General features: G+C 40.9%; 4 protein-coding genes across 7 annotated transcripts; 3 read left to right on the top strand and 1 right to left on the bottom strand.

The window, feature by feature from the left end:
* Positions 1-7331: 7331 nt before the first annotated feature.
* MOS (MOS proto-oncogene, serine/threonine kinase) lies at positions 7332-8381 on the top strand (the record flags this gene model as incomplete). The annotated part of the gene is made up of 1 exon (XM_080611436.1): positions 7332-8381. The coding sequence occupies one exon, from the start codon at positions 7332-7334 to the stop codon at positions 8379-8381; it is 1050 nt and encodes a 349-aa protein (XP_080467562.1).
* Positions 8382-27152: 18771 nt separating this feature from the next.
* On the top strand, positions 27153-29929 carry RPS20 (ribosomal protein S20). Its single transcript, XM_080611464.1, has 4 exons — positions 27153-27308; positions 28298-28397; positions 29231-29304; positions 29706-29929. The coding sequence occupies exons 1-4, from the start codon at positions 27306-27308 to the stop codon at positions 29886-29888; spliced, it is 360 nt and encodes a 119-aa protein (XP_080467590.1). The 5' UTR covers positions 27153-27305; the 3' UTR covers positions 29889-29929.
* Positions 29930-31951: 2022 nt separating this feature from the next.
* LOC308217011 (kinesin-like protein KIF20A) lies at positions 31952-53546 on the top strand (the record flags this gene model as incomplete). The annotated part of the gene is made up of 18 exons (XM_080609710.1): positions 31952-32083; positions 33257-33331; positions 35019-35138; positions 36088-36226; positions 36333-36517; positions 39939-40035; positions 40504-40698; positions 40780-40891; positions 42480-42551; positions 43810-43962; positions 44419-44584; positions 45600-45770; positions 46479-46618; positions 48316-48481; positions 49984-50101; positions 50185-50252; positions 51962-52081; positions 53271-53546. The coding sequence occupies 18 exons, from the start codon at positions 31952-31954 to the stop codon at positions 53544-53546; spliced, it is 2505 nt and encodes an 834-aa protein (XP_080465836.1).
* A 2092-nt stretch (positions 53547-55638) lies between these two features.
* LYN (LYN proto-oncogene, Src family tyrosine kinase) lies at positions 55639-102516 on the bottom strand. 4 transcript variants are annotated; one of them, XM_080611384.1, is made up of 13 exons: positions 102315-102516; positions 81120-81256; positions 79835-79883; positions 79637-79742; positions 79085-79183; positions 78888-78991; positions 77212-77361; positions 75796-75948; positions 69699-69881; positions 68282-68358; positions 61357-61510; positions 59630-59761; positions 55639-57185 (listed from the first exon to the last, which is right to left on the bottom strand). In XM_080611384.1, exons 2-13 carry the CDS (start codon positions 81249-81251, stop codon positions 56983-56985), a joined length of 1542 nt encoding a protein of 513 aa, XP_080467510.1. In that variant the 5' UTR covers positions 81252-81256; positions 102315-102516; the 3' UTR covers positions 55639-56982. The 4 variants fall into 4 exon arrangements, with proteins under 4 accessions (XP_080467510.1, XP_080467508.1, XP_080467507.1 ...); XM_080611382.1 differs by having other exon boundaries at positions 81183-81256; positions 102315-102388; XM_080611381.1 differs by lacking the exon at positions 102315-102516 and adding an exon at positions 102084-102109.
* Between the last annotated feature and the right edge of the window lie 18260 nt (positions 102517-120776).

Raw genomic sequence — 120776 nt, 5'->3', positions numbered from 1 at the left:
TATTTTTATTTTTATATCATAATATTTATTTGTTGTAATGGTCTGAGTGTCCTCAAGAAATGAACATTTTCAGAGAAATAAGTATTTTAAAAAAATATAATTAACACTTGTGTTCTTCAGTGTCATCATCATTCCACAACCTTGTCTCCTTCAAGGACGTTTGTGTCGTAAAATCACCAGATACGAAGCTAAATTGCCTCAGAGGGGACTAGAGAAGCATCAGCTGTCAGCTGAGCACTCACTCTGAAAACAGGACTTTAGTGTTGCACACTGTGGCTGGGTGGGAATCTTTTTAACTGATCCATAATAGTTTGCCCTTGACACTGATTTTCACTGTTGCACTGAACTACGGTGTACAAAGAAGAAGAGTGGTTTAGTGTCACTTTCACATAATCAGGCGGATCATAGAATAGTTTGGGTTGGAAGAAACTTTCAATACTCATCTAGTCAAACCCCCTGCAATGAGCAGGGACATACATGTTCAAGTAGATCAGGTTGCCCAGAACCATATCATAGAATAGTTAGGGTTGGAAAGGACCTTAAGATCATCTAGTTCCAAACCCCCTGCCATGGGCAGGGACACCCCACACTAAACCATGTCACCCAAGGCCTCATCCAACCTGGCCTTGAACACCACCAGGGATGGAGCATTCACAACTTCCCTGGGCAACCCATTCCAGTGCCTCACCACCCTCTCAGTAAAGAATTTCTTCCTTAGATCCAATCTAAACTTCCCCTGTTTAAGTTTGAACCCGTTACCCCTTGTCCTGTCACTACAGTCCTTGATGAATAGTCCCTCCCCAGCATCCTTGTAGGCCCCCTTCAGATACTGGAAGGCTGCTATGAGGTCTCCACGCAGCCTTCTCTTCTCCAGGCTGAACAGCCCCAACTTTCTCAGCCTGTCTCCATACGGGAGGTGCTCCAGTCCCCTGATCATCCTCGTGGCCCTCCTCTGGACTTGTTCCAACAGTTCCATGTCCTTTTTATGTTGAGGACACCAGAACTGCACACAATACTCCAAGTGAGGTCTCAGGAGAGCAGAGTAGAGGGGCAGGATCACCTCCTTGGACCTGCTGGTCACGCTTCTTTTGATGCAGCCCAGGATACGGTTGGCTTTCTGGGCTGCGAGCGCACACTGAAGCCGGCTCATGTTAAGTTTCTCATCGATATCCTGCCTGGCCTTGTATTTCTCCGGGAGTGATGCATCCACCACCTCTCTGGGCAACCTATGCCAGTGTTTTACCACCCTCGCTGTAAAGAATTTTCTCTTCATGTCCATCCTGAATGTCCCTCTTTTAGTTTAAAATCATTAATTCTCTTTGTATTGCTACAGGCTCTGCTAAAAAGTCTCTCCCCATCTTTCTTACAGGCCCCTTTCTCTGCTCGATATGTGTAAATAATGCAGAGAACCTGAATACTCACAGTTTCTGAAAATTGGTACATTGCTTAAACTTTTGTATATGTGCGTATGTATGTATGTGTGCATGGGAGGGTAGCAATCAAACCTGGAAAAGTTGAGACGCTTGTTTCATTTCGGTTGACTTCAAAAAGGTTAAGTGTAATGTGTTTGTGCTTTACAAGTCCAAAATGAATCATGCAGTTTGTAAAGGTATCTCCTAGTTAACACAGCGTGTGGTTTCCCAGGCAAGTTGGAAGAGCTGCTTCCAAATACATGATTAATCTATGGGCGACAGCAATTTATCTCCGGGGCACAGAGACTCCCGGGGGAAGGTGTTTGTCAGATGCCCTTGTGGAGCGTTAGATACAATTTCAGCAGAGAAGTTCTGTATGCTGTGCCTCTGGAATTAAGTGCCACTCTGCCTTACTGCTGCTGTGTTAAATTGCTACACACATGGTCACGGGTGAATCCTTAAGTTCCCTCACAAATTATGACATTGAAAATACAGGCCCTGTACGGTTATATGCCACAAATGAGCAGCATCTGAGCTGTAGCATAATAGTATCAGATATCAAACTTAAATGACAAATAAACACAAACTAAACTCCCCAACTCACTGAAGTCTGTCCTCATCTGAGAATTGTCTCCTCTTACTTTGTCACTGCCTGGCTCCCTACGCCAATAAAGCATTAGAGGATTGCCTCATAGTTTATTTGCTCCGTTCAGCTTAGTTACTGCTTCTTCAGCAGTATTTTTACAAGAAGCTTCTGCTTATTTCGCTGATGCAAACCTTGTAACAACGTACTTAAACTGTACAACCCCTTTTAATCTGGGGGGTTTAAAACCCTGTAACTTAGGGCAACTTCTGATAATTGTCACGCCCATCAGCGTGCCCAGGCCATCATTTCAGAGCCACCACACTTAGGTAATCCTCTTGCACCTCTGCGGCTCTCTGAAGGTGTGCTGTGTGCAGGGAGCCACTGCATTGCTATGGCAATGTGTTTGACATAGAGTCACAGAGCTGGGCATGATGTGCATGAATGGGATTGTGCGAACTGCTGGAAAAGACTGACCCTTTCATGTTTCTGTCCTAGCCATCAGCATTAAATCTACATACCTGGAAAAGCAGCTGTCTCCAGGCAGTAGAATCACACTAATGTTACCCCCTGGGCCCTTTGCTGTCGGCATTTCATTCTTCTCATTAAGCATTGGAGCTGTTTTCTTGTCCTTAAGTACAAGTCTCAAATTCCGCCATTACTTCTTGTCATCATCCTGTCATTCAACAAAGTCAGTTTTGCCCCAGGGGCAAGACTGCAAAACCAATACTGCATAAGGTGCCTGCCATATGAAAACAGGAAATCTGCCAGGACAGGTACTGTCTTTGCATGGCCAGGAAGTATTGCTATAGCTGAGAGCCTACATTTCACATTTATTACCTTTATCCCTAAGTTTAGATTCCCTTAGCTTGTCTCAAGGTGCTCTTATGCAATTGTGATATTAATCACGAGCAGCAAGTACCAGATTGTTATCTCTAGTCCACCCTGGTCAGTGGAGGTCACCAAGGCCACAGTAAACACCTCACCTGCATTGCTAATGCCTCCAGTTAGAACCTCATGTACTCAGGTAAGGAGAGCCTTCACTTCGTGCTCTTGAACACATGGAGTAACCTTACTGGGAAGGAAAAAAGCATCAAGCAGCTGCTTGGCAATGATGTGGATTTGAAACTTACTATTTATAAACTAGGGATTAGCCTTTGTAAATTATGTCTGTCATCAGTAAAATAGCATCACAATTCTTGCAGATGTGTTTGTTCTTTGCATTTGGGTTTACCTCTGACTGAAATGAAACCTTGCTTTTATTTGCTATTCCAGGGTGTCATTTGTTTCACCAAAACAACCAAACTCTGAAACATGAACCAGATTCTCTTTCCGCATGTGCTTGTAGTAAAAAAACTCATGTTAATCAGTGGCATGTCTTCAGAGCGAGCCTGCATGGACTGGCTTCAAATAATGGTATCACATCTGTGCAACTGATCATATCACAACTGCTTTCAGGCTACTCTTAATATCATCTGAGGTAAATGAGGTGTGACTGGAAACAACATTTGGACAGTGAAACACTATATCCATAAGGAAGAATGTAGGTTCATCATCAGATCCTAAACTGAGATCATAGGGACTGACAGTAAACGAAGAGAAAAAGAAAACTTTGATTTGAAACTGAGAAGAAAACCTCTCAGAAATCACTAAGACACAGACTAAGGAACAGTGTTGTTTTGAGAGTAGGACTGTAATTTAAGTACTTAAATTTGACTCCTTTAGCAAGATTATAAAGAAATCTAATAGAAATACAGTGCCACCTCTATATTGTAAAGCAGTTCTTAGAAGCCACTGGACAGTCGTGCCTTCAAGGGTTTCTTACATGGTACACCAACCAAATGTACAAAGTAATGATTGTGATACACTCTTAGACTCTCTGAAATCAGTTACAACCCCCAGCTCTGTCCTTCTCCTGTTTTAGACAAAACTTTGGCTGTTAAGAACCACAACAGTAATGCATTTTGATCAAATTGAAACTCTGGTGTTTGGTACAAGTTACTGTGGTGGATTACATCCACAGTCCTTTAAGGCCCTTGCTATAGGGGTTGTCCAGCAACTCAACAAACAGCAATAGTAACTAACAGTGATGGCAACCAAAGAGTTTCTATATTCCCAATATCCAAGTGAAGTATAAATGGATGAACTGAGTGAGACTGATTCTTCTCATCTGGAAGCACAGATTAGGTTGGGCAGCTGTTGCAGCATCAGATGTACAGGCATGTTTTACTTGCCTGTGCAAGTACAATGTGACACACAAGCTTGGTACAAAACCATCACTGCCACAGGTTATGGTAGCTGTGACATACTGCAGCCCTTGGGACGCAGACTGTCATTTGTAAAAGTCCCTGTTGCGTTCTCTGCTGATGGCTTTTGGTTCATACAGCTTCCTTTTCCCTCATGGAAATACAAAATGGGAACAGTGTGATTGGAGACCACTGTGGGTTCCCCAGGTACCGATTGTGATGCTGTGGGTCCCCCTGGGGAAGGGTGGCCAGGGGGGAAGGGGCAGTTTGTTCCCAGCAGCCCTGCTCGCCTCTGAAAATGGATCCCTGGACCATGCTGTGGCCACCTCCTCCAGCCAGTGGTAATGCTGGAGCCAAACAGGGCTGTGCAGTGTGGCAAGGATGTCCTACAGCAATTGTGTCTTGTTGGAGGTCACTGGGCCTGAGCCATCAATGGGTTACAGGAAAATCACATTTATTAAAAACCTGCTTGCTTTTAAATATGCTTTAATTGCATTCACACTGGATGTCTCCCTGCTCCAGTCCTCAACAGTCAGCTTGAGACAGGACAGTGAGTTGCATTAAGGCTATTTAATCCCAAAACATGGTCCTCTTCCTGTTTAGAAATCCAGTGTATTCCCCAAGAGCAATACAACCTGCCTGCCATGAGAGGGGCAAACCAGAAAGGTTTCTAACCAAAAGGGGTAACAGGAAAATTACCAAAAAAACAGACAACTGGAAGGAGAGGGCAGAACATGGAGTTTAAAAAAAGTACCATGGAAGGTCTGCTCTATCCTTCCAAATGAGACTTCAACCAAAGGAGTCTGGAAACAGCCCTGTTTTATGAACACAGATTTCACTGCTGTGTTCTGTAGCATTCAGAATCCCCAGAAATGCTCCTGTAGTTGTCAGCTTAACAAGTCCACTCTCAGGCCCTTCATCCATGCATCCTTCTGCCTACTCCTCTCCCTCAACCAACTTTCCCTTTGAACCTTCTCTGACACCATAACCTGGTGAAAACAGGTTGTAACCAGTGCATTCCCATGAGAAGGATGAGGTTCCTGGAGAATTCACATCAGAGATGTCTCCCTGCTGCTTTTATATACTATATGGCACTGATGTCCATGCTAGAATTGGAGCCCTAATAGTACTCAGAAAATAGGCATAAAATTCCTTTCTCTCTACCCGACAGCTTCTGCTTGCTGCAGCTTTTCATTTCCCTCACAACTGACCTGCCTGGAAAACATTCTCTGCAAAGATCAGAAGTGAAGACTTCTGCATACAGGCATAAAATCATAGTGCTGCTCAGAAAAGGAGCATAAAATACCTGCTGTCTCCATGGCTTACTTCACTGCACGTTTAAAACTACACTCAAGCTCCTTTGGTCATTCTCCCATCCCCAAAGTTTCCCTACATGTCTGATGTCAAGTCCCTCCTGGAAGGGGCAAGGGAAGAAGAGCCTTTTGCTGCCAAGCAGTCCCATCTGCAGGGACTGTCTCACAGAAAGCCCTCTGCACCCCTAACTTCCTGCATTCTCACTTGTTAACAACTCCTAGAATGCGTGTTAGCACCTATTTATCTAGTTCCTCCCCAGCCTATCTGTTTCACACTGGCAGGTGATAACCCAAATTCCCCATTCTCATTCACCTCTGCTCTAAGTTTGCTTCCCTGTGAATTGCGATGACAAATTTCTCCTGATCAAATTTCTCCTATATCTCAGCACAAGGGAAGATCTCCATCACTGCTTCACTACAGCGATGCCTTCAAAACCCTCTGGCTCAGCTGATTTTGAATTCAGGTAGGGTCAGAAGACGTCTTTGGGACATTATATGTGTCTGTTGGGGTGAGCAACCAAACCCATCTCAAGGTGGAGAACACGCCAGTTCTGCTTGCACATGTTCTGAGCACCCCTCAACTCATACAGAGAAGCAAACCAAAAAGAAGAAGAAATACCGGGAAAACTACTCAGGAACTGCCTGCAGAGCCAGGGCTGGCCAGAGATAAACTGGAGAAACAGGCACTGCTGATCTTTGAAGACCCACACCAGGATCTGTACTGGCAAAGCTGACATTCAGAGGAAGATTCTGAAGGGAAATGGGGACCAAACTTTCCAAGATATTTCTCAACACATACAGAAAGCTACTTACTAAAATACCCAAAAGCTCTATAGGTCCCATAATGGTGCTCTGATGCACAGCAGGTACAGCAAGTGCCAAACAGAAAGGCAGATAACATGAACACCGTGAATGTGTGAAAGCAGGGTGAAAAGAGCAAAACCTCCTTTGAAAAACTACTGGGACCTGCAAGGTGAAATCATGCTTGCTTGATTTCTGCCACAACAGCTCTGTGAATTTAGCAATAAGGTCACGAAGCAGGATCCAGGGATAAAATACACGCCTGTGATAACTGCATGGGGTGCAATGGGAAGATGACCAAATGTTTAATTCTAGCTGCTATATCTAATGGATTATACAAAGCAATCATTTGTGTTTATGCTGCTACCAGGGCTGCTGTCCTGCATAGGCAGAGCTGAGCAGCTAAACAGGACTCCTTATCCCAGTCAGTTTAAGTGGCAAGTTTCTACAAACACACTTTTATGGTTGGTTATGCCTGCCACAGCCTCATCAAATGCTAGCAATCACAATTTCACCTTCTTCCTCTGATATGACTTTGAGCTGTTTAATGTATCTGATCATTCGTGCCTGGAGCCATAGTGAAATACATTCACCAATCACTGCATTATTTAATCTCGGGGCATTTTTGCTAGAGGCATTCAATGGGTAGAACATCTTTCTTTTCTCTTGAGATTAGAAATGATGTGAAATACACATGAGTTAATACCTTTTTAGCTTTAAATCCATTTGCCTTGACTTTCTAGAGATTTGCTTCAGGGGTGGAGAATGTTCCCAGGTGAGCCTGACTGGGTTCAGCTAGTTGTGACAGATGCAGTTCATTTGGGTGTGGGTGGGATGGAGAACAGTGAAGAGAGGATAAAAGGCTTTGAAAGCCTCTCTAGAGTCCTTTCTGCCAGGGAAACTTTTCAGTCTTCTCTTTTAACAGGCAAAAACAATCAGCGACAAACTGCCTGCCTGTTGTTTTCTTCACCTTATTATGCCATCACCCATTCCTCTTAATTGTTTTCTCCATTTTGAGTTTTCCCCATCTGCAGACTTGCGACCCTGCAGCAGCCCCTTAGTTATCCCTGGCAAAGACAGCAAGAGCTCTCTGGGAGGAACTCCGTCTATCAGGACCCGCCGCTTGCCTCCACGCTTAGCCTGGTGCTCCATTGACTGGGATCAGCTCTGCCTCCTGCAGCCTCTTGGCTCTGGGGGCTTTGGTTCTGTCTACAAAGCCACCTACCATGGTGCCACTGTGGCTGTGAAGCAGGTGAAGAAGAGCAGCAAAAACCGGCTGGCATCACGGCAGAGCTTCTGGGCTGAGCTGAATGTAGCCTGGCTACAGCACAATAATGTGGTACGTGTGGTGGCTGCCAGCACGTGTGCTCCAGCCAGCCAGAACAGCCTGGGCACCATCATTATGGAGTATGTGGGCAACATCACCCTGCACCATGTAATCTATGGCACTGGAAGTGTGTGGAGACAGGGTGAAGATGATGAAGGAGGATGTGGAGGGAAGGCCTTGAGCATGGAGGAGACTGTGTGCTATTCTTGTGATATTGTGACTGGCTTAGCCTTTCTTCATGCACAGGGCATTGTGCACTTGGACCTGAAGCCTGCAAATGTCTTCATCACTGAGCAGGGAGTGTGCAAGATTGGAGACTTTGGGTGCTCTCAGAAGCTGGAGGAGGGCTTGTCCCGGAGCCCCCATGTTTGCCAGCAGGGGGGCACATACACACACCGTGCCCCTGAGCTCCTCAAGGGCGAGAGGGTCACTGCCAAAGCAGACATCTACTCGTTTGGCATCACCCTCTGGCAGATCGTCATGCGGGAGCAGCCCTACCTGGGCGAGCGGCAGTACGTGCTCTACGCTGTGGTAGCCTACAACTTGCGCCCTTCGCTGGCTGCTGCCTTTTTCCATGAGTCACCAGTGGGGCAGAGACTGCAGAGCATTATCAGCTGCTGCTGGAAGGCTAATGTAGAGGAGCGCCTAAGTGCAGCCCAGCTGCTTCCCAGCCTCAGGGCGCTCAAGCAGAGCCTCTAGGGACTGTTTTCCTTTGCTGTCGCCTCTTCTTTCCCCCTGCCTTTTCTCTGAACATGATGATTTAGCCCCTGTGTGATCTAAAGGCTTTGTTGCTGTGTTTTATACTTAAAAAAAAAAAGAAAAAAAAAAGAAACTGTTTTGATGTATTGCTGTAAGAAGTTTATAAATAAATACATTTATCAAAGCTGTGGGGTTTTACCATGGAAGGGAGTAGAGGCAAGGATCAAGACATTAGCAACTCTGACTTTCTCTGGTTGATCTGTTGTGTGCTTCCTTGCTCAGGGAGAAAATGGGGAATGTGATGTGCAGAGAAATAGTTGTTTTCAAATAAGTATAAAAAAGGGGCTTCTTCGTTAAAGTTCTTTGTACTTAATGCCTTTTGGTATTTCCAAAATGTCAGCTATGAGTAGTTCTTTGCTAGGTTTGTGTGTTTGAGCTTTTCCTCTTCATTTACCAAGGAATGAGTATACATCACAAACCAATGAATGCAGAAGAAGAAATACTGAGTGTCAGTGGGTTTTCTTCTTGTTCTTGGATGTACTTAATCTCAGTGAGTATACTCTTTCTGAAATGGAAGATGTGAACCAGCCATACACTTGTCTAAACAAGGAACATAATTGTCAGTCTAAGGCTATTAAGAGTAAGAACAATCATTAACAATTTGTGCTTTTGTGAGACCTCTGTGCTGCCAGGTGTATTGTTGCAACTTGCTAGTTGGTGTATCATAAACTTTGTTTAGTTTGAAGTATGATAAGAGTACTTTGTGTGGAATAGGAAGTTCCCAGCTTTTGGAAGTGCAGGGGGAGTATAAAAACAAAAATAATTGGGAAAACATGAAGAGAGATGTATAGATAAAAAAAAACACACAACATCCTAAATCGGGGTAAGGGGGGGTGTTACCCTTTGTAATCCATGGGTCAGTATTAGACAAGATACTGGAAGTACTGAAAAGGAAAACTGATTAAAGCAGTAATAATGATCCTCTGTCAGTGCTCAAAGCATACACCATTGAACTATCCTCTGTACTGCTTATGTTTTCTCTGCTATCTTTCCTAACCTGGTTGTAATGTGTCTGAGAAAGGAAGTGCTGTAGGCAATGCTGAAGACAAAAAGCTCTGATCCCTGATTTATCAGAACTGATAACTATACATCTGTTGAGATCTGAACCCTTATCTGGAGCTAGGAAGATCTGTCTGCTGTAGCTGATACTGCTGTTCAGTTCAAAGACTCCATTTCTTGACACAAGACAGTGAGTAATGTTTCAGTCAAATTGTTTTACTTTTTTCCCCTTCCTCCTGCTTGCTTCCATTCTGGAGAAAAATCCCAAAGGAATTAAGCAGGTTTCCTGATTTTTGACACACATCTGTTCTTAGCCCTGTGAAATCGTGGAAATGAGCAGCTATGTGAATTTGAGATGATTCTGTAGGTCTTTATGGTATTTGGGTTGGCCATTGAAATTAATGGTTTGTAAAGCATATCTAAACTTAACTATTTCTTGCTCTTCTGTCCCTCTTAATTGGAACTGTAAAATGCTCCGTGGGATCAAAAAACCCAAGGTAAATTCTGGAATAGATTTCCTGTGTTTTCTCTGTCAAAATAATTATGCTATAGGAAAAGAACTTATGTTTTTCATGTTGCATAACGAGAAATCTCTTATAAAGCTTATCGTAACAAGCCAGTTACCTTTAAAAATGATTAGCTGAGGGCATGTAAGATAAAATGTTGGATAAAGAGATTGGCATGCCTCACCTTAACATCAAGCCTTAGATAAAAATGTTTCTCCAGTCTTCAAAAGAATATAAGAAAGAAATGGAATTAAAGTGTTGTAGTAGTTCTAGATACTTATGTGTTTTATTTATTTTGCCAGTCTAGGTAGCTTGTTGCTTAAACTGCTAGGAACTTGCTATTGTGCTTAATGATACTTTACTATCAATAAGTGCTACTTGAGTCTCTCTGAAAAATCAAGCACCCTTCAAATTCTCTGTTATACTTGACAGAAGAATACTGGATGGCCAAGACCTGCTCTTGAAGGTGTAATCAGCTCTGCAGATGTGTCTGTCTATTTTACCAGGCTCTCTTTTGAATAGGAGTGAGAACTCTGCACAGCTCTCAAGATAGACACATCATAACCTGCTGTCATAAAGATGTTTTCTATTCTTTAGCATCTGCAAAGATTTGATATGCTTCTTTTTCGTTGCTAATGAGCTTTGGGTTAATTCTAATCAAGAAACATCTCAGGCCTGCTGGCTCAGAATCCATAGTTCTACATGATAAGGATTATTTTGCCTGTTCGCCTCACTTTACATCAATCTACCTTGAATTTCCTCCTGCCAGTTTGTAGCTGGCCCTTGCACTCATGTCCTAAATGAACAAATTTGCTGATGATGGGTTACACTGCGGCTCACCCTCTTGCACTTCATTTATGGATGTGCTGAGCCACACATGACCCTGTGAAACACCAGTGGGCACTTCCTAGTTGAGAGAACTGCCACTTTTACCCTCTGCTCCTACCTTTTGACTTACCCAGCCCAGGATTTTCTCCCCTAAACATGGCTGCTTAGTACCTTTACAAGTTTGAAGGGAAGGATTTTTCGAATACCTCTGGAAACCCAAAGGGAGCAAATGTATCAGCCAGGTCCTTATCTGCATGCTGTTTGTGCTCCTGAAGAATTCCAGTGCAACTCAACACAGCAGAACTCCTTCCAAGCAAAGCGGTATTAGCAATATATGTCAGCCATGTAACTAGGAAAGGGTTTTTTTTAAGAGTTTCATGGGCTAGGATCCTGGAGAGAAGACAGCCTCAGGATACCTGGTTCATAGTCAAGGACTGCCTTCTAAAAGCTTGAGATAGGTACATCCCGATGAGCAGAAAATCAAGCAGAGGTGGCAGAATGCTTGGAAGGATAAAAAATTTGCTCCTGATTAAACTGAAGCATAACAAATAAACATGCAAGGGTTGAGAGACCAGTGGGAAGTCTGGAGCAAGGAAGACTGACTGCTGGTAGTGAGGATCAGGTTAGGGACCATTCAAACAAATGACACGTACCTAAGTCCATGGGATCTGATGGGATGCACTCACAAATGCAGACAGAGCTTGCTGATGTCACTGTGAGGCCACTATTGATGAGCTTTGGAAGGTCATGGTGGTCAGGAGAGATTCCTGAGGATTGGAAGAAAGCAAATCTATCTCACATCTGCAAGATGGCCAGAACAGAGGATTTAGAAAACTTCAAGCCATTCAACCTCACCTAAATCCCATGGGAAGTGGCGGGACAAATAATCCTGGAAACCATTGCCAAACATACAAATGACAGAAAGGTGACTGAGAGTAGTCAGGGCAGATTCATGAAGAGGAAATCGCATTTGACCAACGTGGTAGCCTTCTGTGATGAGATTACTGGTTGCTGGATGAGGGGAGAGCAATGGCTGTTGCTTATCTTGATCTTAGTGTGGCTTTTGGCACCGTTTCCCATTGCATTCTTGTAAAGAAACTGATGAAGTACAGGCTAGACAGTGAAAACTTGAGAACTGGCTGAGCTGCTGGACTCAGAGGGTTGGCATGAAGTCCAGTGGGAAACCAGTCACTAGTGGTGTACCCAGAGATTGATAGTGATCCCAGCATAGGTTAACATTTCCTTTAAGTGTCTGGATGGTGGGGCAGAGTGCACCCTGGGCAAGCTCACAGATAGTACAGAATTGGTAGGAGTGGTCAGTACGTCAGATGGTTGTGCTGTGTTCAGAGGCACCTGACCAAACTGGAGAAATCTGCTGATGGGAATCAGTGCAGGGAGCTGCAAAGCCTGGCACCTGATGGAGTGCCAGGTAACCCCATGCAGCAGCACAGGCTGGGGGCAGATCGGATGGAAAGCAGCTTGGCAGGAAAGGACGGGGAGCTCCTGGCAGGCACCAAGTTGAACATGAGCCAGCAATGCGCCCTTGCGGCAAAGGTGGCCAACAGCATCCTGGGGTGCGCTGCAAAGGGTGCTGCCAGCGTCGCCAGAAGAGATGGTTCCCCTCTGCCCACTCAGACCTGGTGAGACACATTTGGAGCGCTGTGGCCACCTTGGGATTCTGCCGGATCAAGAAGGTCATGGATGTACTGGACCAGGAGTGCAGTGAAGGGCCATTAAGCTGATTACAGGATGGGAACCTCTGCATGTGAGGAGAGGCTAAGAGATGGGACTGTTCAGCCTGGAAAGAGAATGCTCCAGGGGATCTTATCAGTTTGTATAAATACTGATGGGAAGCAGTAACTATGGAGCCAATCTCTTCTCAGCGGTGCCCAGTGACATGACAAGATGCAATGGAGACAAACTGAGAGACAAGAAACTCCATTAAAGTGCAAGAGAAAAATTTTTTACTCTGAGGATGGTCAAACGCTGGTTGCCCAGAGATACTGGGGTATCTTCATACGTGGAGATATTCAGAACCCAAGTGGACACAGTACTGAGCAAGCTCCTCAGATCCTACTCTAACAGGAGGTTGGACTAGACAATCTCCAAGGGTCCCTTCCAACCACAATATAATAACATTTATAGATGCTTGAATTTCAGACAGCTCCCAAGTTCTCCTGCAGAAGTGTTTCTAGCATGAGACTATTTTGTGTTTCCTCCAGGTACAATACACATGCAAGGAACACACTTTGATGCTTTGCAATGGCTTTGTTGTTTATGGGAGGGATCAAGTTTCAATGATTTGGGTTTGTTTTAGTTTTTTCTCTTTTAAAAACCTGACACTGTGTCCTGGGTTCAGCAGTGGCAGTCAGGTTTGTTTTTTTTTTTCTCCTTCTTAGTAGCTGTTGCAGCACTGTGTTTTTGATTTTTGGCTTGGGAACAAAAAAAACTGATAACACCGATGTTTAGACTGACCAAGGATTTTGTGAGTCTCATGCTCTGCCAGGGAGGAGGAGGGGCCGGGAGGAAGCGGGGACAGGACACCTGACCCAGACTGGCCAAGGAGGTGTTCCATACCACAGCACGTCATGCCAGGGGATGGAACTGGGAGCTACCCGGAAGGGCACGTCCCCTGGTCGGTCGGGCTGTCTTTTCCGGCGGGCGGTATCGTATTCTCTTCCCTTGTTATTTCCTTTATCATTATTACTATTAGTGGTAGCAGTGGTGATTTGTGTTATACCTTAGTTATTAAACTGTTCTTATCTCAACCCGTGGGAGCTGCATTCTTTTGATTCTCCTCCCCGTCCCTCCAGAAGCGGAGGGAAGAAAGGTGGGGGGGGCAGTAGACTGCGTGGTTCTGATTTACAGCTTGGGCTTAAACCACGACACACTGGTAGATCCACCAGAGAGGGTTGACAGATTCCTTGTTCTTTATATTCTGAAAACTGTAAATCATGGGGTTACTTTAGTTCCTTGAAGTTTTCTTCCATTTATTTTTATATTTAATTCTCCAGAGTTTATCCTTTCTGTTTTCTTCATCTGGACTCAGCTTCAGGTTTTTAAAAGATGCCTTCTTGCTTCTAAAGCTGGCACAAAAGCTACACAAGAGTGTAGCATCACATCACTCTTTGACTTCATCACACTTGCACACCTCCAGATAAAATGTTAGCAGAAGCACATGATGCTAGCACAGCAGCTGTTGACAATTGCATTATAACTCTTACAGGATTCTGTTCACCCACATTTTCCCACAAGTCTTTCTATAAGCTGGTTTTGTTCTTTATCTCTCTTTCCCCATTCGTGTGTGTGCAGCACAGTTCCAGATGGTTAGCAAGACATGGTTGTAAGTCAGGATAAACCTTATGGGCTACTCATACCTAGTTTATTTGTTCTCTTCATTCCTGGAGCTGATCACAGGCAGCTTGATCAGCCTGAACAGAAGATGTATTGAAGACCTGGAGGAAGTGCTACAACCAGGTAATTGTAGTTTACCAACATCTTGCTATGCTTACTGAGCATGAAACTGTGTGAAGCCAGTGCTGAGGATCCTTTGTATGGCTGCTCCAATCAGCCAGCCAACCAAATATAAAAAGGGACATCACTTTTTCCTTCTCTGGACTAAATGCCTTTGCAGGGTATATATGAAAGCCTAAGGAATTTGAAAGGCTGAACTAGCTAGCATTCATGTCCTGGTGGGCTCTGAAGGGTCAGGCAAATTTGGAAGTATGAGATCCGGTATTGCACAGATTCAGATGTTGCAGCATTAGCGTTAAGTGTAGGTACAGTGGTATTGTAATAAATCTTTGGGCTGTTCCCTCCAGCCCTCTGCCAGCCAGGTATGCTCTATTCAGAGCATGAGTTATGTGATGCTAAGAAGAGGCTGAACCTCCTCAAATAAGAGCAACCGTGCACCTTGACTGTGTTCTTAGGAAGGAACAAAACCTCCTTTTTCCCAGCTGGTAAATGTCAGATCTCCAGTGTCATCAACTAAGTTCCACAGCTTCATATTATTATTTTCATTTGAAATAAATAATTGTTGTATTTAGGTTTGTTTGGTGGTTGTTTTTTTTTTTTTTTTTAATAGCAGGAACTTAAATGCCATTTCATGTGGGATCCCATGTCCCAGTGGCCATGTTCTCAAGGTGAGTTGGTTTTCTCATTTTATGTTCTCTGTACATAAGTAGCACAAGCTGCCTTTCAAACTTCCACCTCTGCAGCACTGACAACAGTTAACACCTAACCATTGAAAACCTGGTTGAGCTCCTGCCTCATACCAGTCTGGGGTAACCACAGCCTGCGTGGAAACTTCAGCTAGTTCTCATCAGCCCAACTACCAAATCTGGCTGCATTTACTAATTTCAGAAGGGGCATATAAAGCAGATACTGTAAAGTGCCTGCATTCTCATGTCTAGTCATGGACAGCAGTAGCTGTGGGCATACTAACCATGTTAAAAGTGATATATTTTGTGCTTTCTTGTTTATACATTGCCTACTAAGGGAAAGCATGAATTAAAAGTTCTAATTCTAGGCTTTTTTTCTTTTTTTAATAACAAATGGCATCCACCACCTCCAGGACCCCCATCTCCTTTTTTCCCTCAAACGGCTACTTGTGCAAAACTTGACAGGCAGCAGTTAAGAAAGAGATTTTAGGTAATTTTATCTATTTCAAACTGAATCCCCAAAAGAGCCAAAACTGATCAGTGCTGAAATGGATTTAGGTCAAATATTGGTTTTCGTACTTTTCTTCATGATGAAAAGCAACATCCACGTACTCAACTGAGTTCTGTGAAGTGCAGCAATTACTTTAGCAGTTAAGTGATTAGAGGAAAGACAAGAATAGATGGCTAGGAGCATGGGAAGTACACAGTTGCAATGTACAGCTTCTAAGAAGAATGAGAAAGAAGAAGAAGAAGCATGGAAGTGTAATTTTATCGATCTATCTGTATTACTCCTCACTTACTATAGGTTTAGTGGCTTTGGTTCCCAAATAGAAGTATCAACAGATTTTTCATTATAAGTTTATAAGCATAAGCTACAATTCTGATGCTACTCTCTTTATTTGGAGGCGGGTTGGAGCATTATGGTTAAACGTATTTGATAACTAAGCAGGGAAGTTATCTGTTCCTCCTTGACACAGCTTCTGGCTTCCCATCAACCAGGAGCCTCTAGAGCCTTGCTCCTGGTTTGTTTCGTTGTTTGCTTCTCTTTCCTCGGAGGTTTCTTCTGTGCTCATTTATTTCATATTTTTGTTATTATTTTTCCCTTTATTTTTTTGGTGCCATGCTTTATCTCACCCCAGAAACAAAGAGGTAACACCACTATCTTAAATAATAAAAATACTATATAACTTGGACATGGGCACATCCATAACACAGAAGGTAGGATGGGAAGAGTGAAGACATAAGCATATAGGGGTGTCTTCTATATCCTGTGGTAAGATATATCTGCAGCACAGAAAACAAAATGTTTTACAGAATATAGAATGTTATACCACACATATCTGTAAATTCACTGGGACTTTGGTGCATGCTTGATATTTGACTTGTATATCAATTTTTGCAGCTTTAGCATCTGTGCTTATGAATTCATCCACTAGAACAAGGATATAAATAGGACTAGAAAATTAATGGTTATCTTTTAAATTAACTGTACTTCGAACATTTTACTTAAACTATATTTTAGCCATTTATCTGCTGCAAATACCTTAATGCAGTGCTCAAAGAGCCTCTTTCTATGCTTCAGTTAACCCAGCTGCCAAATATTTGTCTGCCTGTCAGATGAAAAGCCTTAAAACCAGTTAAAGGAGGAAAATGGAACAAAAAAAGCCTACTGGCGTCTCTCCCAGTCTGCCATCAGCTAAGAATGCCATGGGACAATCTGACAGTAGAGGCACCATCCGCCTCTGGACTTCTCTGAGCACGAGACTGAGTTTCGGTCTCTACCCAGCTTGAGGTTCAATAGCCTGAGTGTTCAGCAGAGCAGGGAGGTGATCGCATTTGCCTTTGCAAGGCACCTGGGATAATAGGGTAATTCATAACTTAATAAATATTCTACTGCACATGTGCCAGGCTACAAAGAGCAAAGTAGGCTGCAAACTGGAAACGTAAATGTCCAGCTCTTTTTAAGGTCCTCCCCCCAAAAAGGACAGAAGGAAAACCAGTTTTATTTTCAAGCCTCAATCACTGACTTCAAAAACAGCAAGAGGGTTTTGATTCAGATACGGTAGAAGTGAAGCTGGCCCCAGAGACAAGTATCAAAAGTTGCTTCTGAACAGAGGTAGGAAAAACCTGACTGTAAATATGGGAATTGATAGGCCAGGAAGGCTGGATCTTTATTTTTTTTTTAATAGTAATAAATAATATATATATGTGTATATATATATAATACACTAAATTTAGAGACCTATTGTTTACTGTGGCCACAACCTTTTTTCTCTCTTATCTAACAGTTCCATTAAAATGGCTTGCAGATAACACAAAAGCCACATGCAAAGCGTCTGAAGGAATGTATTAGTGCACTGACATGCTCGTAGGTGAATGCCACCCGCACTTCTCTTTGTATAGAAGGCGAAAGAACTTCACCAGCTCATCCTTAAAGTTGTCAGTCCCTGTATAGCTTTTGGGAATGAAATGATTGCTATTAGATGTTTTCTAATTTAAAGAGGAAAAAAGGACTATTGTTAATAATGAATTAATCATTCCTGTCAACAGCTGACTTCAGAGGAAATCAATATCCTTTATATTTTTCAGTTTTCACACATAGTTCTTTTAAAAAGTTGTGTATCAAATTGCAAACAGCATTTGGAAAAGGGTCCTAACCATAAAAATTAGCACTATCTGAGCAATCATAGCAAGGGTAGTAGGAAAGAGCGATTTGCACAGGGACACAAGGGAGGTGGCTGGAGGAGGCAATGAGAAAAGCCAGGAACATTGAGAGAGGAGAAACCCCCGAAACCAAACATGGATGCTACAAGCCTTTCAATCAGTGAAGCTCTCACTGAGAACAAATTTAATGCTGGCACATGAATTTCTGTGCTGTATGTTAGAGCTAGAGCTACCTGCCCACTGGGCTGTCAGCACCCGTGTGACTTTTAAACTAAGGTCTTGAGCTAGTCTTAAAATTAGACAAGACCACTGATTCAGTTCAGAGTGATCACCCATCATCACTGGGCCATACTGGGCTTGTTTCTTTAAAACAAGCATAGCCTTCCCCTCACTCCCAGCCTTCCCCAAACCCACCTGCCCATCAAAATGAAAAACTGGCTAATTTTAAATGTTCTACAAACCATTACCTGCCCCACAACTGTCTGTGAGATTTTTGTCTTTCTTTTCTTGATGATTATGTGCTATGTGCTATATTATGACTATGTGCTAACTATGATGATGGTTACCTAGTGGTATACTTTAACACCACAAATGGTTTATCAGTGCACACCAGTACACAGGTAATGATGGATTCTTCATTGGAAAAGATTTTTCTTCTATACATAGAAGATTTTAAGAGTAAAAAGTTCAGCTTCCCATATCAAAGGTGTGGTGTTCTTTTTTCAGGAAAGAGAAGAATCAATCCCTAAGTATTAGCATGAGCCTTTGTGCCTACCACAACAAAGTGACTGGCTCTGCCTCACACCAGGAACATCTCTCAAGAGTATATGAGACACAAGTCTTCCTCTACATATGAAGGGACTCTCAAAAAGGAAATATACCTGCTGCTAAGGTGTGGGAAGGGGGCCATTGATAGAACAAAGTACCTGCTGGGTGCCCTCAGAAGCATCTTCCAACAGTCCTAATTACTGAAAGATTATTTAGCAATATACACATTTTGTAAATACAAGAAAAGCATGAGATCATCATGCTGAAAAAACTACATGTATTAATATTTCTGGATTTTTTTTTTAGGGGACATAGCTCAATACTCAAAACCACCTTCTATGTATACCACAATAATTCATTTTATTTGCCTAAAAATTGATTTAAATGCTAATACTACATTCTCCTCAGTTTTAAACCAGTAGACAGTACTGTTCCCCTTCATCTGCGTCTGGAAAACCTGTTGCTACTTTTCACTGTGTGTGGAAGTAGGAATGTTGGAAGTGCATCCATGTGCATCTACAGATAGTTGCTCTTACAACATTTAAGTGATTGCTGTGGGGGGGAAAAAGACTTTTCTATTTTATACTATTTCTTGAAAGAATAATCAAACCACATTCCACATTTATAACACTGATGTTTTAGACACTGGTATGAAAGGACATGTACAAGCTCTATTTTCATTACAAGTAGGAACTTCTGACATCTATTTTGGTGAAAGATGAGTTAATAGACATGCTGTTCACTCCTGTAAGTTGCTCTCTTAAACAGAAGCGCTGGGTCTCCTATGGAATGACACTACAGACTCTGCAGTGGTTGTTCCTGCCCCCCTACTGCAACCTTGTAATTGGTGTGCAGTAAACTGCAGCTGCTGCTTGGCCACATTAGCTTTCCAGAGAAGTCCGTGAGCCCTTTGAAACCAAAACTTCTTAATACTTGATGCCTCTTGGATCACTTTGATGTGACGTTGTGGATCTGACCAGCTGTTCTGAACAATCACAGTGTAATGATTTCCTCAGTGGCTACTAATTCCTGTTTCTAAAGCACATCTTTAACAGCACAGCATCTCCTTTAGTTCCAGGTCCTAAGTTTTATGTTATTATTCCTCTTTCTATCAGGTTTTGAGTAATTTAACTTGGCTAGTTCACAGAGGGTCAGGTCACAACAGCAGAAGCATTACTGAATTGGCTTTAGTCTTTCTTTACAGATGCTGGTGTTGGGGAGGGGATTTTTTCACAAGTCCCACAAAAGTCAATCTGACACCTGGATGTAATCTAGATAAAACTGTGAGATGCAACTAATATCCTGCTCTAACAGTCCTGTTCCATCAAGACTGCGATCCCCCCTTGCTTTAAATCTCATCATCTATGGCAAGCATTTGCTAAATTTTGTGCTTGGAAATGTTCATCATCTGAAACCTGGCTGGATCAAGAACATCGCAAAGAGGAAACTAATCTTAATGGGATGAGGAAAAACTTCTCAGGAAAAAAACCCAACAAAACCATCATGCAGCGATGCTGCATCCAGAGAACTTCCTCCTTTAGTTGTAAGGCAGCGTGCAGTCAGGATCATTCCCTAAATTATCCCTGCTCCATGACAGAAAGGCAGCACAAGGACCATGAAACGATTCCCTCCTACCCTGTCTCGACAAAGAATTAGATTAGATTAAATTGGTCTGTAGAAGAAAAAAATGTGATCAGTGACCTCATAACTGGGATCTAAAACCCAGACAGAGTAGACAGAGGGTCATGGGTAAAAATCCATGTGGACTCCATGTATTGGTAAACATAATTGCTGTAAAATTAATCAACATTTTCTTCCTCAAGGACAGACATCCAACCAGGCCAACATTCCGCTGCTGGTAGCTTCCCACAGAGTCTTTGCAGGAGGCAGATATCAGGAGGAAATACAACTCCAGAGTCTTTATTAGCACAGCACTGTGGGAGTTCGTACACACTGGCATTCACCCCTAGCTCCTAAACCCCCTGAGGACAAAGTGTCCACAGAGAAGCCAGCCAGGTAAGCGTAGCAAGCCAACCAGCATCCGGGAAGCCATTTCCAATGCAGCTGTTAGCACAGCTTGCTGTGTTTAAACAGTCTCGCTGATATTACTGGAGTAGATGCAACTTTTCAACATGTGCTACAAACTATTGCAGTCTTCTTCGAGTGTCTGTTTTTGCAAAGTGAAACAGATCAGGACAAACAGTGCCAAGCAGTGCTGCCTCAAGCGGCCAAATCTGGACTGGAGAGTATCCTGTAGCTAGGAATTAATTTTTTATACTCCATTAACCTTTCCACACATGAAGCCTTCCAAGGTGATTCCCAAAATAAAAACTGGATGCAAAACCACAGGGTTTTTTCGTGCGTCCACTAGTTCTGCTTTCACTGGACTGATGCTGGTGTGGTTTTTGTACAGGAATTGCATGCTCCCCTCTTGGTAACATAGCCTGGATAACAACAGATGGTACGGTAAGAATGTGAGGGTAAATAGTGTGTGCGAACAGAATACCCAAACCTGCATGTTCTGAGAGGATGTTTGCCCAAAACCTGATAACACTAAGAGGAAATTAACAATAACAAAGCTTGCTTAAGACAATGATCACCCAGATTAAACAGTAACCTGGGGATTAGATTTCTGAGAGCCTTTAAAGGCTTGAAAAGCAGCATGAGAATTTGTGATTGTTGTTAGAAATCCTGGGGTGGGAGCAGCAGGCGTTACTACTACTAAAGCGTGACAGCATCCTCACCATTGGACACAGTCCGTAGTTGCCCTGTACAGGCAAAGGGATGAGAGGATGAGGTGTAGCAGTAGGGACCCACTGCCCAAGAGCACATGTGAGAACACATAGGATACACTTCCATTGCATTTGTTGCACAGGTACACATGCCCACGTCTCCAACAAGAAGGATGTAGGAACAGGGGAATCTGCACTCCCAAAAGTGAAAGTGTGAATTTGTAACCCATGATTCTCACAAGAGAGGGGATGTACATGAGAACTGTGTGAATAATACGTGAGTGGGATCAGCTGTAAAAGAGTGTGTAAGAAATTTGTAGGTGCTTATTAACACTTTGTAAGCATCTAGTACAGTGATTTCTGTTGTATTGCTGATATTGATCCACAATATATAGTTCACTCATTACTGGCAAATTACATGTCGCTAATCACTAAACTGCCCCAGCGCTGTCAAGGCTCTGAGTTGCAGTTATTCTCATTATTACAGATCTGACAGAAGCATCACATCTGCAGAGCAAGGAGTGGAGATGCAACGAGGAAAGGCTGAGGGAGCTGGGTCTCTATAGTTTGGAGAAGAGGAGACTGCGGGGGGACCTTATTAGTGTATATAAATATATAAAGGGGGAGTGTCATGAGGATGGAGCCAGGCTCTTCTCAATGGCAAACAATGATAAGACAAGGGGTAATGGGTACAAACTGGAACACAAGAGGTTCCACTTAAACTTGAGAAGAAACTTCTTCTCAGTGAGGGTGACAGAACACTGGAACAGGCTGCCCAGGGAGGTTGTGGAGTCTCCTTCTCTGGAGACATTCAAAACCCACCTGAACACATTCCTGTGTAACCTTATCTAGGTGTTCCTGCTCTGGCAGGGAGATTGGACTAGATGATCTTTTGAGGTCCCTTCCAATCTCTAACATACTGTGATACTGTGATACTGTGAAGTATTCTTCCAGACAAGCAGAGAAGATATAATTCATCAATTTGAAAAGGCATCTTAACTGAACTAAGGCAGGACAAATTCAAATAACGTCCTCCTCAAAGCAGTCCAGATGTACAATCCTGTTTCAATCCCGAATGTTCAAAGGCACACCGCAGTGATCTATCACAGATTTGGTGTCACCAGAAATGCTCTAGCATATTAGCAGCTATGTCTTTTTTGTCACTGTGATTTGTATCAGAAGAACAAGGCAAAACAGACCAACAAAGGCAAATTTTTGCTCGAACCAGGTCAATGGTATTAGAAGCCAAGTGGACTATCCCTCAGGTATAAAGTACATATTTAGAAGGAAAGAGCTTGTGGTGAAAACTATGAAGTTCATGCTGCCCACTTGAAAAAGTCACTGAACAATCAATATCTGCAACAACTTTTGTCAACAGTAAAGGACGCCATCAAAGCACAACTGCTCTTTTCCCGAGTTCATGTTTTCCATGGTTCCATGAGCAATTTTCAAGTTAAAGAGAGCTCAGCATTTTGAGGGTGGTGTGCATTTTTATATGGCAAGCTTTATGCCAGAATTGGCATGAAAATTTACAAAACTTAAAATGGACAGGCTAAGTGCGGTATGAGAACTCCAGCTGCGAACTGGTGCTCATGCACTCTGCATTCTGTCCCTCTGCTACCTGCAGAGAATATTAGCTCCCAGTTACAACTACCCAGCTACACAAATCGGTCTTTGAAAAGGGGCTATTTTCAGTTCCAGTGGGTTTTCTTGAAGTTTCAATAGCTAAGGTACCTGTAGACACAATAAATACAGATGTTCAAATCCTAGAGGGGACAAAGGGATATTAACAGGCAATACCTAACTGCTGATCAAAGAACTTGGAGGAGAGTTCTGAGACATGCTACAACTGTGTAGCTTCAAGTTAACACAAGAGAATCAACAGATTCCTACAATTAAGACCAACCAGATGCAGAAGCCTTTCTTAGAAGACTTGAGAATAGCCTTGGTTGGATTGCTGCTGACCGGTTTAGATACTCCACCACCTACTGACTATTTCCTGAAAAGCCTTGAGTATGACCCTGCTTCACAGGTATTTTATGACCAGAAGTTCAAACAAAACCTTTAGAAGTGTGTTGAGATCCCAAAGACCTTGGAGAAGAAACGATTTACAAGTAAATAGGAATATATTTTGGCAATATGTTAATCACCATTGAAAGCAAAGCCTAGAGGCATCCAGCTTCCAGGGAGCTGCCCACATCAAATAATCCCTATGACAAAGCAGATTTAAGGAAGCTACTGTGAGCCCTGCCAAAACCATCCACAAGCCACCTGTATGAAATAAGTAGAATAAATCTACTCAAAAAAAAAAAAAAAAAAATGGTGTTTACAAGCCAATTTGCAAAGCCAGGGTAAATACATCTGTCCTTCCTGAACCATCCAAAGGTATTATCAAAGTTCAGCATTCACCAGAAGACACTACAAGCCTTCGTTTAGAGAAGTTCTTGTGATACTGAGGTGCTGAGTGACAGCAGGTATGTGCTCATTCAGTAAACACTTCAGTCACATAGGTAGACTCATACCAGGATCTACTCTTAAATTCTGACCATTCAAGCAGTACAGAAACATCTGGCAGATCTCCTCAAATACCCTATTTGTCACAGGAACAAAGGAAGACAGAAGGTTAACTGACACCTAGACTAAATGGGATAAATTCGTAGAACATTACGACATCATTTCTAGGTAAAAACTGTATAATTTAGCCTGTCACAGAGGAGAAAACAAATGGAAACCAAACCACTAAAGCTTCCCAGGCAAAACTTAGCAAGTTAAATGCAACGGCATCAAGTAGCTAAAGAATCAGGTGACCATTCATTTAGCACAAGTAAAGATGATCAGGCTAAAATTAAGCAGAAAGCTGACATGAACCTAACTCCCTACACATACATTTTTTAATTAATAGGAACTGAATTACTGATTTGGAATCATAAATTGAATCTAACTGGCTTTACTATAAGCTAGTGGAAAATATATGGATAACAAAATACTCAGTTCATTACTCAGGACTTTCTGAAGGATAAACTGGTCAAAGGAAGAGAGAAAAAAAAACAACCCAGTAAAAAACAAAACCAGAAGGTGTCACAAATGCACATAGAAGAATATCGTGCATGTTAAACCATGAAATTAGCTATTAAATTGTTTCTGCTACAGTCATGTAGCAGAAGTTTAAGTCATGTTAAAAGCATGTCTTGCTTCTCAATAGTTTCTCTTTTTAATTACGTGTCATGAGGAAAACACTCCCGGAAGCTTAATCTAAAAAGCATATGCCAACAGTGTATTGTAAATTCAAACTCACAATCTTGTAACTAAAGTTAGCATTAGCTGGGGAGCAAAACCTACATTAAAACCAATATGTAACCAAAGGAAAACCAGGCATAACAAAAAATATGAATTGGAAGGCAAGAATGACAAAATACTCAAGAGGTCAAGGCATACACAATGGATGTTTATTCATATGAACAGCGTGAAGGAGTTTTTACAGTGTATTTCACAGAAAGCAGGAAATTCAGACAAAACTTCTGTTCTACATTTGTGGAGAAAACCAACATAGATCAGAAAATTCTAACAATAGCTACGGAAAGCCTTAAACGTAAGAACAGAAGTAAGGCGGTTTTTAAATCAGCAGCTCCAGATAGCTTACATCCAAGAATTTTAAGAGCTGGCAAAGGAGTGTTGTGTGCTGTTAATGTAGATTTTCCATCAGCTTTGAGAAATCTGGGGAAGCTCTGGAAAAAAAAGAAATCTCCAAGAAAGCTGAGGTGGTGCCAATACTAGAAAAATAAGAAAGAAAGGAACAAATTCAGTAACTTATTGTCAACCTTGCGTTAATCTGAGGGAAAAAAACCAACAACCTGACTTTTAGATATAGGAACAAGAAATAAATGAGGAAATTCTGCTTAAATTACAGAGTTTAAATGTATGGAAAAGATATTTTCAGACTGACTTTTTTTTCTCATGCAATTACAGCATACATTTGATAGACAATAGGAACAGTGTTGATATAACGCATCTGCACATTAACTTGTTCAGTAGGACACAAACTGACATTGTTGAGCACGTAGAGTTCGTAGTCAATAAATTAAAACTAAGATTACAGGTTTGTGTCATCAGTGAGGACTCAGACATATTTCTAATTGAATCCCATAGGAATTAGTTCTTGGCAGCAAGCTACTCAGGATTTTATCCTGAAATAAAGTTTACTAAGAACTTTCATAAAAACTCTAAGTAAACAATGTAGCAAGATGACCGACTGGGAACCATCTGGATTACTGGAAAATTAAGTGTTTCAGTATGATCAGTGTGATGTCACGTATTTAAGAGTGATGAATATAAAACACTTATGGATGGAAAACTTCCTCAGGAAGTAGTTGGAATAGCTGATAACAGAGTAAAACCAGGTTCCTTATGCATAAGCGAGTTCAAAATTGTTAATATATTGTTAAATGGCTCAGAAAACAAACCACCAGAACCAAATGCTGCTCTTATTGCAGGGAGGAAGAAGCCGGAGAAACAGGACTATCATCAGAACAGATGTCTGAAGTACTGATCTCCATTGGCAAAAGACATGGCTGCATTTCAGGAAGCAGCAACAGGATGACGACTTCTGTATCCATGTTTATTGGAACTGCTTTATCAGAACATAGCATCTAGTCCAAAGAAGTTATTAGTAAACCAGGTATTTCAAAGAGCAAGTACAAATGAGCCAAGTGCAAAACAAGCCTAAAATTGAGCATAAAATTGAGCATAAAATTGAATAATTGGCATTAAAAAGTTAACTGCATCATATGAGGCTTAAGGACCATATGAAGACCTATAATGCATTTTGTAGGGGAAAATAAAATACTAAGTAAGTGCAGCATGATAGCTCAAATTAAGTTCCTATTACACCACCAAGCAGACTTTTCTGAATAACTGTAGTAACTACTAAGCTTCCAAAGGTGGCAGTAGTTTTGGTAACGTTTTGGTAACATCACACGTCCATCATTACTGGACAAAACCCCAAACTAGAATTAGAACATTATTTTTAAAAGATAATCATAGTGACACTACCATAGACCATCATTTCATAATATGTAACATCTGTCTCTCCTGTTCAATAAACCTGTCAAGTAGTGATGTAACTACGCACAGGCATGCTCTTAGCAGAACACTGGTTTTGGGTCTGAACGTTATTAGTGCCCAGGCCAAATCAATGACTGTTCTCATTAAAAATCATCTCTTCAATGCCTGATCTGAATAAATAAAGGAACTTCAACAAATAGGGACGATGGCTTCAAACTGAGAGGGTAGATTTAGGTATTTGGAAGAAGTTCTTTCCTGTGAGAGTGGTGAGGCACTGGCACAGGGTGCCCAGACAAGCTGTGGCTGCCCCATATCTGGCAGTGTTCAAGGCCAGGCTGGATGGGGCTTTGAGCAACCTGGTCTAGTGGGAGGTGTCCCTGTCTGTGGCAGGGGGTTGGAACTGGATGAGCTTTAAGGTCTCTTCCAACCCAAACCATTCTATGGGTAAGTTTAAGGTCTTAAATTTAAGCATGAAACCAGCACTTTCATTTCAAGCTTTTGTACCCTCACGTCCACTTTCAGTAAAAAATGACTAAAAGAAAATAAAAACAAGTAAGAAAATAAAGGCTTGGATGGGAACGGGCTCGCTACCACTGGAAGCACTGAAGACTGGCTACATCAAATCCCGGTACTACTCCCAGCAGAAAGCCTAAACCTGCTGGCAGAGGCAACCAGCCACTCAGGATGCTGCGGGGAGCGCGACGGGACGGCGCTAGGACCCACGGAACGCGGGCCGAGCCCGGTGTGGGTGGCGCGGCAGCCCCGCAGACGCCCCTGCTCACTCGGCACAACCCGCGGTGGGCCCCGGAGCGGAGCGGAGCTGAGCTCTGCCCCTCTCCGCCGCTCCCGGCCACATCTCCTCTCACTGCCAACACCGCGACAAGCACCCCCAAAGCCACTACAACCCGACACGAAAGACCGAGATATCCCAACATCCCTTCCCCAACACTTCCGGGCCGCGGCTGGGCGGGTGAAAGGTCCCGCAGCTCCCGGATGGAGGCGGTGCCGCTCTCTATATAAGCGCTCCGCGTCGGCCTCGGCCTTCTCTCGCCGCGCCGCAGCTTCCTGGCTCACCGCTGTTCGCTGGGCCCGCGCCACCCCTCGCCCGCCCGGGAATAAGTCGGTCAGGAAGGCCCTGCTGCCGCTATGGTGAGGTGCTAGGGGTGGGGATGAGCGGTAGAAGGGCCGCCGGCTCTCGCAGCCAACAGGCGTGGGCCGCCGCGTGTACGCCCCGCCGCTGCCGGCCCTCGGCCGCGCCGAGCCCCAGCGCCAGGGCAGGGCTGCGGAGCCTGGGAGGAATCCTCCTCTGGTGAGGAGGCTGACGGAGCCTCTGGCGTTCAGGGGGGGCTGTGCAGAGATGGTGTGAACGCAGGCCGGCCGTGAGCGTTTTCTCCTCGCGGAGCTCCTGCCCGGGAGCGGGGCCGCTGCCCGCGGGTGGAGAGGAGAAGCCGCAGCCCGGCGTGAGCGGTGGTGACGGGCCGCATGCGTTCGCCCTGAAAACCGGGTTCTGTTAGAGGAAGGTGCGTCAGTTAATACTACGGGCAGTACCTCGTCAGTGTGAGAAACAGCGTAGTGCATCCATAGCTTTATAAGATCCTATTTTCTCCGTATTTTCACTTTTATTTTCCTCTGTTCCCCTGACCTACATTAACACGCAGTTACTTGCAAAGGTTTAATTGTATAAGCTCCTCAAATCAGTTGTGTGAGTGGCCAGAATTACTCTTTCTGGCCAGATCCAGTTGTTGCTGTTTTGTTGATGTCATTGCTACTTAATTCGTGGCGAGGGGAAGTTGTAAGGTATGTAAAATTTTAAATGTATGTTATTTATTCGTGGCTGGGCAGCCGGCTGTATAGAGACAAACCAGGGAGGGTGTTCTTGCAGTTCGCACTGTGAGATGCAGTTAGACACTAAAACCACTGGTTTTCCTCAGAGCAGTTAGGACTTGGCTCTTCCTTTCTCTTCCCACTACTTCTTCCATGCCGCTGTGCTTGTCAGATATGCCATCTAGTTAGTAGAGTAGAATAGTCCCAGAGCTTACATTGTTCTTTGCACTTTGAAAGTCTGTTTTTAAAAGGCTGCAGATAGCTTTGTTTGGCATTGACTGCAGTGTCTGATGTTTGTAACTTCGATGTTTCAGGCATTTAAAGATACTGGCAAAGCACCTGTGGAACAAGAGGTTGCGATTCATCGCATTAGGATTACTTTGACAAGTCGCAATGTAAAATCACTTGAGAAGGGTGAGTGATAGTTTTGTTTTTTAATTGGGGTAGCTTGTTAACCAGTGGGTGATATGTATAGAATTATAGAATGGTTTGGGTTGGAAAGGACCGTAAGATCATCTAGTTCTAACCCCTCTGCCATGGGCAGGGTATGATATGATGTGTTACAAACCAGAATGTATTTACACCAGCTGTCTTTAGAGATGTTGGTATTTGCCTGCTTATGGGTGACTTGGCTCACAAAGTCAACCCAGAGTGCTTCATAAACTGATGAGGAGATTCTCATTTCATTTTCATCAGAAGCTAGTGTTCGGGTGGTTTTATAATGCTGAAAACTAAATGTCACAATGACTAATATAACAGAGTGCAGCTTCTTCCTTTTATTTCTTGTGGGGGTTTCAGTTGTCACTGTTTGAATTTGTTAGAACTGAAAGGCACCAGTTTGTTGACTGGCATTTTGTCACTCTTGTTGAGAAGAGTTTAGTTTAGAAGTTCAGTATTCTTTAAGAAATTATTTAATCTTGTTTACTATCTGGCTTTGCCAGTGTTTTAATCATGTCATGTAAGTGTTGTACAATGACTGTTTGCTGCAGGATCTTCAGGCTGGTAATAGCCAGCTTAAACTTGTGATAGTGGCTTTTGCCTACTGTTGTAATGTGACTATGCTTTACTGTGGCGTAACTCTTCCACTTGCATGCAGTTGGCTATGAGGATGACCCTTCAGATGAATGCAAGTGATCACTTCATACGCTATTCTGAGCCAACATCTTCTTTGGAATCTTCACTTAAAAAGTAAAAAGGGGGAAAAATACACACCTTTTGTATTTTTTTTTTTTTTTTTTTTCTCCCAGTCTGTGCTGACTTGATCAGAGGTGCTAAGGAAAAGAACCTGAAGGTGAAAGGACCCGTTCGCATGCCCACCAAGGTACTTGACATTGTTTTCCTGTCTTAAAAGTTTGGGGGTTTTCTGCAAGTATGCACATACAACATCTAAAAATTGAGAGTGACCCCATGTAAACAGGTGATGACTTCACAAACTGCTTTGACACTTTGGCCAACTGTTTAGTGCAAAACATGTTGAGCATGGAAGGGGCTTTTCTATTCTTCAATTTATTTGAATCAAGATTGAGGGTGGGTTGTGGTTTGTTTTGTTTTTTTTTTTTTTAGTGAAATTGAATATAGGGAAGGAGTGTTAACAGGGGTAGAACATAAGTAACTTTACAATGACATTGATGTCAGATAGCATTATTAGGTGGATTGATTTGATAGTAGATTAGTCTTCTGTATGCATCAACTCAGCACCCTGTACTTACGATTCTTCCTCAGACTCTGCGAATCACTACCAGGAAGACACCTTGTGGTGAAGGTTCCAAGACCTGGGATCGTTTCCAGATGCGTATCCATAAGCGGCTCATTGACTTACACAGCCCTTCCGAAATTGTGAAGCAGATCACTTCCATCAGCATCGAGCCAGGTGTAGAAGTTGAAGTTACTATTGCTGATGCCTAGATAATGGTCATCGCTGAATAAAGTTGATTTTCAAATTTTCATCACTGTTTGTTTTCATGTGCGTGCCAAGAGTCTTGGGTAGTCCCATGATGATTTTAATGAAGAACAACAACAGATCATAAAATGCTGCGTGAGAGGATTATATGATATTTAAGGAAGAGTATGCCAGTTGGAAACATCAGGAAGATGAAACTTGGACGTCATTTTCTCTAATCAGAGAAAAAAACCTGTGTGTCCCTAAAGGCCAGTTTCTGTTAGTATAACTATAACCTGCCTGACAAACGCTTCTATGCTTGGTTTTAAACTTATTTGTATTTTTATGGGGTGCTCTGAAAAGCATGGGAAGAACCTGACTTTGTGACACCAGGTAGATTAACAAGGAAGTAAGCTGGCAAACAAGTAACAGACTGTAAGTGTTGCTAGCTGAGACTTGCTGACTTTTCTGTGTAAGCTATTGACTTTCACCCAAGTAGTCTTCCCTCTGCTTAACCCAGTGACCTTGTGACTGAAGGCACTTGGAGGGATCTGAGAAGGGCTGGCTGGCTTTAATACCCTTTCTGTCTTTGGTCTTTCCTGTTGATCAAAACCTATTGCTATGAAATAGGGTTTTATTGGCTTATAGTTGGCTGTGGTTACAACTTACACAGTGTTCCTTAAACATAGCTAATGACATGAAGTCCCATCTATGTTCTTTGAGCAGCTGTGGGTCTTTCAAAAGCAGGTTTTCTTTAGTGTTTTGAGTATCTTTTCATCTGCCTCCGTATTGCTCGTAGAGACATCTACCTTTACCTTTGTGTCTGGGTCTGGTGCTATGCAGAAATAAAACTCCCTACTCCCAGAATAGATAGGCTCACACAAGAAGACTGTACTCCACTGAAGCATCAGGCCCTTTGCTGGTTGAGGTGATAAGGCCCTCCCCACCACTGTAGTAAGCCGTTTGCTTGACCTGCCCCAGTTCTGCCTTTGTGTAACCTGAGCGTTTTGGAAATTATTTATTTTGTGCTTAAACTCACAACAGTACGGGGTGGTGTCAAAGCGGTTCCATAATGCCCGTAATAATTTTATATAACTCTTGATGGAAATATTTATGTATCAGTGTCTTCCCCCATGGGACACTCTCAGTCAGGCAAGACACTGCTCCTCTGGATGCTAAGATGCTGCTGCTGACGCTGCCTTACTTCGTTCAAACCCCTTTATTTTCTGGTTTTGTTTTTTCACCCCGGTGCCTGCATATAAACCTATATATCAACCCTGTGCCGGCAGCGCACCCTGCGGGGCCCGTGTCCCGTCCCGTCCACGTCCCCCGTTACACCCCTGCCCGCACCGGTCCCGGCGGCTCGGCGGCTGCCTTGCTCTGTGCGGCGGCGCCCCCTGCCGGGCGTTTTGAGGAAGCCGCGTTCTGTGCCTGCCCGGGGATGTCCGTCACCGTCGCTCCACCCCGCCCCCTCGCGTTCGGCCAATCAGCGCCCGTCTTCAGCCGCTCAAATGCTCCCGCCGCCGTGGGTCGCGGCTTCCCGCGCGCGGCAAGGTAGTGGTTGTGGCTGCCGGCCGCGCGGGTCGCGCCGTGAGGCTTCGTGCGCTCGGCTCGGCTCTGCTCTAAGCCCAGGCCGGGTACCACTCTCATTGCGCCGGTGGGGCGGCTCCCGCGGGGGTGCCTGGCCCTGCCCCCCTCGTCTGTGCCTTCCCCGTGCGTGAAGGCTCCCGGTCTGAGCTTGTGCGGCTCATTGAGGCAGGGCGCGGTGGCCCCGGGGCTGAGTCCCTGCCGCCTTGGTGGTGTTGAGCCTTTCAGGGGTGAGGGTTACGGGCTGTGGAGCAGTGCTTGCCGGTGGATGAGAGTGATGCCCACCCGAGGCTGTCAGCATGCGTTCGTTTGTGTGTTTTGTTGTCTGCTGTCAGTCCATTTTTAAGGTTCCTCCGTACACCCAAGCTTACTTTCTTCAGAAGCACTTGTTCGTATGCAAGCCACCTTGATCTCTGCTTTGCTCCCTAAGTATTTTTACCTGTTCTGTAAGAAAACGATGTTTGTTTTGGTCTGTCTTTTTTAAAGTTCCTTTGCACAGAAAATGGATGATAAATGGAAAAGCTACATTTCTGCAGAAGCACCTGATACAATGGAATCAGTTTCTTTTCTCAGTGTATCGGGTAATCCTTCACCTATGGAGTCAACTGTATTGCCTAATACAGAGGAACGGCAGGTGTGGGTTGATTTTGTAGTAGGTCTTCTGATTATGGGGTTTTTAAGCTCTAATTAAGGCAAATACTTCTTTGGTGGTAACTGCTGTATTTGCCTCTCCCCAGGATGTGTTTGGTTCTTCTGCTTGCTTCTCATTGCTACAAATAGATCATAGCCATTTGCCAATGCAGATGTCAATGCTACGCGATGTGTCGTAGCAATGTCTAAGCTTTCGAGAAGGAAGTAAAGGACTTCAGTAACTGCACTTTGAATGTAATGTGACTGTACCATTCCTTTTAGTAAGCTAAACAAGCATACAGATCCTTGTTGAAAGCTTGCTAGGTGATTGAAAATAAAGCTTTGTAATGCTGTGCTGCAGTGCACTTCTGCAGATTGTATTGCCATCCCTGCCTTTATAGACTTATAGGCTTCCTGATTGGCTAACTTCCCTCAGGTGACTTAATTTTGTATGATTAGTAGAGTGCTGCCTGTGGGAGGGATGTGGAGAACTTTGGTTAAGCCATCTGCTGAATGAACAAGTTGCCAAAGTAGGGACTTTGAACCTGTATGAGAAAAGAAGGAATGCTGGGATCCCCCTAAAAATCTCCCAGCTATTACTGCTTTACCTAGATGGGGAGACCTTTGTATAATGATGTGGGATGGAAAAGCCCACCTTGGCAATTGACAGCTGTTTCATGGTTGTTACTGTGAGGAAGATGAGGGGCTTGTGCCTAGGTAGCAGTAATGAAGCTGTCTCTGAAGACTAAGAATATGTCAATCTGTTAACATGCTCCTGTACACAGTGGAAGTGAAATACTATAGAGCAGCTATTAGAAAATTCAGCTTGAATTCAATACAGAGTAACACCAGAAGGTGGAAGCAGTGAAATTTATGTCACTGTTAGTGTGCTCTTTTAAATTCAAGATACTGGCTTTGTCCTAAAAGAATACTAAAAGGGAAGGGAAGGGAGGAAGGGGGTGTGTGTGTATAAGAAAAGGCTACTTAAGGGCATTAGGAATAAAGAAGCAAATGAAAGCTTAGGGTCTGAACTTCACAGGGAAGAAAGAGGTGAGGCAGTGAGATAAAAAAGGAAGTAGTGCATTCGAGATGTATGCTGGTATGACTTGGGGGGTGTTCTATTTAGAAAGTGGCCTTTATGACTGTGGATTGTTTTGTTTTTCTTTTTTATGAATAGACATATCAACCTTTGAAAGTCTTCTTGAGAGTGAGGCCCTTTTCTGTAGCAGAGCTTGAAAACCATGAACCTCAGGTTAGTTGTAGAATTAAGAAATGAGTTTTTCTTTTCCCCCAAAGAGCACCTAGTATTGTAAGCTGGGACTGTCTTTTATAAAAGTTGCGTACTGCTTCCAAATAGAATTAGTGGACACCTGGGTAAATGTAATGTTTTTATCACATGGTACAGACATGCACGCCTGTAGCTCTTCAAAATTCCACCGGGTATTTCATTTAAATGGAAGAGATGATGCAGTTCCAGTAGTTCAGGAACATGACCCTTGGGTTTCTTTGGAGTGCTTGAACAGTCTACTGCTTCATCCCGGTGACTTGTTGCTCATCCTGTGAAGTTTTTCTTCTGTAATGTCTGCAGTTTATACTGTCAGGTTCAGATGCTTCAGTGTTTTACATACATACATGTACACATGCAAACACACAGAACACTCCTCCTTCCTATGCACTGTCACAGTGCTTCCAGTTTGGTATCATTCATCAATCTGAGCTGGCTGTAAGAGTAAATTGATTTACAAAACCAAACTGACTTGTTATTCCCTTTCAATGTGGGAACTTTCTGGCTACCTGGATGAAATTCTGTACTCTTGATACAACTGTCAGTGACTCTTGTGAGTCACCTGCTGGAGAGCAGGAAGTTGTGTTCTTTGGACATAAACAATGTGTACCTTGTCAGAAATAGCCTAACTCCCACCAGCTTATTTGTGTAGCTGGCTGGGGGAGACAACAAACAAGAGTGATGTGTTACCAGCTGGATTCCAGCCCTGCAGACCTTGACTGCTCTTGAGCTTCTGTAAAGCTGCTGGCACAATGCTGCATGTGTTGGTTTCTTCTGTAGCCCTCTAGGATTTAGCACATCTGACCTGCATTCCTGTTTCTGTCAAGGTGGGATGAATGTTAAAAAGTACACAAGTTTAGCCCCTGGCATAGTGAGCAACTGATTGGTTTAAATTCAGTACCCAGCTTCTTAGAGCTTCTATACCAGTTGATAATCAGACTTGTTAATTGAGACTGTAAGAGCAGTACCTCCTGTGTACATGCCATACATGGATGATTAGTTTTACCAGCTCTGGTCAGCCTCTAAATACAAATGTTAGATTTGGTTACAATCAGTCCTTGCAGCTGATGCTTCAACACACTGTTCCTGTACACAGGTAGTTCAGTTTGTATTTTTGTCTGGTGTAAAATAATTTTTTCTGTGATAAGGCATTCTGCATTTATCGAGTGAGTGGTAGGTAATTGTATCTCACCCATACTTGAAACTAATTGTTTCCTTCATTACTGATAACACCATCTATCAATCAAAGGATAATGCTTCAAACTTAATTTTATTTATGCTGGTCATAGCTTGTTTCACACTGAAAATGATTGAAGTGGAAAGCCTGTAGATTTTTATATTGCTTTGTTTTCATAGCTAGGATCGTGCAAGCCACACAATGTAAATCACAAAATTTGTACCTTACAGAAAACTCCAGACAATTGCCTTAACTTTGTATACAGTCTTTCATGTGAAGTGGGTATCTCTATAGTTGTTGCATACTTCAAGAGAGATTATAGGTAAATTTTGCAATTCCATGTAGCTCTGGTAAATAGATGAAAACACTAGGCTTTTTGGTTTGGTTTGTTTGCTCTTGTTGGGTTGTTCTCTCAGATTGCTGTCTTCCTAAATAATTTTGTGTAGTGTTTTGGTTTACCTTGTCTTGTCTTTTAAGTGTTGTGTAACTATTGAAGATCACCAGACAGTAATTCTTAATGCACCCAAAGAGTCTTCTGCAGTGAAAAACAGTGAAAAAGGAATTGGTCGTTCTGTGCACAAGTTCACATTTTCTCAGGTAGACGAACTTTATTCTAATTTTCAGTTATAGTTTATTTTTTCACAATGATAATCACTGATTTTTCATAATGATAACTGATTTTTCTTCTGTACCATGCAATATGATTTTTCTCCTTGGAATCACATGTGGTGGTATTTTCCTTAACCACCCTCTCTCCCCCTCAGCTCCTCATTACTTACTGTTAGGTTGTCAAGAAAGCTATATTGCAATGGAGATGCCTATTAGATGAGATAAGGAAGGTTCTTTGGTAGCTCTGTTGTTCTCTTTGATCAGATGCTACAGAAACTTCTTGTAGGCACAAACTCTGTGCGGTTCTGCTGTTCCTCAAGATGCCCTTATCTGGGAGTGTTACGGGAAACCACATGTTTAAAGGGACTTGTGTTTAGGAACTTATTTTTGAAAGAATAACAGCCTAACTGCTGGAACGTCCTACACTGGAAGTAAATTTCTTAACTCTATTACCTACTGCAAGGAACTCTGTTCTTGGAGTATCAAAATACAGCTACAGGCTGTTGAGTCATTCAGACTGCTGTAATGCTGATTGTCTTATCAGCGGTGGGTGACTGGTGCAGAGTGAGGAGGGGAGCCGTGCATCGTCGGCCGAGCTCTTGAAAGTACCCACTCAACAGTATGTGCTCAGTAGTACTGAGCAGCTTGTTTTAGGAATAGGAAAACATTCAAAAATAAGGCCAAGCCTGAGTGCCTCTCAGAATTAAACAGGCACCCTATGAAAACCCAGCAGAAGATGTTGAATCAGCCAGGGTTCAGGCAAGACAGAAAATGAAGCTGGTATTGCCTCCTCAGCTTGCTCTGAAAAAGTAGTCACAACTAATCAGTGCTTAATATTTTGATATATTAAACTACTTTGTGCCATTTATAACTTTTTTTTATCCTTTTTTTTTTTTTTTTTTTTGGCTTGTTTTTGTTTTTTTTCCCCTTTTCCAAGGTCTTTGGACCAGAAACTACTCAGAGTGAATTTTTCGAAGGCTCAATGAAAGAGATAGTAAGAGCATATGTTAATGGAGTGAATGGACTGGTGTTTACTTATGGGATTACAAATGCAGGCAAGACATTCACTATCCAAGGTATAGCATATTTGCCAAAAAAAACATGTATGACAACCAAATGAAAATCCAACCTGAAGTTTATATGAACATCTACATTTTCATTTTACCTTGTGTTATTTTTAAGGGACTTCAAAGGATTTTGGTATTTTACCTCGCTCTCTTGATGTGGTTTTTAACCACATCAGGGGAAGACATTATCTGAAGATGAACTTCAAGCCATATTTGAGTAATGATGTTAAGAAACTAGAAGATGCACAAGTTAAGCAAGAAGAAGCCATGAAAATGGCTGTTCTTGCATCACTGAAAGAGGTCAGTGATCAAATACTTCCTTGTTAATGAAGCTTCTTAAAAGCTTCCTGTCTAACAGATTATCTTTAAAATCTCTGTTTTCCTATTGATTCTTTGGGTAACTAAAGAATCTATCTTTAACTCTACTGTATGGATACTTGGTGAACCTTGGAATAAGGCAACTGGCTGGTTTTGGAGCTCAGGGTAAACTGGAAGAACTTTCTGCAGCAGTCAGCACACAGTTCAAACAAAAAAACTTTGCAAAGCCAAAGCCTGGATTTCTATAAAGGAGCAGTTCTGACACTGTGGTGACACTAGCCTTTGAAAAGTCTGAGAGCTGACCGATCTAAAACCGGCTTTTTAAGCGAATCTTCTTTTGGGTCAGGTTTCCAGGCTGGATACCAGGGCAATTGTCCGAATTCTAGTACTACTTTAGGAGAGATGATGGCAAAATCTTAGCAGGATTAGTGAAGAAGGCAGAAGTGTCCATTTTGGTTGAAGACAGCCTTAAAGCAGATTAAAAAGTTTGTAAACATGTGTTTTATATAACTTCCTAAAGGAACTTTTCTGATACAGCAAACGAAGTGAGATGGCACAAAATGAATTTCCTAGAAGGAATACAGCCTGCTTTAGAAGACTGTATGCATCTTTAACTCTGGTCTCTGAAGATTATGGGTAGAATAGAGGAGTCTAGTTGCAGCCTGCTGTTCTCATTATCTAGTCATTTCTGTTCCCAGTGTAAGAAATAGGTCTCACTAGAAAATGGGCAGCTTTATGTTATTTCTAAGCCCAGTTGCAAGTTGTCACAAGTTGTTTGTTTTTCAGAACATTTTAACCTGAAATGTGGTTCTGTGCCTTCAATCGCAAAATGCCGTAGGCTCACCTGATTATCATTTAAAGCAACTCTGAATGAATTCTGGGAAGTGTAAAAGTATTGATTGAATAGGTTTTCTTTTTTTGTGGTCTTTAATACCAACGCTGTTAAAGTACTCCAGTTAGCTCTGAAAGAATATCCTTCTATGAATCAAATTCCTATGTAAAGTTTGACTGTAAATTCTGTTGCTTGATATAAACTCTGCAAACAAAACTTTGTTTAGTCTGAGTCTGGTTAACTTTTGAGGAAAGATCTCAGTCAAAAATCTCAAAGATGCTAAAGATTACATAGCTGAGAGTTTCTGAAGAGCTCACTTGCACTGTGTGTGCATGTGCATGCACAGGGGTGAGGGTCTTAAATAGGAATTGAGATGGTCAGAAGGGTAGTAGGTAAATATTAAAAATAACTTTATGGTACTTATAAGCTTGCAAGAAGGAAGAAGCAGGACTTTGAGGTCTAGAATGGGAGGTCAAATATCTTATTTTGATGATAACTCAATATTTTACAAATATTCCTTTCTGTTAAATCACAGTCTGACTTCACTAATAGTTTAGTTACTGAATGTTGCAGTAGGTGATCTAGATGTTGATGCACTGCAGTGAAAAGCAAGACCACCATCAGGAAGGAAACGTAAAAATGCATTTAGAAAATAATACATGATAAGACCTTGCTTATGACAATGCTTCCACAGTGATAGCTCAGCTATCCCCATGCTGCTTGATAGCTTGGGAATGAATAATATCACTGTTCAGATGCTCACTGAAGCTTGTAATCCGAGAGCAGATATGGTTTGGTGGGCTTGGTTTTGGTTTACATGGATTTGTGTAGGCCTTTTTTCCCGGCTCAGTTTACATGTCATGCAGAAAGAGCTTGCTATTCTTTTCATACTCTCAGTGTAAACTGCTCTGAGTTACTGCAATACCCTTCTATTTAATGTTCTACTGTTTGTTCTCTATACACTACTGATGCGAAAACTCTTGCTTGTTGTGGTTCACACCCTCTTTTTTCCTTCCCTTTACTTGTTCTGTTAATGGGATTAAATACTAGTCTTTCCTGGATTAAATGCTGCTTTACTTGCGTTCCTATTCCCACCTGTCCTTGTATTTGATATTAAATGTCAGCTTCTGTCACTGGCAAACAATGTCAGTTTCTGTTCCCACTTGTTTTCAGGCAGTTGTCTTCATGCTCTTTTCTGTGTTTGGTCTTATGATTTGAAGAACAGTCTAGCAGCATAGCTAATTTGGTTTTGTTGAAACACTTCTACAAAAATTTATCACATGCATAAGTACTGTGGCACTGGGTGTTTTACATTTTGTTTTTGACATGCATAGGTATGCCATCTGTGTCAGTCCCATACCCTGCTTTAGAATTTGGCTTTGTACTTCACAAACAGAATTAGTAGAATCCATGTCTGTGGTTATACTTGTAACTACTCAAGAAACATGGCCACTTATAAATGATAATGAATTCATGTACTATTTATCTTTAAAATGAAAGATCTAAAAGTATGGCTTCATAATTTTCTAAAAAAATCCATTTTGGATGTACCAAGTGAGTAACACAGGCAGCCGTAGTCAGTCCATAATGAACTTAGCACTGCATTAAAATAGCTAGAACATTAAGGTTTACTTCTTTAAATCTGTTCCCCTCTTCTACGGTAGCTAGGATGATGCTCTATCAAGACTGGGTTTTGGGAAATTGGGGTGAATGTCCTGATGAAAATTTGTATTAGTTTATAAAAATGGGGAGGGAGGTAGTATGTGGATATGTTGGAATATTTAAATAGTGGGAGTTGCTTTGTTACACCAGTTTTCCTATGGAGAATGTGAAGCCTGTGCTTTGACAAGTCTTGGCAGGTTTTTAAATGATTTTGTTGATGTAAAGAAATTCAGCAAATGTGTGTACTTAAGGAGACTGTGCTGTTTTCTACGTAGGATTTTTAGTGGCCCTTCAGTAATTCAGTAATTCAATATTAATTAAACCAATTTAGGCTGTTGCTTTATCAGATCTTTAAGGTCTTTATGAAGTTATTTCACTTTTTCTGAGGTTTTAAAGTAAGCTTGACTCATACTCTCACAGACCTGGAATAAGCCGGTGATTTGCAGAAGTGATTTGTAACAAGCAGGCAAATTAAGAATCTCTGCTGCTTTATTCTCTCTGTTGCTCACCACCCTGCCATTTGTCCCCGAAAGGAATTTACTTCTTCAGTTCTCTTGGTTGACTGAAGTACTGTTCAGATTTGCCCAATAGTTCATAAAGGCATTCTGGGCTGTTGCAATCTGACAGAGGATCTTGTTTCTCGCAGAACTATGAAGTTAGCCTCCCATGTTAGCAGCAGTTGGCCTCCAAAACATGTTGCTGGGATACTGGAGAGTGAGTGTTCTTGTGAAGGGAAAGAGCATTTATTGATTTAGTTCAATATTATTAAAAACACTTCATCTGCAGTCAGAGTAAGGGTGCCTTAACACTTCATACTGTTTTGATATTTGAATACTGAAATTGCTGTCATTTTTAACTTCCGCTGTTCTCAGTCTGTTCATATGGATGTAATGGTCTTATTTTCTTAAGGAGACAGAAGGCAGCTCAAATACTGTAACAAATATGTGTGATGTGGAGTCGAATTCTTCCAACTGTACCTCAAAAAGTCTTCCTTCTGATTCACTAGGTAAAATACAGTGGAAAATTCTGAGGTGAAAGGGACTATAAAAATTTAGGAATATACATGGGTAACTGTTGGTAGATTAAAAAAATCTCTGTATACATGTATTTACTTTGTAATGTAGTAGTTGAACAAAACTTCAATGGCTCTGCTCTGGAGGAAGAGTAAATATGTGAAAATATTCTGATACCTTTTCTCCTTTTGGGTGAAGAGGGAAGCTTAGTTCTGCAAAGTGAATGTATAAACTTCTGAAAGCTTGGGGGGGGCAATAGCTTACAATTTGGGCATATCCTCAGTACAGGTGACTGCTGAGAAATGTGAACGTTCTTGGGTAAACTCAAAATTATGCAGTACTGTATATCTAATTGTACAACACATATACAAGCCTCCTCCTTTTAGAAGGTTCTATATACTATAAAATTTATCAATATGTTGTTTGATCATTGAACTTTTCCCTTTGTTTTGGGCTAGCAGAGAAGAACTTTGTTCCACTTGATACGTACAGGACTAATATACACCAAAAGACACAAGCATCTGTGTGGATTTCCTTCTGTGAAATTTATAATGAATATGTGTATGACCTATTAAATGTATTATCTACATCAAAAACTCAGAAGCGCAGAGTCTTAAGAATTTGTGAGGATAAAGGAGGAAATTCTTATATTAAAGGTAATACTGGTTTATAACCTTAGCAGTTTCACAGAATATCTTCGATCATCACAAATGCACGTAAATGGTCTCTTTTCACAGACTTAAAGTGGATTAACATTCAGAGCACTGAAGAAGCCTGCAAAATACTAAAAATAGGAAACAAGAACCGAAGCTTTGCTTGTACTAGGATGAATGAGCAATCAAGTAGGAGGTTAGTTTCTCTAATTGTAAGCATACTCTGTTCCTTTTAAGGGGAGAAAGAAGGGAGGAAGGGAGGAGAAGACTCTAGAAATATGTTTCAAATTAACCACTCTTCAACAGTAGTTTAAGACTTTTCTTGATTATTCTGGGTTTATTATGAAATTCTTTCTGGAAGAAACTTTAATGGTAGCTGGACTTGGGTTGCTATTCATGGACTTCAGTAGCCAAAAAGATCAAATTACATTCATTTTTGAGTGCCAATAGAGCTATACATCTTGGTAAATGTTGATGATGCTGAGTGGGAATGGCTGTGAAAGGATGTTGAAGGAAAAGATGGTTAGTTCTTCATCACTGGCAATACAGTTTCTGGAAACCCGGAGCCCGTCAGTAGGGGGATGTAGGAAGGAGTTGTGCAGTACCTTGCGGTGCTGCTAGATTACCTAGATGCTTGCTGTGTTCTAGCTGGCCTTACTTGGTTTATTAAGAAACAAGCTCGTAGCTTTTACCCAGCTCTGGAGACAGCTCAGGGAGAATCTGGCTTGATGGAGCAGGAGAAAATAGAGAAGGTGGTATACCTGCTGTTGAAAATGCCTTCTTACTTGATTTTAATGTCCTCTTCTTTATTTGTTCTTTAAGTGTGGAAGGGCCATGTTGTATACTTATCTAATACAATCACAGTGTTACTAAGCTTGCTTTTTCTATAAAAAGCAAGAAGCTGTATTGTTCTGTGTTAGCTAAAGACAGCTGCCATTGAATTTCATGCTATGATTCTACCTGAATTTCACTCTTACTTTTACAGTAGTGCAGAAAAGAACTGTGTGCCTTTTTTTTTTTTTTTTGGCGGAGTTTTGTGCCCAGAATGTCCTCTTTTTTGCTTCAGAGAATATGCTGACTTCCACCTAGTTTGTTTCTAAGTTGGGGTGGGTTGTTTGTTTTAAGAAACTCCAATTCTTAAGTTGTGGGTTGGTTCTAGGAGTGAAGCACTGCTTTAAATATGTGCTAGAGAAGTTTGTCTTCTGTGCTTCCTGTTTTGCTGGGTTAACTGAGGATAGGGCACTTCTGGTTCGTCTTTGTAGCTTGATGTCTGGAACAGAATAACTGGATTTTCAAAGGTTACAAATTCAACCTTTCTAGAAAACAGAATAATTTCAAAACTGAACAAATAACTGTAGGCAGAATTACAAGGCTGTCCAACCTTAACTTATTCCCTTCCCCAGTACCTATTCCTAATCAGTTCTTCAGATCTACTGAGTTCAGATACTGCCTGAAGTTTGTATATGAAGTGGCTACCTGAGCACTCATCCTCTGATCAGCTGACTTAAGTGAACTGGCTTGTTTATTGTCCAAGACAGTTTGTAGGTTTCATGTAATATTTTTCCCTTCCTGTATTAAAAGAAATGGAAAGTCAAATACAACTTCTATTGCTCCTTTTTGCTGCCAAATGAATGCATTGAAAAGATAACTAATGTAAATCAGTGAATTAATTCTTGTTCTTTCTTCAGCACTGAACTTTCTGTAGCATAAAAATTTTACTTTGCTTCAGTGACTGCTTAATTTTCATAATTGTGCTTATTAAAAAGAACTTCTTTCCATTCCAGTCACAGTATATTTTCAATCAGGCTACTAAAGCTAACTGATGAGCATCAGCCGCGTGTTCTTGGAGTTTCAGAGTAAGTGAATGCTTCAGCTGATTACCAGAATGTAAATACTTCAGAAAAGTTGGTAAGGTGTAAGTGTGCTAAACTGGTGAACTTTCTTTTAATAAACAACTACTTCAAGAGCTGAGAAGGAAATTGGAATTTCACTGGCTGCATAAAACTGACTGGAAATCAGATAGGGACAGGTGTGGAAGTGTTTCCCTGTCTCTTACTCTGTTAAGGTTTGACTTGAAAGAGCCTGTTAAAACTCTCAGTAGTACAAAAATTGAGGGAAATATACATATATTGTCTAACATAATGAGAAGGTGGGGAGAGAGTAGTACTATATAATACCACACTGTATTCATAGCCTTTCACATAGTTGAAATATGTGCCTTAATAATGTGTATAATATTAATGTGTACTTATTTCAGCTCTGTGAAAGGCTCTAATCTTACAAAGGTTTTATTTTGTGTAAATAAATTTGTATGAGTAACAGTTTGATTACATGAATTATCTAACTGCCAGAGTATTTTAAGGGCTTTCTTATTATGAAGTGAAAATGATGAAATTCCTTGATCATGCAGGATAGTTGCTGCTGATTGTAACCTATTGTACCATTAGGAGCAGTTCAGTGGCCTGAGTTCGGTAGCACGTAATTCCTAGAGGGAAACAAAGAGCTCTAAGGTGATCTCGGGAGGACTTCCATCTTCTTACTTGGAATAGTGAACAAATAATTCTGTAACCAAAAGAGGCAGATCGCAGTGTATCCTGCATACTATCGTGCAATCTTCTCAGTGCTGCAACTGCTGAAAGTGACTGTAAAATGCTTCTTAGCCATTGCCTCAGTGTGCAAAACTGTCTCAGAAATTCCTCTTATCTCACCTGGAAGTACCTTAGGATTGCAACAAAATTTAGGTTACTGAACTGAATTCTTTATGTAAGAATGCCTACAAAGTTTTAGATGAATGCTACCAGCAGAGTTGTTTGGATATGCTGAATAGACTGTCTTAGCAGAAGCAATCTTGTTCAAGTATCTTCATATACAATGGGAAGATAAGATAGGTTAGTGCTGTTATCCTAAATACAGCATAGTGCCTTGCATACCTTGCGTAGTGCCTCCTGGACAAAACATCAACATTAAAGTACAACTTATTCTGTGATCTAAGTAGGCTGGAATGAGTCACTCATTTACACTTTAGACACATAAAGAATTAAAAACATGCAGTTCTGTTCTCATACTGTTTAAAAACAAGTTTATATGCATGCTCTGGATAATTTTTTCATGCAGGCTGTCTTTCTGTGACTTGGCTGGGTCAGAGAGGTGTAATAAAACACAAGCCTTTGGAGATAGACTAAAAGAAGCAGGAAATATTAATAATTCTCTTCATATCCTTGGAAAATGCATTGCAGCACTGAAGCAGAAGCAAAATCAAAATCCAAAGTAAGTGGCAAGTTGTAAACAACATGCGAAGTTTTAGGCTGAAACTGCAGAGAATAAAAAAGGGCAATTAACAGTAAACTACCAAGACTTTTTAGTGTGTGTATGAGCAAAACAAAGCTCCTGTTTTGTTCTCTTCCACCTCCAAATTATACATATAAATTTGTCAGGCAGCTGACACGTCCTGTACTTAGCTTTTGGCTTGTTCCAGTATCTGCTTTGTAACACTTTGTGGCGCAGACACTATACTACTTTTTTTACTTTTAAATAGTTTAATTTGTTGGAGATCTTATGAGAACCATGAAAGACCTTGCTCTTTGGTATGAAATAGCTAAGGCTTAAATATAAGCATCCTACTGGATCTATTTCCTGATGAAAAGAATTAAGCTTAGTTACAGTTTCATGTAACTTTGCCATTTTTGTTTTGTTTCACACTTTTATTACTCTTCTCCCCATAAGGATGAAGCCAAGTTATATTCCGTTCAGAGAGAGCAAGTTGACTCGTCTGTTTCAGCCGTTCTTCTGTGGAAAAGGCAAAGCTTGTATGATTGTAAACATTAATCAGCATGCTTCCACATATGATGAAACACTACATGTAATGAAATTTGCAGCTATAGCCAAACAGGTAAGAGTTCATCTACTCCTTCTGCTAATCTGCATTCTCTGTTACCCTTGGTTTGTGAAATTATCTGGTTGTATGGACTCAAGTGTGATTTGGACTTTTGATGCATCATACTAATTCTTCTGCCTATGGCTTCTCTCTAAAAGGCTTCTGATAGTCTTGCCAGTCTTCTTACCACCTTCTTGTGGTAATAAGTAAAGATAGCTGCAGCTCTCTGGCTTGTTCAGTTCTACACACCAACATTCTGTGAGAAAGTAGTCCAGGTGCTTTCAGATATGTCTGGTTAAACTATATATGAGCAAATGCAAGATTATGATTCAAGCTTTTGATCAATAGTTTAACCTGTGTTCATTTAAGCATCTGTTGCACAAGGTGGCAATTGCTCAAAACTTCTTGGACAGCTTGTGGTGGCAGTAAAAGAAGTAGAAGCTGCTTCTTGTAGGGAGTGGGAAGGTGGGCTATGTTCCATTTTTTGGCAGAAATAGTCTTTTTCTAGTCTGGAACCGTGGATTAGTTCTGACACTTTCCAAGTCTATAATGGCATGTTTAATGTGATCTTGGAGAGAAAAAATTCTCTAATTCTTTTCAGCTGCAACTTTCATAAGATAAGTGTGCACCGAGAAGACAAGCTTCTCTGATGTGTTATCCTATGACATAAAATCTTTAACTAGCATGAACTGCTTAATCCTAGTTGCAGTATTTCAGAACAAATGTTTTGAGGATTTGCTGCTTTTCATAACCTTCCCAGGAGACTACACAAAGACCTTATATTTTAGAAGAAGAAAACACCTTTCTACACAAGCATACTTGTACTTTGTTTAGAGTATTGAAGTCTTATATTCATATTGATATAGATCTTTGTCTGGTAAGCAACTTGTAAAATTATGCTAATGTCCTTGTAATCATTAAATATAGTTTAAATACAACAATATCTTCATGACACTTCTTCCCTAGTATTCTGATATCTGCAATATTGACAGCATTGATAGGTCAGTGCTTTCAATTCTGGCTTTTTAAGGTAATCCAGACAATCCTACCAAAAAGTTTAGATGGTTTTTCACCCAAGCTTGTTGGAGGTTGTGGCAAACCTATCATGCAGTTTGATGCTGCTACATCTGTAGATGACTTCAATGACAGTACTGAAAGCTGTGCAGAAGAGGAAGTGGACATCACCATTCTGAGTCATGAGGTAGGTGCACATCTACCAGAGATTGTACCCAAGAAAGCCAACACTATTAGCTATAATATTAGAAGCTTTTAACTTTAGAGATGTGCTTCTGCTTGGGGTCAGACAGACCTAGTCTTAAAGTGTTCTGGTTCTGAGGGATCAAGTGTAGTTGTGGAAGGCTGCCTGTGGCTTTCTAATTAAGTCAAGCGCTAGATTTGGAATTCAACTGATCGCTTAATGCTAAGAGTAAGGAAGCAGCATGTGTATTTAAAACAACTTTTAGCTGTTTGTGCTGGTTTTGGTACAGCAAGAACAAGCTAAGATGCAGCATTTCAAAAACAAATCTATGCAAGCTAACAATAATGAATTTTAAAGATCAATTATGTTTTATACTAAATGGTGGTACAAATTAATATTTAAATGCCAAAAGAGTAATAAACTTTTTGATAGCAGAAACCATCAAGATAGAGAAAGGTTGTATTTGCAGTAGGAACTCAGGGGTTTGGAATAGGTGACCTTTGAAGGTCTTTTCCAACCCAAACTATCTTATTATTCTGTTATATTTAACCCCTTCTGCAGCCCCCTTGAAAATACGGGTTTGTAGAAATGCCCTCTGTGGATAGCTGTGTGTATGAATATTTAATTTGACATGCTTATCATGTGTTTCATGTGATGTGTTGCGAATGTGTGTTTTAGCTTGTTTTTTGAAAGGAAATGTGTTGAATTTAGGATCTCTTGAAAACTACAGAGGACCTAAAGGAGAAGCTAGTTGCAGAAAGGCAAAGTAAACTCCTGCTGGAGGTGAAGATACGTAGAGAGATGGCAGAAGCAATGTTCCGACAGCTGTTGGAAACAGAGGAATCTTGGCGGCAAGTCATGTTGCAGTTCTCTTCAAGACTGAAAGGATTACATATGTTACATTATATAAATGCATGCATTTATATACACACATGTATGTATATACATATATGTATATGCAAGACATGTTTACTTATGTTACTTAGGGAAGATAGCTCTGAACAGTTTCAAAGCTTCTGATGAAAAGGGAAGAAGGAACATGAAGATTAACTTGTACAGATCAGCCTCTTCCCATGTACAATGGAAAAATAATGCTGTTTTATGTTTAACTTTGTTTAATTTGTAATTACTGGAGATTTTCTGAGTTGTTATTAGTATTTAGTAGATGTGGCAAATTGTTACAGGTGCCCCACTGGGGCTTGTGATGATTCCAAAACTTACACTTGGTCATGTTAATACACATGCATGTGCTTAAGGTAGTTTTAATTGTATCTCTTTAAGCTCTCCTGGATTCTTGCTCCTGGATGATTTGTGAACTGTTCTTAGTTTGCAATCTTGTAAATTTCTGTGGCTACATGCACTGATATTACTAATTTGGAGACTTTTTTCAAGTGTGTCCAAGTTGCTCAAACCGAATTTACTTTCTCTTAACTCTTTGCTTCTTGAAATCAGTTTCCTGCTGTTTGAATTGCGAACTGAGACTATCCCTGAGTTAAGTTGACAGCTGAACACACTGTGGTTTAACACCTGCACTGACTTTAAAATTGTTTGAGTGCTTTTTTGGCTGAACATATGAAGCAGCAGTGACGCCTTTTCTCTGTTGAGGTGATGTTCTGTGTCACTGCTGGGGCAGTAGAATCATAGAATAGTTAGGGTTGGAAAGGACCTTAAGATCATCAAGTTCCAACCCCCCTGCCATGGGCAGGGACACCTCACACTAAACCATGTCACCCAAGGGTTCTGTCCAGCCTGGCCTTGAACACCGCCAGGGATGGAGCATTCACAACTCCCTTGGGCAGCCCATTCCAGTGCCTCACCACCCTCACAGTAAAGAATTTCTTCCTTAGATCCAATCTAAACTTCCCCTGTTTAAGTTTGAACCCATTACCCCTTGTCCTATCACTACAGTCCCTGATGAAGAGTACCTGCACAGCATCCTTATAGGCCCCCTTCAGATACTGGAAGGCTGCTATGAGGTCTCCACGCAGCCTTCTCTTCTCCAGGCTGAACAGCCCCAACTTTCTCACCCTGTCTTCATATGGGAGGTGCTCCAGCCCCCTGATCATCCTCGTGGCCCTCCTCTGGACTTGTTCCAACAGTTCCACATCCTTCTTATGCTGAGGACATCAGAAATGTACATAATACTCTAAATGAGGTCTCACAAGAGCAGAGTAATGTGTAATGTCTTGAAATAATAAGGTGAAAAGAATTTGTCATTTAAGGGAAGAAATAAAAACCCAATCCCAAAACAACAATGTGAAAGACACTGCCCTGGAAATATGCTTCAAATATCAGGCCTAATTGGGTGTAGTTGTATCTATCACAACATGTTAGTGGTTGTTTTTTGTGTATGTCATGTAGAAGTTAGGCCTTGCTGCAAGTCTGTAGGATTATTGAGAATAAAAAGGAGAAAAGTACTTTCTTGGTCTCTTAACTTCATGATTTATGAGTAGATTAATAACTTTGATATTGCCAGCTGAACACACATAATCAAATTGTAATAGTTAGAATGCTAGGGTTTTAAATAAAGCTAATATGTTCTCCTTAGCAATCGTTTGGAAGATATGAAAGACAGTTATGAAGAAAAACTGGAGAGCAAATTTGAAATGTATAAAGAGGCCATCAAGAAACATGCCTATATGCGTGCAATGGAACAAATTGAAGACCAGTATGTTCCCATAGAAGAATTTCTAGCTGAACAAGAGAAAGTTGAGGTATGACATACTCTCTATATACTCATATATACTGCTAAAAATTGTGTGCTAGCCTCTTAACTGTAAATTTTGCTTTTCTTTAACAGAATAATTCAGGAATCGCAAATGTAACACTGAATAGTCAAAATAACTAGCAGTTCAGCTTAGCTGTTCTGGTGTGCAGTGCTAACCACAGGGATAGCGATATCCTCTGTCTTACACTACCTGTAGTGTATACTTAATTTTTCCAATCTTTGAGAACCCAGAAAAAATAAATCCAAGTCATCTTTATCTCTGTAATGCAGTGATTGGAACACCTGGATGGGTGGTGTATAGGGCAGTCTGGCTTTGTGGAGAACCTTGGAACTGTAGGGTGTGAAGTAAAAAGCTAGCCTGAAAGGGCAGTGAGGAATTGAATACGGGGTAGGTGTTTTTTAGGTATAGTGTATTTCTGCTCTGAAGGTCTACATGGGGGATTGTGGGATAAGAAACTGTGATAAGAAATCAAATTTTATGCAGGGTTGAACTTAATCTCTTGAAGGCACTTATACCTAGAACTGGTCAGAGTTGGCATCAGTAGGTTGCTGTTCCTTTTGCAACTGAGTCACGTTAGCCATGCACAACAACATCAGTCTTTACTTCTAGCCTCTGCATAGATGGCTAAGTGTATCCAGGCAACAGACTGGGACCTGAGGGTCTCAGTCTTTTCAGAAGGTCTGTAGTGGAAGAATAGCACTGTAGTGTACACCAGAGGTGCTTTTTTCACTGCAATTTCCTGTTCAGGAACTAAGATATCTCTTACTCCAATAGTAGGCAGGTTCCTTTCAAGACATGAGGGAAGTGGGTTTCTGTTGGAGATTGTGATGTATAAACACTTCTGCTTTTACAGCTCTCCATTCAGGTGCTGACATGCAACACTATTGTGTAATTGCCTCTGTTTTTTCAGCTCCTTCACACTTGTCTTTTTTCTTCAGACTCTTGGTTTTATTTTCACTTAAGCCCTAGCTATTCATCATGTAGAGCTGAAGGAAAAAGAGTTTTAATAGTGCTGTCTGTACATATAGCTGTCTTGCATACTGGCCACAAGGCTGCATAAGGAAAGAACCAGGGAATAAGATGGTCTTGGTAGCAAGTCAAATAAGAAACTGATAAAATCCCTAAGATGTATAAGTCTTAACTGGAGCACAACATAAAACCTGAGTGGGCAGCTTCAGAGAACCAGAATTAGGTGAATAACTTTTCTTGATGGTGACTCTTGTTTGATTTCCCACTCTGACATACTACTCTAGCAATCTAACAGGTACTGAAAAAGAGATCGAGATTGAAGCTTGGTTCTATGAAATATGTTCTTCCTATCTAGCAAGCTAACTGGCAACAGTGTTTAACACAGATGCACTAAAGCTTCCTTTCTGCCGTATGGTTACTTTTAATACAACTTGGAAATCTTCAGACTGGAAGAATTGACTCCTGTGTAAAGTTAACTTCCTCCTTTAGACAAATTCTACCATGTGCCCTTCTTTTAGGATAGAGAGAATAAAATACTCCAATTGGAAAAGCAACTTGATGAACAGTCAGAGAGGCTGTTGGCTCTGGGAAGTCCGAATTCGGATATACCAACTACTGAAAATAACATGGAACTAGGTAGGAATCTAATCTGGATATTTAAAGTTCTATTTACTTTTTATACTGTGCATGAACAAGAAAACTTTTCTTTTTGCCTATAGAACTTCTGAACAAGACAATGAAGAGAGCCAATGAAGGACTGCAGAAACAATGCCAAGAGAAAGAAGAGGTAGCTTTGCTTAATATTTAACAAATCTGTGCATAACTGTCCTAAACTCTGGCATGGTTCAATGCTTAAAGATCTGCACTCTAGACAAAAACATGAAGATCCTTGCAAATGGGCATCAAGTTTACAAAAAAGCCCTTGCCCATTGTAGGTGGTTTTTTGTTTTTGTTTTGTTTTTTTTTTTTTTTTTTTTTTTTTTTTTTTTTTTTTTCCAAAGATTGGCTCTGTTCTGGTTTTAGTCTGTAAAGGCATCTACTACTGTAACCAGTTACATGGTGAACATGATGTGAGTTGAAACTAGGGAAGTACGTAGCCTTGTACTGGGATTTGTTGTAAACATTGCTGTCATGGCCTCAGTGCTTTCCTTCCTGAAATGCCACCTGCTCACGCACAGGGGAACAGTTACAGAATGTGGTAACAGTTTAGATCTAGAGCCAAAATAGTGCCTTAAACCAATAGCTTCTGCGAGTACTGAACTCTGCTATCCACTTAAACTGAAGTAAAGGGTAACGTCTCTGTTTCTCAACCAAATAAGATCTCGGCGTTCTGAATAGCATATAGAGGTGGAAATTATAAGCTTCAGGCTGTGTTATGGGGAAAAAATTAAATCTTTTTAGGTATTCATTTTTGGTTGTTACCTTGTATGAACTTGTAAAGCTGCAGTTAGTTTCCTGTGTCTAAAGAGGATGGAGAGAAGGGAAGAGACAAGCCTTGCTCCTTTTACTAGTAACAAATGGGTTAGGGGTTGGAGAAATAGTTACAGCTGGTTCTAATAAACCATGTAAATGGAAAGTGAACTTAAATCCCTTTCTATTGAGAAAGTGTTCTCCAAAAATATCTTTTTCCTTACAGAGTTTAATGTCTCGTGTTATGGCCCTGGCGTTTGTTTTCCACTCATGTTCTTGAGAGCTCACATCCTTTTCCATTTCCTTTGTCAATTCTGGATTTCGATGAAAGTTTGGCTCTTATGCTTGATATGGGGATACTGTATTGACTGTGTGGCTAGAAAGTGCTATAATGATGGGTTTGCTGCCTGGCAGTAACTGAAGTTGAGAGCATTTTAAAGCAGTTGGTTCCATCATTGCCCTTCTGCTTCTTTGCCTTATGTATCTGTGAATATGTGATGAGTAATTCACTACTTTTTTTCTTGACTTCCAGCCTTTAAACATGAGCAGAGGGTATGGTTTGGGTTTGTTTTAGCAATCTATAGATATTTTCCCTCCAACCTTGGAGAAGTAAATTAATGATATAACTTTAATTTTGCTGGTTCAGAGATTCTTTTCCCTCTCAGGACTTAATCCATCAATATTCCCATCAGAAAGGTGACGCCTTCTGTTGCAACTGTGCTTCAGTTCATTATATGAATAGTTTTAATAAGATGAGAGTGTTCTTTTTAACTACCCTTACTGAAAAGGAGCAGACTGTTCCAGAAATAGGTTAGTCTGTGCTGCTGGTCTTTAATTGACAGGTCTGTGTAAACCCAGTAGCTTAAGCACAATAGCCCTTTAATGCTCCATCTCTATTTTGTCACCAGAAATGATAGGTTGAGACATAGGAGGTTGAGAGAAGCAGACTTCATCTTCATTGCTTTAATCTTGCAGTTTGCACTGCTCAGTATTAATCAGAAATTCTTACAGTGTCTGTATGAGTTCTAGTCATAAAATTAATGTAAAACACAGTCTTGAACTGCAGTGTGTGTGTTTTATTTTCAGCTTATAAAATCTCTGAAGTTAAAAATACAGAAATTAAATGAAACTCTGCTAGAAGCTAACGCAGACTACAGAAAAATGGCAGAAGAGAACAGTCAACTGAAGCATACAATCATGCTCAAGGTTTGTCAGCAATTTAAAAACAACTTTAATATTACTTGTATCTATAGTTGTACTGGATGCTTCTCACCTTTGTGTAAAAACACCATTCACCTTAGTAATTTCTTTTGATGTTATCATTTTTTTTCTGTCCCCAGCTTCCTGAGTGATGAGGTCAGAGCCCTTGTGTTTCACTCCTTGACTTTGTATTTTGTAAGACAAGACTTGCTTTTCAGCTTAAACGATAGACAGACAATAGGGTAACTCTGTGCCAACAATTCCTGCTAATCTAAAGGTGCCACAAATAACTGCCAAGCAAAGAAAATACTTGGAACTCTAGCTGTGAAGTGTTTTGCTGATGGCAAGCAAGGTGTCAGTGCATAAGTGCTTGTGCAACAAGACCTAAGGACTAGGGCTTCAAAGCTATACAGGTAGCTGCCTGCAGAGGTGGCTGAGCTGGATAAGAGATAATGGGCAGGTAAACTGCTTAATACTGAAAAAGAAGAAATTTTTCCTTCAAAAGTAGGGACTTCATAAAGCTGGCTGTGTCTAACTTCAGGTATCAACTAGATTCCTAAATAAAGGTGAAAATTTTGCACTCGACACTATGCACCTATGTAAGTCTGCAAATGAAGCAAGTATAAGGCTGCTTAGTGATGTTTTCCTTTTGAACATTAAATTACCTTCTGCATGATTTTTAGTCGGAAGCTGAAAATTATTCATCTTGAGCTTTGTTTTTTAGTTGGTTCTAAGACATACGAAGGTGACTTCTTGTTAACTACAAGGATTAAAGAGCATCTTTGAGACTCTGTTCTGCTCACTCAAAGCATTTATTCAGATCTGGTTAGTAGACTTATGACTATAGTAAGAGTTTTGATTTGACCAATTTTTCTTTCAGTAATAGCAGGATAAGGTAGGAAAGCCTCCTTTATTTGGTTCTTAGAACAACAGCAAATCTTTGCATAGTGTGGCCAAGCATTTTATCATCAGCTTCTTAGACAGACTTGGTCCCTAACTATATACGATGGCCCTGTAGTTTGTTTTTCTCTAAATTGCGTAAAAGTAATTCAGAAGAAATGGGTACTGAGTAGCTATTTGGAATAGTAATAACAAGTGTGTTTACTGGTATAATAAAATAATCTGACACAGAAAATTAACCTCATGAAAAAGACCCTGGAGTGTTCATATACCTAACACAGCCTTATCCTCATAGGATCAAGAAATGAGTAGTCTTCAGAACTGGGCTAAACGTGTTCTTGAGCTGGAAGAAACAGTGTCTTCCCTGCAAAAAGAACTTGATGAACAGAAAAATCATTTCTCTAAGGAGGAGCCAAAACAACAAAAGCCCAGGAGAGGTTTGTTGGCCAACCTGAAATCCACAGTAGCAGCCACTGCTATTACACCTCTTGGGAAAAGCTGGGGGAAGTATGAAGGTGTTTCATCCTCTTCAAGAAAACAAGTACTGTTGGCTCATAAAGCAAAGGACTAATATTTGATTAATCAACGTGTGCAATTACTGGGCTTATCTTAAAGTGTTGGTAGCTTTTTCTCACTTGTAGATAATATCTTCACTGTTGTGTTAACTGAGACATGTTAATACAGAACTCTTTTAATTGAATCAGTATTGAATTTAGAGCTATGTGAGGTTAGATCTAAACTTGTGTTTTTAATGTTGATACAGGGATGTGATTTGGGAAATAAATATGTAATTTTAATTCTTGAGCTGCTTGAACTTCTATCATTGTCTTCTGTACTGGTAAATGTGTGATTTATGCAAAGTGGGATGTTCATCTTCTGCTTGTTATCATTTTAAACTAAGTATTTCTGTTCCTTGTTGGTTCCTAGAAATCAGAGAGCTTGTAAACTTAATCTCAAGTAGTTAAAATAGCTGGACTCTTCGGTTAATGTTCTGGGTTTGACCCTGGAGACTGCCGTCTTGGGACCAAACTGAGCAAATTGCTGAAAGAGGCAACAAAGTGAGGTTTATCTGGCTCCTTGCTGTTTTTTGGCTAACTCGGCATTGTAAAAGAACTTGTTTTAATATAATTTGAATTTTGAGTAAGAATAAGCACTAAGCTTTGAACAAATTATTTATAATAAATTTTTACATTGCTAAATTAAGCTCTGACTCTGTTAATTTTGTGAAGGTGAGAAAATCAGTGAAATCAAGGTAAGGAACAGATTATAAATTTTTAGGCCAAATGATCATAGTGATTGACATGCTTTTGAGTTGAAAGAATCATAGCCCTGGTTAAATGACTTATCTATTAACTCAAGGAAGGAAGACTGGAGTATGATAAAACTTTAAGTACCTTTCTTAAAGCTGTTTCAGTTCAGTGAATGTGAGAGTTTTTCCTAACTACTGTGAAAGTACCATGCCTGTTAGTGCTGGAGGATTGCTTTAGAACAAGACAGAATCCGTAAGTAAATGGGATTGATAAATCTCTGTAAAGCTGTTCCTCGTAGTGCAAGGGGACCCAGTTCAGGGCAAGAACCTCACCCTCCCTGTGAAGACGCTAGGTGGTGCAGGCTTCCTGTGCAACAATGAGAACAGCCTTTCCCTGATGTGACCGCTCTTGCCAGGACTTGTGGGGTTTGGGCTGGTTTGTGTAAATGCAGTGATAAGTAATCACTCTGACATGTCTTTAAGCAGGCTGGAGATTTAGCACTTGAGCCAGTGCTGTTCTCATGTTTTGAATGGTTTCTTTTAAATACAGCTTATCTGGCTCCAGTAGTTCTACAGGCCTATAATCCCTCCAGGGAAGAACATCTAAAGTAATATTCTGCTCCCACACAAAGTATTCCAACTATTAATATTTTGGTGTAGTTATGCAATACACGCAGTGGAGATCCCTTGAATAAGAAAGCTTTTTTGAGCAATTTGTACGAAGAACAGCAATATTCAAACAAATTAAAAACCCATAAATCGGAAGAGGCGAATGCTGGAAACCTTCTGCAACGCCTTTTCAGATGTTCTACTGCTACACCTTGACAGTCTGACAATCATCTCAGACAAGTGAATGTTAGCAACTTTATGTAACACTAACTGTAACCTCTTATTCTCAGAGCAACTGTTCCACCCTACTTCCCAGAGGTTTTGGTTGGCTACAGGAAATGGCTTGACAGACAAGGTTATGGTAGTTTAAGCTATTTCTTTTTTCCCCCTGAAAATAAAATAAAGCCTGTAATGAAGGATGGAACAATTCTTAACGAACATTTTCCAAAGTGTTGCAGTGGACTGTGTTGGTATTACATTAAAGACTTTTGAGAAGCTCTTTTAAAAGATGGCTGAGGACTGACTTCCTTTCTTCCTGCACTCCAGACCAAGCAGAAACCCTAACAAGAATGCAGAAATAGCTGGTTTGGGCCTTTTCAGCTTCTCAAAGCTGAATAGGCATAAGGAAAGCAGAATCCCTTAATCTTGTTAGTGGTGATGAACATCTGTTCACCTGTTCCATATGAGGCTACCACATCAGCAATTTGTTTAATTTCAATACTACCATACAACTTGCTTCAGATTAAGTGTTTATTAAAATTAAAAATCACCATACAATAGAAACTATTTACATATTTAACTGATAGTCTGCTTAAACTCCACAGTTTGAATGAAGCCAATGGAAAAGAAAAGCAATGAGTATTTATACCGCTCACTGTAGGCACACTGAGGCTCAAAAAGGTTTTAAGCTTCTGCAAAGTACCATTTGCCTAAATAATTGGGTGGAGGGGAGGCAAAAATGTACTGGCTTTCAGTTGCAAGAACCAGTGTCACTTGGGGGAACAAAAAAGTAAGCTATGCAATAGTTACATTGCAATTGCACTATCTCAGGTGTTTTTGAAAGTAATTTGATAGAACACCTCTACAGGTAGAGCTTAGCAAACTGCATTCACTTTTAGGAACTGGATTTAGATAGTGAGCACAATGTAACTTGACATCCTATTGCATATTTCCACAAGTTGTTTCTGATAGGACTAGAGCTAGTCTTAGCTTTAAAACACATTTTGAGGTTAGTTGATTAAAGCAGCAAAAATATAAGGAATAGTCTTGAATAACCACAGAGGATTAAAATTAAGATTAAAATATTTTCACTGGTAACAGTCTCAGTGACTGCAATGAAAGTATCAACTTCCTTCAAAATCCTGTGCTTTCCCATGGACTTCAGATGATGACTTTCAACACAGTCCTAGGTATGCTGCCACTCCTGCTGTCTTGTGTGTTCATGTTGCACTTCTGCAGCTGTGATGGCTGTGTGATGCTTTGAGAATGATTTTAAACTTAGTCTGAGTAATACAGCGGTAAAACAGAATCATCTTCAGTGTAAAGAATTACATACATCACCCTTCCTTAAAGGAAACCATGACGCCATTCAGAAAGTCTTACAAGAGGTGACAGTACTCCAGGTATTAATGTGAAATAACAACAATAACAAAGATATAAAAATAATTTTCACAAGATGCTGCATTTAAAAAAAAGATGATTTAAGAACATCACCATGTCTTAAATCTCCAAGTTCTCCTTCATGACTTTTTCTTTTGAAAACAGCTGTTCAGGCATCTTCTTGCCCCATTTATAGAGGCCTCTTAGTAACATATTGCATAACTTAGATCCTAAGAAGGCATTAGCAAACTGTACCAGTGCATGACGGCTTTACTTCCTTCTCCCTCCCCACCCCAAAAAGCCTGCTTGCTTTGGGATGATTCTGCAGATGCAAAACACAGAGCATTTAAGGAGAACTTCAAGCTTTAGAGGAACTGTTTTAACCAAATAAAAATACTACTTTTTCTCTGCTGAATTACTCTTTCCTTCAGCATTTCAACTTCCACACTCAGTTAAGACATCCAAACTTGTGAAGTAATTGGTTTGAGCAGTCTCTCCAAATAGTAGTCTGTGCCTACGATCCACGTCAATAGAAAAAGTGTTCTTTGCTCTATGGCTGTTGTTGATACTGCCCTTCTGTTGCTGTGTAGAAGTCACCAAGCACACTCTGTAGATAATCAAATGTTGGCCTCTCTTCTGCTTTATCTTTCCAGCATGTTTTCATGATATCGTAAAGCTCAGCTGGACAGGTTTCCATGCGTGGCATTCGGTACCCACGCTGAAGAGCAACCATCACATCTGAATTGCTCATACCTTCAACAACAACAACAAAAAAAGTTTTCATTAAATGATCTCAATTCCTAAAGAATTTTTTTTTCTTTTTTATCTACTTCATTCTAAAGATCTTCACCATAATACAAGACTATTGGTACTTATTAAAGGTAGTTACTAATACGAGTTCAATAAACAAGGCTGAGGTGTGCACCGGTACTGGGGAGCTTGCTCTGAAAATCCTGGGGAGAAGATTTCTATTTCCCCAGTTGAGTGCAGCGACCTCTTTAGTGCCAAGACTAACATGACTGTGGGAGAGATAGTAATTCTTGTCTCCAGAACCAGCTCCATTCTGTTCCTGTGACCAGTCCTGCCACCATTTGTTCTGCTTCCAGTGGTGGTGAGATTCACAGCAACAGCCCACCCTGGCATCAGCCTTTGTCTCTACCTGCAGAGCTTCTAACCTGCTTGCTGCAGACTCTACGCGTACTGAGAGAGTTATTCTTGCCCTGCCTGGGTAATTTGCCCAAGCCTGTCACATTTCTTCATGTAAGGTAAATTGGTCACCCATTTATTCTGCTGTTCTGATTCTTCAGTATCAACTTCCAGTCTAATAGGCTATTCAATTTATACTTCTATTTAAAATAGACATATATCCCTCTTCCAGTTTAATGCGAGCAATGCCTGCAAACTATTAAAATCTTCCAGTGTGCAGTCAAGAGGCTTCAACTTCTAATTGCTGGTTGACAAACGAATCCACAGTGTCTCGCCTATTTATGGTGCTCATAAAAATGCTCTCATATTTACGAAAAGTACTGCCCAGACTTCCTTTAGAAGAGGTATTTTCCCACAGTAGTACAGCAATAACACGTCTGCTGTACTGACTGATTTTGTACTTAAAATATGGTGCTGGAGTTTGTGGTTTGTAGTGCTGGTTTCCAGGTGAGCTCATAGGTTTGCTCAGGGAAGGACAAAATTAAGGCACCAGAAATAACCTTGTGAGCCCAGCTCAGCATAGGCAACTGGGTACACAGGCACATGCTAATGCGAAAAAAGGTATCCCACCTGTGCGAAGAACCTTGCATTACTTGGCTGCATACAGTTCCCATCTGATTCTTTCTGGGGACATGAGCAGTGTTTAGAACACTTTGGGAGGACCTACTACTCAGTCACATATTTTATAGCCCTTACCTACAAGCCAGCCCAGAGCATATATTTGAACACTTGGCTGTCCAAGCAGCCCTATCACCTCTTGAAGTCGAAATGGGCTATTCTTGAGCTTAAGTGCTTTCCTGGACTAGAACCTTAATGAGCAACAAGGATGTCTGGTTTGGCTCTGCCTCTTGTACGGGAAGTTGATATGTTCTTCCATAATGTAAAGTTGGCCACCATCACCCTTTCTCCCCTGCCTGAGCCTCTTGTTTCCCTGTACCCAAGTGGGTGAGCCTGCTGTCCATTCAGGGACTCAGGTCTGCCCCTCTGCTGTCTCTGGCTGTTCAGGATGCAAAATTCCAGATGCTCATGAAGTGGCAGTGAAAATGTTTTCGCTGTTTAAACAGCAAGGGCTGCTGCACTGGAAGTGCTGGGAAAGCTTTGCTTAGAGGAAATATCTGCCTGTAAACTGCAGGATCCTAAGGGTTCTTCTCAGAAGTACAGGTGAACATGACTGTACTTGCCCCACTTGCTCACAAGATAAGATAACTTAGGTCAATTTTCCATAACCTCAGTAGGCTTAAATGAATACAGTCTGCTGCACAGAGTTAATCAGCTATGCCTGAGATGTGACAATTTTGTGTCCATATACAAGCTAGCTGTATGCTGGAAACAATATGTATTTGGTTTAACAGATGTGTTAAAGAAATGAAGACATGAAAGAAACACGAAGAAAGAAAAATGAAACATGAAGCACATAACCATTTCCCATCTACCTAATGCAGCAGCCACAGATGATATACTCTGCTGTGCTCTCATACCTGAACTGTATGGAGCAATGAAGAGGAAATATTCCAAGCAGTACATCAACACTACTTTAGGGTCTGCTTTCATATTTGTTTGGTTAGCTAACAGCCTATTTGCTTGTGAAAACATGCTCTCTTAGTACTTTCACATACTACAATATTTAAAACCCCAGCAGCTTACGCAGCACCATTAGAACCTGTAGCACTGCATCCTTGCTGTGGGACTGTGCTGAGGACGGTAAAGGTGGGATCTGTGACAATGCTGTATTCACTGTGGTTTTAACCCCTTTAGAATATATAAAAATAACTACACGTTCATGCTGCCTTTAGTCTGTCTGCTAACATTTACCCCAGAGTCACACATATGGTGACTATAAGTTTTCAAAGCAAAGTTCTTCAAACCAGCAAGACATTTTCCAGATCACTGCTGTTGCTACTGTCAGCTGCCAGCTCTTTCCTTGTATATTTTCTTTGCTTTTTAACACCAAAGTATACATACAGAGTAATGGTATAAACACATGCCCATACCTGGATAAGGAATCTTCCCATATGTAATGATTTCATACAGGAGGATCCCAAATGACCACACATCCGATTTAATAGTGAAAGATCCATAGTTAATTGCCTCTGGTGCTGTCCATTTAATAGGGAATTTTGCACCTTAAAAAAAAAGAGTACAGTCTCAATCAGTCAAAGGCAAATGTAAACACTCCATATCAAGTCACTAACAGGTCTTAAATGACTTGCCTATGATACCCCTAAATTAGCAAAGTTCCCAGCAACTCCTTCTATCCAAGAGTTACCAGCAGAGGTGTGTTGCAGGATACATGTTGCCACACTGCATGTCCTGTGGCAGAGATGCAAATAAGATGCCAAATATTACATAGCACCTTTTAACTCTTAGGAATGGTGAATTTATGCTAAAATTAGTCACCATTTTGCCTTCTGACCAGTGGTCAGACAACAATCTTGCAATTCCCATCACCCGGAACTTCGCAAGACTTTAACTACCTTTTCCTATTTTAAAGAAAGTCAGTCTAGCTTCCACATACCCCAACACATTTCACATTCAGACATAGGTGCAAAAGCAGTAGCAAGTGATATCTTAAGAAGTCATATCTTAAAATACTGTCTTTCATGTCTAATTAACTGATTCCAAAAAATTGCATATAAAAGCAAACTCCTTACAGTTAAGTAAGAAAAGTTCAAGCAACCTTTACTGGGAACTATTATGTTAGCTCTTCAGATCATGAAAAGCAATACAAACAGACTGTCTCTCTGCCTTTTTCAGTCTGCTCTGTCATTCTGATGCAAAATACCAGGTAAGCTAGGGAACTTTTCTGAATGGCAGAAAACACATCAAAGAAACTTGGCATAAAGAACTTATAACCTGAAAGGTTCATTTAATCAATACAGAATGTTCAGAGCTAGCTAAAAAACACAGATATGGGTTCTCTACCTCTGAAAACTGCTTAATCTGTGCTATTGAACTACTGTCACTCAGTGACTGCTGAATAGCTCACCTTCCTTTAATCTCAACTGTAATGCACTGTTCACTTTCTTCCTCATACCTTAGTTCTTCCCCTTTCGTCCTACATTACCACAGTTTCCATCCAGACTGTGTGAAAACATGAGGTAGTGTCTTTAAAACAAGAGGGGGGAAAGCCAGCCAACAAACCTGCCCTGCAAAGTTACCAGAACGCAATCTGTGCATGGAAGCATAAATAAAAACTTTTCACTACAATGACTACTCACTTCTTAAAAGGATCCTTGACCAAATTAGCAAAACACACCTGGCAAAACCTAGACAAATATCTTTAATATCACGATTTCCCTTCTTGCCAGTCCTGACCCTGCTGTGACGTTACCTCCCATCCATGTGCTGAACATGACCCAGGTTTCCAGTGTCCCTACAGTGTTCAGTGCTGCTGAACATGCAAATCAATGCTGCAGCTCCTACAGCAGCTTCAAAACATAACCAAATAATTTGTGCAATTTAGAGAAAACTGACTGCAGTTAAGTACTCTCAATTTTCTTTGTTTTTCAGATTTGTTTCAAACAAACTTTTCAAAAAGCCTGGGGAGCACAGACAGGTTGTTTATTTCCTTATTCTTTTTAGAAGTTGTTGGCATTAGAATGCTGCCTCCAGGAAGTTGTTACAGCATTTTCTGTTCTTGGTGACCATATTATTGCTGGATCCGTCCCCACTGCCTTCCAGAAGCTGAAGTTTTAAAGACGAAAACAAAAGTACACACCTTCCCTTGCTGTATATTCATTGTCTTCGATGACTCTCGCTAGCCCAAAATCAGCAATTTTGCACATCAGTAAATCCGAAACCAGAACATTCGCTGCTCTCAAATCTCGATGGATATAATTTTTTCTTTCGATGTATGCCATCCCTTCTGCAATCTGTAACCAAAAAGCAAGTATTTTGATATTTTAACACCACACAACACCATCAGCAGGTCTCTTGTTCTTTCAAGGTATCAGCAAAGCCACATCCATTTATTCATTACCTCTATCTTTGGAGCATTTTTCAGATGGAAGCAAGGAATGGGTGACTGCCATGGAAAACCTACATGTAGATCCAGTCCTGCAATACTATACTTACAGTAGCAGCTTCGAAAGAATTGTTTGGGTGAATAACAGCTGGCAAGATCAGAGATACGTGCTAGACACATTTCCTGAAACAAAATCTTAATTAAAATATTCCTAAGATTTCTACTAAAATATTTTCTTTCCCAAATTACTGAGTTTGCTTTCCAATATCTAAGAGAAGGTAAGGAATTCATAAGTCAAACAAGATACAGATGTTCTTTTAAGGACTGATGAAACAACAGTGCAGATAAGGTAAAAAAAAAACAACCCCACAACATTCTATTTACCCAGAATAGGCCTGGACAATCGGGAAACAATTACTAAAATAGGTCAAACAACTTTATTGTCTTCTACAACAACATGTAACAAGGGGTGTTTAACAACAGCCAGCTCTTGCATGCTATCATAGTAAATTTAATTTGTATTTCAGCAGCCCAAATTGATTTCCAAACCAAATTAAAGATGATTAATGTCCTCAAAATATGCACTGGGGATGATCTTTTCCCCAGTATTTGCTCAGGCTGCCACTTTACTTTTCAGAAGAAACTGAAATAATAGTTTCTAAACTCAGAGCAATAAAACTGATGTGTAGATGGTGCTCTGTCCAAAAGAAGAGCTGGGAAAAAGGGAAAATAAACCCAGGGGTTGTGAGCTGCCAGTTTTTCTCTTCCTTGTGAGACTGGTGATGGGTCATTCCCAGGCAGGGCCATGGTCCAACCTGTGCCGCAGGTACCTCACCAGGATGCCTGGGGCTGACAGAGAGCTCACTCACGGCCTCATGCTTTGGGGAATGCACGAGCTCTCAGGTTTGCTAACAAAGCACCAGTAAAGCAGGAAGGGTCCTCTTCCAGTGCCAGTCCCTGGCACACTTGTACATGGGCTCTCCCCACCTCAGGAGAAGGCAAGTGCACGGATGCCTTCTCAGCACCAGAGGTGCTTGTTTCAGCAGGGCAGTAAAGCAGGCAGGAGCACCTGACCGAACCTTAAGAAAACATTAACATCACTTCTGCTTACCCATTTTTAAAAGGTCCCTGAGGAAGGTCCCCTGTGAAGGCACACACTGCCACCACTTACAACACAAACCACACGTTTGTGTGTGAGGTCTTCGTTCCTCTTTTTCGGTTTAGGCAATGGAAAAATAGAGCCACTTGCCCTCCCACCTCCCTTCACCGCAAATCTCTTCTTACAAACCAATATATTCTTCAGAGCAGACTGCTACGTTGCCCTTGTACAATGCAGTGGGGGGTTCTCACACTAAATCAGAAAGCAAGCCTGATGATGAAGAGAATGAGGAACACCTGCATTTCCCTTTTTCTAGAAATAAGACTTTTCATAATGAAGGAAGCAACTACTACTGAATAATTGCCACATAGGGGTCTTACTAGAGACTTACAGACAAAATAGAAGAGTAGTATTTGATTCAGAGCCCACTTTAGCTTCTCTTTCCTCCCCATGCCACTACTCTTGTTTGGGAAGGGATAAGAGATAAAAGAGAAGGTTTTGCTGCAAGATCAGCACTGAGATTGAACTAACCAGCTTGGCAGATATGACCAAAATGCAGACAGGTCCACTAATATCACCAAAAACACATCAACCATCACAAAGAAATCAACTTTCCTCCTACTTCCCTGCATGGATTTAACATTTGGGCAAACTGCTGTCTGGGGAGACATTCACTTCACAAAAGAGACATTTGTGATGGAAGTATTTAGTTTCCAAACCCAACCAAGCAAAGGCATTGGAAAGACCATTTTATTTCCTCTTACTCGTGCCAGACTCACTGAAGTCATCATCCGATTAGTCACAAATGAAGAATGTGACATCAAACAATCAGTAAGTTTTCAGCAAATACAGACTACATTTCCGTGAAATGCCAGGACAATGGCTTTGGCTGCACTGAATCAGAGAAATTCAGAGCAGCCACATATGTGCCAGCATCTGGGCATGCAAAAAATTCCCAAGCAGGAAAAGGATAATGGGCAAGGAATTTTGAATGGGAGAAGGAGGGGAAACAGCAACTGGACAAGTCAATTCACACATATGGTCACATTAAACCTTTGCTTGTGGGAAGAGAAAAAAAGAAAAGATTTTTTTTAACAAGGGAATTGGTGCCAAAGCCCATGTGATAACTCTCTGTAATAATTGCTGGGTTTTCATTGCCAAATGATATGTTAAAGGTAGAGAAATTCATGGGAACAAAAGAAAGCCTTTTCCCCCTTCTGTTAATGATCATAGGTACCTGTCAAGACTGTTCGGCTACATGTAACTACTACTCAGGAACAGGATCGGAAAGGTAATTTGGGTTTGTGGAACCTGTTTTGTATCCTTTAAGAGAGCATTCTGCCTACACCACACAAGTGTTACTACTGAGAAGGGAGCAGTTTCCCCTTCACCTTTAATGAAGTACTGACAGACTTTCAGAAATACCCAAGTTAAATCCTTTTAAAAACAACCAACCACCAAATCTCTGAATACTGGAAACAGGGTGAGAATGCAAGAAAAGTCTTCTGGAAGAAATAAATGACTCCATAAGTCAGCCTCCATACCGCAAAGCTTCAGCTGAAAGTCCCATTCCAAGAGAATGATGACTTGGAGCTGCAGTTCTGCACGCAGCTCTCTCACCCATTTGGGGCATGGTTTCAGCTCTTCCTATCCATAAAACAGGGTAATTACTTAACTTTCCAGAATACTTGTGGGTCATTTCACAGACAGGTATAAAAATCTTGCAAATTCCTGAAAATGGTAACAAAATCATGGAGCAAGCAGTGCTGCTTTGAAAACATGCGTTCCCTGCTTTCGGACCCATTTTTTTGGAGATTGTGAAGGTGTTTGGAGAAAGCAGCAAAGGACTTTGAAGCAGGGAGGGGAGAACTTAATAAACCACCATTTCAGAAGAGGACTGCCTGAGGACAAAGAAGAGCTAAACCTTCTGAAAAGCAAAAGTACTTGGTCCCAACTCACAGATGTCCTTGGTGAAACACCACAGCTAACATGGACCCTGCTCTTGCAGTGCTACTCTGGTTCATCTTATCACTAAACAAGCTGCCCAGATGCACTGAACATCACAGCTAACGTTAAACAGCACATAGAGGGATGGGCAGTCCTGTGCTTCTCTCTTTTTCAGAAGGTGACATCCAGCTTTTGTTTTGATTTGGATTTGCTTTTTTTTTGCTACAAAACCAGAGAACTTCTGGCTTCCTTCATAGCTCCATTTTTAAACTCAAAAATGTGCTTGAGTTCAACTTCCATTCCAAGGTCTGTGATCCTCTTTTGCAAGAGTTATCACAAACCAACCATGTTTTACAGACAGTTTGCACTGCTGTTTCTCCATGCAGAAAAAGGTTTACAGCAACAGGTGTAACTGATTCCACTGTGCATTTCTAGGCAGTGTGCAATAATGTGGAGTACTAAAGAAGCCAGACGGGTTTGCTTAAAGGTCAACCTAATAGGATATTTTTACATCATGCTGAGACCATAAATAATGTTGAGAAGAAAAACTAAATGACAGTGATCATGAAAAAGAGTGGAATGAAAATGAAATGAAAGAATGGCAAAATACTAAGTTTTCTTGTTGTGTTTGTCTGTTTGTTTTAAGGAAAGCAAGTTTTAAACAATCTGAAGGGCTGACAAGTGCAACCTCATGGGATAGGAGTCTCAGGAACAAGCACACCATCAAAACCCCACAATTATTAAGTGCAAGGGCAATCACACTTACCATAAAGACAGTGCTTCATGAGAAAAATGTGGCAAAATCATACATGGCCAGAAACACTCCAGTATGACAAAGGCAAGGTACAAAATATAAATACAATACCCCAATATGACAGAAATCGTAAGAGCTCAACCACAAAAACGTGCTACAAATTGTAAGTATAAGTGGGGATTCATTAGTAACAGGACAAGACCAAGGAAAACATTTACATTAAATAGATGGAGAAGACTACATGCCAATGCTATAGTGAAGTTTTTAAATGCCTGCCTTTGCTTCTGTCCTCTTGAAAGGGCCAAGGATGCACACATGGTTAATGTGAACGACAAAGGCGTAAAAACAGGGTGGAAAAGGGAAAGAAGTGGGCTAGGACAGTTCAAGTGCATATGAGTGGTTTATGAGACACCTGAAAACTGTCAGTAAATCCAAATCCACACATCCTGACTCGCCTGCAAAATCAGGCAAGCAAAATGAGGAAAAAATGTAAGTGCTGAATCAGTATTTAAGTTGTGCCTAGTTTTTATCTGGTTACAAATGAAGTGCACTCTGGGGAAAGAACAACAGGGTGTGACTCACAATTCCCGAAATGTTGAGAAACAACTAGGCTAAGAACCTCTCCAATCCCCTCCTGCCCTATTTTAAACCAAAATCCTGAAAAAATTATTACTTAGACATGGTTTGAAAGTTATGAGTATGCTCAGCAACAACTCATATCATTTCCCGAACCACAACCACCAGGCACGTGTGTGCTGCATGGTAGACGTAGATAACAAATTTGCAGAAGAAGCAGGAAGAGTTTATACATGCAAAAGGTTCACCGAATTTGCACCATACTTTTTCAGCAGATCTCATCAAACAGAAGCAAATATGATTTTAAGAACTGTGAAAAAAAGAATTGGGAGCTGTTTGGGTAAATATCCCACAGAAGAGAAGAGTTTCAGTTGGAAAGAACCTCCAACAATCATCTAGTCCAACTTCTTGACCGCTTGAAGCCACTTCAACCAAAAGTTAAAGCATGCTATTAAAAGCATTGTCCAAATGCCTCTTAAACACTGACAGGTTTGGGACATCAATTACCTCTCTAGGAAGCCTATTCCAGTGTTTCACCACTCTCTCTGTAAAGAAATGTTTCCTAGTATCTAATCTTCTATTCATTTATATAGCAATAGTTATATTAAACAGCTACATAATATAGTGGTTTTTTTTTATAAATCCGTAATGGTTTTTTACATGTTTGTAAAGTTTTCTCGCCTTTCGCCATGGATTATAACAAGTTAGTGTAATAGGGTACAACAGTCTGTAAACTCTAATGCATAATAAAAACCCCAGAAAGGTCGATGAAACAGTAACCTACCAGAAATTTTTTCATTGCCTATTAGTAACGTGAACTACAACTTGCAAAAGTTGCTCAATTCTTACCCTATTTTCTTATATGCCTCACTGGACATCTAATGCTGGCAACTGTACAAGGTGGAACACTGAGCTCCAGGCACTTTTGATCCAGGCTTTGCCACACACAAATCAGCCTGAGGTCTCTCTCTACATATTTCATTTCTGACATGGAATGACCAGTATATTCTGAAACAATCTTCTTGGTTCATAAATCAGATTCTGAAACATCATTTGACTAGATCTCATTTATTTCACAGTAAATTACATAAGAGTTTGAAACCCAACTATAGTTCTCTGAGCTTAAGAGAAGTTTCACAAATTGACCTAAGAAGTAAAAATGTTTACTAACACTGAAGGAATCTCATAAGCAGAAACTCACAGATGTGTACTTACACTTTCAACTCACAGCCATGTGAGTTGACCATGACAAGTGCAAGGTCCTACACCTGGGTCGGAGCAATCTCGGGCATGGCTACAGGTTGGGCAGAGAAGAGATTCAGAGAAGCCCTGCAGAGAAGGACTTGGGGGTGTTGGTCGATGAGAAAATGAACATGGGCCGGCTTCAGTGTGCGCTCGCAGCCCAGAAAGCCAACCGTATCCTGGGCTGCATCAAAAGGAGCGTGACCAGCAGGTCAAAGGAGGTGATCCTGCCCCTCTACTCTGCTCTCGGGAGACCTCACTTGAGTATTGTGTGCAGTTCTGGTGTCCTCAACATAAAAAGGACATGGAACTGTTGGAACAAGTCCAGAGGAGGGCCACGAGGATGATCAGGGGACTGGAGCACCTCCCATATGAAGACAGGCTGAGAAAGTTGGGGCTGTTCAGCCTGGAGAAGAGAAGGCTGCATGGAGACCTCATAGCAGCCTTCCAGTATCTGAAGGGGGCCTACAAGGAGGCTGGGGATGGACTCTTCATTAGGGACTGTAGTGACAGGACAAGGGGTAACGGGTTCAAACTTAAACAGGGGAAGTTTAGATTGGATATGAGGAAGAAATTCTTTACTGAGAGGGTGGTGAGGCACTGGAATGGGTTGCCCAGGGAGGTTGTGAATGCTCCATCCTTGGCGGTGTTCAAGGCCAGGTTGGATGAGGCCTTGGGTGACATGGTTTAGTGTGGGGTGCCCCTGCTCATGGCAGAGGGGTTGGAACTAGATGATCTTAAGGTCCTTTCCAACCCGAACTATTCTATGATTTTATGTGAACTGAAAACAGCTTTTCCACCACCGTCTAAGCAGGATACCACTGGCATCTTTAGCAGGTCACCAGCAGCGAGTTAAGCCTAATTTCAGCCTAATTTCACATATTTGTTTGAAACTTATTTTATCTATTCCCTCCTTTCAAGCAACCTTATTTTCTCAGACCAAAACTTATCTGAAAATTACAATCTTTTTTAATGCAAAAACCCCAAAGTTGCCCAGCTGGAGTTTTAGACTCAGAGATAGATAAACCCCGTTAATTTTGAGCATATTTCTTAAAATTTACCTGAGCAGAGAAGTCAATCAGCTTTGGAAGCAACAATTTACTGCCTTCATCACTCTTCAGAAAATCTAGCAAACTCCCTGTTAAAACAGAGAAAGACCAAGTCAGTGCAGCTTAACTATGACAAGTGCAAGGTCCAACCTGGGTTGGAGCAATCCCAAGCCCAGCTACAGGTTGGGCAAAGAAGAGACTCAGAGCAGTCCTGCGGAGAAGGACTTGGGGGTGTTGGTCAATGAGAAAATGAACATGAGCTGGCTTCAGTGTGTGCTTGCAGCCCAGAAAGCCAACCGTATCCTGGGCTGCATCAAGAGGAGCGCGACCAGCAGGTCGAAGGAGGTGATCCTGCCCCTCTGCCCAAGGGAGGTTGTGAATGCTCCATCCTTGGCGGTGTTCAAGGCCAGGTTGGATGAGGCCTTGGGTGACATGGTTTAGTGTGGGGTGTCCCTGCCCACGTCAGGGGGGCTGGAACTAGATGATCTTAAGGTCCTTTCCAGCCCTAACTATCCTACGATTGTATTCTAAGATAACTTTAGATTTACCAGTCTTGCTAATAAAATGTCTTGCTGATTCTAAGTGTCTGAGCAAAGGTCACACCAGGACCCCGATTTTCTTGATCACAAAATTTTTGCAGGGAAGTGTTTTGATGTATTTTCAAGTTGACTACAGTAAGGCAGTCTCTTTACATGGTTTAACAACGGTAGCGTCCAAGTCAGCATGTCAGGCATCCAAGTTTTGCCATTTTCCTGGGTGTAGAAAACTCATCAGACCTTACCTTAGTTCAGTGGTGTTGACTCTGATAAGTACCCTAGTCTATGGACTATCAGGAAATCTGTCAAGGAGAATCCCATATATCAATCCTTTCCACGTCATAAAAAGTAAGTGTCTCAACACTTGTTTATCAAGTTAGCAGCAGAATTTCTTGAAAACAGAACAGCCCAGGAAAATACAGCACCCAAGACAACCTAAGAAAGAAACTTCACTTTGTGTAGTAATGCTGTAATAAAGGTTGTCCTTTTCTAGTAGTGCAACCATCCTGGCAGGACCACTCATCGCTCACCTTATTACCTATGTATTTATTAACTCAAGGGCCACGTAAGACCATTTCTAAGGTTTGTTTTAATTGCCTTGCTATGACTCCAGGTACAGAAGTCAGGTAGGGAGCCCAGAGGAACCAGAGCTATTTTGGGGTTATGCTGTGCATCTGAAGTAATCACAACCACAGCAATGAATCATAAAATTAAAGCCTCACCCTTCCTCTAGGACAGGTGCTCTTTCACTTTATATTGAAGCATTCAAAAGAATACTGCTAAAATCCTAAGTTTTCATTTTCTATTCCTTTCTTTTTAAAGAACTGGGACTAATTTAAGAGAAGCAGAAGAGTTTACTAAAGCACTGCTCACAGATCCAACACTGTTCTCACCTTTTGCCATGAATTCTGTTATAATAAAAATAGGCTCTTCTTTGGTCACTACAGCGTAAAGCCTGACGAGTTTATCATGCTGAAGTGTTTTCATGAGGTTGGCTTCCTCCAGGAAGGCTTGCACAGACATTGTTCCAGGCTTCAGAGTCTTCACAGCCACTTTTGTACTATTGTTATAGTAACCTAAAAGGAGGGAATACGGTCAGTGCAGTTCAAGTCACTCTGTGCCACACAGCACCCGGACCACTAGGAATTTGTAAAGCAGCTGAGGTTGGATTCCAGTAATAGCTAAGAGGTTGAGAGCAAGCGCCAGATGTAGCACAAATATTTATGCTAGAATTCCTTTTTATTTTGCAACTGATACAAGACTGCAGTGCAAAATAATCCATTCCCCATTTTCAGAAATCATTTATCTGAAAAAAAACCCAAAACAAATAAAGCAAGCAAATCGTCTTCATATAAAGTTTTCATGTACAAGTAGCCCTTAAAATATTCAGTCAGAAGATGTTTTAATGAAGGTTCACTTAACTTGTCTCAGAATCTAATGGAGTCCAAAGATTACTTGCAAGATTCTGGAGCATCTTTAAATTCCATGATTATAGCCATTTTATGCATGTCGGTCTCATGCTTATAATCCTCTCTGTAACCCTCAGTGTTCAAAATGAAGCATTACAGGAAAGTGCAATCAAGTAAGTGTTCTTATGACCAACAAGGATATGCTGCCAGGACTACAATCCTGCAGTGCTCAGAGAAAGATTTAAAACGAGATAATTTCTTATCACATAGCCCATGCCAAGAGTGGAAAAGACCGTGGCTCTTTCATTTCTCTGTTTATCAAACCTGCTAATGTGATATTCTAATTATATAAAAAGCAACTACCAGTAAAAAGCACTGAATTACGTTCTGATTTAATGTTTTCCAAACATTAAATGAATGTTAAATAGCATTAAAAAAAGGAGTAGCAAGAACTGATTGTTAGGTTTATATTGTGAAGTCATTTAATTTAAAAAATAAAAGAAATAAGAGAGAGAGAGAGAAAGAGAGAGGGATATAAATGCAACTTTTTTCCCCCACCATACCCATTCAAAATTGCAAAATTATTTCTCAGAAGAGGCAAAACTTTTCATGACTCATTTCCTTATTCAGCAACAATCCAGACAAGGGATACACCTCTAAATGTCCACAATTTCTTTATACTATTTATTATCCTAACATAAGAAATCAGCATGAAAGCAAGGAACTAATTATCCCAGATCTTCAGGGATTGCTCTGACCACTGCAATCTTCTACCACCTTTTTAAAAGGAGGATGATCACCCGAGAAAAGCCACTATGTCTATCACAATACATTCACCTGCATGTTTATTAAATCTATTTTTTCAGACGTGGTCAGGTCAAAGCGCAACAAAGATATGCCTCTAAATGACCTAATAGTAAAAAATGACAAATACAGGTCAAATGTGCTGTTAAAGCTCAGGTATATGGTTTATATCTGTCAGAAAAAGAGACATTAAATGCATTTCTTTTTGCTTAAGAAGAAAGCTTATTTGTATCATTAGTACTATTCCATCCCACACCCTAAAGCACAGCACGAGTTCCACTCCCAATTTGTTGAATACTCTACTGAATATAGCAATTTCTGTGAAGCAATTACAACCAAGACACTTAACACTAACTATGTAACAGTATTTTACATTCACAAAAGAAATCAATCAAACTAGGGTGCTACTCATAGAAAGGTTTTTTTACTGCAACAGCAATACTGAGGTTTCCTGCTGGGATAAAAGTCTACCCTGATCCTTTGGTGATTACACGCAAAGCAAATGACAGCACTAGAGAAAATTGATCTTGATCTCTCTCATGTTCATTTATTTCACTGGGTATTGGGAGGGATGAGACACCAAATCACTGAGGAAAGGTGGTCATGAACTCTTAACAGCAGATACAACAGCATCTGTAAAAAACCTGACCCTTGTCAGTTTAGCAAAACCGGTATTTGCCACCTCTCCCACCCATTACCAGCAAAACTACTGTATAGCTTGATTTGGGCTGAGAATCACATCAGACCTGGAGCAGGCAGCGTCTTTCTAGTATGCATCTGTACCACTCCAGCTTAACAAAGTCCTAGTCCTCATGCCAGGTCGCTTACCATTACTGTGAGAACCTCTGTGGTAGATTCCATAATGATTATCTGCTTTGCAGGCACACTCTCACTGTACAGGTAAGAAACTGCCGCTTTTGTGCAGGTTGAGCGAAAGCTGGTGACCTCAAAGTGCTTCACCAGCAGCAAATGTAAGGTTCAGTCCGCATCACAGAAGGATTCCAGTGACAGGCAGGGAGCTGTGGGAAGGGGTGGCCACAGCACTGCATCACCCCTGTTTCACACAGTACCTGAGGCTCGGAGCCCATTGCTAATGTCTGTCTTGGCTGAACTGAACCTGGCTCTGGGTGTAAACCTACCACTTGTGTCATGGTGTTCCTTGCTGTATGATATGAATGAACATATGGTTAGTTTGCTACCTAAACATGAATTTTAAAAGACAGATAAGCAATACAATTTTTGCTTACATCTAGAACATCTGACATTAAATTCAGATTCTTTGCAACTAACATTCAGCTCACGTATGTACTATAAAAATCCATTTCTGATACTGATGAGAAGTACTGGTAAGTTTCCTTGGTTCATTTTAGATCTCTTTTATTTTCATAGAAGTATTTATGTGATATCATTTTCTCTACTTTTTTCTAACAGCTGGATAAGAAAGCACAACTCCAAAATGTGTATTCCTTATATTCTAATTTGGAGATTGCCAAAAGAGAGAATCTTTTACACGTGAGATGCAAGCAAGATGTGCCTCATTAATAAAATACATTATAATGGCTCTGTTTGGCTTGTTAACTTTTCTTTTAGCCCTGCTTGAGAATTCTCTTCATGGATTATTAATACCAGAGAGCATTATGGTTCACATTGTATCAGTGCACACTAGGAACAAAAATGCATAAAACATGGACTCTGCTCTTGCAGTGCTACTCTGGTTCATCTTATCACTAAACAAGCTGCCCAGATGCTCCATGGTCAAAACCCCTTTCATACCATGGCAAGAAGCAAGACTCTCTGCAGTTTAGACTTTTGTTAAAAATTAAATGTGATGCAAGCAACAGGACCCAAGTCTGAGGAATGGAATGCGACAACGTCTCACATAGAAAGCCATTCTACTATAGCTATGTGTTAGAATAGAAATCCCCTCAAAATTGTTGGTGTTTCAGGTATTTATTTTGGAGCTGATTATGATTATCTCACCAGATACTCTGGTGAGATAATCATCTTGGACAACCAAGTTGCCCCCAGGTTCTTGCAAGGGCTTAATCAGGCCAAGCTGTGAGATGAATTTATAACAGTGATGAGGCTCAGCCTATCATTTCTGTAAAGACCTCCAGAATTGAAGATGAACAACTTTCTGAACAAGCCGACAAGATGCAGCCTTCGTCTTCCCCTGCTTCTGAAGTAATTTCCTGCAAAGTTACACTGGGAACAATTTGTTTGAGCTACAGAGGAATGACACTGTTAGAAGCCAGATAAATGTCTCAGGCCATTACAATTTCAAGAGGTGCTGGGGAAGAGACTCAGGAACAGCAGCTTCTCTACATCCTCTTGCATGTTAGCACATCACTCCTTTACAAACTACAGCTATCACTCGCCACTGTCTCTGTACTATGGACCCTTCCTTCTGGTATTTACATACATTGATGAGACCTCCCCAAGCATTCTCTTCTCCAGGCTGCACAGTCCCTTTCCTCACAGGAGAGATGCTCCAGTCCCTTAACCATCCTTGTGACTCTGCTGGATTCTCTCCAGTAGCTCTGTATCTCTCTTTACTGGGGAGCTCAGTTCCTCTGAGTGCGACGCTGAAAGCACAATTCTAAGTACCCTTTATCAAGAAGAAATTTATTTAGTAATTGAGCCATGGAGCAATATTTCTCTCTAATTCACACTATGGCTGAAAAATAACTTTGTCCTGTATGAGGACAGCATGCAACAGCTAGCTCTCTAATCAGAAGACCACAACAACTAGGCTATTTCTTGGTATCTCCACATAACTTCTGATGCCACTGGTTGATTATTGCAATACACAGTGTTCGCTGATACCCTGCACTGCACAGCTGACCTAATATGTCTTTTTCAGCTTGAACTTCCTTGGTTATAAGATTAACCTCATTCCTGATTCGAGAGGACCTGTGCCATGCAAATCAGCTTCTCTTGCTTCAGAAAGGAAGCAGAGAAGAGGAAACACAGCAATTGCTTTCACAGTACATTAATTTTTCTCACAGTGCAGCAATTCAGATGGAGGGGTTAGGCCCAATTTAGATGTTAAAATAATGACACAAACAAGAGGAAACATCTTGAAACAGAAACGCCCTTTTAAAGTTTTATGTCTCTGTGTGTGTGTGTGCAGAACTACTCACGTCCCAAAATGATCTATGTTTTCAAGCAGGTGATTACCTTCTGCCACAAAGTTTCAGCGTCAGTTAAACTTCTGTTGCCTCCGGTTTATTAGACAGAAAAAAACCTACACAATGGCTGACGCTCATCTTAACTAGCATGTAAATTGTCACCCATGTATATCTTAGCTAGAGGCTTTCTTAATCCTTTTCTCATGAGGCCAGATAAAAAGGCTGAATTTGGCTTATTTGGAACAATTATAATAATTGGAATAATTATATTTGGAATAATCTAGAGTGGTGTTGCTTGAATTTTTTACATGATTTATATCAAAAGATTGCACCTATGACTGAATTAGAGCTTTCTGATTGAAGCTGTAGTTGTGCGTGGAATTTGCCACTCAAACAGCACCACTCTGTGATTTACTTTTCTAAATGAGGGCATCTCTTCAAAGCAATGACATTCCCATCAGACTACCGAACTCCTGTGGGTCATCAGAGGCCCCTTCATAGCTTTGCGCCTTCTAGTAAGCTTTGGGTTTCACTTTTAAGTTAATTCGCTACCTATAGAATCTTGCTTAATAGTAATAATAACACCACCAGTAACACAATCCACTATTATAACTGTAATAATTTTATTACTATTTAAATATAATACCCAAAAAACAAGATTCAGGGAAGGGCTAAAAATTATTTGGCCTGAAAAAACATCCTAATGAAGACCTTGAGAGGAAGGTATAGTTCACCTCAAATAAGGTGGTAACTGGTAACAAATCTGTAAGTGATGAATAGTGCAAAAGAACTGGTAATATAGAACCAAAAAGAATACTCAGATACCAGAATAGGCAGCATTTCAGAGCAAGAGGACTATATAATATTTACAGAATGTGATCAGATACTGATTGTAGTCCCTTGCCATAGGAAGTCACTGAGGCTGAGAAAATATTGTTTATAAGCAAACAAAGCCAATTACGTTTATAAGAATTCATGTTATAATTTCTTGCTGGGTATATATTAACATTTAAAACTTGTAAGTCTTATGAGACTTTCATTATTGGGAACTTGCATGATAATTCAAGGTAGGGGGTAATCAATCTCTAATCTTCTTACCACATATGTCAACTACTTTCTGAGCAGCAAACTGGCACACAATCTTGGATTAAGTGACCCCATTTTTCATGTAGTATGGCAGTCCCATGCATTACATTGCATTGTTTTCTTTACCAACAGGCATTGAAAACTCGATACATAATTCACTAAAAGACATGATTTATTTTTATTTCGTATTCTTTACCACTTTCTGATTTGAATCAAGCTCTGAGAGGCCCATCAATTTTGAGAATCAGGAGTCACATCTTACTATAACCTTCTACTTCCCCCACAAAACACAACAAAAACCCTTATTGTCTTTGACCTTCTAAATTACAGTCCTTACTACTTTTTTCCCTTAAAAAAAACACTACAGGATTTGTCCACATCTCTGTCAGGTATGCTCCTCCTCATGAACCCTTTCTCCTCACAGAAGGTGTATTTTGGACATATTTTTGCTATTTTACAAGTATATCAGACCAGGTTTATATCCACTGTTTTTCTGAATGTCTCTGAAATGACACTTCTTTCAGCAGATTTAAATACTTATTTCAAATGAATAAACTTACCCATCCAGACTTCTCCAAACTGTCCAGCTCCAAGTTTCTTCACTAATTTAATTGACTCCCGTGGAATTTCCCATGCATCTTTATCCCATGGCTTTTGAGGCTTGGGACTAATACAAGCTTTTTCCAACTTTCTGCATAGGCCATCTGATTGTTCTGGTTTTCAAAGTAAAAATAAAATACAAAATCTGTTACACTTGTGTGCCTCGCAACTTGAAGCAATCATTACTTCATTGCAGGGGTGCAGTAACCAGCTGAAAATAATGTTCAAACCAATCAGGTGCTTAGATGAAAATAGAACATTTCTGGTGTTTTCACATAACTTTAATAGCCTCTGAACTGAAATTTAGTATTCAGAGACAAATTTAATAAGGAAGCATTACATGAATCTGGTTACAAACAGGTTATTAATTTGTACCAAATAAATACAATATAAGGTGTGATTACTGACAGTATGTTAAGGAAGATACACACTGGAGTCCAGCCTGGGACCTGTACTCTGAATTTGTCATTAAATTTTCTTGCAGCATGGTTTCAGACACATGTGCATGCAAGCATAAGTAGGTCACCATTATTTTTTTCTCCAGACACTAACTAGCTATAACTTTAATACAAATTTTGAATAATTCTCAAGGTTTTCCAGCTGTGCCAAAGAATTACCACATCTGTCTAACAACTTACAGAAATCTCATGGCCAAGCCATCGCATGGATTTAAAACATCCCTATGTGATTTTCTGTCCTACATTTTTTGTCTTCTCTGTCTTCCCAGTTACAGGACTAAAAACCACCACGTTTTAGAGCTATCAACCAGGAGGTTATGCAGAATGAAAAGTCACTTTAGTAGCTAAGATATAGGTAGAAATTTGTCTCTCCTCTTCCCTCTCTCCCTTTTTTAAATAATAAATGCACACATTTCACGTGGTGCAATTTTTGTTCTTTAAAGTTAATGGAATTTTACTTCCTTCAAAAAGCTATTTTAAATAAATAAATGAATAACAAATGCCTAGGAAAATAAAAACAATTCCACACTCAACACCTGGCAAAAGACGACATTCACAAATGTATATGTATTTCTGCTAATTGTGAGTACAAATTTACTCTCAAATGCAGAATTAATTTATTTATAATGCAGGCAATTCTTACTATAGCTTCATATCATCATAACTTTGATGAGGTGTTTTATAAAGCTATTCTTGATTTCACAAGAGCATGCCACAGAGTAAGTAGCATTAGGTCTGATTATGATAACAGCATTACTTGGGTTCCAGTTTTACTTTATCTTTGATAACATGCATGCCAGGTTTATTTAGAAATAAAAAGATGAAAAGGTTTGAAATAAAACAAGAAAGCATTTCTTTTCCCTCACAGGAAACAATGACTGTATTCTATTAAGTAATTCACTAGCTGATTTAACTTACTTTGATAATGTTTGATCATATCATTGATGCTGGGAAAAGTTATTCTTGGAGAGATGTAAAATCCTCCATTGTCTAGACTCCTAATTTTGTAGTGCTTAATAACATCGCCCTGCTGAGGATCATAGTCTCTTATGGAGAGAGAATAGCTGCCTGTGGATAAAGAAAGGATGATCATTAACAGATAGCAAAAGTCTACCGTGTCCATGCATATACAGTCAAGCCTAACAAAACCACCTTTTTGTCTGGATTGTTTTTTCACTCCTTTATTTCCTCAAAAAGCATTTTGCAAGCAACAGGAGGAAGTTACTCAATAGCCTGTTCTGAACTGGTCACCAAAATGCTTACAGTCACACTTTCTTTTTCAATCTTATTCAACAAGCTCAGGAGTTCCATAATCCAGGCAGCTCCACGTCCAATGCCCGCTTCTGCAAGAAGTCCCCCCAGCTAGAGAAGAACTGGCTGGCAAAGGCAGTCTGGGGCTGTCACATGCCTCAGGTAGAGGCTGAAATTCAGGGAGATTAGTGTTTCGGAATAGGAACACACTGGATGTCATAGGCCAACCAGCAAAATGACAGTTTGGAGATGGCTTGAGGTACACGGGAGGGAGAGCAGATCTCTTATTCCCAGGGAGCCTAACTCCAGCTGGAATCTAAGACGTGGCAGCAGAGCATCTACCCTTAACACGGAGCTCTTCATTTCTTCTACTCATACAATTCTTGTCTGCTTCCAAAGGATAAGAAACCATCTCACTACCTTCTCTCTCACCACACACAGATCCAGTGACAGAAGGGGTTAGAAAGAAACATTCTGGGGGTACTTTGCCTTCCTCTCAGCAGCCTATGCTGAATTTAGGAGTCTTCCTTCGGGAAATTCATTCAGGAATCTGAATGAAATCTGAGCACAGAAAAAATGATACGGGCTCATTACAGATAGCTACCTAACCAAGGATCTGAAGTGCCAGTGCCAGAAAAGCTACACTATGGAGAGGACAGACATATGACTCACTGAAGGGATTCATGCATCTTCCTCTGGAGGATGCAGTGTTAGGGTAACCAGTTGGAAAATCCAATCTGGCTGCTGTCAGAGTCCAAGCGGTGGGGCAGAACCTCCTATGCTCTTCTCAAAAGTCCCAGCTGAAGAGTCTAGAGGCTTCACTAAGTCTTTCAGTACAAAGAGCACAAACCTACAAAGAGCACAGTCTACAGCACAAACCTTTACCAAAGTGCTTCCTGAAAAATACCACACTGCAGGGCAGTAAACCCTCGCTACATACTAACTACATTGTATAACTTGTAGCAATGGATACAGATCCAACAATGGAAGACTACGAAATGCAGCATCTACTATTTACAGTGAAGCGTCCTTCAACAAAGGAATCACAACTGTTAGGAAGAGAAAAGATCTCTCACTTCATCCATTCCTGCTTCTTGTCAGTGTAATCACACACAGGTGTTTTTTCCCTATCTAAGCTTTGGGTGTTAACCTGCGACTCTCTTCTCTCTTTTCCTGGTGATTTTCTCATCCTTCTCACTCCTATAGAACCGCAGAAAATTCGCACAATAGGACACACTGAGCCTACTCCACACCCAGTGCCACCTGATACCTTCTTTTGTGAAGACAGACTGTATGTTTTTGACTCTACTACTAATTCCAAAGTAACTCACCCCAAAGCCTACCTTTTAATGTTTCACTTTCTCTGATAAGGAAAGCTCCAGGACTATTTCCAGGAGCCAGGAGTTGTCTTTCAGCATCTTTTCTGGTTATGTCTTTGAAGAACCACCTGAAAAGTATTTCAAAGAGTTAGAGCCATTTCTCCTCATCACCCACAAAGAATACATCACCAGGACAAAGACGTTTGCCTGGGAGAACTTACTCTTCTGTTTCCAGGGTGTTTACTTTTGCTACATAGTTGCTGGGAATGAAGCCTTCTTTCCTTGTTGTGAGAGATTTTGCTCTCCACCATTCTCCCAGCCTGAAAAATGGAAACAAGGGTAGTTTTGTCAGGAAAGAAAAATGATAAAGTGTTATTTGGGTTCTGCTTTCTGAGAGCTTTGCCCTCACTGGAGGGAGAAGAGGTATCTTTCCTCTGAACTTAAGCCCCCCGAGCAGCCATTTGCTCCTTTAGATCAATGTTCAGTTGCTGTTACCAAGGGCAGCTGCCAAGTCATAGAAAGCTTTGGGTTGGAGGGATCTAAAAGATCATCTTGTTCCAACCCCCTGCCATGGGCAGGGACAACTTCTACTACACCAGGTTGCTCAAAGCCCCATCCAGCCTGGAACAGCTCCATGTGCATTTGTATTTTCCCACACAAGGGAGTTCTGTTACCATTCATACACTTGTGATGAGCAGGATAACAAAACATTATAAAGTGAATTAGATGACCCCAAAGAAAAACTACAATGCTATCAGTACTGTCATACTTACTCTTCAATAACTTTCAATTTTTCTCCTTTTTTGAAGGACAAGTCATCTTCATGAAGGCCATCGTAGGGATACAAAGCTATCACAATGACTCCACGCTCCTCTGTTTCTACAAAGGCAGAAAGCCAAAGGCACGTTCACATTATTTCACAGGCCGAAATGGGCATAGCACACAGCAGTAAGATTCCTATGAAAACTTACCTTCACTGACAAATCTCTGCCCTGGTAAGAGCTGTGGTTCTGTATTTGCCTACAATAAAATATATCTTTAATTAAGCAGCTTTAGATCTTTGTGACAATCTTACATTACAATTACGTATTAGTTGCTTTGGTATCATCTTCTATGTCTTAAATGAAAATGCTCCAATCTTTTCCCACCATTCTTCAAGAGCAAATTACAACATACAAATATAGTAAACCCCACTAGATGTTGACTTGAGCAGCTCATCCCTCGGGAAGGTGTGACACAGGCTGGGGAAGGTGTGACACAGGCTGTTGGGAGGACGTGAACAGCTTTGTGACTTCTGCTGAAGAGGCCTTAGGCAGGGCACTTTAATGGGACAGTCAGTCACACGTAGCTGCCACACTAAAGAGCTGCAAGCACAGTTACGTTGCTAACACTGTGCAAGAATAAAGAGTGATTAAAAAAGAAACAATGGCAGTTTGTGATGTGTGCACACTGACTGGAGAGCACACTGAATCCTCTGTGTCAGCTGGTGAGATGGGTGAGAAAGGTGTCATTCACACCTGCAGACAGCACGGACCCTGAGTAAGCACAGTCAGGAAATACGGTTTCCTCAGCACAGTATAGAGGCTGGGAGAAAAGGGTATCAGGCAATCTGCAAAACAGCAAACCCACTTGGTACGCAACAGGACTCCCCTTCGTGGCACCCTTCCTTTCTAGTGCCAGGCAGCACACACCGAACTGCATTGGCTTGTTTCTCCTGCACAACGCTGCTCCCTTCACAACTGCATCCTCTGCTCTCCTCCCATCCTTACCTACACACCTAGTATAAGGGCAAGTAGTGGCCTTCAGCGAGTAAAAGGGAAGCTGACTAGAGCTGGTAAAGAGTCACCCATGATTACTTCATCCTTTTTAAACAGAATAGTCAACACTCGGATCCCATAGCTATTAAAACCCCAACAACACTGCTTCTAAAAACAGTTCTAACTACTTCACGTTTTCTAAAGTCACCTAGCATTCTTCTACAGTCATACCTATGTCTACATTAAGTGTTGCCAAGGATTATTGTTTTCATGCAGAAAATTATGACAAACAAAGTAATTAAGTAACAAATCACAAATTTTTACTTTTATCTCTTTAAGTATTTATTCATTGAGGGTGAACTGCACAACACTAAAAGCCCAAGCGTGGACTAATGATCAGTTGAAATTTTTCATGCATGTGCTTTGGATTGAAATTTAAGTAATGCCACTCATTCTTTGATCTTGCTACTGGAATTCTCCCCTGAGACTATCTACTTACTGGCCTTTGCTGTTTATTGGACGTTGGATCCCTCACATAAATAGTTCGTTCAGTTTTACGTACTGGTTGATTCTTCAAATCTAGCCCATCTCCATCCTGATTCTCTTTCCTTTTTGATTTTATACATCCCATATTTCCTGTTGGAATAAAAAAGGTATTAAACAAAAACATTACACCATAACCCAAGCTGTTTCCCATGCAATCATCTGGGCTACACAGCAAAAACATGCTTCCTTCTCATACGCAATAGTTCAAGGGGAGAACAACTGCAATTTAGGAATGTGCAAAAAAAATTATGTGCAAAAAGCTCTTTTCTGCTGCAAAGGAAAGAAATGACTTCCTGTCTCAATCCGCAGATGAAGTGAATATTTCAAAATAGTTGTTTACCATTTCAACCATTTCAGATTTATCATTTTCCCACTCCAATCCACTGGCCCTGCTGAAACGTCTCTCTGATACTTCTGTGAGCTTCAGAGTAGATGTAAGAAAAATGTAATTCCTGTCGTGACAACTGATTTCGGTATTTCTTATTTCTTTTAGAGAAAAGGTTGCTTTGCAAGATGTAGAAAAAATCCCAGTCCAAATGATGGGAACTGCAGCTGGCGTCAGCAACCCCTGTATCTCCCCACTTCACTTTGCTTATGCTGGTCTAGCAGGGAGCCCGATTTGATTCAAATCCCTGTCTCACACGGGGCTGATGACTTGTGCAGCTCCTTGGCAGATATGCTGCTACTGTGACCTCCAGTAACAAATTTCCTTGTTCAAACAGGCCTGTTACAGCAGTCTAAAATAGCCGATGTGTGTATCAGTGATGGCAAATCCCCACACAAGTATTTCTTCTTCAATACAATTTAGAAGGATAATCCTTCTTTCCAGATGTGCATCCATGCTAAATCAGATGAAATACAGCTGTTAACATCTACATGGCTGAAACCTGATTATGGCTAATCCCATAATCTAATTATATAGTACTTCAGCAAGCATATATACAACATTATCTCTATATTCCTTCATCAGAGGAAAGCAATTATACTTACTCTTGAAAAAGTCCACTATGAATGCTGTTCAAGCCTCCCCTTCTCCCTCACTGCTTTCAGGTCAGTGCTCTAATGCTAGGTTCAGTCACATTTTCCCTTGCAGGCACACACTCTCACTCCCCACCGCCCTAATTAATCTTTAAATCCAGTTCTTTGAAGAACAATATAAAACCTAAAATAAGAGCTCAGTGCATATACAGCTCAAGTAAATCAGCCCTGACTAAAATGCAGCTGGAGAAGCTAAAGCAGATTGTAACACCCTATACTACATCTCACTTTTACCATCATCTCAAGGACAGATAAAGTTATAATTGTAAACAGTTAAAGTAGTAGAAGTTTCCATGTGCAGACAGAACTGTTTCAGTGGGACAGTACCTTACACACCCTACTCCTGCAGAAAAGAAAATTAGCCAGATTGCCCTGAGTTCATATTAAGACTTACAGTTTTGTAACAATACTGTTAATAATCAGAATCCTAACTGACTATAACAATAAACCAAGGCCACAAGCACGCCCACATGGAAGGTCTCAACTTCCCACGTCACCTTCATTTAATCTCCCATCCTGCCCTTGAGGAAGCACCACATAATGACGGATGCACTGTCCTGTTGTCAGGTTGAATGTCATCTTCTAAACATGAGAGAAGGGTACCTCCCCTCCTACTGTTTCTGCGAATTATCTGTCACCTATTGCCAACAAACCTTGGGTGTCCATAAGATTTCAGCAGTGATGCAGTGAACTGTGATACTGCTGTAAAAGCAGCATGAGAACTCATCGCTTCCCTTCTTGCCTTCTCTTGAAATAAAAATAAAAGGAATCATACAGAAAATCAATAGGCACTGACCAGGCACCATCATCCCACAGACGCAGAGAATCAAGTTTGCTCTTCTTGTGTGCTAGCATTTCACACTCATTTTGAAGGCACTGGGGGGCACCTTCAGCCAGGATCTCTCCTTAGAAGCAAACATCTTTCACAAACATCTTTTAGTTTGTAAAAACACCCAGTGTGAGGCTTTTCCAAATTCTCAGCTCTTCATGGGTTACATGTAGAGCTGTAACTCTACATTGCTGTTCTGAAACACTGAAAAGGACTTTTTTATTTTAACAATTTGGTTGATTTGCAATTGTGGATATATAGGTGACGCTTCTGTAGTTAATGTTTCATAGGAAATTTCTGTACACCCACAGGCAGGCTGGTGCTTTCACACTCACCCTAGACATCAGGAAGACCAGTGTTTAATTACCTGCTGTATTTAGCCACCTAAGTGCTAACCTTTTTGCTCTTGAATAGTTCTGCTTCTACAGGACAAACAGCTAAAGTAGAGGGCACAGGTAATTTGACCTAAGTTGTCAGCCAAAACCCCCTTCTCCTATTGCTGTAAGAAAGCTGAAGATATCTTTAGGGACTGCAGCTTGCCAGTGCCAGTGTAAACTCAGAGAAAAGCATTTTTACTCAGATTTTTTTCTGCAGTTTAAAGCACATGAACAGCTGTAACTTAAGCCTGCTGTCAGGCCATGCCGGTAGCTCAAGGTTAGCATTTGCTCATGACAGTAGCAACAACAGATCAGTAATACCTATGTGCAGGTGCTCTGTAATCCCCACAGAAGTTTACTTGACATTGTGTGAAATCACATGAATACCGTATGTGAGATAACACAAGTGATGGCACCAAACAAAGAGAAGATCCTGAGCCTCATCATGAAACACTGTTTTATGTTTTTTTTCTGCACAGAGATGAAAGCCAATGGTTCTTATAGGAAATAGCTAGGTCTACATTAGCAAATAGCCCCAACAGTTGGAGCAGAAGCCCATATCTGCTTGAAGGGGTTATTGTCCCCTTCGCTCCAGTATAGCCCCAAGGACTGTACTGTAAGAGCAAGACCATAGCAAGGGTTTACCTGAAGGTAAGCCCCACATTGCACCTTCCTAAAACAGTACTGATCTTGCACTCCAACTCTGCTTCACAGCACAAACCACAGCCTAGCAAGTGGGGGCGACTCCTTCAGGGAGATTAGGGACCCCAATCTAACTAAAATGCTAATGTAGACACATCCTGAGACTTTTAGATTCTTTATAAAACAAGCCTCTCAAATCTTGCAAAAGAAACATATGGGAAATATGTAATAACATGAAACAAAGGTTTAGCACTTAATATATATCAATTAATAACTATCAATATAGTTAAGTACATTATATATAATTTAATATTTAATTTTCTGACCTTATGTTATTTCTATATAGGCAGACAATGGAAACAAAGCATAAAAAATTCGAATAGTTTTTAAGCAGTAGAAACCGGATCAATGAGCTATGATCTTTTGGTACTGTGAAATGAAAGACTTGTGAGCTCTTCAAAGGCCACAAGACCTTACATTTCTGTACATGCTACGCCTCTGTAAAGCTGTGTGCACTGGGTTCTGGACTGCACATTTAAAACTCCCTAAGATCAGATCAATGTCCAAAGCAAACGTAACTGTCTCGGTTTCAAAAGATTTCTTCTCAGTGCCTGTGCAGTCCATCTGCAATGCCAGATACAGTCGTTTCCAGTATAGTATTACACATTTTTACTGAAATCTGATCCTGGTTTTTCCCAGGGTTTCAAGACTGGTATCCAAGTAAAAATTCATAGGGTCAGTATAAACAGCAGGCACTGATGGGAGAGTTTCAATCAACGCATTGTAATGGATTTCAGAATACAAAATGCTCTATCATTATCAAAATTAACTTTGCACACATTTGACCCTAGCAACCTACCCATACAAATAAAGAAGCCTTGAAGTACAAAATGTGTATGCTGTGCACATCTTTCTTAGTTCATACAGTAGTTGTAAGGAAAATCTGAAAGGGGAAGTTCATTCATGCATAAATAAAACACTTAACTTGGTGTAAAATGTTTATTTGCATAGCTCTCTGTTGCTGTATCACAAGGAGCACCAAGGAAGCATTTTGTGCAGATAGATATAAAGAGAAAGAGAAGATGGGAAGCAAAGAGAAATCCAGAGAACAGAGCATCGTTACAAATGAAACTGTTATTGTTCATCAGAGAGAAAAATAATCTAGACATCAGAGGGAATGCTGTCAGTTCCTACTCTGATGTTTCCCATTCCAACAGTTTTGCAATACAGGAGACTACTTTTCATTCATGGTCCTGTCCACACCTCTAGACATGAAAGAATAACATTTAATTAAAAGAAATTATATAACATAGCTGTTAACTTTTGTAAATGGATATCCTAAAAGTAAAAGCTTCTCTTTTAACAAAAAGCATACTGTATTTTATGGCTTAAAGGTAAAGACAGCTACTTGGGTTAACATCTGCACCATGGTGACAAAAATCTAAGTTCAGGCACCCTTTGAAAAGCCACAGGAGTATCCATAAGAACCATCACACTGAGCCTTGCAGCAGGTTGTCCCAGTCACCAGTTTTGATCCTACATAGGCATTTGTCTTGATTTTTCCCTCTCAATCCCTTATTTCCTTTTGCTACAGCAGCACTTAGGTTCCAATTCCAAAATGGATTGGGGGAGTGGGGTCAGAAACTACTGTGACATTTTTCAAGGGTTAAAAGCTGCTGTGTATCCCCAAACTGCTATGGCTTTATTTGCCTTTTGCCACATTACCAGCAGAGTGATGTGTCTAAAGCCACAATACTTCCTACTGCAAGCAGTCAAGGTTTGTGTGACCCTCACCTGTCCATCCACCATCAGCAGCATTTGAGGTTTCATTTCCTCCCAGTGCTTACGCTTTGCATCATCTACAAAGCCAATCTCATTTTTCATATTGTTCATGGTCACAACTATTCTCCTCTTTTCAATTCTGTTACATACAATATTTATGGTGCACATTAGAAAACATTTCCTAAAAGTCCACCTGATATGCCTGGGCTTTTCTTGATCAAAGTCATGTCTTTGTGAAAACGATTCTCAAATCCACACAGATTTTTCAACAGCTTAGAGTGGCTTCATTTCAGTCTTTGCGCAAAATGCAAACTTAAAAAAAAGTAACTAAAATAGATGATACTGTGGCTTTTCCAACAATAAAGTAACTTTTAAAAGAATTAGAACTACAACATTGAGTAGACAACTCTATTTTATCAAATAAATATCTACTGTTCAAAAGGCCAGTAATTGTACATAAAACCAAATTCTGTTGATGGCTTAGGCTTTTAACAAATACATACATATGTATTTAAACAGGTACGTAAATGAAATAAACTTGTATTCAATTACAGGGTTTATAAGCAGTAAACTCTTCATTTAAGCCACAAAATTTCTATGTGTATACATATATATATAAAGACGCTCCTTAGCAGTATGAATAAAAGAGAAAAAGAAAACAAATTTAAAAATAAAGGCCCAAATTATTCTGAGTCTTAAACACTTGTCCTTATTTAAGCTTCTGCATTGAAGCAGCTTAGACAGTAGAAGTGTAAATTCTATTTTTTAACACCTTTTTCAAAAATTGAAAATAATATCTTTTTCCCTCCTCTGTTTTAGATGTTTCATTCTGGCTTTTAAGCCAACTGGTTTGCTGCTATTTCACAAGTTATAAAGCCAGAAGTAACAGCGATGCCTTTATCAGATCTCCTGAATGAATGAGAATATGAGACTTCCCTACATTATCCCCAAGGTCAAGGCAGAAGTGTGTCAAAAAACAAACTCAGATTGATCAACTTTGACCTAAAACTGCTTGGGAAGAAGAATCATAAGCCCACTCTGCCCAAATACACAAAGTGCCCCATCCAACTTTCTACATTACTTCAATCAACTGTTCAACTTTCCCATTTCATGGAAAAAAAAAAAAAAGGGGGGGAAAATCTTAACTTTAACACATTAATTTATCTTAACCTTTACTTCTGACTTCCACTTCAGGTTGATCTGTTTCCACACCATCTGTGGTACCTGAGTGTTGCAGTGACATTCCATATCTTCGTCACTGTGACTTTGGGGAGAACCTTCTTTGAGGGGCCTGGGAAATCTGGGTTTGCTTCTGATCCATCATCACATGGGGCAGAATGGCAAAGCAACCTCCAAGGGACACAGAGGAGGAGTTTAATTTGAGGAAGTAGAGCTCAGCAAAGCCTCATCAGTACTGCTTTATACATATTTGTAGTAGTGAAGATGTGCTACTAGCCCGGAGTCAGAATAAGGATAACAAAAATGAATTATCTGTGGTTGGGAGTAATATGAAAGAATTGAACCGAGGAGAAGTGGATTCCTATTCCTTGCCTGTCTCAAAAATGATCAGGTTTGGGTTTGTTCAGCCTTGTTCTGAAATACGTATGTGTATATATTTAATAATACATGTAATACATTATATATAATATTATATATACACACACATTTAAATTTTGCTGTCAGTCTTGACTGCCTGGCATCTTTCATCAAATTAGACCCTTGCAAACACAGAAATCCTGGGTCAGCTTTCATCTTCAGCTTGTTTCACTTCCTACATCTTGTTTTTGCATTGGGAGACCAACTAGGGGAACTTAAGCAGTTTGTTCCTCCCTTGCCTTTCTGCTGAAGCAGTTATCTATGCCTCAGTCACTGCTAGCCTCATGTATCTTAATCTCTTTTAAAATTTACGTTATTTCTGTAGGTCTGAATAACAGCATCTCTATGCCTCCCAAACTGAATTTATCCCTTTTAGATACACATTTACATGTGCATATATATATACACACACAGGGTCACAAATCATCATGTGCTACCTGAATGCATATAAAAAGGAGCATGGATAGCCTAAATCTACTCAGTGTTTAACTATGACAGACTTGCCCAGTGCAGACTCCTGCTGTTCCTGTGATGTGAGAAGCAGTAGTCCAGTTGACAGCATTTTTTAAAAAATGAGAAAATTTGGGCAATTCTTTAACTGCTTCATTCTTTTTCGGTGACAAGGTGAGATCAAACTAAAGTAATATTTTGGCATACATATCTGCAAAAACAGGCAAAGAAGAGAAACAAGTGAATCCCCAGTGTAACAATCAAAACTCAAATACTGCTGTAGTGGAAAAGTATGCAACAAACATTTTACTGTGAGACTTCATAGATCATGGAATCATAAGGTGGTTTAGATTGGAAAGGACTTAAAAGATCATCCAGTTCCAACCCCCTGCCATTAGCAGGGACATCTTCCACTAGACCAGGTTGCTCAAAGCCCCATCCAACCTGGCCTTGAACACTGTCAGGGATGTCTCAAACTTAATTAAATCAAACCCTCATATTGTCCAAGCGTGCATTAGTATCACAGCAAGATAACAGATCTATCTAGTTTATCACCCCTGATTAGAGCACAGGACTAAAAACTACTTTCTGGGAAAGGAAGACCCGTTCTAAGCAGCATGATCGCATCATACAAGCTGAGGATGAAGTTTGCCGTGCTCCTTTCCTAGAGAGCTTAATGGGTGCTTGGGGGGTAGAACAAAATACTGTTGCTGAAGAGTTTCAGAACTTCACTTGGCTTAGAAGCTGCCTCATAATTCTCAGTCTTAAGCACTTTTGGGGGCATTTAGCCCTTCATCCTCAGAGGCAATTAGGAAGAAGTCACACCTCTTTCAGCCTCTTTTCTAGGCTTTAAAGCCCAAGCCGTCTCAGGCCTTTCCATTTTCACTGGTTATCCTAGGAGCTCTTCACATCTGTTTCAGCTTGAACTCATCCCTCTTAAGAACAGAAGGATGGAGTTGGTCAGGTGTTTCAAGATGACTTTGAGCAATGCCTTGCAGCAAATAATATTTCTTCCACCTTCAGAAATATGTTGCCTAATAAATTCCAGAAATTCATTTCTCATTTTCACACTTCCATCACACTAGCCTTTTATAATCATCTTGCGCTCTGCTAAGACATTAAAGTTTGTCTCATTTTCATAATGACAAACTGTTGTTACAGAGATTTTCGTATCTCCAGCGGCATGACATTACACCCCAGTATTAAATTTCTCCCCATTATTTAGGCAGACCATCGTTTCTGCATGATATTCTCAGCCACCTGTGTTTCTAACCCCTCCCAACACCACAAAGGGACTCCTATTTTTTAATTGCAAATGAAACTACTAAAGAAAAAAGCCTCAATGTAAAGCTATGTAACATTAGGTAACAGACAGAGCTCTTGCCAAGAGTTTGGGGAAGAGCAGCAGTCACCACTACCCCGTTCAGCTTCTTTCACAACTCCTTCCTTAGCAATTGTGACCAAGACAAATTCTACTTTGTCCATGCTATCTCAGCTTATTTTTTACGTTTTCCTGTACCAGTTACACAAAGTAACCCTATCACCTTCATGCTTTCCAACAATGGCATTCCTGCGATGGTTATAAATCCTTCACATTTCTACTTTCTCTGCAACATTCAGTTTTAAGCCCTGCACCAGTATTTCTGCTCCTCCTCTTCAGAGCCCAGATTCCCAATGTCAGCACACCAATATCTCCATCCAACTAAACCAATCTGGATTGGTTAGATACCTTTCTAGAACTCATTACCAAGCTGACCGCTGCCCTCATAGACATTCTCGACACTCATTCTTCCATTCTTTGGTGCCCTGTTTTCCTTTCCCACATTGGCCTGCATATTGAAATCACAGGTAGGACTCTGCAACATTCATAACTCAATACCTAATGTAAACTTTTTTTTAAAATAAAAATTTAGGTTAGAACAGGGAAAAAAGTGTGCTGCCGTTTGACTATAGTGGAAGTGGACCGTGAAATACACCACACAGCAAAAACCTCCCAAGACCTGGCATGAGAAAAGGAGGCTTCTGCTCAGAAAAAACACCTGGAGTTGCTACACTGATGCCTTATTGATGTGTTTGTGGGAAAGGCAAACCCATTCTGAACAGCACAATTGCATCATACAAAGAAAAACCTTTTTTCCTATACCACCCCCATTGTTTTTCTGCTTACTAGACCCAGCATTTTAGCTATGCAATAACCAACATCAATTAACACATCGATATACTAAATGGAAAATAAATGATTTAAGTTATCACATCTCAGACTTCCAAGTATGAAGTGGTCCAATAGAGCTATACAGAAATCAGGTGAGGTTTGAAGCTTATGTACTTCTCTCTGCAATTTTTGAAATAAGACTGCTTGGTAAAACTAACTGTATCAGTTCGGGTAAATAGTTTTCTATATTCAAATTATTCTAATCCACAGCCAAGCCTTTGCCTGCTTTGCCTTTAAGTCTGCGAGGAGAGGATAAGTATATTCAGTGCTCAGCTAAGCGATCCACAAACTTTGTTGGAACTCATATATGATAACATAACATGTATGATACATATCATTATAGTTGATAACATGAAAGGTAGCTCTAAGAGTGGTAGGAGGCCTTGACCAAGAAAGAAGCATCTTTTATTTCTCTGTAAATACACCACAACCGTAAATGCTGGGTTTCAAGCAGGAATTTTGGCAGTGCTGAAAAAAAATAAAATTTAAAAAAAATAAAAAAGAAACACTGAAAATGACAAATGCCATTGTGGTAGTACAATAATGTTATAATGCTTGCAAAGGGATGAAAATAAAATCCTGAAACAAAATATTACACTGAAATGAAGCAGAATATAAATTACATAAACTACTAATCCTTGTTTATTCAATTGAAGAAAAATACCAAAACACAAGAAAGTTAATCCACACAAGATTGTGATTTTGTTAACACTGCATAATAGACTTTACATATTATGACAGTGTTCCAGATTCACGTAGTCAGTATTTTTGGCACTAATTTTAAACCATGCCTTACATTAAGCTAACATCTGTTTTCTGACCTTGTAACACTCACTTCATTTTATTACAATCATTTGCCTCAACTGCATCCTCCAGAATTTTGAATCAATATCAACAACGAATTAATTCACTTTGCCAGCCCTCAGGCAACCACATCTTCCATTTCCTCAACTTTTTTCCACTGCACTGTATCTTTTGAAGATAGGGGAAAAGGTCAAATAACATCTTAATTTGACATAACAGAATAAATAATTCTCTCAAATTCTTCAAAAGGATCATATGAAATGGAAAAGAGAGAAAGTGTATCAACATGTTAACTACCTTAAAGGGAAGGTTCCCAAAATACTTCACAGACTTAAAAGTGTCATGCAAACTGTAAGTAAAAATGCTATTTTCTTCACTGGTAAAAAACCTCAGTAATGACAAACAGCAGCTCCATATAACCAAATCCCAATTTCCGGAGGAAATTTGGCCAAACCACTACACTGAAGAGGATCAACGTTTTTCCTAAGTATTAGGAAGTGTCTCACTCCAGCTAGCAAATCCCAAGGACTATATCTACATTCCAAGCTGAGTGCATCTATGACTCACACACGATTTTTTCAGCTTTAAATAGATGACTTTGGCCAATAATGGCAGTGTGCTGAGTTTCAGCAGTCTTGTATTGCCCTGAGCTTTATAGATGTCTATGCCTACCAGTAGTATAAGGAACTTTCTCCCCTCCCTTTTTAATTACTAGAGCAATCACTGTGGCATAAAAATGACAAGGTGTTGGAGTGAGATCCAGGAGTAGCCCATATAACATCATCCTCATAACAAGTGATGTGATGGAAGGGCAGGACAAGTTTCTCAGAGTTTCTTTGAAGAGCATAGATATGGGACCCAACCTTCTTCACTCCCAACAGTACTTACCTAGCTCCTCACTCTCTCCTTCTCCTTCACACACACACACACACTTCGCCTTCCAAAAAAAGATGTAAATCAGAAGCACGCAAGAAGGACTTCTATATCAGTCCTAACAGCCTAGTTCATACACATGGTGGTATTACACAGGTGTTGATTTCAACCTACCCATCAATGTACTTGAAACCAAAGGCACAGCCACTCAAACAAATTACACCAAGTAAAAAGTGGCCCTGCATGAGCTAATGTGCAGTACCCAATGACTGCATTTACTACGTGATACATGAAAGAGAAATGAGAGCTAGCTTCTCCCTGCATCACTGAGCCTCAGAAGACAATATGGCATGAAATGAGTGGGTTGCTAACGTTCACTGAGTTTGGGGAAAACTAATGTGTCTCTTTAATATCATCACCAGACTATACCCCAACTAGGTCGTCAACCGAAATTTATCACTCTTTCCACCCCCTCCAGAAAGGCACATAGGAATGTCTGCTTGCAGGGTAGCAGCTGATACTTGAAACCTTCATCTCATTCAAGTAATGCAGCCTAATGCTCAACCTCCACATGCCAAGATGAATATATTAACAGGACATCTGTTAGGAAGAATCATTAATAGCTACTATGGCTAAGGGTAGATGGTTATTTATTAACGTCTTCAGCTAGTTAAAGATGTTGCTGGCAATAAAGAGTCTTTTGCAGATGTGATCTCCTGCTTTGAGATATGCCTGTAATTAAAACCCACTCAAAAAACCGTGAAAGTATCGCAACATGCCTATGAAAACACAGAGGACAGAAAACTCACAGCCAACAAGCCTTGATGAAGGTTTTAAGGGTGACCTCATAGAAAGTATAATGCTTCTCCTTTAGGTTTATCTTCTGCTTTCAGAGTGTTTAATAAAAGGGGAAAAGAGGGCACAGATCATTAGCACACATTAGCTTTTGTTTCCTCAAATTCAGCTAACCATATGCCCATGGAATACATAATTATTATTAACCTTACATGCTGCATTTACCATCCAGATCCATTGGTCCAATTTCATTCTTCACTGACACATACTCATGACCAAGCTTGCAACTTATATATAGTATTCTTGTTATAATAGCATCATGGTATGCCCTGGACACCTGTCTAAAACACTGAATTTCACAAAACTAGATTTTTTTTTTCCATCCTCTTCAATTACCAGCATTTAATTCAGTTGCAGAAAAAGAGTTACTTCTTCAGCAGACCATTTTATGTTTCATTACCTGTACACAGGCCACGGTACTGGGGTATGCAACATGGCTTTGAGAATGAATCTAAGCTCAGATGAAAATCTGGGGTTAAATCAATCATGCTGAGCGGGCTAACACTCCTACTCAGAGCCTAGTTCCTCCTGGAAGTTTGCAGACCTTGGACCAGTTTACTTAAGTTGCAAGAGGAAGTTGCAAGAGTTCTCAAAAAAAAAAAATAAAATAAATAAATCAGAGAGTGCTGAATCCATTGCCAGTAAATCACACCAGCAGAAATGAAGATCTGTGATAATTAATCTTTACAGGGATACTAGAAGAACACTAAGCACTAACCGCATAAGTATTCCTGTGAGGAACCACCTTGTTCTCACTGATGTTAAGTAGCAGAACCTCCCTTAACTTCAAGGGTGTAAGATTGTACTCCAGGTTCTGCAGCTTCTGCAGCTTTCAGCTTCCAGTTCATTTCCCGCCCAGCTTAGTAAATTGTTCAAAGCAACTGCTGCAATTTGGGGTACATGTGGGGGCACCAAAAGGTACTGTCTGAAGCAACAGTTTACTGCAAATCTGATAAATAGAACTAAAGCAGCTATATCACGAGCAATTTTCGGAGGTTTTGAGATTAAATCCTTAAGATCAGGGGGGTTTTAATAGATACAAGCACACTCTGTATAAACCTACCTAACATCCTGAAGGACTGCAAATTGCTACTGATTCAGGTGTGCAAGCCTGACATGTAAAACCAGAAATATCCTTTAACTATAGTCTTGTGCAACTACACGCTCAAGCTGTGGTGACAGTAAGAGTGTAAAAGGAAATTCGTCACTGAATGAACACAGAGTAAGAATTAACACCCAAGTTTCTAAGCATGCTTTTCACATTTGTGTCACACATGAATAGGAAGTTTCTCTGCAGTTAACCAAAATGAAAAATATTTTACATTCTATTTTTAGAGAGGAGTCAGAGTGGGAACCTGGGAACTCTTTTGAGGGAGGGTTATGAATCGCTAGTGTGATGGTTCACTTGATTGTTCCTGCTGTAAATGCTCTAAGGGAGAACTAGAAACCTTGCTTTTTAAATATGTGCCTTTGCAGATGGTCTTTTTCAAGGGCAAGGATGAAAACAGAGATCCCCAAATGACCAGAACAGCAGCTATGCAAGAATATTAACTTGATTGAAGTTCTTTTATATTTGAGAGAAGTCATTCTACAGTAAACAGAAGTTCTGAGTAGAGGACTGACTTGTTGCATTTGCTCAATATGTTAATTTATTTCATTTTCAGAAACTAATTAATACTTTGACCACTGCTACTATTTTGACTTTGCCTTGGCATCTCTTGTTTTCTGTTTCTAAAAACAACCAACATTACTGTATTCACAATGTATCATAACTGGATTGCACAGTATTTAGTACTTGCTGTTTTTCTAGTCCTACTTAATGGTCAAAAGCCTTGCAGTTGATAGCAGATGAAGACCAGCCATTACAACCATAGCCAGTTCCACTGAACTAGGCTCTGATCTTGTAAGTGACTGCACACAACTTTCAGGAGCTCTACAGGCTTCGAGAGACTCATATCAGGACTTTCTACATATGATACAGGACACAGACCTTAAAGAGTAGGGCACCATGCTTGACAATTTTGGCAGATTTAGACTCACAATAAACTGGAGGCTCGTGACAAGAGGTATTTTAACATTCAAACTGCAAACTTCAAGAACTTCATAGCATGATTACTACTATTATACTGGCTGTTCATTAAAGTTTATAACCTTTGCAACTTCAAATATCAAACCTCTAGCTCATAGGCAGACCTTGTGATTACACTGTACCTAACCAAAACATCTTAAACTGTGCTCAAGCCCCACTGTTTATATGTGACTTTGGCACTCACGGTGCATGCAGCTAACTTCCCAAGCAAGAACTAAGAATAAATCAGTGTTCATAATGGTTACCCGAGTTTGTTTCAGAACTCTAATGAGTCCACAATGAACTTACAATTGAATTCCACAAAATTCAGCATTGTGCAAAGAAGATGTTTTAAAAATCCGTAAGACTGCTTCATTGTTGGCCATGCAATCAAGTTCTCAGGATCATATGAAAGCCATATGAGAAAAGGTATAGGAGAGGAGGCTGAAATCCCTGCTAAGTCAGAAATTGGATTGATGATGAGAAATGAATGAAGAGGGAAGGTTGCAGAAGCAGAGAGATGAAAGGAGGAAAAAACCAATCAAATAAGAATGTAAAGGATGATAATGCGGTAGAGACAATTAGGGTCCCTAGGAAAGCACATTTTCTCAACCAGTATGACAAGACACAGAACATGTAACAAAATAGATAGTCACATCACTGAAACTGCATTCTCTGCTCAAAGGAGAAATTACTTTTCTGTATCATACCATGCCAAGCATATTGATATTTTTGCTTTTATTGCAAGAGCAAGGGAAAGGACTTTTTACCCATCTAAACCTAGCAAGAAAAGACTGACACTGTACATACTCAAATACATTACAGAAGAGAATACTGTTCTGACCTCAGATTCAAATAAGCTATCCAAATGCTGAACTTTGCATTTTCTGACACTTGTACCCAATGCCCTCAGCCCTGCTTAAATGCCCCATCAAGAGCAGAAACATCTCACCTGAAGCACCTTTCTCTCACTTGTTCACCAGCCAAATCTCTTTTCTGCTGGCACTGGCTCTGCTCAAGTTGATTCTTCAAAACTTGCACTGCCTTCTGAAAGCTAAATTTCTTAAGTTTCACTTTCTGTGGGGACAGAGCATATGGGCCATGTCAGTGCTGAAGAGCACAGCATTGAAACCCTGGAATAAGAGCTGCTGCCTTAGCTCCGCACCTTCACAGTACCAAGCCTTGGTTTCTTCTTCACAGGCCAGCACACATGCTGATAAATCCATGTCCTGCTTCACTGAACCTGGTGTATTTACAAGGAGAGTCAACACTGGTTCAAAAACCTTTTACATGTGCCACTACAAAGCACAGGAAGATCTCCCACATACAACAGAAATGAAACTTGACCAGAGAAGGTTGATGCAACAATGCAGAATGGCAGACAAAGGGGTAGCAGACAATCCACACTAACCATTTTCAAGATAGAAAATAACCTGCTTCAAGTCAGGTTGAGGTCACCATTTAAAATCAACCACCAACAGTGGTTGTCTCTGAAGAGAGATTATACCTACATATAATACCTACTCTCAGGTAGAACAGTCTTGCTGGCCATCTATAAAAGTACAAACCTGTCCTTTAAGGAGCCATAGGCTTCTTAAAACACTGTGAATACCATGTCAGTACTGCCAGGTTGGTACTCCATTGGACTTCACACCTCAAGAGGCTGGAAGTACATATTTCCAGGCACATATTCACTGATAAGGTAGCACAAGTAGATTGGAAATTGTAGGTTATGAAAGGTGCTGAGGCTTATTTTTCTAGAAGGGGAAAAAGAACCATTGCTGCATAGCCATCTAGGTCCAGAGATGAAATAAACAGCTTACACCGCTGACAGTCCTGAAGACAAAGCTGGAGAGAAAGAAACAACAGAATAATGTTGGGGAAGGAAGCAGCCGTAGGGTGTATTGCTACAACAGGATAAAGACTGAAACATGGCTTTTTCCTGAAAATTGGGAAGAAACAGCCGTAAACAACCAGCACATTATTATAATAAAGACATTTGAAGCAGTATGGCTCTAAGACTCAGACACACTGGTAAGCATCATGGGCAGAAGGATGGGAACTGTTACCAAGGAAATTTAGTGGGAGATTTTCAGAAGAGACAAGCTCTCCTGGTCAGGCCTACCAGTAGTACTGCTGTGCATGGCCTGCCTAGCAGAAACCGTCTACATACCAAGAGAAATGGGCTTAGCATTCACTTCAACATGCCCCAGTGCTTCTCCACTGGTGCCAGGACAGCTGCTGCCATCTCTCTCTCAACCAGTGCAGACATAGCTGGAAATTAGTGACAGAGCAAGGACCTCACAGCATAGAAAAAGGAAGACAAAGTGCCAAACCAGCAATACAGCTGGAGAGTTGCTTAAAAGGCAACTTTTCCCACACCCCTCAGTTGCTGCAATGCTTTCCTCTAGCCTTTGCATAGTTTAGCAGATCTTTTGCAATGGTAGGTCTGCAGTTACAAAAGTGTACTTTGCAAACCATTTACATGTTCTGTTACACCATAATGGCACATTCAAATGAACTTTGCAACATATTTTGAACAAGTTGAACCCAGGATATCCAACATAGGATTTCCTCTTTCTCCTGCCCATCCCCTTCCTGTGTGTTTACTGAAAACTTTCATTTCCTCAGTGGCATTGACACCAGCTCTGACGATCACTTAACCCTGTGTTCCAGCTCTCATCCATTCATACATGAATCACAGCCACCCCAAGGCACTTGCTGAAGGGTTTAGAGATCCCATCAAGATCCATGGTAAAGATAAGACTGCCGTAGAGAAAACTATTTTCTGTCCACTGGATCTAATGTCTGTAAACCTCATGTTGCTGGCAAGGGATACTCAAGCAGGCAATTTCAATAAATATACTAGATGCACTATTATCCAGATCTTTTCTGACTCAGTTGATACTACCAGGAAATATTTTCTTTATCTGAATAGAGTAAAATTTAGTCTAGTTCAAACCTGCTGATTCATAAATACATTTTCATTAGGCAGGAATTCACTTACGCATACTCTTTACCTTTTAATACTAATTTTTGCTCCAAGTTCCTAGTACAGTCATAAATTGAAAGAACGAACCTGCTTAGCAGCCAAATATACTTCTGCGCTAACTCCTGTAACACCACATTGTTTCAGTTTATGCCCAAGAACAAGCTTGAATAAGATTTCATTAAAAAAATGATCAAAAAGGTCCGTATACATGTATCTGTACAAACTAATGAAGGAAACATGAAAGGCAAAGCAATATATTACAGAGGTCACATCAGAAAATCCACTTAACAGACTACATTTTTGTTGATGAACTTCCTGAAATGGCTTTCTGCTAAACCAACAAAGGAGTAGTTAAGAACGTATCCCAGAGGGAGTCCATTCCCTCCAAACTTTATCATGTCCAGAATTCCAGTAGCCCTCTAAAATAGAGAAAGCTGCGGAAAACACCATTCCAGAAGTACAGCTGCATCCCATACTTCAACCCCTGTGGTAAGCTATCATATTTTCCAGTTTAAGATCACACAGCTTGCTATCACAGGCACTTTCAAGAAATAGCTTGGTCACAAGAACGTGCACAGTAAAAAGCAAGCATTTGAAAACTGAAGTAGCAAATTCTACAACATATCAACCACAATTTAGACAGGAAGAAGTAGCCTCATGCTACACGCAGCTGAGACCATAGAGGAAGAAGGACGCATTGTTCAGACTGTTTATCATTTGAGTCCTTTGAACTGAAGAAGTAAGATAGTATGCTGTGCAAACACAGGAACCAATTGTAGATACTTAAGATGCCAGGAGTTTGAAAAAGATAGCCAATGCTGACCTAAGGGATGGCAAATACTTGTCTGAATGGTGCTAGTCTATCCTTTTTCCCCCAGAGAAATGAGATCTACCAATTTTCCCCCTTTGCCTTTTCCTGGTTTCCTCCTTCTCTCCCCAGAAAAGGGTTACTGTCAAAATGCCATCTCTCTTCTGATGTTCAGCTGACAAAAATAACTGATCTATTTGCCTCTATGGGTAGTTCCTTAGGGCACATAACAAATACAAGTAACTTAAAAATATCTGGAGGAAATGCTTCCAACACAAGGTGAATTCTGCCTTTGCATTTTGTTCTGTGAACCCACACTTTAAGGAAAGATGCCAAACATTCAGCCTCGGAAATTACAGCACTTAATGACAATGTCAACAGGAAATGTATTTGAATCAGGCAAAAATAAATATGAAAGCTCAGACCTTTCCATCCTTCCCTAAAGGACAATTAAGTTTAAATGAGGAACAGTCACACTAAGGACAGTTACATTGTATTTGCCTTTTATTAGTAGAAGCTGATTTTTTTGAGAAGGTACCAGTACTGTTCACAGTATGGCGGCCCCTTCTCCTTTTATGCTTCACTAAAGACTGTCTCCGTATGAATGTAACTTTACAATTTTATCCGCATTGTTTCCTGTGGCATGTCTCGTCAAGTCTGGAAGCCTTTCTCTCTATACCATCTCCAGCACTCCTACACTGTCATGAAAGAGGGGACACAAATAAATGGGAGAAATAGGAAGTAGAAATAGAATCGGCAGGAGAAAAATCCTGATTCTCAGCAGGGCACTGGTTCTTCATCAGAATGAAGCTGTTCTTAGCAACAGAAATCCTATAGGGGTAAAATAACAATAAATATTACTTAACAGAGTCATGTGGTTTGGTGCAATTATTTACACACTCGGCTTCAGAGCTTCAGAAGGAAATATCACCTACTGCACACCAAGCCCCCCAGGCTCTCAGGGTCCCCAGCCAATGGATTCTCCTCCCATTCTTGCATTATCATGTGTCAGCTCACATCCTCCAGGCACCACTGGTGCTGTAGAAATCCAACTCTGTACAGCCATGCTACTAAGACCAGAGCACTAGGAATCCTAGTCTACAACTAATGCCCACCCCATGCCTTTATTTAATCAGTTACTCCTCATCTGCTTGTTTTCTGTGTTCATTCAGTTTTCCAAAGGGCTCCCTGAACCCTGAGAGTACACATGGCTCTACAGTTCCCTGGACACAAGAAATAAAGTCACTCAGCATATGCATATAATGGAAAGGAGGAAAGACCTCACAACCTAGCCCTCTAAAAATGAAAAATGAAAATTGCTTCACGGTCAGTATCTTTCCATTCAAAAACCTCGACGACGTCCATTAAGATTCCAAATATCATGCAAAGTACAGATAAGAAAACATCTCATTTTTGTGACAGAAATGGAATCACATCTCGGATTAAATACTGCAGTTCTTAAACTTCTCCGAATAGCTGCAGAGGTGAAATGCTGCTCTCTGATGTGCACCACAAGACAGGCTTGTGAGCCGCCCCACTGGAGAGCTGGTACTAAGCTGAGCCAGGAGGACCTTAGGCCTTTTTAATTGCCTGTTTTAGGAATTTCTTCCTGCAACACTTGCTGTTCTGTGATGCCGCTTATCTTACAAGAGCCACCAAGGCCAAAGGAAGATAGCTCACTTCCATTAGAGACAAAATGGGGGTAAAAAGTATTATGAAAGAGTTACTTAAACATTTATTAATTCTTACATTTTCATAAATACATGCAAGAAAGAATTTCACATTTATGGAAACTCTCTTGAATGGGTAACATTAAAACCAGGAATATTAAACATCATAAAGGCAATGGGGTTTGTATGCAAAAGTTTCATAATTCATTGCATTGTCAGCAGAAGTCATTGTGCAACTCCATTGCTCAAGGAACTTACAAGAAAAGGCCTAAGCCTTACTGTGTCTTTGGTATATTTATATAGGAAACAAACCCCCTCAACTGATTTACTGAAATAAAACAAACAAACAAAAACCACCCATCCAACCAACCAACCAAAAAAAAAAACCCACCCCAAAACCCAGGAAAAAAGCAGAATAACTCCAAGTTACAAAGTTCTACACTGACCTACACCATTACAGTTAAGAAAAGATACGCATCTCAATAGCACATAGAATAGGTATTTATGTTATTAAATCAAGAACTCTACCTAGTCTGTAGCTCACCAAGTTGAAATGGAGAAAGCAAAAAGCTATGAATCTCAGAAGGGATCCATAGAATGAGACATCTGTTGATCTCAGAGTTCATTAATTTTAACCTTGCTCAAGATTTCATAACACCCGATAACAGTGTCTAATTTCTAGCCTGTTGTTGCTTTTTCAGAGAGAGCTATTAGATTTTTTTTCTCATCCATACTTTCAGTGCTATTGTAGGGATACAAAGTCCCACCACAGAAGAGGTAAGTAGCACTTACTCCACATTCAATATTGGGTTGGAAACAATTCACGCAAGCACAATTTGACTATCCCTTTTGAAAAACTGAGCTACATTTTCCCAACGTAACTTTGCAATTTCCCAACAATATCTTTCTCTTTTTTTTTGTTTGTCTGGTTGTGTGGTTGGTTTTTTAATAACTCTTTAGTGCTACTACGACTTATCTACATGGCACTCAAACGGTACAGATACTTGCAGCTAGCATTAAGATTCCCAAATTACTAAAGACTCCCAGGTACTTTATAGGATCAAGATAAGAAAATGCAATTTCTAATTTGTATTATGATGGGCTAAAATATGGTAAGATTGGTCAGACTCTTCTTTTTTTTTCAAAGGTGGGAATGAAAAGCAAGAGATGGGATATTAAGTTGGGGTTTCAGCTGAAACAATACAGTAAGTATTTTAAGTAACCTTTGTGCTCCCTGTGTGTATCAGCAGTAATATGATCTGGATAAACAAGTTTTAAATGTTAATCAATTTGGTCTTCAGTGCCAACAGAGGGGAGCGAAGCAGCAAGATGAGTTCTTGCAAACCCATTCCCTTCAAACACATAAAAGACGTAATTTAAAGAGAAACTCTTAACTGCCTTTACTGAAGGTACAACATCAGCTAGAGACCTAGCCTGACTTTTAGATCCTAAATTAAAACTGGAAGAAGAAACCCCCTCAAGACCATTCCTCAGGCATACAGTACTGTTACAATAGCAGTCAGCAACAAAAAACCATGGATCAAACATTGCAAGACCATTTTCTCCTTTTTCTTTTAAGCTAAGGCACTTTTGAACACACAGTCAAGAGGAAGCAGCTTGAATTTGTAAGACGCTCCAGGAATTCCTCTCCTAGAAAAAACTGTGTAAGAAGGAACACCCAGAGGCCACATCGTTTCTCCTAAGTCAAGGCTACTGCCTTGGCTTGAGGCACCGAGCGCAGTCTTTGGTCGGCTAATATTACACGCTTTCCGGCAACAAGCAGCCAGAAGGCACCCGAGCCCTGAAGATCACAGCAGAAGCCGGGAGAAGCAGCAAGAGGTAAATCATGCTTTTGAGAACGATTTCTCTTTTTTGCTCCCCAAATGCCATATATTCCCTTTAAAACCCCATCCATTCCTACCGGGAGGGTCAGACAGCGGCAGCACCTCCTCTGGGCGGCAGAAGCGAGGGCAAGCCGCCCGGAAAGCACCTTGTACCCCCCGTGCCGGGGCGGGGGCACGGACGCTGCCCGGCCGGGCATCCCCCGCTCCCTCCCAGTGCACGCCCGTCGGAGAAAGCCGGGAGCGGTGGGGCTTACGCCCGCCGCCGCCGCCGCCCGCTCCCGGCGCTACCACCCTGTGAAGGCACTTACTTGCCCGGGTGCGAAAGTTGAGCCGGCAGCGAATGAGCTCCACGGTTACCGCCGGGGCTCGGAGAGAAAGGGGTGTCCCGGGTGGGGGCTCGGCGCGGCCGGGCTGACTCGGTGTGCGTGCGGGGCGCGGCGCTGCTCCCCGCCGGCCGCAGAGGGGGGCAGCCGGCGGAGGAACCTCGCCCGAGCGCCGGCAGTTGGCTCGCAGCCGCTCCGCTTACTTCCTGGTGCTGGGCTCGATTTGCATGCGGGGCTGCTAGGGGAGCGAAGGGTGATCACAGCGGGAGAGGCTTGCTGCGGGCAGCGGGCGGCTCCTAGCACACGGCACGACGGCGGCAGGGCGCAGCTCCACAGCATGAGCCGCGGAGCGAGGGAGGCTGTAACGGAGCGAAGTGGGGCAGGAGCTGTGGCAGGGATATGGGGAGTATGCCTCTGCCGGGCTGCCCCCGGGCCGGCGGAGCTGCTGCGGTCAAGGAGGGAGTGCCCTAGAGCAAGCTTCAGGAGGAGAACCAGCCCCCATCAAAAGTTACGACCAAATAAAATAGTCTCAGAGGAAAGGCAGAAAAGCGTGTCTTGTTCCACCAGCAGCCTAACAGTCATTAACTTCTCCAAAACTCGCCTATAGCAACTTCTAAGTTCCATGAGAGGCTGGGTTGGAAGAAAAGAAAGAACAAGCGAGGTTATCTTTTCTCCTTTTTTCTTTTATTTTTTTCCTTCTTTTCTTTTTTGTTTTTCCCCTCTCTTTTTTATATTAGGGGGGGGGGGGGGTGTTTTCATTTTTTTTTTATTTTCTTCTTTTTTACTTTTTTTTTCTGTTCTCTTTTTTCTTTTCATCTTTCTTTTTCCTTTTTTTTTTTTTTTTTTGGTGTGTGTTTCTCTTTTGTTGTTGTATTTTCTTTTCTTTCTTTTTTTTTTAAATAATGATTTACTAGCCTCACAGGTCAGCAAAACAGGAAATGTGAATGTGTGGACGTAACACCCAGAGGATGCAGCTGAAAAGCTCTGCAAGAGCTGAAGTGAAGGTGTCGTGTGTGGACTGCCAGACCACCTGGATGAGTTTGGGTCACAGGGATTTCAGAGACAGAATTTCAGTAGAAAAGCATTCTGTATTTCCATGTAAAATGTTGAAAAGAGTGGAATGAGTTTGGGGAACAGTCAAAGTCGTGCTAGGTACAAGATCTTTGGCACTGATGGAAAGGCCTGCCACTTACGGTGGTATGCACTTGACACAACCATTTCACTCTAATATGGGATGCAGACCTGCCTCAAGGCTGGGACTCCAGCACACAAGCCACTACCTCTATCCCATGTAAGACTCAGCCCATAGAAGCAGTCAGACCATAATATGTCACATCTAAATCAGTCCTAGATGTCCCTGGGCATCTGCAGAGCTCTGAAAAGCAGTGGGCCATAGTTGCTTGTCTTAGAATCATAGAATAGTTAGGGTTGGAAAGGACCTTAAGATCATCTAGTTCCAACCCCCCTGCCATGGGCAGGAACGCCTCACACTAAACCATGTCACTCAAGGCTCTGTCCAACCTGGCCTTGAACACCACCAGGGATGGAGCATTCACAACCTCCCTGGGCAACCCATTCCAGTGCCTCACCACCCTCACAGTAAAGAATTTCTTCCTTAGATCCAATCTAAACTTCCCCTGTTTAAGTTTGAACCTGTTACCCCTGTCCTGTCACTACAGTCCCTAATGAAGAGTCCTTCCCCAGCCTCCTTGTAGGCTCCTTTCAGATACTGGAAGGCTGCTATGAGGTCTCCACACAGCCTTCTCTTCTCCAGGCTGAACAGCTCCAACTTTCTCAGCCTATCTCCATATGGGAGGTGCTCCAGTCCCCTGATCATCCTCGTGGCCCTCCTCTGGACTTGTTCCAACAGTTCCATGTCCTTTTTATGTTGAGGACACCAGAACTGCACACAATACTCCAAGTGAGGTCTTCCGAGAGCAGAGTAGAGGGGCAGGATCACCTCCTTCGACCTGCTGGTCACACTCCTTTTGATGCAGCCCAGGATACAGTTGGCTTTCTGGGCTGCGAGCGCACACTGAAGCCGGCTCATGTTCATTTTCTCATCGACCAACACCCCCAAGTCCTTCTTCACAGGGCTGCTTCCTTTGAATTACAGTTCTTTGAATTACATCATTGATTAAAATGATGTCCTGTAGATGCTTACTGTAAGACCAGCCTCTAAAAATATTATGAGGAATTCCCTCAAGTTCAATTAATAAAATGTTGGTAAATATTTTCTCCCTTCCCCAAACTTATGTAAACGTGTTTAAAAAGAAAAAACAAAACCAAAAAACCCACAAAACCCAACCTTTTTCTGTATGAAAAGTTTATCCAAAAAAGAAAGATCTCATTAGTTACATTGTCTTGGGCTTGGTGGGCTTTTTTGGTTGGAAATTTTGATTCCAAAGTCTTATGTAAAATGAGATATTTCTGTTTGGAAGTGCTATCACAGAGGCTCAAGAAAGTGTACTGTGACTCATGTTTCCATTTTCCTCTACAGGGGAAGTACCTTGATCTTGTGTCTTTCCTCTCAGAGAGGAGAAATGGTGTATAGATCCTACATCTGTCTTGGCTTCTCTCCTCCCTATTTCTTCTTTCATTATCAGGTGTTTTGCTGGGCTTAAAAATCACCCTCTCCTGTGAAAACATTAGTGGAAATAAAACAAAATTTAGTTTTATAAATGCAGTCTAATAAAATACAGTCTTACCTATAATATGAGTAATTTGGAAAAATAAAAGAAGTGCTGAATTGCCCTTAATAGGATGCTGTGCAATAGTAGGTGGAGAAGGTGTAGCACAAACTCACAAGTTCTGTCTCAGAAGAACTGATATGAAGAAGGGTTGGAGTAAAATAAATACACCCTGCTTTATAAGAAAAAACAAAGAGAGGTTGTTAACATCATTTGAAATAAATAACTTTTTTATGCATCCTCACTCCCACTGATAAAAGGAGTATGTACAAAGTGTAGCTTAGGAAGGGTAAGCAGGAAAGGAGCTCTCTCCCTCAGTATATATTCACCAAAAGGGAAAAAAAAAGCTGTTTCCAGCCTCCCTACAGCTGCAGATCTGCTGTTCGTCACGTTTTAAATGTCTTTGCGTATAGACCAAGAAAGTCAGGGGGTGGTGTAAAACAGGGCAAGAAAGAAACTTCAAGCCTGTCACTGCAGTGGAAGTCCTTGTACGAAGGACCATGAGTCACGTTAGCCAGCTAGTGTTCACACTTGGCAATTGATTTTTCACTTTGGGCAGATTTGCCTCCCAGATTATGTCTCTGTGGCTGAATTAAGCATGTCTCCAAGACAGTGCTCCGATCCTGAGGCTAGCTGGCACTGGGAAAGTCCATGTCTATGCTTTTGGCATCCAGAACACATAGAGTACACCAAACTGGTAGTTGAATAGTCCTTGGCCCAAGTTAACTTCCAGATCAGCTCTGGAAATCTTTTGAGAGTGCTGAGTGGCCTGGATGAAGGATCAGTCCAGCAATTTGTCAGTAGGCTCAAAGGAGCATCCATCAGTATTTCCTTTGGAACCATTTCCTTTGGAACTGGCCTATGTGTGGCCATGTAGACTCCAGACCAATCCAGCTACACACCAATCCAGCTAGGTAGCTGCTGATCATTGGATGGCATCCAGGAACGCAAAGTGGCACAAACTATAGGGGACAGTGGCTCACAGAAGTAAATCAAACTTTGTCATGAACAATGAAACCACAAATTTCACCGTATGTTTTTATGTGTTTCTTAATGTCATGGTTGCTGAGCACTTTCTATGAGCCCAGAAGCAGAGCAGTAAAGGAAGAATTGTAGCTAGTGATGAAAGCATAAGTGGCACAGCCAGAGCAGTAGTTTGAGAGAGATCCCAAGGAAGACCTGGGTTCATTCCATTAAAAAAAAGCAGGGACAAGATCACCTTGTTCAAAAATAGGTTTAAAAGAATTTAAATTTATGGAAGAACAGGGAAAGAGAGAGCAAAGAGAGGTGTAAAATTAAAACATTGAGGCATCCGGCTTTTTTCAATGGGCCAGTTTCGGAAACTCATTCTCAGTTTGTTGACACAGTAAAATGTCTCTTCTCTGAAAATCCCAGTGTTTTCATGGTCACCGCTTGCATAGTTTTTGTGTATTTTATTTCTTCCTCAAGGGAGTATCATGAAGTAGTTAAACTCGTTATAAATTGTTCATTACTTTGTAATAATGTAGCAATTTCAAAAGGAGTAGTGAAGAGTGGATTATAAAAAAAGAGATCCAAATCACACAGACATGCTTCAGACAATGTCACTGGAGAAAAAAGCAAACAACAAAACCCCAGAAAATAAAAGCAGTACGTTGTGGCGTTCATTTTGCATCATTTCCTTTCCTATTGTAACACTTTCAGAGAAAGCCATATTGACCTGTGTAAAAATATTTACAAATGTTAATCTAAGACGTGCTCCTCATCTCATAAAGCCAGCTTCCTTCTGTTTGTTTCCTCAGGGAAAAATAATATAGGAAATAAACATTACTGTCAAGTATGAAGCAAGTTAATGCACTGTCATGTGTGGATATTCATCAGTTCCTGCTCTTGTTTCCAGTTTGCAACCTGGGAAAAAAAAGTTTTCAAAATTAAAGAGAAATGAAAACAAACAAACAAAAAAATCTTAATTTTTACTAGTAGTTCCATTGTGATTATTTAAAATGTCTCACACATGAATTTATACCCTGGACTAATTTTACGGCTAAAATTTTGGAAATTATTTGAAAACACTTTGGGGAATAATGCACAGATGCCAATACTGACTCAACCTGTATCTGACCTGTCGTTCAGGCTAACACTACACATGCTCAGGTTAAATTCAGGAAATCTGGCATCTTGCTTGCAGACAGTTGTCTGCATACTGCACAGTGGCTTATGTTTTATTACACAGATATTTTTTGCCATACATCTTAAATTCACCCTCTTTTATTTCATCTTGTTACTTCTGATTCCCATGAACACCCATAAAAATACAGTGCATAGAAAAAGTGCCTCCCTTGAGGTACTTTAATTCTGGAAGTTAATAAAAGCTGCTTCTACTGTGTCTTTGCTGATTTTAAATATTTTATTCCCCTGCCATTACCCTTTTTAAACATAATTGCTAGTTAGCAAATCAAATGTATCCAACACTGGAAGCTAATTTGAGAACCAGTTGCAACCAGCTAGGTTGTGTTGATTGCACAGCATTGATGAATATCCTGATGGAGATTGAAAGTGGTCTATGTGTGCTCTACAGAGTATCCCAATTGCCCTTTAGAAATGACAGCTCAAATAAAAGGCTGTCTTGGTTCTCATGAATATTATCTTACAGAGGCAAGGAAAGTGGCTGGATAGATGTGTTCTTCACAGCTCATTCAGGTAAGCAATAAGTACAAGCTAACAAGTGGCTCCATGAACCCTCTGCTTTTAAAGGTTTGTGGCATTTGCAGGTATTATTTGTTGGTCTGAGGAGGCTGCCCACACTATTAGGGAATGTGTTTAATTCATGCTTAATTTAGTATACAGTTCTGTGATCACTAGTATTTAATTACCTGAAAGAACAGATTTGAGCTCATTCTGGAGCAGGTGTATGATCATTTCAAATTAGCAAGTGGTGATATTTTGGTATGCTTGTTTGTTTGCTGCCTTGTACTCTGGGCATTACGCCCAGTATCACCAGCCTGGATGAGCGCCCAGGCTGCATCTTGCCTGTCCTGCACCATGTGAATTGCTAGTTCAGAAGAAACACAGTGTTTCTGGTAGCAGCTTCCAGAGTGGGTTGCTATCGAAGTGTAGCATTCCTTTTCCAAGATCAGCCAGTCGCTGCAGAAAGTTTCCTCATGGAGAGGCACTGTACCATCATTAGCATTGCTGCTGTCAAGAACAGCACAGTAGTCAAGCTGCTCTTGAACAGCTGCAGTAGCAGTAGGAAGGCACATTCCTGGTCACAGCCATATGAGGCATCCCTGTACCAAGTGCAGCTTTTATTTTCCTCTGGAATGGCACAAAGCATCAGACAATATATGTGGATGCTGAGTTAATGAAGTCAGAGCTGGTAGCACTGATGAAACATTTGGTACTGATTGAAGTTATCAAGCCTTTCCCCTTGATGCACAGGGTTTAGGAGCTCTTATCTGGGACCAAGGATAGTTATCCCTGAAGTACCACTCACCACCAAGAAGAAGGTTGCCTTGGTTATGTGAAACCCGGAAACACCTAACTTTTCAGCCTTGGCTTGAGAAGGCGACAGCTACCTGTGTGAGATAGGAGGTGACACTTCCCACCCATGAAGTTCTCAGCCTACATCCTCTGTGGACATAGAGGACATGTTGGAAAACTGTGCTATCTGTAACGGCAACAGAGTAAGGTGATCTTACTGCTTGTTTCCTGACGTGGCACAGTTTTCCATCAGCAGGAATGCCAAGAGGAGCCATCGTGGATCATTACAGATACTTTATTGCTGTCATTTCAGGCTGGCTGGTCTGGCAAGGCCCATCTGATGCTGTGCAGCCATGCCAAGTACATATCTGCTGCTGAGCCCATTTGGAGTTACTCAATCATGCTCATACTGGATGAGCCCGCTTACCTCTTCTTGCATTTAGCAGCAATTTAGCTGTTGCTAGAACTTCTTGCACTACCACCCCAGGTTAGGTCTTCAAAAAGGCTGTGTGCGCTATGTTGTTGTGGTTTAAGCCCAGGCCGTAAATCAGAACCATGAAGTCCACTTCCCCCCTCACCTTTCTTCCCTCCGCTTCTGGAGGGACGGGGAGGAGAATCAAAAGAATACAACTCCCACGGGTTGAGGTAAGAACAGTTTAATAACTAAGGTATAACACAAATCACTACTGCTACCACTAATAGTAATAATAATAAAGGAAATAACAAGGAAGAGAATACAACCGCCCACCAACCGGTACCTCGCCCCCACCCTGCAGTGATCCAGCCCTTCTGGGAACTCTCAGTTCTACATCCTGGGCATGACGTGCTGTGGTATGGAATACCTCTTTGGCTAGTTTTGGGTCAGGTGTCCTGTCCCTGCTTCCTCCCGGCTTCTCCTCCTCCCTGGCAGAGCATGAGACTCACAAAGTCCTTGGTCAGGGTAAACATCGGTGTTACCAGCTCTGTTCCCAGGCTGAAAGTCAAAACCACAGCGCTGCAACAGCTACTAAGAAGGAGGAAAAATGACTGCTGCTGCTGAACCCAGGACATATGTCTAAAAGGATACTGGACCACCCTTCCAAAGCAGGCTCTTGTTTGCATGCTGTGTCCTTCACAAAAACTTGGTGAGCAACAGCAGATGGTGGAGGGGTAGAAGTGTAACAAGTGGAACTACAGCCAGTGCCTCCACCAGCTGCAGCTCACTCATTTCCTGTGAAAACTGGGAGGGTCACATTGTCAGGGACAACCTGACTAATTGTTTTCTGCCGAGTGGTTGACAGCTGTTTGCTGTAACACGAAATCACGTGTATGTTGGACATGAGCAGTAAATCAACTTTTCTCTGACTTTCCTGTTCCCAGTTGCTGTTTCCCCCTGAAGCCCTTTGTATCCCATTCTTGGATCCAGGCCCTAATGGCTTTGAAATCCCAGCTGTGCCATCACATCCGTTGCAGCTCTGCAGCTCTTTGCCTCAGGCTTTGAAATGTTTGAAATTTCAACCCTTACCTTCTTATGCCATCCAGTCCTGCTGTGAAAGCCCCCAAATAATGCTCTCAGCTGGAAATAAATGAAAAGAAGGAAGTAATTGAAAAACAAAGGCAAAAAGAAATTAAAATCTTGAATAAAACTGGACATAGCAACTATTTCCAGACATACTTGAAGTGTGGAAGATGGGCACTGCTGAGTTCTTGCGCGGGATCAGGTTGCAGCAAGAATCTCATACAGTGCCTTCTGCAGGCAATGCCTGCTCTGTTAGAAGTTGTTCCCCAGCAGCCTTGTGTAAGTTATCTGCTGTGGAGGTGTTTAGGATAGTATATGAAGGAGTCAGGAAGGCTAAGTCTGAGCTAGGAGATTCTGAGGGAGTAGGAATTACTGATGTGCATTGTAGTCAATACCAACCTACTCTGAGGAACTGGTTTAGTAAGTAAATGTTCTTTCCTTAGCTAGACAGGTCATTAACCTTTCCAAAGCTTATTTGAAGGTATACACCAGCAATTTCTGCCCCGTTTGGACCAGCTCAACTGTTGGCAGCTTCCATGTGTATATTCTTTGGATAGGTTGCTCCTAAGCCATGGAGGACTGTGGATTGGAGTCAGTGAGGGGTGGCAAACCTATGCTCGTATTAGACTTGAGGAAAAGAAGACCTCCTAGTATGAGTGGAAGCATATACATTTCTGAAGGATGCATGGCATGATCTGCTGCCTTTGAGACAGAAAATAAGTGAACTTGCAACAAGGTGGAGGGCATTAAAGGCAGATTGCTCCTCTGGTAAAACCTCTTCTCCTTTACAGACAAACCTAACTCTAAATAGCAAGTGGCTCTTTCCAAGGTTTGGAGCTGCTGGGGATAAGAGAGGAAAACTGGGACATACTGGGGTCACAGACCTGAAAGGCTTGCAGGAGTATGACATGCAATTCAACCTGACACAAAGTACAGGGGCCAGAGGGACACTCTGGGTAGTGATGGGAAGGTACCATATGGTACAAGCCTGGAACAAACCAGGGCAGAAGCCTCTGGCACTGACTTAGGGGCATGCAAGAGTTGAGGAGCATCATTCCTCATGTACTAATTAGTTTGTTAGTAAAGTACTTAGGATGAGAATGAATACTTAAAAATCCTAACATAACCCAGTTTTTGGCTACCAAGAGTATTTTATAATGGCTGTCCACGTGGGCATGTTTTTCTGCTCAAGTTTGTCCTCTACCTTAAAGTGAGTGACCTAAAGTATGATAAAGGGATATCCTAGATTCTTTGCCATGAATTCCCCTTTCTTCTCTGAAAGTATGTGTTTGTCCCTGCTCAGGATATGGTCCACCACCATAAGGACAGCAAACCTGTCAGCACCCATTTCACACATCCTTTCATTTCCCCTAATCACTTTGCAGAACTTTTCAGAGACATGTTTTTTGCCTTTAACTTTCCCAAGTCCTTTTGGTGTACCCACCTAAGTGTCTGTGGGAAATGGTGAAATGTATCTTGATACGTATTGTCCACAAAGGTCAATAGGCTGCATAGTGCAGCCTAAGGAGGGGTTTCTGAGGAACACCAGCTATATTTATAGCTTGCATAGATTTATGGCTTGACTTTAGTTAGCTTTGGCTGTCACTGACAGTGCTGTATTGGCAGACTGGTTGTGCCAACACTGAGGCAAAGGTTAAGGAAAACATCTGATAAAAAGATCTGATGCAAGGCAAGAATCTAAGATAAAATCTATGACAAAGCCTTACTGGTGACTGTCCGTTGGAGATAGACAACACATGTAATATTGGATGCCTGGATGTGTTTCTGTGTAACCTGCTCTCTGTGGCTCTTCCTCAGCAGGAGGGCTGGACTACATGATCTCCAGAGGTCCCTTCCAACCCTAATGATTCTGCGATTCTGTGGTTGCAAGCTTGTAGGTGCCATCTAAGGATCATTGCCTTTGAACAGAATGATCAGGGCAGAGGCAAGAGTTGTTGGAGTAGACTCTTGGGATGGCCCTAGCCAATGAATTTACACTACAGCAAAGCCAGCTTAAAATTCATTGATACTGAATTAATCCATCAAAACTTTCTACTATATGTATCAGGGCAGTGATTTCTATTAGACCCCTACTGCAATTTTGGTGCAGTAGTATTTAAAATGAGGTTTACTGCTGTATTGGACCACAGCCTTAGAGGCAAGGATGGCACTATAAATACAGCTCAAATGTCAAAAGCAATTTAAAACTGAGCTCTTGGGGGGATCAGGCTAATCTTGTAGATGGCATGCATGTTAGGAGATGTCTGATTAAATAACTTAATTTCCATCCATATGAAATAAAATGGCAAGCATGCAGATTTTTCTTTCTGTGGCCTGTACTGTAATGTAAGATTTTATTTAACAGCTGCCATGAATGAGTCAAACAGTTCACACTTCTAACACGAGAGTATTAGCACAACCTGCAACTAGGTTCCACACATGCACACACTGCTGTCACTAAGGCAGCCCTCTTGCTGATAAAGGGTTAAATTTAAGTGAGCTGGCACTCAGAAGTAAATCAAATTTGCTCATGAAAAGAAACACAGAGGTGCACTGTGTAGTCACCCAACAAATAGAAATGCATACATAGGTTAGGCATGCAAATTGCCTAATGATAATTGTGGCTAATTTGCTGTTTGTGTGTATATGTATCAGCATTTCTTCAGGTGCAGCTGTGAGTGTGCTTGTGGAATGTGCAAGCTCAGAGATAAACTGGATAAAGCCCATCTTTAACATTCTTAACAAAAGTAAGTGATACACAGTAGATTCTAATCTAATTTTAATCTACTAAATTACTGTAGAGACAGTTCTTCCAACCTTATAATTTGTGCTAAATAAAGCTGGTGAAAGTCATAGAAAAAAACCCCATGTTGTATTGGGCCTGAGAAATCAAAAGGATGATACATCTTTTCCAAGTCCTTCACCTCCCAGGAAGGCCACCAAATAGGGAGCCACAGGGAGAGTGAAGGCTGTCAGAACCACCCAGAAGTGTAGCTGCTAAGGAACTCCTGGGATGCTATTACCAAAATTGCCCAACAGGATTCCATGTCTTTCAGGCCTTTAAATGATCTCAGATGGGGCACAGCTGACATCTGACTCTGCATGTTCTCCTACTTCTTTGACTTCTGATTTCCTCTTCAATTTGGCATTTAGACTTAACAAGAGCATATAGGTCTAAGAAGATTTTAGCTCTTTCTCTAAATTTTCTAATGCTTTTTATTGATAACATTATTGTTTCAGTATAGATCACAGGTTTGGATAACTGTTGACATTTATGTAAACCATTAAGCAGATTTATTAGTCATAAAAAGATTTTAAAAGTGGAAAAAACCCACCCACAGCAGAGAAGTATATGCTTCAAAATTTGCAGGCATAGCTGAAAATCTAAAATATCTACTTGACCTAGTAATGCACTAAATGAGAGAAAACTATCAGACAGTCCCTAAAACCATATATTGGATTAGATTTGTAGATCTTTAAAAAGGCAAGCGTGCACACATTTTTAAACACGGTAGCTGTTGTCTCATTGCTCAGTGACGTTACTTAAAATGCTGCTCTGCTTTGCCATTACCTCTGCATGAATGTAGTACATTTTCAGGGACTGGCATTACCTAGACTCCAAAGTAGCTGCTTGCCCTGATAGGTCAAATCAATGTCTGCCAATGATGGTGACGGGGTCATCAAGCAACAGCCAGTAATGTGTCAAGATCATGATCAGAGGAATGGTTCTCAGCAGTCCCAAAGCAACAGAAGAATCTCATATTAATGACAGTTACAGCCCTGATGACCATTCTGAGAAAAATCTGCCACTTGACCCTTATGCCACTAAGCTAGAGAGAGGCTTCCAGAAGATAGCGATGCTTCAGAACAAATGGGAATGTGGCTGCACAACAAGCTCATGGCCACACCTGCTGTTATAAAGAAAATAAAGGAATCAGAGCCTGGCATCACTATCTGCTACCCCTGTATATGTGTCTCAGAGTTTTCCGTCTTAGACATCTGTGTTTGTGAGAGAATAAGTCTAATGCAAAAAGAGCAGTGTCACTCACTTTTCTGGATAACAATCTTCTGTGAAGAGCTTCCAGTCTCATACTCTCCATAATTTACGCATGCTACTACAAAATTAACTAGATTTCTAGTAAGCTATTTTTGAAGGAAATCCATGTCAAGTCTAACCTTCAAAATGAATCAGTGGAACAGCAGCTCTTTCAGATAAAAGCTTTTTGGGCCGAGTTCTTGAGATGCTCTAGTAACAGATCTACTACAGGGCAAAGCTGGAACTATGTGACCACACTCCTGCTATTTTTTGGCCTTCCTACCTTCCATTTTCTTTTTGATACAGTATCCTAATTACTCTGGGCTTTGCTTTTTTGAAGGTTTTGCTCCTCATTCTCTTTTGTCTCCTACCTTTTCTCCTATCCTATTATCTTTAATTAAGATGCATTTGTTCTTATCCAAGTATATCACTAAGGCAAAGCATATGAAACAAAAAGAAGAATTAATTGCATAAGTAAGTTTAACCTTGCCTGCCAGAGCAAGAATTCTGTGCTCCATTTAAAGACTGAATGGCATTTAAAAAACAAAAATCAAAGTAGCAAATATCTGAGAGCTGCACGGTAGCTGTAGTCAGTAATATATTGTTTCTTGAAAGCGTGTTTCATGAATAGCAGTTTTGGCAAGAGTCTAGTTTTGACAACCAACAATAATATTAACTTGCTATTATTGTACCAGGGCAAACTTAAGGCTACTTGCTAATTGTACGCACACAGAGAAACCTAACAAGCTGACACTTTCTGAAAGAATTAACCCAGAATAGACACTGCTTAGAATGACAGAAATATTAAATTATAGCACGTAATGACATTAGAAATGTCGTTGGCCAGACAGATCCTTCAGGCATGGGAGATAAAGTCTTCAAGGGCTAAGCAATCCATTTACTTTTGACTTCTTGGCTTCCTCCTCATCTATGCAGTGGAAAATATGAACAAATATAAATAGGAACCAGCGTGGCTACTTCTTTAAAAAGAGAAACACTGAAAATCTTTGCGAAGGAGTTCCCCGGGATTTCCACTGCTCAAAGAAACTGTCAGGTTGAACGAGACAGCCAGAGGAAAGAGGGACTTGGTGGCATAGAGGACTTCTCCACTGAGCAGTCACACTTTAGTGGCATGTACCAGGAGAGAGCTGACAAGGACCTCCCAAGACTTTGTGAATCCTCAGATGGTGAGCAGGTGAATGTGATGAGATCTCAGGGGGGAAGCTTTAGCCAGGTTCCCAGGACAGATTTGCAGGGTGTCACACTCAGGACATGAAGGCAAAGAAAGGCAGAGGCAGATGTTTGTGAGACACAGAAACATTGGTATAGGGCAGTCTTGATGATTATTGTTCAGCTGTCTGTGTGGGTGAGGAAAGGCTATGCAGAGGAGGGGCATCTGACCCAGCCTCAGCTCTGAGGTGGTCAGGAAGCACCTGCACAAGACAGCCACACTGTGCACCTACCTCTGCCAGCAGCTGCCTACAGCCTTCTGAGGCTGAGTGTCAGCTGGGATCAAGCTCCTGTGCAGAGGAGTCTGCCGGAGCCACATGCAGCCGCAGGCACAGCCCACAGCTTCTGGGGAGCAACACAGCATCACCTCCCTGGACACCGGTGCTCTGCAGGTACAGACAGGCTCCATCACTGAGTCTGGCTACCCCCAGGAGACTGGGGTGAAGCCAAGCCATGAAAGGACAGTTTCCTTTGTTTCCTTATCATTCTCCTGCATTGCCTGCAGACAAGGACATGAACCCTGAGGGTGGTTTGTGCTGTATTTAAGGAGAGGGACAGTGGTGCTCTAGACACAAGCCATCCACCAGTTCTCTGACAGAGGTGTGTTTTGGCTACACTGAAGTAGGCTAGATGCCAACAGCAGGTAGAGGATTACCTACTCTCTCATGCAAAAGCCAGCATGCCACTTCTGAGCATGCTGCTGCATATGCTTTGCGAGTGTTACACTCCTTGACATTACACAGTACCTGGGTTATGTTGAAACAGGCTTTAAAAAATAAACAAACACAATAAGAATGTAAAGACTAACAGCAGCCTAACACCAACTCTCCTTCCCGTCCCAGCTTAACTATTTATTCTCTGTGACAATATAAAATTAACTTCTTGGAAAATACTCTTTCTGTGAACTGGCTTAACTGTGCCAGTCATCGAATATAAAGGAAACAAGTACAACCCTAAACTAGTGTATTGGGTGTGCTCTGAAGTACAAAGAGAAGTAAATAATTACAGTGATTACACCAGATTAGGTGATGAGAACATAATAGAAAAGTGATACTGCAATCACCAACAACTAACACTGGAAGCAGGTTAGTAAGTTAACTAAAGAGAGTTCCCAGCTATTACAGGAATTAAAATACCACCTGGCACAAAGCAACTTTCTTTTCATGATTAGCAATTTCTTAGCAATTTTCATAGCATGATTTACTAAGCCAGCTAAATCAAAGGTTTTAGAAAACAATAGTGTGAGAACGATTAGGAGAGGCTGATAAGATTCAGCTAATATTTGAAGAAAAGCAGGGGAAACCCCTAATTATTCAGGAAGGCTATTTCAATTAAAAGGGAAAAAAGAAAAGGCGCTACGCTACTGATGTTGGACAGTCTCAGCAGAGGCTGCAGAGCTGAATGAAAGAAGAGCCCACAGGTTAGGAGGGCCATGAAGAAATTGATAGTAAACTTTACTTTTGGTCAAGGCTAGAAAGTAGTGGTTAGAGTGGTTCCTGGAATTAATAGGTTAAAGCTTTCTCAGCCACATCAGCATTAGTTACTGTAATGGGACTTCAGGGTTTGGAGCTGGGGCTTTTCGAGGGTAAGTAAACATAGGTATACATCAACCTAGAGACACTGCCTGCCCCAGAGACTTCCTGGTCTAGACTTTGGGCATGAATCTGATGTGGAAAGCAGATAGGGAGTGGAAGATATTTTGTTGACAAAAACTGTTACAGAATAGATGGCCCTGGAAGAGGACAGGAGAGTCAGTGGTTGAAAAGTGGAGGAAAAAAATGTTTGCCAGTATAAAGAACAAAATTCCTGCTGCTAGAATACCTGTGACCAGATCAGGGAAAAACTCAAAGAATGAAGAAGTGCTAGAAGTGCAGATGAGAGGTGTGTAAAACAACTACAGGAAGATCCTCACCCTGGAGAAAATGTTGATGTAAATAGTAAATGAAGCCAAGGAGCCTCGCCTCTATAGGCCTGCTGAGGCAGTTTGTGTATGGGAGAGAGAAAAAGAATAATGCCACAATTAAGCATGCTTAATAGCAGTTAGACACTGTCTTTTTCTCATTTCACTGTCAGATCATGAAGTTATGAGAATTACTTATTAACAGATTTGGTTCCTGGTACTTATTTATGAGATTTATTGAAAGCACGACCACAGCTAAAGAACGCTGTGCTACATACTGTGTAAACATAGAGAGGCATTTCCTGACACTAAGTAAAGACAATATATAATGAGTGGCAGTGAAAAATAGAAGAAAACCCTCTGTACCTCAGTAACACATGACCATTACAGTTTGATCAGCTTCTAAGTGTCACAGGGACAAGTCTGGAAAAAGGATTTTGAGGAGGAAGATGAATTTCAGGAGACTCCAGTTATTTCATGTGAAGTCATGCCACTGAAACTCTGTCAGAAGTTATTACTGGAAGTTAGGCTTTATTCAGTTGTTATCTCTACACTAATTCTCCTTCACTTGGTCTGTCAGCATAAAGATGTCTGTTTAATTTTTGCTGATTATTTATGTATATACATGCACACACATATGCGTCTGTCTCTCAGGCTTACTCTGAGATTTCCAGCTGATGTTTATCTACCTGATATCAGGTATATTTTTTTTCCAAGGCCCTTAGGTAAGATCAGATCAACTTTTGATAGATCTAATGTTCAAATCTGTTCGTACTTGCAGATAAAGTAAAAAGGAGAAAGAATATTTACTTTTTTTTCCAGTTTTTCAACTTTCCCTTCTTTCCCTGTTATCTTTAATTCTGCCAGCTCTATGACCAGAATTACTGTGTTCTGTTTTACTGTTTTCTTTTGCTTGGAGCAGGATTTGTTTGACTTCAGTTACGCTTCTTTTATTGGTATTCTGGTCAGCTGTATCCCTTTATCAGCACAGCAAAGAAGAAAAGAAATCTCTTAGAAATTCTTCTGCTGGCATGCAAGAGCTAAAAAATGGTTGGGGATAGATTAGTCTTGAGAAAGGACTTGTGGCATAGACATCCTCCTTCCAGGTCTTTTCCAGGAAAGCTCCAGCAAAGACTTAAAGCTACGCTCCCCCTCTCATGATAGAAACTCCTCCGCGAGGCAAAAAGCTCAGGTCAATTACATCAGAGTTTCTAACCTCCCTCGGGAGGCTTTGCTTTTGAATTCCCTACCACTAGTCAGAAGTAGACTGCAATCCGTCTGTGTATCTCAGTAGTGAGGTGGGTAGTCACCCCAAGAAGTGACTGACTTCTCTTTCCTGATGTGGGAGAGAATCCAAGTGCAAAGGAGTGCCCAGACAGGATTCCACTGCCACTTTCTTCCCTACTTCACTATTTATGTTGTAGGAGAAAAAAAAAAGTAGAAGTTAAAGAAACTGCACAACGGTTACAGGATGTCCCGTTGCATTTATCTAGCGATGCAGGCGAATGACTCACCCAGAATATTTGATGATCGGAAACTATTGTGTTTTTCTTTCTTTCTCACATTTCTTCCCCAAAATATCAAACATTCAAACTCTGAAAGGCTAAAGGCAACATCTTAAAGCTATGTGAATTCAACGGAAGAATAAGGAAACCCTGTCTCTCTTTGAAGCTTATCATAGTCCAGAAAAACTCACGTGACAAGAATGTGCCTGCCCATCTCTGAAAGCTGTGCTACAAGAAAGCAAACGATATCATTCAGAAAGTCTGGGAAAAGTCCTGCACAGAAGACATTCTTTGACATGGATCATATCCTGAATTTAGTAACATGATTATTTGTTTGTTTGTTTTTAATTAAAAAATGTCCATGAATTGTTAATCATGCCAGATGTAATTCACACTGTCATTAACAACCTTACATTGCTCCCGGTTCAAGTTTTATGGAACACAATGCAATGTTATTCACCTATGAGTGTCCAGGCTGCAGATCATTGGCACGTGCCTGTGCACAGCTGTGGGGACACCGTGTGTGCTTCCTCCCTTTGTTATATCTCCTCTGGACCAGCCTGGGACAGGGGGAAGCCTGAATCCCAGTCCCTGCTCCAAAGGATGTATAAATTAAACACAAATCAATTATAAATCCTGATTGGGTTTGGCCCTGTACTACCTGTATACCTGTTGAGTATACCTGTCCTAAGAAATTATTTGTCCCAAAGAATCTACAGTCCAAAACAGACCAGGAAAGGAAATACAATTATTCTCATTTCATACTGAAGCTATAGAGGGAGCAAGCTATGTGCAAGTCATGAGAATATCCAACTGCTGTAGGCTGACTGTCAGCACATGCTTTTGGAGGAAAAAATTCATCCAGGTGGGTGACTGGGGTGAGAGTGAAGACTGTCACAGGATATCTCACAATGAACCAAATTTTTGTGTGGTCACGTCTAAGAAGCAGCCAAGAAACTTTAGGCACGTTAACACAGGAGGAGTGAATAAAAGGTCAGAATGACCGTCAGCTGATTTTATTTATCTTCAAGATCCAAGACTGCATTGCTTCATATTTTCTCAGCAACCACAAAGCTAGAAATTTACATGTGATTTTTTCATTGTGTTAATGAAGTCAAGGTTGTCATGTGGTTCCTCGATTACCATCAGCTGGAGAATTAAGAAAATGTCAGATCCCAAGACATTCACAAGACTGTGAGAGTTGATAGGACTGGCTCTAAGCACACAGAATTATCTCTTACATGCTATGCTTATTTTTGGTACTGAGCACTCAGCTATTTCTGGGTAAACTTTCTACCTCTCTCTTTTGCTTATAAGAAGGAATTTTTCCAGTGCTATGCAAGAGAATCAGATAGGAAATGGCAGTTCCTGTCCCAGGGACAGGCAAAAAAAAAAGGTGGGAGGCAGAACAAGAATAATCTAAGCAACCCAGTGGCTTAGCCAGACACCAAGCTCTGTGCTGACTTGCAAGTCAGAGCTTTGGACCCCAGCACCATTTACATACAAGATACTGTTTCATAAAAGTCCTCTGGATTATGCAAAATAAGGCGTATCTAAAGGCAGTCTAAGAATATAATGTTTAAGACTCACAAAGTCCACGTCTTAAAAAGTCCTTTTATGGGCTTTTCCAAAATAATAGCTCCCTTAGGCTCAAATGCCTCATACTCGAGTAAAGATTTTGTTTAATTCATAAAGAAGTTGATTTGTCTGCTAGATTGTTTCCCATGGATCAGCCTGTTCGCAAACATAAAAGGTACCGGCATCCAGCTGGGTGTTACTGCTGCCAATTTCAAGACAATAAATGGTTCAGTCTAGAGCAAAATTCAAAACTCTTATTCCACAGAGCAATAAAAGCAGTAGACATTGCCTACTGACACACTGCCAGAGTAAATATTACCTCCTGTATAAGTTTCCATTCAGAACTTTCATCAGGTCGAAGCACAATCACAGACATTATCGAGCTTTATACTGCATTAAAAGAGTTCTCATGAATGATTGAAAAACATGTTAATTACATTTTCAAACATATTACTCATTGCATCTTAAGGAGCTACTCGACGGCAGTGTGTAATGGGTTGGTGCTGTTTTCCTGAAGACAGCAGAGGTATCTGGGCATGAAGTCTTCAGGG

The sequence above is a fragment of the Psittacula echo genome (assembly GCF_963264785.1).
Source record: "Psittacula echo genome assembly, chromosome: 2".
Classification (NCBI taxonomy): domain Eukaryota; kingdom Metazoa; phylum Chordata; class Aves; order Psittaciformes; family Psittacidae; genus Psittacula; species Psittacula echo.
The sequence above is the reverse complement of the archived record's forward strand: the minus strand, read 5'-3'. Positions and strand labels throughout refer to the sequence as shown.

Excerpts from the sequence above, each read along its gene's own strand:
- RPS20 (XM_080611464.1), top strand. Across the intron at positions 28,398-29,230 it reads TGTAAAATCACTTGAGAAGG|TCTGTGCTGACTTGATCAGA; the intron begins GTGAGTGATAGT and ends TTTTTCTCCCAG. Across the intron at positions 29,305-29,705 it reads CCGTTCGCATGCCCACCAAG|ACTCTGCGAATCACTACCAG; the intron begins GTACTTGACATT and ends ATTCTTCCTCAG.
- LYN (XM_080611384.1), bottom strand. The coding sequence starts at position 81,251 with ATGGGATGTATAAAATCAAAAAGGAAAGAGAATCAGGATGGAGATGGG. Across the intron at positions 79,884-81,119 it reads CCAATAAACAGCAAAGGCCA|GCAAATACAGAACCACAGCT; the intron begins GTAAGTAGATAG and ends ATTTTATTGTAG. Across the intron at positions 59,762-61,356 it reads TGAATATACAGCAAGGGAAG|GTGCAAAATTCCCTATTAAA; the intron begins GTGTGTACTTTT and ends TTTTTTTTTAAG.